This window comes from Dromiciops gliroides, chromosome X, assembly GCF_019393635.1.
Source record: "Dromiciops gliroides isolate mDroGli1 chromosome X, mDroGli1.pri, whole genome shotgun sequence".
Taxonomy (NCBI): Eukaryota; Metazoa; Chordata; class Mammalia; order Microbiotheria; family Microbiotheriidae; genus Dromiciops; species Dromiciops gliroides.
This window is the reverse complement of record NC_057867.1, coordinates 73,843,743-73,987,921: the sequence shown is the minus strand read 5'-3', so window position 1 is coordinate 73,987,921 and position 144,179 is coordinate 73,843,743. Positions and strand designations below refer to the sequence as shown.

Here is a 144,179-nt window from a genome sequence, read left to right as displayed (position 1 = left end):
TCTCACCAAGGTCACCAGCTTTTACTGTAAGTTTAGTCAAAGTAGTCTCAAAAGAATCAAACAAACAAACAAAACTTGCTATGTCATCCATGCAAAATGGCACCTCCTTGGCTGGTACAAATCATTTGAAATACAGAGTAGGATAAGCTGGTGTTCCTGGTGAGTGGCGTAAAAAGAAATGACAAGAAGAAGCGGCTTGGGCTGTGGAGAGGTGTAGTTGCTTGAAGAATTAATCCCAGGATGCTGATTCAATCCCCTTAAGAAGTAGGATTTAAAGACATATTTAGCCTCATATGTTTCTAAGTCTTATGATTCTAGTTGGTGCCAGATGAAATGCTTTTAACAAATCCACACAACACAGTTAATTACCATAATCATTAAATACCAATTATTTAGCACTCGACTGCACACAATGTGTGCAAAATGCCATACAAGTAAATTAAGTAGTTAAGGTCTTAGTTTCCCCAAAACTTGTCTTCTAAAACTAATCAGTAAGATGGAGTCTTTGGAGTATGTGAGATGTCACTTGGGGTATCCTATTAGGAGAAATTTCTCATTCTATTAAATGCATATTGGGGATAATGAATTGACTTTCAAGAACAAAAGTCACATGGTATGGGAGAGATGCTATATTGAGAATTTTTATGTAGAGAAATGACAATAGTCATTTGAACTTTTAGAATTATAGTGCTACATGTAAATGTATAATTATAGATTTTTAATTATTTCATAATATGCGTTTAATGGAATAAAAGTCAAAAGTGAATTGTAAAAGTGGAAAACAATGTGATTCATGTCTGATTTTTAGACATTAAATAAAATGACTGTGTAAAAAGTAAATATGGATTGTGTGGATTACTTCTGACTTCAGAAACTTTGTTGGGATTCTCCCCCTCCCCACCCCCAAATTCTGAGGCAGAGAGAGATTTTTCTGAATGGTAAAAAAATCATACTGCTTCCTCTAGTTATCCTTTAGAATTATGTGTTTTCTTCCATCCATACCTCTTCCCCCTAGGTCTAACCCAGTTGAACATAATTTTTGAGCCCTTGAGCTAAAACCAGTGTAAGTTCTTGATAGAAGAATGAACAAGGCTACAAACTGAAAAGGAGGAGTAGGGTAGGTTAGATTATGTGGGGGAAAGTAAGCTGTCTTCTTCATGACATTCACACTTCTCTCTGAAGCTCAGGGCCATCTTTTTTGGGGGGAGGGGGAAGCAATTGGGGTTAAGTGACTTGCCCAGGATCACACAGCTAGTAAGTGTTCAGTGTCTGAGGCCGGATTTGAACTCAGGTCCTCCTGAATCCAGGGCCGGTGCTCTATCCACTGTTCCACCTAGCTGCCCCTAGCGCCATCTTTTTTTTTTGGCAGGGCAATGAGGGTTAAGTGACTTGTCCAGGGTCACACAGCTAGTACATGTCAAGTGTCTAAGGCTGGATTTGAACTCAGGTCCTCCTGAATCCAGGGCCAATGCTTTATCCACTGCGCCACCTAGCTGCCCCCTAGCACCATCTTTTAAACCATATTCTTTTAACCGTATTCTTCAGGTTACATGTTCTTATTTGCCATCATTATCAGTAATGACTAGCACAGTTACAAATGGGAAATCAGAGATATGTATGTGCTTCAAAATTGACGGGTAAGCAATGGACAGCCCATGCATTCTTTTGGTATCCACACAACGTCACACAGGGCAGACCTTTCATGGAGGATTTATAAGAAGGCCTGGACAAGAGTTACACAAGATGACCAGGAATGGATTTCAGTCGTCATCATTGTGAGTACCTACACCAAGGAGTTCACAGATAAACATCAAAATAAGTAAATAATGGAGCCCAGTGGGGTTTCTATAAAAACCAGAATGAATTGAATGGGTAGGTCTCACTTGTCCCATGATCTGAAACTACTTCAGTGCCCGGCCATGCTCGTGCCTTTGTTCCTGACTATTCAAGGTCCTTGAACACGATTCTGTCATGACTTAAAACAGGATGTTTTTGCTTATTGCTATTTAATTATTACATTTTAATTCTCCTTCTTCTTACCTATTACCTGTCTGTCCTGTACAATATAGCATCAACACTCCTACCCTTACCTGTGAGCTCCTGGAAAGTGACATTTTAGATCCTCTGTAGGCAAGAGTCCGCGGTGGGCTAGCAAATGTTTAACAATAGGCTCTCCATAATGCTGAGTGAGATGAACAGAAAGAGGAGAACATTGTACACAGTATCAGCAACCTTGTGTGTTGATCAGCTGTGGAAGACTTGACTCTTCTCAGCAATACAGTGGTCCAAGATAGTTCCAAAGGACTCATGATGGAAAATGCTCTCCACATCCAGAAAACAGAACTGTACAATCTTGATGCTGATTGAACCATACTATTTCTACTTTTAAATTTTCTCTTTTGAGGTTCTTCCCTTTTGTTTTGATTCTTCTTTCACAAAGTGACTAATGCAGAAATATGTTTAATGTGATTGTACATATTTAACCTATATCAGATTACTTGCTGTCTTGGGGAGGGGGAGGGAGGGAGAAAATTTTGGAACTAGAAATCTTATAAAAACAAATGTCAAAAACTATCTCTACATGTAACTAGAAAATAATAAAATACTTTTATGATTTAAAAAAAACCAGGCTCTCCAGAGAGAAAAATGTACACAGCACATTTTTCAGCTTATTTATTATTAACATTTTCTCCATTACTTTCTTAAGTATGGACAATGAACAAAACAATAAATGAAGCCCTGACTTATAGTGTTGCCTGAGTTCCAAAGTTTAAATGTTCATACTGAAAATTTAACAGGCAGCTCTCATTAGTCAACATAAGCTGGATCCACAGGGTTCTGGAGCCATACCACAGGCTCAAAGTCCTCTTTAAACTATAGTTCAGGAGTCCCTACCAATGAGTTTACTTGTACTAATTAGCCAGAGGATACATTTAGTTTAAAGCAGACAATTAAATACCATCATAAAATAACAGAACATTTCCCCCGTGGGTCTGGCATTTACTCTCACACATATACACGCTCCTTTGCATTTTCACACCAAAGATGCAAATCCAATATAAATGATTCTAAATCAAACTGAATCCAAGCTTTTCCAGCTCTTTTATTATGTGGTCCATTCTATCAAATTACGTTGACATAGCTCTGTGATTTGGAACTGCTTTTGTCCAATTAGAATTCACCATATAGTAATGATATTTTAAAATTATAAAGAAATTCTTCTTTGTCCTTGACTCTCTTGACACTGCCAGTCAAAACTCTCTATCCCTGTAGGCATTTCTTATGAGCATTTCATATTCAAAATCATTTATAATGAGTAAATCAAACAATCCTCTAACATGTTAATAGCCTTAATTTCCTTCTTATCCTCAAGGTCTAAAGATTTGATTGCTGTGTTGAGAATATAAAAATGAATATTATATATCGGAAGCTGTCAGTTATGGTCAGAGGGGAAAAGGCTGACTGTGGATGGCACATTAAATGGAAGACTTTGGGACCTTGTTCATGGTAAGAATCACTTAATATTTGTATCCATGTCACGGTTAAGAGAACGAGAGGGCTACAATATAGAATATGATACATATTTTCTCTGCTACTTTGGGGAGCCATTCCATTGATGGAAACAGTTAAACTTAAATGGGCCAGTCAAAAAATGCCCATGGTAGGTAGCCAGAGGGTGGTCACAAGCAGAAAGGGATACAGCCATGAGTCATAAATAGGCTCACGTGAAGTTCTAATCAGTTGAGAATAACTTCCTGATCTTAAGAAACAGATCCTAAGTGATTTCAGGCAATTGAATATGCTGTAAGGAATAAAGTACATTTCAAGGAAAGAGAGAAGAGGGAAAAGATGAATCTATATTATCTAGGAAACAACAAAAAGTTAGTGGGGCAGCTAGGTGGTGCAGTGGATCGAGCACTGGCCCTGGATTCAGGAGGACCTGAGTTCAAATCCGGCCTCAGCCACTTAACACTTACTAGCTGTGTGACCCTGGGCAAGTCACTTAACCCCAATTGCCCTGCCAAAAAAAGTGATATTTTTATACCTTTAATCAGACCATAAACAACAAACTACCAAGTCCTTTCAGTCCAGATAATACGTATGGTAGAGATTAGTTATGGGAAAGATCCGGGGTTTTGCCAGCTTAGAGAATTCCCGGTGTGGAAACTCCTTCTAACATGGCAGATCAAAAGTCATCTCTGACTCAGAAGATAAATCCTAATGAGTTAGCTTAAGTGACTTTGGCCACACAGATAGTAAGCGTTGGAGGTTTGGAAGTGAAATTGAACTCATCTTCCTGACTCTAAGCCCAATGCTTTATTCACTGTGCAACAGTACTCTTCCTTCAACCCTTATTTCTGAATTTCATGAAAGGCAGGGGGAGAGAGAAATTAAAACAAGTCTAGTCTTATCTCTTTGTGATGATTACAGCTATAGATAACATATAGACATAGGTATAGATAGATATTCAGGTAAATACAGTTCTATTTCTTTGAAATGATTGCCGGAATGTATACCTAAAAAGAGTGTACAGTTGATGGCCTCCTTCTGGTTTTAGGAAGATGTAGCTATGCTAACCGAGTACCAGAGAAATTACAGAAATCATCTAGCGCATTTGATGATTAGAAGCAACTGATAATATTTATTCTAGGATTTTTAGGCTTGAAATACAATTTGGACAGTGGGTTTATTTGGGGTTTGTTTCATTTGCTTCGATCTATATAATCTTAGTTGACTAGGTAATTTCCATTTCCTCTCTTCCTTTTTGAGTAGAAAAATGAAATGTAGTAAGTACAAAACTATGCTGAAAGAACTCATCATAGTTTATATTTGCTAGTTTCAGAAAAGCCTTTTTCACTTTGTTTTTATTATAAACCAGTACCTAATCCTATCTTATTCACATTCACAGTGTATATTATTCTAGATAAGATAATATACAGGATAAGTTGCATTCAGATTGTTGAGAAAATAGTTCCTGGAAAAATCTTAATTTATAGGATTTTAACTTTATCTGTAATACAGCAAGATGGGGAGCTCTGTTACAGGTAAAGGAAATCCTGGATTTTGAGTCAGGAGACCTGGATTTAAATTATAGCTCTGAGACCTCCTACCCATTTGAATCCATGGGAATTGGTAAGATCAACAAAAGAGAAGGTATATAGAGAAAAGAAAAGGCCCAGGATGGAGTCTTGGGGGTATACCCTGAGTTAGGAGGCAGAGCACAAAGGATAATTCAGCAAAGAATAGACAAGTGGATGGGAACCAGGACAGATCAGTGTCCTAAAAATCTCCTTAGGAGGAGCTTGCCAGTTGTGTTACATGCAAGAGAGTCTTTTTTAAAAGGATGACAATTGAGAAAAGGCCTTCAGATTGACAAATCATTAGCAACCTTGGAGAGAGCAATTTCTTTCAGGTGGATTAAGGGGTGGGAGGAGAGTAAATAGAGGCATTGAATATAGATGACTATTTCTAGGATTTAGACTGTAAAAAGGAGGAAGGGTATAGCATGAGTGGTCAATAGGGTCAAGGGAAGGATTGTTATGATTGAGAGGACCTGGGGTTGTTTGTAGGCATCAGGGAAGGAGCCAGTAGATGGCTGTTAACAGTTAGCTTTTCTTTTGAGAACTATTTATTTGTGTCTTTTGCCCCTAGTGGGTTCTATATGGACAAATGACCTTAAAAAAAAAAAGACCACATTTTTAAAGGCAACAATAACTGAGGGAAATACAAATATATATATATATATATATATATATATATATATATATATATATATATATATAAAAGCAAAGGGAAACATTGCACCTGTTGTCGAATGGCTCTTGTTCATGCATTTGTGTCAATTCTCTCTATATTTTATATGTTCAATTTTCATCAGGTATTTGATGCAAATAATTTCCCCAATTGATAATTTCCCCTTGTATCTTAGTAGCATTGATTTTGTTTGTGCAATAGCTTTTCAATTAAATTTTATTTTATCTTTTAGGATCACCTCTATTGTTTATTCAGTTAAGAATTTTCCCCATAGCTGTAGTTGCAAGAAGTACTTCCTTCCATTTTATTAGGGTTTTTTTCTTAATGCGATCTTCTAAGTAAATACCAGAGGTGTCCTATTATCCCCAGAATCAGATATTAAGCCCTTTGTCATTTAAAGCTCTTTCTAACCTGTGCACTTTTCTAAAACCTTTCCAGTCTGGACAGTTAAGTGGCACAGCAAATAAGAGTATCAGGAAGACCTGAGTTCAAATATGACCTCACATCCTTACTAGATCTGTGACCCTGGGCAAGTCATTCAACCTCTCTCTCTGTTTCCTCATCTGTAAAATAAGGATATAATAGCACCTACCTCTTAGGGTTGTTTTGAGTGTGAGGATCAAATGACATCATAATTGTAAGGCTTTTAGCTGTGCCTAGCATATAGTAAGAGCTATATAAATGTTAGCTATTATTTATTTATTTATTTTTATTTTAAGTGAGGCAATTGGGGTTAAGTGACTTGCCCAGGGTCACACAGCTAGTAAGTGTTAAGTGTCTGAGGCTGGATTTGAACTCAGGTACTCTTGACTCCAGGGCCGGTGCTCTATCTACTGCGCCACCTAGCTGCCCCAAATGTTAGCTATTATTATTGTTATCATTACATTCTGTTCCCCTCCATGTACTCTATGATCTATTCATACTGTCCTTCTCTCACACGTGTTACTGTATCTCCTGACTCCATGCCTTTATACTAGTTGTCCCCCATATTTCGAGTGCTCTTCCAACTTCCATCTCTTAGAATTCCTTTCTTCCTTTATGACTCAGCTCAAACACTTCTGCCTCCAGGAGAGTTTATCTCCTCAATTTCCCCCAGCTGCTACTACCATTTCCTCTGAAGTTACTTTCCATCTGCTCTGTATTTGTCTTATATGTATGGATTTAAATATATATATGTGTGTGTGTGTGTGTGTGTGTGTGTGTGTGTGTGTGTGTGTGTGTGTGTATAGGTAGGTAGGTAGGTAGATAGATATTCTTTGCCCATTGGAATGGAAACTCCTTGCAAGCAAGCAATGATCCTGTTTTTAATTTGTATCCCTAGCACTTGCCATAGTGCTTGGTGCATAGTAAGCACTTAATAATGGCTTGTTTAGTGATTGATCTTTTATATTTAGGTGATGTATATATTTGGAACTCATTGAGAGAATAGCATTTATGATACTGGTCTAAACCTATTTTGAGCCAAACTGCTTTCCATATTTGCTGGTACTTCTTTTCAAACAAGAAACCCTTCTCTATGTAGTACACTTTCTTGTTTAATCACTGACCTATTGTCACTTTTTTTTTTAACTTAGTTTATTCTAGTAACGTACTTTTCTATTTTTCTAACCAGAACCAAATGGTTTTATCATCAATTACTTCATACTATAGTGTAGGGTCTGAAAACACTGTTCTGTCATTCCTAATTTTTACAGGATTTCTGTTGATATTCTCAAGCTTTTGTTTCTCCAAATGAATGTTGTAATAATTTTGCCTAGTTCTGTAACCTGTGCTGAATATGATTGGTCTTCTTATTGCCTCTTGGATCCTCATTTCCACTATGTTTGAGTCTGCTGTCAAATATATGTTCATTCTAATGCTGGCAGAAAACTCCTAGTTTAACCGTTAGTAAATGGGGAATAACAATAAGCAAATTCAACACTTGTCCTAAGTCATGTTTCTTCTTTTCTTTTTAACTGTGACCATCTCTTGTCTTACAGAAATCTTTGTAGGTCCTTGGTCATTTTTTGAGTCATTGCTAAAATTCATTTTCTTTAATTTTTCAAGTATAAGGTAATTCCAAAGATGCCCAAAGAATGAAAGAAAATCATAGACAATATTCTTATCCAAAAAAGATGATTGAGTGGATCTATATCCAATCTATATTTATACCTAAGTACCAATCTTGTGCCTTCTTTTTCATCGTTTTAAAAATCTTACTGTGAATGATTGCCATAGCTATCAAGTATATCATTGATGAAAACACAAATGGGGAAAAGCCAGGCACTTAGTAATTTTTTCAGTATATTACACATATATAATCACATAGTTAAATAAAAGGAGAAAAAAATACAAGATCCAACTGTTATTGTTGTTCACTAATTACAAAAAAGAGAAGAGGCCATTTTGTTCAAAAGAGCAAAAACAGTTTTAAAAGGTCTTCTCTAAGAAGGAGTGTCTTGTGTATACATTAAGACAATACAGGATTCAGTGGTGATGACAACTACAGAGAGAACTTTATTAAATGACTTGATTATTGACAGCAAGCAAGGCAGAAAACAAGGTTGTCATAGAGGATGTCATGTTTACGGTGCAAATAGAAGAAAGGATTCACTATAGAGGTTAAGATCTTCAAGATGTTCCTATTGGTAGATAACTTTGTACTGAGTATAACTAGCCCCAGAACATTATAGAGCCATCTCAATAAGGTCCACGAATGTTCAAACAAGAATGATTTAATAATTCATATAGTAACAAGTAGATGGATAAAAAAGTCCACTCTCAAGACCGTAATATGAAGTTGAATTGAGTTAGTGCTTTTATATGTATATCTGGTGTAACCACAATGGATAGCCACTGAATTGGGCCCAGAATTGAACAGATGCTAGAAAGTGTGTTAGATTACATGTGGGAAATCATGAGATATGGCTAACAATCTCAAGGGATGGACCAGGACAAATACCCATCTTTTTAATGTAAATGTTCTCCTAGTAATTTTGTATGGCTGGTTACACCTTGAAATACAATGATTTCCACAACAGCAAAAAGAAATACAATAATTTCCAAATGATAAAATTTGCAGATGACTCAAAAATCAATAGGAAGATGCATGTTGGATGAAAGGTGTAGCATATTTCCATTGTTGAACTTTGTACAAGAAGTGGCAGAAGGGATATGATAGAGGAAGATTCACCTCAGGAAAGAAGGTGTGTCAGTCAGTCATTTGGCAAAGTTAAGGAATTAAAGAGGTCACTGGTACTCACAAAGATGATCTCCATTGTGTGAAGCAGATTCTCTGTGGAGGATGTATGGGAGGTCATAGACATGTCCTTTAAAGGATTGGATTGTTGTTATTGTTATTGTTAGTCCTTCCTTCTCCAAGAGGACCATAACATATGGATGTTGTCATGACTTGCAGTGAATTGTATTAAGTAAGGGGAGGGCTGTGCAAGGTCACTAACCTCACTCTCGCCTCCAGAGCTATCTGGGTCCCATGGAAAGATATACATCAGGATGACTGGAAATGGCCCCGGATGTTTAAGGCAATTGGGGTTAACTGACTTGTCCAGGGTCACACAGTTAATAAGTGTTCAAGGTCTGATTTGAATTCAGGTCCTCTTGATTCCAAAGCCAGTGCTCTATCCACTGTGCCACTTAGCTGCCCCTATAGGATGTGAACAACAGCACCAATGTAAGGAATAAACATCACAAAGTTCACAAATTCATTGAATAATCAAAAAGTAGAAATTGCACTTTTAAATTTTCATTTAGATAACGAGTTCAGTCACTTGTTTTCACAGAATGATGGTTCTTAGAGAAACCTACCCTATTATTTAAGGTAATAAATGATTATCTTCTGGTTCTCCAATAAAAAAATCGCTAGTCATCATTCCCTGCTTATGACCATCTTATGTCAACATATACATATTCTTTGTACATTTCTAAACATCTTTATCATAAGGAACTAGATATTAAAAGGTAGATTTTTTTTCTTTCTGTTTTGAACCTTCTGTAGTACAAAATTCAAGTAGCTTTAGCTTAACCCAAGCTTTTCTTGTGTAAAGATATCAATAGAACGATTCGTTCTTTTTTTTTCTTTTCTTTTCTTTTGCTGGGCAATGAGGGTTAAGTGACTTGCCCAAAGTCACACAGCTAGTAAGTGTCAAGTGTCTGAGGCCGGATTTGAACTCAGGTACTCCTGAATCCAGGGCCTGTGGTTTATCCACTGTACCACTTAGCTGGCCCCTAAATGATTCATTCTTGAAGAAACTTTATTTTCCTTAGAAATATACAGAGACTAACTTACTGTATTCTTTTTTATTATTATTATTCTGTGACTCCATTACTTTTGATGGGACTGTTGACCTCCATTTCCTCACCATGGTACAGGAAAGCATATTTAATCTCATGCCATGTTGTAACTGGAAAGAATTATGACATGTGTCACCAGTATATTAAGAAACTATATCACAAATCCTCATCTTGCTGAAAACTCAGGTGACATTATGTGGAACAAGCAAGAGGATGAGACTCGATAATTCAAGGGGTTGGTAATAGGTTCAATAGCTCAAATAATTCTCAAGCCACTGCTCTCCACAAAATGGATTCTTTGGGCTCAGTCTCATTTTGAGTGCTTGGTAATATACACAACACAGTAACCACCCCTAGCAGTTACTCCAAGAGATAAAACGCAGTCACCCAACATGATGTAAAAACATTCTTTCCCTTTTAGTTTTGCACAACGTTTATTGAGGGCAGCTGGGTGGTACAGTGGAGACAGTGCCTGGCATAAAGTCAGTAAGACTCATCTTTCTGAAATTAAACCCAGCCTCAGACATTTATTAGCTGTGTACAAGTCACTTAACCTGTTTGCCTCAGTTTCCTCATCTGTAAAATGAGCTGGAGCAGGAAATCGCAAACCACTCCAGTATCTTTGCTAAGATTACTCTAAATGGAGTCACAAAGAGTAGGACATAACTGAAAAATGACTTAACAATAGAAACAATCCTTATCAGCAAATACAAGAGGGGAGTGAATCATGTGTGCATAGAAAAAAGAAACTCGGAAAGACTTTTGCACATGATTTGTTCCCATGAGACTGGGTTGCTTACTAAAGTGATAACACGTCTGTGAGCACCTTGTAGAAGAAATGTGATATAAGAAAAAAATGTTTCTAATTAATGCCAGTGGATCTGTTCACTTCAGATAGAGGCACAGTACTTGGGATATACTTTTCTCATCCTTTCCCTCCTTCCAAAGCTAGTTCATTACATTCTGTATGGTAGTTCAAAAGTAGCTTCTCAATTACCAGGATGCTTTGCTTGTTTGACACCAAACCCCCAAATATCTGCATATTTTGGAGTCAATTAAACATAGTCAAAATGTAAATAATATATACAAATTAGAACCCCATTAAAATATAGTCTCATAGGGGTTCAGAGACATCAAGAGTCAGATCAAAAACCCAAAACTTCTCCAGAAAAAGCATCTATAGAAAAAAATTATTTTGATGTAATATGCTTAGCCCTATCCTCAAAAATCTACCTAATGAAAGAGTACACTGTATTTGCTCACATACAAAATTTTTGCTGGCTCTGGCATTCTGGATCTCTTTCAATGAATACAGTTGCGATTATTTACAAGAAATGTTGAAATAACGAAACCATCTATAATCTTTTGCTTCCAAAAAACTGCTCACTCAATAGTTCCATTGTTAGGCTGAAACTGCCCTCCAATTTTTAATTATAAAACTTAACCATTAGGATAAAAGAAATCCAAATTCCTTGAGTTGCCCTTCTTTAATGACGTAAGAGAAAGGAAGTCAGGCTGGAATAGTATCATTAAGTGTCAGTTCTTTAGAGGAGAAAAGTTGGCAAGCACAAAGTCATTCCCAGAGCTGTCGGGCTTGAGAGACAGAACAGCTGAAGAGACTTTCAAATTCATTCTGTCCTTTAATAAGAAAGCTAATGGTCTTGACATGTGCAAAGCCCATATCTTGACATTTTATTCATATAGTCACATAGTCTTTGCATGAAAACATTGACCACCATCAGTAACGGTGAGGAAAATAAACCTCACATAACACGACTACAAGAAATGCCTACTGAAAGTGGTAAAGAAGCACCCATGACAGTAAATTTGTGATTTTTTCCAGAAGACTTATTGTTTAATTGCAGAAACATTTTAGAACACAGAATTTTTTTTTTTTTAGTGAGGCAATTGGGGTTAAGTGACTTGCCCAGGGTCACACAGCTAGTAAGTGTTAAGTGTCTGAGGCCAGATTTGGACTCAGGTACTCCTGACTTCAGGGCCGGTGCTTTATCTACTGTGCTACCTAGCCGCCCCAGAAAATTTTTTTAAAAGAAGACAGAAAATTACTTCATTGAAATATTTTAAACATTTTGGTTCCATAAAGATGGAAGTTGTTTCACAGGGAAACTTAAAAATTAATTATGCCTTCGTTACAATAGACATTTGTCAGTTTCGAGAGAAGTCATTTGTAATGGTAGGCTAAATGGAAAATGAGAGACTAACTCCAAAGAGTTTGGTTATGTTTTGATTTTAAATGCAATCATGGATAAGATACTGACTTTATTAAAGGCTATTTGAACCCCTGAAAAAAAGTAAAAATATATATGGTCTCTCTGGTCCTCAGTTTCTTCCTTTGTAAAATGAAGGAGTTGCCCTAGAATAGATCACATCTGGAATACCTGTCAATTCTAGTTTTCGCACTATATAGATGTTTGTTTGACAGTTGCATTGGTTAAGGCTATGTCTACATGGGGAAACAAAAATAGGGAATACATATGGGAATTTGGGGTTTGTTCCTCCCAAGAAAAAAAATTCCACTCCCCTTTTTTCAGCTTTTTTCTGGAATTTTGAAAGATGATAGTTCCTCCTCTGGCAAGTTATCCCTATCATTGCTTCATTTCTCCATTTCACTTTGCATTTAAAAACACAAGCTATTTTATTATGAAAATTGATCATGGCACAATTTTCTGTGTTTTTATAGTGAGTTCTTTAGAAATTAACTGCTTTAAGATGGAAATGAAATCATTATGGAAAACAAAAAATCTAGGAATGCATAAACTAAAAAAGGAATTATTATTATTATTCCCCCCCAATGTTTTTTCAGTGTCTTGAATAAAGGTATAAAGGGTATGCTTATCAGATTTGCACATAGCATAGCTGGAGCAGTAGCTAACATCCTAGATGGCAGACAGCATACAGAAAGAAACTGAAAAACTAAAGCTTTGGCCTAACTCTAATAAGAAATTAGTTGATAGGGATCATTAAATTTGGCTTCCAAGAAAACAACACATCATGAGTACAAAATGCCAAAGATGTGACTAGACAGCAGTTCATTTGAAAAAGACCTTGAGTTTTAGTGGGCTTTCAAGCCCAATATGTGTCAAAAATGGTACAAGAGGGGCAGCTAGGTGGCGCAATGGATAGAGCACTGGCCTTGGAGTCAGGAGTACCTGAGTTCAAATCTGGCCTCAGACACTTAACACTTACTAGCTGTGTCACCCTGGGCAAGTCGCTTAACCCCAATTGCCTCACTAAAAAAAATTAAAAAAAAAAAGTGGTCCAAGAAAGCTAATGCAATTTTAGGCTACAGTAAGGGATATTTAGCATGCAGGAATAAAGAGGTGGCAATCCTTTCGCCCTCTACCCTGATCATCTCTTTTTTCCTGTATATAATGTATATTAAACATATGGGTCCATTAAAACCCACCTTGTTCAATTATGGTGCTAGGCACCATATTGTAGGAAGACGTTGATTAGCCAGAGACACTCCAGAATGGCACAGGATGTGCAGATTGGTAAAGGAACTAGGTGTATTTAGATAAAGAAAAAAAGACTGAGGTTGGTGTAATAACTATCAGGTAGAAAAGGCATTTGTCCTACTTGTTTTCAATATAATAGGCTGTCCAAAGTTTGAATGAGCTGCCCTGTGAGTTGTGAAGTCTTCTTCACAACAGGTCTTTGCAAGATTGGTTGCAGAGATATTATAGAAAGTATCCTTATTCAGAGATGGGCTAGCATAGCTGGTCTCTGTGGTCCTTTCCCATTCTGATATTCTGCAAATCTGTTAAAGTCATAATTCGTGGACAGCATTTACCTCAAAAATAATTTGGGGATTTCTCTCTGAATAGTTCTAAAATAGGATTAAAACGTATCTGTGGCTTATAGATATTATACTGAAATAGTTTACTAAAGCAATTATTTCAACCCATTAACTTACAAATCTATTTCATTTGATTAAAGCTAGGAAACATTAGCAAATGATATTCTACTTTCATGATTCTGGGTATCTACAACAGCATTCCATATGGCTCTCTTTCTTTGGTGAAATAAAATCATTTTTTGGACGGGAGTTCATTTCCAAAGTCCTTGTATATGGACACAAGGATAATCCTATTAGGCACCAAGCAAGCTGGTTTTGTATACAACCTCTTCCAGTGAATTGTTCAAGTGAGTAAAGATTGAAGAATCAAGCCCTAAATTTAGCATTTCAATTAATAAAGGATATTTGATCATCATTTCTAATACACTAGATTCCATCTAATTGAGACTTAATTAAGAAGTCCACTTAGCTGGGACATTTCCCAAGCAACTGAATTAATACTAATTAACAACAAAGATTGTTGCTTAATTGGGACAGTAATTCTGCTTAATTGGGATGGCTGTCATTGATTAAATGGCACTGAAAAAGAAATATCCCAGCTTGGTTTGGTTGCCTGACAATACTTTGTCTACTCTCTAAAGACCTCCACCACTGCAACGAATCTGGAACCGAGAAGGACTTCATGTTCCCCTCCAAATATGATGAAATTTTCCATGAGCCCAGGAATCAAACATGACTTTTTTTTTTTTTTTTGGTGAGGCAATTGGGGTTAAGTGACTTGCCCAGGGTCATACAGCCAGTAAGTGTCAAGTGTCTGAGGCCGGATTGGAACTCAGGGCCAGTGCTCTATCCACTGCGCCACCTAGCTGCCCCTCAAACATGACTTTTAACTTGTGTGTGATCATTCTCCTCCAGGGCAGCTCCTTGTGGGCCTAACTGTAGCAAAGGAAGTGTGTGAAACATACTTTTTTCTTGGAGGGGGGCGCGTCACTTGATCTGGGAATGAGAGCCTACATGCAAATGGTAACATCAGCAAAACAAAAACAAAAACCTCTCATCTCCTACAAAATATGGCTTTCAGATCAGGCAATCTATTGGGGAGATGTGATGTACGAATAAAAAATTGATGGGCCACTACATGGCCAAATGCAATTAAATGCTAGGTTTCATCTAGTGGACTATGCATGCTACAGGGATTCACAAAATAACGTTGGGCTTCATAGCCTTCCAAGGATTTCATACTCCTCATTTTTCCCTAAGGATTTCTTGGATTTGGGTTAGCAGCAATAAGGCTGCTTAAATGAGGTAGCATGGATTTATATGTAGCAAGGTAATTTAGAACAGAATGTGTGTGTGTGTTTTCATGACATTTCTCATGTTTCCTCTCCTCCCTGTATGACCATTCCATATCATTCTCCTTACTTGATCATCATGCATATCATAGTCTTTTTTTTTTTTTTTGGCAGGGCAATGAGGGTTAAGTGACTTTCCCAGGGTCACACAGCTAGTAAGTATCAAGTGTCTGAGGCCAGATTTGAATTCAGGTCTTCCTGAATCCAGGGCTGGTGCTTTACCACTGCCATCTAGTTGCCCATATCATACTCTTTATGTGAGTGTCCCCTAAGGTTATACGTGGGGACCTTTTATATCCATATTCTGTCTCTGTATCTCCTTCCCTCCTTTCCTCTCTTTCCCTTCTTCATCTATTCTGTTTATTAATTCATATGAATAATTATCATCTCTACACAGTTGATTCCCAGAACGAAATATTTCCTGAACAAAAGTCTCACATGATTAGCTGCCAATTGGACATGCCTCCTTCTATATATCAGCCTTTTCTGATCCCCTCTGTTTTTGGTGCCCTGTCCCCCTCCCCACATTTCCTTAGATCTCTTTTCTATTTACTTAGATGGGCCCTTATTACTCCTGAGGGAATGTAAACTTCCCAAGGACAAGCTCTCTTTTGGGATCTGTCTTTATCTCTCTAATGCCTAGAACAATGCCTGATACATAGAATACACTTAACAAATAAATGTCTCTTAATTAATCTGATGAATAGTGAGATCTGACAGCCAAAAAGCCAAAGAAAAATTAGATTGTATTAAGAAAGGCAGTAATGCCCAGTAGTAAGGAGGAGATAGGATAAATGTTCTTTGACATGGTCAGAACACATTCATTCATAGTATTTTGTTCAGTTCTAGGGGCTTTGTTTGGAAGGCCATGAACATGCAGGGGAGTTGGACACCACTGAAAAGCAGCTGAACAGCAATACCTTCTGGAGGAGGGACTAGAACTTTTCTGCTTGAGTTAGGAGTGCTAAACTAGGCAAAGTGGGAGGGAAGAGGATTTGTGGGGAGGCACATTTTTTCTCCATGTATGGAAAAGTTTTCTGACAACTTGAGCTATCCAGAAGTTCATTAACAGGTCGTTGTCAACTTGGAAGGTGGTTTCTACAGTATTCCCTCAAGAATCTGTCCTTTGCCCTGTGCTACACAACATTTTTATCTGTGATTTAAATAAAGCTGCTTCTGATGCATTTATCAAGTTTGCAGATGACCCAAAGCTAAGAGGGCTAGCTAAGATGTAGAATAATATAGGTAGGTCCCAAAAGATCTTGATGGACTAGAATGTTGGGTTGAATATAATGTAATGAAATTTAATAGAGACAAATAGAAAGTTTAACACTTGGATTCAAGAAATGAACTTCCCAATTACAATAAGAGAGAAGTGTGGTTAGACAGAAGTTTGGGGAAAATCTGGGGGTCTGAGTAAACTGAAAGCTCAATATGAGTCAGCAGTCCTCTTTGGCACTTAAAGAAATCTTAGCCTGCATTACGAAAGACATAATGTCCAGGACTGAAAAGGTGAAAGTCCTTCTGAACTCTGTCCAAGTCTTCTGTTATGTTCTGGGGGGGAGGAGACCAATCAGTTGGAGAGTATCTAGAGGAGGACCACAAAGATGAAGACCCTGACATAGTAGCATCATTTGGAGGAACTGAAGAAAACTGTAGTAGTCACAGCTGTCCAAGTCTGGACTAGGATGTCTCAAGAGGCAGTGAGTTCTTCCACATTGGAGTTGTTTCTTTTCACATTGGAGATCTTAAAGCAGAGGCTAGGCAATGACTTTGGGCAATATTTTAGAAGAGAATCTCGTGCAGGTATTTATTTGACTAGATGGCTGCTGTGGTGCCTTTCAGTCTGTGGGATGTTGAGTGATGGGATAATTTGGAGTATGTAAATTGAGCCCATGAGAAAGAGTGACTTCAATTGGATAATCTAATGGGTAAGTCATATGCAGGAGGGCAACATGATGAAAGCCATGTTTTAGGAAGATTGGTCTCTGGCAGTGCCAGGAAGTGTAAGGGGCTAGAATTCTGGCTAGTCGGTCTAAAATATCTAATGAGTGGTCGCCAATAAATTATAAGATTTAGCAAGAGTTAGACTTTTAAGCATTTATTAAGGGGAATAAGAATTTGGTGAAGAGAGAGAAAAAAGCCTAGATTCATTTATCTATCAAAGGGAGAGCGCATTTTAGCTCCACTCTCCATGAGAGTCCTCATGAAAAAGCACGAACCACACCTTCCTCAATCCCACAAGCCTCCTGTGAAAACTGGAAATAGCCTGTCCCCCCCCCCACCCACAGCTCCAAGCTAATTGGCTGACAGCTTTGATCGACAGTACTCACGAGCAAATGTCACTTCCTGACTGTGTGGCTTGCCCTCAGATGCCTTCTCCTCATGGTGGAGCTTTCCTACAGTAGCTCTCCAGCAAGTGGCGTCATTCCAATCGTTACAGAAAGATGGATTGTGGAGGGCCAGTGTTGTCACTTAGAGATGATATTCTCTTCAGATTAACAGAATCTGAGAGTTGGAAAGGACCTCATTGGACCTTTAGCCAAACATTTATACTAAAGGCATCCCCACCATCATGTAACCAACAAATGGTCATTCAGCCTCTACTTGAAAACCCTCACAGAGGGTGATCTCACAACTTCTCCAGCATCCCATTCCACTTTTGGGTGGCTCTACTTGTCAGGATGTTTTTGTTGACATCAAGCCCAAGTTGGCTTTTATGCAACTTTCACCCTTTTCTGCTGGTTCTGTTCCCTGTGGCCATCTTGAAGACAGCTATCACCTCCTTGCCTTTTTTAAATGCTTTGCTAAAACACAGATAAACTTTGTCTGTAGCATTCCCCACACCTATTAATCCCTGCCCAGATCAGCTATTTTATCAGCCCTCATTCTGAGTTGGGCATTGCATCGGTGTTTCACCCCAATATTAACTCACCTCTGCAAATAAAGGAGAGAGGTGCATTTTCTCATCTCTTCTGTCAGTCCTGCCTGATCATTATTATTTCATGACCTTCAGTTCCCTTTTTTCTTGTTCTTTCCATTTACATTGTATGTTGTTTTCCTGATTCTGCTTACTTTACTTTTCATGGTCTTATATAACTACCTTCTCTGTATGACTGCATGACCTATTCTATATGACATCATGATGACTCTTTGTAATCATTATTTTTCCTTTTCTTTTTTTGTGTGTCTTTTTCCTTTTCTATATGTTCACTGGTCATATGTTTTGGTTTTGGTTTTGGTTTTTTGGAGGGGCAGTGAGTGTTAAGTGACTTGCCCAGGGTCACACAGCTAGTAACTGTGAAGTGTCTGAGGCTGGATTTGAACTCAGGTACTCCTGAGTCTAAGGCCGGTGCTTTATCCACTGCACCACCTAGCTGCCCCATGTCATATGTTTTTAATGCTCCATTCTAGAATTTTCCCAGAAATTGAAGTCAAGTTCATTGGTCTATCATCTACCAACTCTGTTCATCTTCCCCCTACCACCACCCTTTAAAAAATTTGGACAAATTTGCCTTCCTCAAGTCTTATAGTACTTTTACTATTTTATGTTATTTTTCCAACACCACTGACAGTGAATCAACATTTCTGTCAGGTTTTTTTTTATTGTCCAAAGATGTAGTTCATCTGGGCCAGGTGACTTCAATTCATCACAGAAGGGAATTACGTACTCTTTTATCATGTTCTTCCTTATCCTGGATAGCAAGCTTCTTTTCGCCATTTTGATTCCATCCTTTCCTCTCACCCTCATATCTACTTTGGTGGTTCTACTATATTATTCCATAGAAGACATGCTCCCTTCTCCAAGCATCCTGCTCCCCACCTCTAAGAATTACCTTATATTATGGGTGTTCACTTACCCTTTCCCTTCTCCCTTCATATGATATTCTTTCATTCTCCATTCCCCCAGTGATGGTCAAATTTCCCCTTTACTACTTGAGATCCTTTTCCCCCATTCCTCTTTTTTTTTTAGTCTAGTCCTCTCATATTATAAAAGAGGAAATGAGATCTCAGATTCAGAGAGGCTGAGTGTGAGTTGCCCAAGGCTTGACAGATAGCAGAACAATGATCCAATCCCTGCTTCTCAACTGGAAAATTTAATGTTCCTTCCATTACACACACTAGAGATTACAAGGTAGGAGTGAGCTGCAGTAGTCCAGGAATGAGTGAGTGTGAGAGTGAACTGGAGTACTTCTAAGCCACAGTGGTGTGGATCCAGGAGTCAGAGGGTCATTCTGGGAGTTCTTTCACTCTTCTCAGGCTACCTAGAAGCTACCAAGAGACCCCGGCCAACTTTGCCAAAGTCTGAAATCCTGAATTAGTAGAAAACCCAGTGCAGTGAAAGGAAGGCAAGATTCGGAGTCAGCTGACCTACCTGTGTGACCTCGTTCTCGATTTCTTCATCTGTAAATGAACCCTGAATTCCTAGATGTGAAAACCATTCCCTTCTACAATCTGTTCTTTACACCACCACTGTCCGACTTATCTTCCTGAAACACTGCTTTCTTCCCTTTATATTCTCTTTTTGCTTTGGGAACTTCATCTATTTTACCTCTTTCTTGGCCTATTTTAGAAAAGAAAACTAACAATCAAATATTTGCATTTGAAAAACTTACAAAAGAAAACAGGTCAGCTTCACTTTTCCTTAGAATCTTCCCTTCTACGCACCTCACACAAAGTTTGCCTCTTACTCTAGACCCAGGTTTTCAAGGGGAGCCCACAGAGACCATATTTGGAAGGCATTATGATGCCGTTATGCTGGGAAACTCGAGCAATCAAATCGCTTTAGCACAATTCTACACGGAGGCTGCTATAAGACCATCCAATTATTACTATGTCAACAGACTCTCTGAGCAAGTGCATTATGATGTCGTGATGTGAGCATATGACTTTGGGCAAAATAGTTTTCAGGGAAATCTACAGCAACCTAATTGTTCTATTACCCCTCTTCCAAAGTACCGTGTAGGGGCAAAGCAATTTTATTGGCAGTCAACGGAGGTTATGATGACAGAACCAAATGAAATACTGTCAAGACAAGTTACCCTGCCAGAAAGGAAATGAAACAGGAAAAGCCTATATTCAAACATCGTTAAGCTTCCACCATAAACCCACCAAGGCAAGGACATTCCGAGTTGCCTGGGATGACACTTTGATCAAAATCCCCTTGTGCCAGAGCAGTATTCGGGAAATAGGCCCCCTCTCTAAGAGTACACACTCACATCCAGCAATGTTATCTACCAGGGTGAAACAGTTAGTACAATGCAAGCAAAGTAGCTGTGTGAAGAGGAATGTTTTGGGGGCTTAATTTGACCTCAGTATCAAAGTGTATACTCCTGCCACATTAAGCCTCTCTTACAAGACATGTAATCCAGGAAAGAAGGCAGCTGCCCCAGACCCCAAGCATGAAAGGGAAGGTAGAGAGAAGGTTCACTTGGAATTTCAGGAATGTATAGATTCCTTTCTTAATTACTTATTAAAGTGGCTTCTTGTTCCCTCAAAAAAAGAATCTCATTTAATTATAGTGCAGGGAATTTTTTGCTATTCATGAGGAACCAAGAGAATGAGAGACTAAGGAAAGAAAAGAAAATTCTTGCAAGCTAGGACAGTCTGTAGCTAGTATATGTTTCTTTTAAATGTCTCTTCCAAGCTATGAAGATCTCACCCATTACTTATCCTAGAGTAACAGCACCTCTTTTAAATTGCCACAGGAAAATCAATGGTTTTGAGGAGCAAAGTTCTCTCTCCCCCATAAATCATGAGAATGGATTTCAGCATTCTCCATTTACTACAGAAGTAATGAAAGCAAAACAAATATCACTTTGCTAGCTTATTAATAAAAAAATCTATTAGCACCAGAGAAAACTGTGTGCTTTACACTTGATCAAAGGTCAAGCAAAACTTCCTGCAGAGGGAAAACCAATATGACATGGGATTTGAATTGTCATTTGCTCTGTAAGTTTTAAAAGAAGTTATTTTTCCTGCAAAAAGGTCACTTTCAGATGGAATATTTCATCACCATTTTTCACATTTATGGTGGACTCGAACAATAGTATTTGGAGAGGTGTGACTGGTTCTTTGCCTATATCTCTTTTCCTCAAAGTGGAATAAAATTAGTTGTCAACTTTATTCAAATCAAATACTTAGGAAAATGTTTGTGTATAGAGAATTGCAATAAAAATCCAATTTGCTGGGCCCAAAGATAAGGGCCTATGTGGTGGCCAGAGAGAGAAGGGAGTGAGTTTTTTCTTTGAGTTAATGATTTTTTTCATTCCTTTGCTACCTCATTCTAAATCACATGATCTTATATGCTTGGGGGAAGGTGGGGGGAATGGGGTGCAGGAACCTGGATTTGGCAAAAATGCAGGGTTGAGGAGAAAGATGGGAGTAAAGACTTTACTCATAATTTCTCTAGCCTTCTGATTGTGGCTAAACAGATTAAAAAAAACTTGTCTTTGAATTTGCAGTGATATGCTTTCAGATACTTAGTGTTTAAAGAGAATCTTTTGCTTTCATGTGCATGTTAAGTATTGAATTAAACAGTGTGAGATTTGGACTGGAAATGGAGGTGGATCTGTGATGAGCATGCCACTCAGAGTGCTAAATTGTTACCCATTTAATGACCTGGAAGCAGGCTCCCAACATGTTGGGTAGACCTCCTATGGAGTATTTACAGGAGGGCCTAGGACAAGAGTGGTACAATATGCAAAGGCGTGGATGGGTTGTGATTAGTAATGCTGGAAGGAGCACTCCTATGTCACCTAGGGGCCTTAGTGGACTGCAAGCTTAACATGAGTGATTTGTGGCATGGTGATTTCTGTCCATGTTACCTCCAGTAGAATGTAAGTTTCTTGAGGGCAGGAGGTATCTCAGTTTCTTATTTATTCATAAGTGCCTGTCATAGTACTTAGCACATAGCAAATGATTAATGTATAGGCAAACCAGTCACCTAGCATTTATTAAGCACTGACCTTGTGTCAGGCATTGTGCTCAGTGCTGGGCAATGTAAGGAGATGTCTGTGTTGGGTGATTTAAGGAGTACTAGGAAGCTATACCCTCCTCCCCAAACCTCCAAATTTATCTTCCATTCATCCCGAGAGTCTATCAATAGGGATTTGTTTGTTTCAGATCATTCTCATTGCCTCCCTGGGGTCCTTTACTAGAATGGCCCTGTCCCTGGGAAGAATAACATAGCCAGTCCCTATACCTGAGCATAGGTTTTTTCAGATTGCTGTCCTAAAGCACGTGGCTTGTGGCTTGGCTATTTTTCAGCATTTCTTTCCTTAAAGTTCTTTTCAATTATATCCAAGACAGATTTCTGGAGAAGAAATTTCCCAATAGGCCAAGTTCCCTTCCTTTATATGACATCAATGCCCACTTCTAGCAATTTAAGACCAACTAATGAATGTTTGGTATCCCAGTATATGGAAAGTCAGGATGTTTCTCTTTACAGAGCCCAGGATATCAATGAATCTTTTGATGGTATGAGAAGGTAGAGAAGAAGCCAGACAGCCCAAAGTTGAGGTTCCACCTAAGATTCTTTACCCATCTACAAAGTGGTGCTTTACATGTGTAAAGCCTAAAATTCTAACTGTGATGTCTAAAATCTAATAAGTGGTCGCCTTAAATTAGAAGCTTTAGCACCAGTCTTTGGGTATTAAGTATTTATTAAAATACATTGGGGTTAGCAAAGAGAGAGAGGGGAAAACCAGCCTTCATCTAGCTATCTGAGAGAGAGAGAGAGAGAGAGAGTGTCCCTGCTGCCGACAGCCAGTTCCTGAATGAAAAGACCTTGCCCCACTTCTCTGGAGCAGAAGCCCTCTGCGGGCTGCCCAGGCATGGCCCCTAAACACAGAGCCCCAAGCTAATTGGCTGATAGCATTGATAGATGAGACTTACAGGTGGTAACTTCCAGATGCCAGACAGCTTCTGGATGCTTAGTCACATGTTTTTTCCTCAGGGTGGTGCTCTGATTCTCATATATGGCCCTCCAGAGTGAAGGGAAAGGAAAGACTAAATGAGAATGATGCACATTGGGAGATGCGCTAACTTTTTTCTAGACGTTAATAATAACCATCATTTTTATAAGAAAAAGAATGGGAAGCCTGGTCGTTGTCAGGGTGAGTTGTCCATGATACCTTGTTCCTTCAGGGCAAGGTCTATTTTGCTTTTGTATTTATGTCACCCCTGCTTAGCAATATTGTATTCAGTCCTGTCTGACTTTTCATGACCCATTTGGGGTTTGGAAAAGATACCAGAGTAGTTTGCGATTTCCTTCTCTAGCTCATTTTACAGATGAAGAAAATGAGGCAAAAAAATTTAAGTGACTTGACCAGGGTTTGTAACACACAGCCAGTAAGTGTCTGAGGCCAGATTTGAACTCACAAAGATGAGTCTTCCTGAGTCCAGGCCCAGGGCTCTATCCTCTGTACACCTAGCTTCCTGGTTAGCATTTAGTAGGTGCTTAAAATTTTTTTCAATGATTGATTAATAAGCAAATCGGAGAGCTCAATATTTTAAGTTTCATTGCCATGTTGGAAATAGCCTTCCGTTTGCCCCTATTTGCCCAGTCCAAATTTTGCTCATTCTTCAAAGCCCAAAGCAAGTCCTTACTCTTCTATGAACCTACCCTACTGACTCTGGCTCCAATGATTTACCAACCCCCCCATACTGCTGCCAACACTAATCCTCTGACCTTCAGTGACACTTAGAATCAGTTTCTGTGCTCAGTTAATACAAGAAAAGCTTTTCCTTGTCCAATATTTGTTCAAGTCATCATTTATCAACATTTAGTGATTTGTAAGATGTCTCCTGGACATTACTGAGAATTAGTACAAGTCAATCATATTTGTGTAGTAATTAATTTGACTAGAGGAAAGATTCAATTACCTATGGAGTTTACTGACTTAATAATGTATTTATGTGATTGTTAGCTTCTGACCATGGCCAACTCTGGCATATTCTATATACCTTTGCTTTTATTCTGTCATTAATAAAGAATTTCTGGTTTTTTTGGTGACTAGAAATTCTATAAAAGTTAGAAGTGTTGGGGAAAATATTCATTTTGATTCTCCCTTAGTGTGGAGCTCATATGAGATATCAAAAATCAGACTTGCCCTTCATACTTCCAAAGGTCAGTAATTTCATCAGCATGGGGAACTCACTCCGCAGCTACAGGTGGCAGCCCCTCCATATATGGGCAGGCAGGTTTGCAGGAGCTACTGTGACAAGAGACCTGGTGGCCTTTCTTGGCTTTACTGCTCCTGGGCTGGCAGATCTTTTTTGTCCATCTCTGGGTACATACTCAGCACCTTTCTCACTTGTTTGGACCCGCTATAGTGTATCCACTTGATGGTCTTCAGCCAAACTCAGTCCCCCCAGCTGCCTAATTTGATTGAAAACAGTCTTGAATATCACCTATTTCTGGATAAGTTCTCAACCAATCCATCCACAAGTATTTATTAAGCATCTACTAATGCTCAAGGCACTATGCTAGGTATCAGAGAAACAACTACAAAGAATGAAACAAGCCCCACTCACCATGAGTTTACGTTCTACTAGGGGAAACATAATCTTATGATTATTAATAAGATTATCCTTATTACTAGCAGTTATAAAAGCACTTTAAGGTTTGCAAAGAAATGAACAAATATTGTCTCATTTTAGCTTCACAGCAACCTGAGAGGTTGATGCTATTATTATCCCCATTTTACAGATGAAGAAACAGAGGCAGACAGGTTAAGTGATTTACCCAGGGTCACATAGTAGGTGTCTGACATAAGATTTTAATTCAGGTCTTCTTGACTCTGATATAGTGCCCTAGCCACTGTACTACCTAGCTGCCTGTAGGTATACATATGACGTACATATATATACAAAGTTAATAAATGTGTATTGTGCATGTGTGTATGTATGTATGTATGTGTATAAACAATGTGGTTAAGTCCAAAGTAGTTAGGAAGGGAGGGTACTAGCAGTTGGGGGATTAGGCTGTATGCAAAAAGGTGATGTCTGAGCTGCTTTTTAATGAAGAGTGGACTCTGGGAGTGCATTCCAGGCATGGGCAAGGCCAATGTGAAGGCCCAGGGATGGGAGATTTGGCTGGATTGCAGAGCATGTGGGAGGGAGGGTAATTTCCTATGAGTCCGGAAAGCTAGATTAGGGCCCAGTTGTATGAGGCTTTAAAAGATAAATATAGGAGCTTATTTTTTTCTAGAAGCCATAGAATACTATTAGAGTTGGATGAGTAAGGGAGTCACTTGATCAGATTCCTCCTTGAGGGAAATTACTCTGGTACCTGTGTGGTAAATGCACTGAAGTGGGGGAGAGCCTTGAGGCAGGGAGATGAAGAGACTGTAGCAATAACATGTGAAAGGTGATAAGGGACAAAACTAAGGTGGTATGTGTCTGAGTGGAGAAAAGGGATCAGACATGAGAGACATGTAGATAAAAACGATATGATTGAGCAGTTGATTGGATATGTTTGGTGAGGGAATGCAGTGCTGAGATTACCAAGTTTGAAATGTCCAACAGGTGAATTGTGATTTTGGATTGATATTGGATATGAAGTGCCTATAGGTACACCATATAATGATGCTTCATTCTCTGGCAAGGTGATATTGTTCACTGCCATCAGTTGACCTTACCTGCCACAGAAAGATGTGAAAATAAGTTTCAGAAAATAAAGTCATGATTCTTCATCTTCACATGGTTCTTACAAGGCCACTCTACTATTCTCCATCAGGGTTTTCTCCTTCATCATTTTACCCCCTTTGGTGTTTAACTAGGTCAGTTTTGTTCACATAGCTGGTCTTAAAGCTACCACAATTTTCTGAAACCTAGCCTTTGTTTTTAAATAGATTTTTGTTGATTTCTTTTGGGGGTTTTTAAACATCACCTAGATCTTTCCCATATTCCTCCTCCCCCCACCCCAGAAAGCCATCCTTAATAAAAAAACAATTTTTAATGAGGAAGGAAAAAAGGGGGAAATTGGCAAAATTGAGCAATGCACTGAAAAAAATCCAGCATTCTATGCAATGTCCCACAACTGTCTACCTTTGTAAAGGAGTAAAGGGGGATGTTTTCTCATAGTTCTTCATTGAGTACCATCACTGAAGATGATTCAGATCCCAAACACGAGTTTTTAAACAAAATTATGGCTATTTCATAACCAAACTAACTGGATAAGTGCCAGACCAATCCATTTCTTTGTATTATGATTTTTAAGTGTTGATCTTTCTTAGTGATACCCTTTGCCTATTATAGATCTGTTTCCTAAAATCTAATATTTCCTTTGGGTTCCAACAATAATCTCATTTTTAATAAATTTTCAGTGAATTATATTGTTTGTTGCTATAAATGCTTCAAATCCAGTTTCTCCCCATCCAACCTAGGACCCTCTATTTATGTCCCATATTGTCTCTGTTTGAATTACATTTCACACTCGAGATATAAAAGGAAAAGATAATACCAAGGATTATATTAGGACCTTTGGAGGGTAAACAAAGAGAAAAGCATTCAGAAAGGACTTTGAAGTTGTAGGAAGGATTTGGGGAGGAGAACTTTTGCATATTTCCTTTGTGCTTAACTTTCACATTGCCCTCTACAATTTCCCAGATAAAACGGGGCTCTGATTATTTCCTACCTAAACTAGGACTCTGGGCATTGTTTGTTTTGTGTGTGTGTGTGTGTGTGTGTGTGTGTGTGTGTGTGTGTGTTTGGTGGGGCAATGAGGGTTAAGTGACTTGCCCAGGGTCACACAGCTAGTGTCAAGTGTCTGAGACTGGATTTGAACTCGGGCCCTCATGAATTCAGGACTGGTGCTTTATCCACTGCACCACCTAGCTGCCTGACTCTGGGCATTCTGGTGGAATTTCAGCAACCCCCTTAGCTGCTACACAGCTGCCTCCTGTTCTTGGGGAGAAGAACAAGGGCCCGAAGACATACTCACATAGGGAAAACCATCACATTTGTGTCACAGCCTGGGCAGGCAGGACCACTGAACCCTTAGCAAATCAACCAGATCTTCCTTGTAAAGAGGGCCAACCAACAGCCTTTCATTTGAGCTAGGCATTGCAGCTGATGGCTATTAGGAAGCAAAATGGAAAACACACTATTGTGACACAGACCTGAGATTCAGGGGTGTTTAAGAGGCTCTATAATTATAAGCACATTGGTTCTCAAAAATCCCTTTTCTTTCAGAAAACACACACACACACACACACACACACAAGAAGTTGTGCATGAAAATTGTGTAATTTCATGTGCATTCAGAGAGATAGACAAGTAAGTACCTATTTCTTCCTGCAATTATTATATCTGCATGTGAAATGCCTTTTTGTCCCATTATATAAGTAATGGTTATGACTCTGGAATTGAGCTGACATAATTCATTTGAATCTATTTAGCATTCTTGTGAATTTGAAGTCTTCTAAGTCTTTTTTTGACCTTGAAGTTTATAGGCTCAAATTTTTCTAGCCCCTCCAAAATAGCTAATTTCTGGTTCCATGTGTTTGTTTATTCTCATTGCTAATAAAGTATGTATAGGACTCTTTCCTTCCAAAAAAAAAAAAGATGTGGCAGAGGGGGGGAACAAGTCCCTAATAATATGACTGATTTTCTGGTCAGAGGCAATACTGGAAGAAGATAATTTTTAAGGCAGTCAGAATGAGTCTGCATAAACATGGGGCATGGGTGTAGGTCAATTATGTTGGGATGATCTCCAAAAAAAATGTAGGGGTGAGAAAGAGCAATGCACTGTGAGAAGGGCAAGGGAGGGGTAGAATGGAGGAAATTTTCTGGCATAAAGGAAGTACATAAAGGAACAGCTTTTATACTGGGAGGAGGTAGTGGGGGGGTGACAGGCAATGCTTGAACATCACTCATTCTCATGCATACATACATACATACATACACACACACTCAGTTGTGAACAGAAAACTGTCTTACTCAATAAGGAGATATAAGAGGAAGAGGATGAGATATGGGGGATGATAAGGAGACAGTAGTCAGAAGCAAGACAGACTTTTGAGGAGAGTGAGAAGGATAAAGAGAGGAAAATGAGATGGAAGAAAATGTACATTAGTGATAATAATTGGGAATGTGAATGGGATGAGCCAATCCATAGAACAGAAGTAGATAGCAGAATGGATTGGAAATCAAAATCAACAATATGCTGTGTACAAGAGACACAGTTCGGACAGAAAGCTACATGTAGACTTGACATGAAGGGCTGGAGCAGATTCTATTATGCTTCAGCTGAAGTGAAGAGGGCAGCAGTGGCGATCATGATCTCAAAGCAAAAACAGACAAATTAAAGGAAATAATCAGAGAAACTACATTTTGCTAAAAGGCACTACATTTCCAGCAAGTTTCTCTAATAAATGCCTCATTTCTCAAATATATAGAGAACTGAGTAAAATTGGATAGATAGTTGAAGGATATGAACAGGCAGTTTTCAGAAGAAATCAAAAATATCTATAGTCATATAAAAAAAAAGTCTTAAATTACTCTTAAATAGAGGGCGATAAAGACCCTTTGATCCAGCAATACCAGTACTAGGTCTGTACACCAAATCAATCAAAGAAAAACAAAAGGACCCATATGTACAGAAATTTTTGTAGCAGCTCTTTTTGTATGTGTGAACCTCAGTGATGTCCTCCTGTTTAAAATTATGGGCTTGAACTAAATGGTCACTCAAGCCTTGTGTCTTACCTAGCTTTGATTTCAATTCACTTGAGTTAGCATTGATTAAGCACTTAATGTGTGCTGTGCACTGTGATAAAACACTAGGATATAAAAGGAGGCAAAAGAGTCCCTGCCCTCAAGGAGCTTGCAGTCTAAAGGGGATGGGGCGGCGACGTCATGCAAACCAGTATATACAAAACAAGCAATATATATGGGATAAATAAGAAATAATTAAAAGAGGGAAGGCATTGGAATTAAGAGCAGTTGGGGAAGGCTTCCTATAGGATGTGGGATTTCATTTGAGACTTCAAGGAGGTCAGTAGTTGACGTGGAGGAAGGAAAACGTTCCAGGCATGAGGGCCAGCCAGAGAGAATGCTCAGAGCAGAGAGATGTATGGTCTTGTTCAGGAAACAGCCAGGAGGCCCATGTCACTTAATCAAAGAGTACATGTTGGGTGTAAGAACACTGGAAAGGTAAGAGGGGGCTAGGTTAGGAAGGGCTTTCAAGACCAAACAGAACATTTAGAATTTGCTCCTGGGGATGGATGTGACATGATCATACCTGCACTTTAGTGGCTGAACAGAGGATGGATTGGAATGGGGAGAGACTTGAGGTGAGCACAGTCATCAGCAGGCTACTGCAGTAATAGAGGCTTGAGGTGAGGAGGGCCCGCACCAGAGTCCTAGATGCCCGATTCTGGTGGAGAGACATTGGAGACAAGCCATTCTGAGGCCTGTCCCTGTGTGTAGGCATGCTTGCAGGCATTTTCGCACTTTCATCTCTCGTGATTGCCTCAGTATTCTAAGCAGAATTACCATCACCACGGAGACAAATGGAGATGTCCTAACAGAGCAATTATGTGTTGCTATACTTGATTGAGAAGGATACAGACCTTGGTCAAAAAAAAGGGGGAGCATCCGCAGCATGTGTTTGAAGACTGCATTTTGGTTGTCTTGACCATCTGCTTAACGGCCTCATTGGAATGTCTTGTGTTAATAATTTACTAGTTTCTAGAGGTACAGAATGTATAATGTGGTTTATCTCCCAACACTCACACATCTCTCTCTCTCTCTCTCTCTCTCCTCTCCTCTCTCTCTCTCTCTCTCTCTCTCTCCTCTCTCTCTCTCTCTCTCTCTCACACACACACACACACACACACACACACACACACACACACTCGAATTCCACAACATTCTTTTAGGAAGCACTTATGGCTGAATTCCTTGCATTTCTAGACCATTCCTCAGGGTGGTTGGGGGTGGGGGCCAGAATTGTTCTAGGGTTACTCTGGTCTAGATTTGGGCTTTCAGATCTAAGTTTGATTAGATTTCCTGCCCTGACAGCAGATCCACTCCTGTCTCTGGGAGATTGACTGCTTGGTGCTGGGTGTATTTTCAATCAGTGGTCTTTTCTGTCTCTTCTTAAGGTGCCCCCAATTATTTCTTGGGAACAGAAAAGAAAAAAAAGGAAATAGAGGTTCAAATCAAAGGAGATTAAGAAATAGTGAATATCAAGTAAGAGACAGAAAAGGTGATGAGTCAAGGAAAACAAAGTGTTGCTAGGTAGGTAAAGGAATCAAATTGTCTGGACATAAGTCAAAGACATGGAAGTGTTTGGAAGAATTCTCTGGATGATTTTCTATAAATTTTCTTTGCTCTTTAGAAATGTTATGAGATAATTTTAATATGCATGTTTTAAATGTACCCATCAGGAAGCCAGCTTATTCACAAAACACATTTCACCCAGCAACAGTACAATTTTGTGGCAAAGATGATTTGATTGAAACATTAAAATACCTTTCTGTCATTGAAAATACAATCTGCATTATCCAGGCACATTGTTATAATTATTGTAATTTGCATTTATAAAGTGCTTTTTAACACAAAACATAACTTTGATAGCTATTCAAGCTGTAAGAACATAAGAATCCTTGAATCTTGGGTCTATAGGAGAACAAAAGATAGTAAATCCTCTTGTCTTTGATTAAGGATATGCTTAAAGTACCTTCAGCAAAGCATTATCCTTCCCAACCGTGAAAATGAGAACTGACCTACAAGCTCCCCGTCATTGTCATCATCGTTGTTGAGTCGTTTCAGTGATATCTGACTCTTTGTGACCCCATTTGGGGTCTTCTTGGCAAAGATACTGGAATGCTTTGCCATTTTCTGCTCCAGAGCATTTTTACAAATGAAGAAACTGAGGCAGAGTAAGGTGACTTACCCAGGGTCATACAGTTAGTGTCTGAAGCCAGAAACCTGCTCTCTCCCTTCATAGTCCCGCATCTAATAAATTGAATATAATTTAGTCTTTTGGGGGTATTAGTTCCATTAATGTTGATTTTTCAAGATGATTGATAACAGCCTTTGATAATACCTTGCATGTGTTTGATGCCTTTAGCTTCTCAAATTCCTTTCCCTTCTATTAGCTAATCAGTAGTCCTTGTTACTATCCCAAGTTGATATAACTAGTTGTACTGTCTGGGGCTGTTTGTGAACAAAGACTGCAGCTAACCATTCAGCTTCTAGTTGTCCAATAACTCTCAATAAGAGTATTTTTAAATGGTGTTATATTGCAATACATTTTACATGGAAAGCACACATAATTCATTTGTGACAAATGGAGGTTTTTTAAATGGGGCAATGTATGGCAGTTTGATTAAAATGTCTAAAATCATTCTCTAATAAACCAACAGAAATATGGCAAATGGCATTTTCCCTCAGGGAGATGGAAAACAATTAGCAGAAGTATTAAGTTAAATTTACACAGTGAACTTCAGGTTTCACTGAATACAAGCATGCATAGCCCAGAAGTCAATTGCATTCTTTACTTCTGTTTGGAGGCTTAAACCTATCGCTTGGATTAACGAATAGCCCTAGAGCTTTCAAAGGAGCAGGATAATTTAGCAACTGCATCTTTACTGGTCTAGCCTTTAAGTGATGAATTAATCTTCAGACTGTAATAACATTTGGGAGAATTTAGCCCAAGATGTTTGTAATTGCACCTAACACTGGACAAACGCTATCATTGAATAATCCCCCACCTGCATTTCATTGCTCATGAGCACTTCCAAGGGGAGCTCAAATCACTACCATCTCTTCATTCCCTTCTGACTATACCAGGCAGTTATGCAAGAGGGGAGCGAGATGACCGAAATGTCACAGAACAGAAACTAGGATGTTGGGGTTTGGAATAAGAATTGCTTATATTTCTATAGCACCCCGACTGCATCCCATTACCCCTGCCCTCCTGGGTTTTTTGTTGTTGTTGTTTTTGCGGGGCAATGGGGGTTAAGTGACTTGCCCAGGGTCACACTGTCTGAGTGTCAAGTGTCTGAGGCCGGATTTGAACTCAGGTCCTCCTGAATCCAGGGCTGGCGCTTTATCCACTGCGCCACCTAGCCGCCCCCCTCCTGGTTTCTGTGAACTGTGCTTTCTAGAAGTTTCCATCAGTGAACATTTCCAGAAGAGCTTCAGTGCTTTGCTGATGAGATACCAGAGACCGAAGTGCTATGGTTTAGATCTGGAGCAGGAAGACAAGTTACAAAGAGCAATGGCACCTAAAGGTAGCCCTATGAGCCACAACCTCTGGGGCCCAGGTGGCCATTTGTCTCTTTCCCTGCTTCTCCCTCCACATATCAACCTTGGCACTTCCTACTCTCACATCTTCTCCTATGACCTGAGGGTAAAGGTATGGTACCTAAAGGGTTCAGTAATGGTATTTCTATTTTCTATCTTCTTTTACCCTATTCCTCCTTAAAAGTGTTTTACTTCTGACTGTTCCCTCCCCTGCTCTGCACTCCCTTTTTTCACCCTTCCCTCTTTATCCTCTTCCCCTCCTACTCTCCTGTAGGATTAAATAGATGACTCCTCCCAATTGGGTGTGAATGTTATTCCCTCCTCGATCCCACTCTGATGAGATTAAGGTCTCTGAGCTAATTCTGTGTTCTAAATTTTTCTTCCTCCCTCCCTCCTCAACCCTCCCTATGAAATCAAGCAATTCAATATGTCATACTTGTGCAGTAATGCAGAACATCTTCAGCTTCCTCAAAAGTGTTTTGCTTTTTACTGCCTCTCTCCCCAATCTGCCCTTCTCTCTTTCCCCTCTCCCCCCCTTATCTCCCTCCCCTCCCACTTTCCCTCAGGGCAAAAACTTCATTCAGAAAGAGCAAGTGACTTGTCCAAGGCCAAATGGCTACTCAGTATCTAAGATGGTATTTGAATGAGAATTTTTCCACTATAAAAGGCTCCTTCACATCAGCCTCATCCCCCTTTCACCAGTCTTTGGACACTCAGATTTTGTATCAATTTGTATTTCTCTTGGAATTAATTTTTTGGAGCATTCTTTCATATAGTTGTAAAGGATATGCAATTCTTCCTTTGAGAATTGTTCATTTCCTTTGACTATGTATTTTCTGGGGAATCGTCATTAGTCTTATATATTTCTGTTAATTACCTAAGCTATAAGAACCTTCCATTAGTTGCCTTGACTAAAAGACCCTTATCAGAGACTCTTAATACAAAGATATTTTTTCCCAGCCACCAACTTCCCTTCTTACCTGGCCATCCAGCATCATTTATTGGGGGAATATACAACCTTCCTCCTGATAGTTGCTTTGTTTTCTCCATAGCTCAGGAGCCAAAATCAAATATACTCCTGAGACAGGAAAGAAGCAACTATTCCATGTCCTTTCCCTCTGTCAATGAAAGGAAGGCCAAGCTAGCTATAAATATATCTTGCTCTGTCGATGAAGGTCAAAAGACTTTGGATTAAGGGGAAATAGGCTACGTCTTCTCTCTACTTTGGAAGATCTATCAGCCTCAACATTTCAGGTTCACTAGCAATAGCACTCCACTGACCTCTGTAGGTCTGAGGTGTTTACAGAAGAAACGAATTGTCTTTAGAATAGCAGTGATAGGGAGGCAGCTAGGTGGTGCAGTAGATAAGGCACCGGCCCTAGATTCAGGAGGACCTGAGTTCAAATTCGGCCTCAGACACTTGACACTTAGCAGCTGTGTGACCCTGGGCAAGTCACTTAACCCCCATTGCCCTGCAAACAAAACAAAACAAAACAAAAAAAAATCAGATCTTGAATTAAGATTCAAATTAATTCAAATGCAGCCTAAGACACTTAACACTAGCTGTGTGACCCTGGGCAAGTCACTTAACCCTCACTGCCCCACCCCACCCCCCAAAAGCTGACATGCAAGGTCATGGCATCATATGTGTCCTATAACCTTGTACTAACCTAGAGAAGAAAAGAATGTTTTTTTATTAAGCTGACTTGAATATGTAAATGTTTATCACCTAAAAGTAGCGTTTTAGAAATATTTTCCCAAACTGCTGTTCAGTCATTCAGCCATGTCTAACTCTTTGTGGTTCTTTGGACCAAACGGTCCATGGGATTTTCCTGGCAAAGGTACTGGAGTGGTTTGCCATTTCCTTCTCCAGTGGATTAAGGCAAACTGAGGTTAAGTGATTTGCTCAGGGTCACAGCTAGTAAGTTATCAGAGGTCAAATTTGAACTCAGGTTTTCCTGACTCCAGGGCCATGGCTCTGAACACTGGAGTGCTTCCTAGCTGCCTCCTTAGAAACTTTTATAAACACATTTCTGGACATGACCACGTGATCTGTATGATCAAAATACATTTACACAAAGCTTATAGAGAAGACTGGGATGCCCCCAGCACAAACCCATTGGTCCCTCAATGTGGTGTACAGATAACAAATTCATTTTTAAAAAATGATATTGTAAGTGAAGCTTTCTATCTTAATGTGAAACTAATATTTACCATCCCCAAGTTTCCTTCCTTAATTCTCTGCTTCTGTTTTGTAATCTCTTGCTAGGGCTGACTGGAATGAAATCTCACAGTGTGGAAACAGTCAGAAGACTCCAGCCTCTGCTCCATTTGCTGTAACTTGTGCATCCTTCAGAAGGGTCACTTCCCCATGCTGCTCCTCACTTCCTACATGTGTGAAATGAGAGGACCTGAGATACCTTGTAGAATCAACTCTATAATACTATGAAAGCAGGTGATATAGTTAGAGCATTCTGTCTCTTCCTTATGACCCCAAGGTATCCCTAGTACTTAACACAATGCCTAGCACCTAGGAGGCATTTAATATTTTCTTATTAACTATCTTACTGACAATATCCTCATGATCTCACTCCAATAATCTAAGTGGTTTCTCACTCCATTTTTCACATTGTTGCCAGAACAATCTTCCTCCTATACGGGACTGATTACTCAATTGCTCAAAATCTTTCAGTGGCTCCCTATTGTCTATTAAGCAAAATATAAATTTCTTAACTTGGCAGTAAAGACCTTCCCCAGTCTGCCTCCAACCTACTCCTAATCTCATAATGCTTTTTCCAGCCTCTGTGTATTTGCACACACCAACTCCCCCACCTGTAATTGACTCCTCTTTTTTGAAAGACCTGAGGTGCACTGGTTCCCTCTTCGTTGTTACCTAAGGAATGGGGGGCAGAGCTTGGTGGATACCTGTTTCTAAACTGAATCCATCTACCCAGACTCTTCACAAGCATATTAAGAAGTCACTAGTTGGGGCAGCTAGATGGTGCAGTGGATAGAGCACCGGCCCTGGAGTCAGGAGTACCTGAGTTCAAATCCGGCCTCAGACACTTAACACTTACTGGCCGTGTGACCCTGGGCAAGTCACTTAACCCCAATTGCCTCACCAAAAAAAAAAAAAAAAAAAAGAAGAAGAAGTCACTAGTCCCTAGGATTTGGAACTGAGATGGAACCGCAAGGCTCCATGCTGTGTGGCCCAAAATAAAGCTGTGACCCAATTGCAGCACTAACCAGTCACTCCACCCTGACCCCAAAGGCCCTTCACAACTGCTTTTGCCAAGCCTCAACCACTGATGTGAGAGGTGGCTTATTCCTCACTCCAGCTATTTCCAAACCCTCCTTCTGCCACCATCACTTAACAGCCTCTCTTCTTTTGAGGTCAAGTGTGTCCATCTAGAAGCTAATTGGTGAAATCTACTACTCGCTAATTTACCCTTCCACCTTTCTTAGAAAATCCAGTACCTGGATCACAGTATTACTTCCCCCACAATACCCTCTCTCTCCCAACTGAATCTACCCCCTGTTGGATTACTTGGAGACATCAGTATATATAGTGAGATCTTCTTAATCATTGTGACCTCCCAGCTCATCATCATCACCTTCTTCTTTAACTCCCGTGACCTATACTTTCACTCAAGTACAGTAGCATTTCCCAGGGATGCGTATGCCCTTGATGTCACTGTCTCCTGTAACTGTCCCACCTGTTATATCATCCAAGGAGTTCTGAAATTCTCCCTTATGGCCATAATCTCTTGTTTTTCATCTCTCCCATGTATTCTTTTTAAAAATGGTTTTCACTAACAATGTTTTAACATCACCTCCATTTCCTCATACTGATCCCTCATAAGGAAGAATTTTAAAATTTTAAAAGTGGGAGATAAAATTCAGCAAAATGAAACAGCATATTGGAAGAAGTCTTCAATTCATACCCACACTGAAATGACAGGGAGGATCTTTTCACCTCTCTTCTTTGGGGCTCATTGTTAACTTCATGCCTTTGCCTTTACATTAAATCCTACTTTGTGACAAAGAAAAATAAGCAAAGATAGCCAGTATAGTGCCTGTATCTTGCAAGACATATATTGTATAAAGAAACATGTCTAAAACAGAACTCATTTTTCCTAAAAAAAAAAAAAAACACCTCAGTTTTCCTCTGAACTTCCCTAATTTCTTTAGGGAAGAAAAAACAGCAAGAGTTTATTTTTTCATTTTTCCTTAACATTTGTCATAAATCAGACCCTATTATATGATTTGGTGCTCCTGATACAATTATTGTAAGACCATGCTCCTCTTTGGTATCCAAGCTCAGTCACCCTCATGTCCATATTGTCTCCATGTTGCTAGCATTTGTTTGTTAATGCCTTCTCTTTGTTGCCACAACGTTCTTTTTCACTCTCTTCTGCTAGCTTCCTGTTTATCTCACTATCAGTATATAGCTTATGCTTCAAATTTACTGTTCCAACTCCCACTAGCACTAGGAGGCAAGGTCATCAGAGGTGGGCTACTAAATCTCTGGGGCAGCTAGGTAGCACAGTGAATAGAGCACTGGCCCTAAAGTTGGGAGGATCTGAGGTCAAATCTGACCTCAGACATTTACTAGTTATATGACCTTGGGCAAGTCACATAACCCCAATTGCCTTAAGTATCCAGGGCCATCTCTAGCCAACCTGATCTATATCTTGCCACTGGACTCGGATGGATCCAGAGGAGAGAATGAGGCTGGTGACTTTGCATAGCCCTTCCTCACTTAAATCCAATGCATTGCAAGTCATGACATCTATCATGGTCCTCTTTGAGAACAAAGGACAAACAACAACAACTAAATCTCCACCAATGGTTTTAAGAGGACCAAGAGTTCTAAGGGCTAAGGGGGGCAGGATTCTAGTACTTGATTTAACTGACAAGCACCGAGTTGTGTGTTTCCTGCTGTGATTATCAGTTGATATCAATCCAGGCATTATTAGCCTTTAGTTAGGGGTGTTTAATAAGGTGGCATAGAATCATTGGTTACAAAACCTCCCTTCAAATGTAACTCTTTGATATATTCTTCCACAAGTACATTTAAAATTCAGGAGAAAATAAGTTCTAGCTCAGCAAACATGATGCACGGCTAACTTGGAGCTCCTGGAAGGCCCTTTGCTCAAGGCATTAAGACTTTACCCTTTGGTATCATTTTCTGCTCGACACCCTGTAGAGACTTGAGGCTAACTTTTCTCATCATACCCAGTCTGTCCTTAATGCCATATAGATACTACCATCAGATTTTCCAAGGAGTCTTTTAGAACTAGATCAGTAATGGAAACCCTAAATTCTTGTGACCCTTCTAAGTTCACGAGATCTTCTTTGGGTGAAAAGGCAGAGGATGAGACCAAGCCTGGATTGAAACTATTCTTTTCTTCTCCCTACTCCCTACACCATTCCACCATCACCCCCACCGAACACAGATGAGTGATTCCAACTCAGGTGTTTGGGTGAAACTGCCAACCTGCCCAATGTTCAAATGCTTGGGCTTCCCAAAAGCTTGCTATTTTATACAAAATCCCAAGGTACTGACTCAGTTTCCTTAACCAATCTGAATATACTTACTGTGAAATGTAACTGAAGTGATGGATAACTTTTCATACTGTAATGATTGGAGTGACGCCACCTGCTGAAGAGTTACTGTAGGAAAGCTCCACCACGAGGAGAAGGCGTCTGAGGGCAAGCCATGCAGCTTTTTTTTTGGCGTCAGAAAGTGACGTTTGCTCGTGGGTACTGTCTATCAAAGCTACCAGCCAATTAGCTTGGAGCTGTGTGTGCGTGTGGATGGGATGTTCTCAGTTTCACAGGAGGCTTGTGGGATGAAAAAGGGGTGGTTTTCTCTTTTTTTGTCAGGACTCTCATGGAGAGTGGAGCAGAAATGTGGGCTTCCTGAGATAGATAGCTGAATCTAGGCCTCTTTCACTCTCTCTCCACCAAATTCTTATTCTCCTTAAATGCTTAAAAGTCTAACTCTTGCTAAAGCTTCTGATTTATTGGCGACCACTCATTAGATATTTTAGACAGACTAGCTAGAATTTTAGCCCCTTACAATGCTTAACCTAAAACCTTGGATTGATTGATTCAATAGACATATTTAGGCCTTGCTCACCTGTAGTTCCTTGACAAACTCTTACTTGATAAAAGTTATCAGGCCTGTGGGACAGGGTGATTGATTCACTCAATCAGTCCTACAGCTTTAAGTGTATCTCTCTGTGCCTTTGAAATGTTCAGTCTACATGTGGTTTTCTGTGATCACTGTGTCTCCTATAGCACTGTATCCATAGGAAAGAATCTTAAAGATCCAGCCCTTTTTTATGTGCCTTGCCCCAAATTTGGCCATTTAAAAGCCAGGTGGCATATATGATCAACATTGTGCATGGTATGTCATTTAAAAAGAACAAGTTCCCATTTGTGGTAAAAATGTTTCCTCCCTCATCATATCATGCTCTGGGCTTCTGTGATGTCACTGATTTTGGGGTGGTCATACACATTCTTGGGTCAGTGAGTGGATCATGGCTGGGGAGAATATATAAAAAGGGCTGGCTCCTGCTGGATATCAGTCTGAACACTGAAAAGCCCAGGAGTGGAAGTTTGAAGGCCTAAACTCCTGTCTAGCAGTCAAGGCAATTGATTGGGGATATTGGTTTCATGATGTGGCCGGATCACATGGCATCAGAACACTTACAAAGCAGTTCTCCACACATCTCCTCCCTGGACCGCTTTGGATGCATTTTGGAAATGCAGAGTCAGGAGAAGTCTGTAGTACCTGGTAGGCTATTAGGTTTTGGAGGAATCCTGGCTCCATGCAGGTTCTTTGAGGTCTGCACATCTGTCCTGCTTGGCCCTGGAATCTCCAGTCGGTGTCTCCTAGGTACAGATGTGCACCCTGAACGGGATCTTCCATGACTGCGGCTTTTTATCAGTATATAAAAGCATGGGTCCAGGGGGAGGTTGCTATTGTTTTAAGGCCACATGAATGCCCCTGAAATCCAGGTTTCCCTGCCTCCCAGCACAATGGGGAAGAGGGGCATCTTACTGGCACCTCAGCCAGGCCCTGGTTCACCAAGTGAAGGAACACAGCTGCTACAACTTTTTTTCTTCATAGAGATAGAAAGTTAGAATTGGTCTTCTTTGTTTGTATCATAAAATAAAGTGGGAAATTATTCAGAGATTTCTAGTGTAGTTATTTGCCATCACCAAGAGACAGGGCTTTCTAAGGCTATTTAATGCTAGCTGGACCAAACAACTTTGATGCTAGGGTTTGTAACCATATGATAATCAGCTCACTAAGAAGGGTTTGGTTCCCTTAGGTCCCTTGTGTCTCAAGTCTGTTATTTTACAGATGAAGACAGAGGATATGTGAAAGAACAGGGAAGAACTGGAGAGAAATAATAGTGTTTTTGAAGAGATGTGATGATTGAGACAAATTAGGGATACAGAGAGAGAGCTTATACAGAGCTTGTGCTCCTGAGAGAGGCAGTTAGAGTACAGACAAAGATGCACAGAATCTCTCAGATCCTGGGGAGATGTTTTGCTACATAGATTACCTCGAAAAAGAGAAGACATGAAAGAGGCTACTGGTTCAGAGTGTTGGATACAGAGTTAAATCAAAGACAGGGAAAAGGTAGATCATATTATACATGGCAGAAAGCAAGCTAGAGATGACACATGTACCATGAGATGTGTAAATTGGGTGAAAAGGCTAGCAGTGCTACCCTAGTCTATCTCTTGCTGTACGTTATCTCATCCATCTTTCTAGATAGTTGCCACTTCTTGGCTTTTTCTGAAGAATGCCACCTTTTGCACTCTGCCCAGCCTTCTCATGTACTTTCACCACAGCTTGGGCCTGTGCCAGAAGATCACTGCTGGACTGTGGAGGCAGAGGGCATCTAGGCTTTAGCTTTGTTTTATCCTATGAAGTTATTCTTAGTCACTGATGGCTGTTATACCTCTGTTATTTAGCGAGGCTGCGTTTTTTTAAAAAGTTGTTGGATTTGTTAAAGGCTAGCGGGAAAAGCAGCAAGACAGTAGAGATGGCTTAAAATGTTCAATAATCTAACTAAAATAACAAATCAGAACAATTGGTTTAGCCATAAAGATGGTAAAACTAGATTCAAATTATTTTAATGTGTTAATTTCTTAAGAATGCTATCAGTTTATGAGTTTCTAGTATGATTTTTTTCTTTTCATGGATTAGTTTACTTCTTTTCTGTATGGAGAGTAGTTTGGGATTTTTATGCTATCTTGTCCCTAATATATAGAACCCTAGAAAGAACAAGAAATACATACACACATATGTATGTAGACAATATATGTATAATAGGCTTATCTATATGTATATAGTTTTGAATGTAAAAGGCTATGGCAGCAGAGGTTTCTACCATCCTAAGGGATGAAAATAGAAGAGAACACCGTTTTTCTACAACGAAAAGAAAAATGAATGTAAAAAACCAGGTATCCTTACAGTGTATTTAAAATTAATTCAGGGACTTCTGAGATCAATAACTTAGGCCTCAGTTTTACTGAAGAAAACAGGGAAAATAGTCCAAACCCCAATTCTCTGTGTAAACCCGAAGGGGACTGTGGGGAAGGGGCAGTTCCATGTTTTCCATTCTCTATAGTCTGTGAATTTGAAGCAGAGTCTTGGAGTCTCTTAAGATCAACTTTGAGTTCAGCACTGTTTAATGGATCTGTCCCCTGGCCCACAATAAGAACCTGCCATCTGGGGTCTGATTCTTGTTCTTGGCTTAGGAAGTCTTTCCATGAATGTTTGAATATAGGGAAATTTCAATGCAGCTTCTCAGTTGGATCAGGGGCAGCCATACTCTTGGAGAATTGCTATGGCCAAAAATCTGTCCAGCGATAAATATTTATTAAGCAACAACCATGTACCAGGCACTGCTAGGTCCTGGGAATACAAAAAAGAGGCAAAAGACAGCTCCTGCCCTCAAGGAACTCATTATTAATGAAGGAGACAACAAACAAACAAATATGTATAAAGAAGCCATATACAAGAAAATTAGGAAATAAATAATTAAAAGGAAGAAGGCACTAGAATTAAGAGGGACTGGAGGGGCAGCTAGGTGGTGCAGTGGATAAAAGCACCAGCCCTGGAGTCAGGAGGACCTGAGTTCAAATCCAGCCTCAGACACTTAATACTTACTAGCTGTGTGACCCTGGGCAAGTCACTTAACCCTCATTGCCCTGCAAAAAAAAGGAGGAGGGACTAGAAAAGGCTTCCTGTAAGTAGACCAGCAAGAGATGGATTATGTTGTTTTGGAAGGGGGGGCTGGTTATAAAGATTTTTGAAAGTTAAAGCATTTTGTATTTGATCTTGATCCTGGTGGCAACAGGAGAGCCACTAAAGTTTGAGGGGGTGGAGTTGGAAGGTGGGATGGAGAATTTGGGCAACTGAATGGAGAATAGATGAATTGGAGTGGGGAAAGACTCTCAAGGCGTGACCTAAGATCCACCACCATGCTGCTAAAGTAATAATCCAAGCATGAGTTGATGAGGCCTGCAACCAGGGTGATGGCAGTGTCAGAGGAGAGAAGGAGGCATTCAAGATGTTGCAGAGGGGAAATCTACAGACCTTTTGTCAACAGTTATGATTCCCATTCTCGTCACCAACCCTCAGCCCCAATCAATTTAGGAGCTAATATTGTTGCTTTGGCAACATTTGGTTTTGTAATATGTTACAGAGATTTTGAGGTGGAAGATGAGTCTTCAACCCCTTAAGGAACTGAGGATGAGATGTGGCCTTCAAGCTCCCCTCCCCCATCTCCCCCCAGAGTCAGTGGGGTTTTAAAATTGAATTGATTCAGCCTTTTGTTTTTGTATTACTTTCATTTTCAAAATGCCTCCTTCCACCTTTCCATACTCAGTGAAGCCCCTTCCCTTATAAGACAGGAAAGAAGACAGCAGCAAAACCCACCAGCTTTGCCTTTGACATTCTTACAGGTACTGTGTACCACCTCAGCAATGAAAGGAAGGGGGGATATAACCCTTTTCAAGTGTATTTTTATTTACATTTTTCTATATCTTCATTTTAAAATGTATCCTTTATTTCCCTCTCACTGATAGTCTCCTTAAAATAAGGAATAAAAGGGGGCTGGGGTGAGGGGAGAACATAAATGTGTTCAGCAAAACTAACCAACAATACACATCAAATTCATCAACCAAGTGTGGTTATTTTTTAAATGGGTATCTTTTATTTTTTTTTTAATTTTGTAGTTTTCCTCTTTAACATTTAAATTTATTATTTATTTACTTTTACATTATTTTCTTTTTCAATTTTGAGTTCCAGATTTCCCTCCCTTTCACCCCTCCCCCACCCATTGAGAAGGCAAGCAACACTGACATTAATTACACATGTGAAAACATCATGCAAAACACATATCCACATTACAAATACAATAAAGTGAGAACATTATACGATTTGCACTCAGTTCAATCAATTCTCTCTCTGGAGGTGGATAACATTTTTTCATCATGAGTCCTTTGGAACTGTCCATTATATTGATCAGAGTAGCCAAGTCTTTCACAGCTGATCCTCACTGCAATCTTGTTGTTACTGTGCACAGTGATCTCCCAGTTGTTCTCACTTCACTTTGCATCATTCATATAGGTTTCCCATGTTTTCCTGAAACCATCTCCCTCATCATTTCTTATAGCACAATAGTACTCCCTCACACTTATATGCCATAACTTGTTCAGCCATTCCCCAACTGATGAGAATCCCCTTGATTTCCATTCTTTGCCATCACAAAAAGAGCTGATAAATATTTTTGTGCATATCCTTTTTTTTTTGCTTTCCTCTCTTTGGGATACAGGAAGTGGTAGTTTTGCTGGGTCAAAAGGTATGCACAGTTTTATAGCCTTTTGGGCATAGTTCCAGAATGTTCTCCAGAATGGATGGACCAGTTCACTACTCCACCACATTAGTGTATCTATTGTCTCCTCATCCCCTCCAGCAGTTGTTATTTCTGATAAGGTATGAGGGTGGTACCTAAGAATTGTTTTAATTTGCATTTTCCATTTAATCCATAGTGATTTTAGAAAATTTTTTCACGTGACTATTGATAAATTTGATTTTGTTTTCTGGAAACTGTTCATATCATTTGACCATTTATCAACTGGGAAATGGCTGTTATTTTTATGAATTTGACTCGGTCCTATGCTCAGTATATATTTGAGAAATAAGGCCTTTATCAGAGAAACTTGCTGTAAAAATGTTTGATATTACTTCATTGTCTGTGGCACCTTTTAGCATAAAACAGTTTCCTTGATTATCTCTTTTTTTTATTTAGGTCTAATTTGCTTTTGCTTTGTCTAAGATTATGATGGCTACCACTGCCTTTTTACAGGTGAAGTAATTAGATTTCTATTCCAGTCTTTTATTTTAACTCTGGGTGTATGTCCTTTCAGTTTTAAGTATGTCTCTTGTAAATAACATATTATTGGATTCTTGTTTGATTATGATTAGATACACTGCTTTCTTATTCTGTTTGATGGGTGAGCTCATCCCATTCACATTCACAGTTATGATTCCTGTGTATTTCCCTCTATCCCATTTTCTTTTATTTCTTCTCTTTTTATCCTGTCCCTCCTCAAAAGTCTATTTGGCTTCTAACCAATGCCTCCCTTAATCCACCCTCCCCTTTATTCCCCCCCCCCATTCTTTTATCCCCTTCCCTTCCTAATTTTACTATTGAATGAGTAACATTTATATATACAACTGAACCTCTTTGAACCAATTCTGATGAGAGTGAGGTTCACACATTACCCACAACCCTCCCCTCCCCTCCCCTCCCCTCCCCCCACCCCCCACCCCATTTTCCCCAACACAGTAAAAGCTCTTTCTTGCCTGCCCCTTTCATGTGAGAAAATTTTCCCTCTTCCACCTCTCCCTTCCCCCTCATTCCAGTGCATCACCTCTTTCTCACCCCTTCACTTTTTGGAGATCTTTCCAACATATAATCGACTCATACCTGTACCCTCTGTCTATGCAGACTCCTTCTATTCTAACTGTCCTAATAATGATAAAGTTCTTAGGAATTACATGAATCATCTTCCATATAGGAACATAAACTCTTTAACTTTACTGAGCCCCTTACTCTCTCATGTTTACCCTTCTATGCCTCTTGGCATCTTGTTTGTGAAGGTCAAATTTCCTGTTCAGATCTGGTCTTTTCATCAGGAATGCATGAAACTCATCGATGTCATTGTACGCCCATCTTCTCCCCTGAAGGATAATGCTCAGTCTTGCTGGGTAGGTTATTCTTGGTTGTAATCCGAGCTCTTTTGCCCTCCGGAATATCATATTCCAAGCCCTCCGCTCCTTCAGTGTGGAAGGTGCCAAATCCTGTGTGATCCTGACAGTTGCTCCACGGTATTTGAATTGTTTCTTCCTGGCTGCTTGAAGTATTCTCTCTTTGATCAGGGGATTCTGGAATTTGGCTATGACATCCCTGGGAGCTTTCATCTTGGGATCTTTTTCAGGAGGAGATCGATGGATGCGTTCAATTTCTATTTTGCCATCTGGATACAGAATATTGGGGCAGTTTTCCTTGATGATTTCTTGGAAAATGATTTCCAGGCTCTTCTTTTGATCATGGCATTCAGGTAATCCAATAATTCTTAAATGATCTCTCCTCGATCTATTTTCCAGGTCATTTGTTTTTCCCATGAGAAATTTCAAATTTTCTTCTATTCTATCATTCTTTCGATTCTGTCTCACCGTTTCTTGATGTCTCATGTTGTCATTAGCTTCCACTTGCCCCATTCTCATTTTTAAGGAATTTTTTTCTTCAGTGAGACTTTGGACCTCTTTTTCCATTTGGCCAATTCTGCTTCTCAGGAAGTTCTTTTCTTCGCTGAATTTTTGCACATCCTTTTCCATCTGGCCAACTCTTGTTTTTAAGGAGTTCTTCTCTTCAGTGGATTTGCATGCCTCTTTGGCCATTTGGCCAATTTTGTTTTTTAAGGTGTTATTTTCTTCAGTATTTTTTTGGGCCTGTTTTGCCAAGGTGGTAATCTTCTTTTCATAGTTTTCTTGCATCACTCTCATTTCTCTTCCCAATTTTTCCTCTACTACTCTTATCTCTTTCTTTAACTCTTCCAGTATTTCTTGCTGGCCCTGGGACCAATTGGCATTTTTCTTTGATTTGCCTGAAGCTTCTGAGCTGTCTTGGTCATCCCTGCCATTGTAATAGCCTTTTCCTGACATATTCTTTTTTTGTTTGCTCATTTTCGCAGCCTATTTCTTGACTTTGAACTTGATGTGAAAGTTAGGCTCTACTCACCTGGGGGTGGGGAGGCACTGTCAACTTGCTTTAGGTTTTTTCTTGCTGCTGTTTTCAGGGTAATTTCTCAGAGTCAGAAAGTTTTTGGTGTTTCCAAGGTAGTATAATCCTGGGAGAAGTGTGGTCACTGCTCTCCTATTATACACTCTAGTCTACTCTAGAAGGGCCCCTAGTACTCTGCAGCCACAATTGCTAATCCTCTTCTTTGCTTTGGAATTTTGACCAGGGCCTCTGCTTCCTTGTTCTAACCACTAGCACTCCTCTCTTCCCTGGAACTGCAATCCAGAACTGCTTATGGGCTAGAGTTGTCAATCAGCACCAGCTGTACCTGTACCAGCAAAGGGTCTATAATAATCTCTTTCTGACCACTTATACAACCACCCTTACCGTTTCTGAGCTGAGAGCTCCCAAATCTGCTGCTACTGCAGCCACTGTTGGACCAGCTCTGGTCAGGCCTCTACACCCCTATGTTACAGAGTCCTCTTGCTGACCTCTTAAGTTTCCTTATGCCAGAAAAATGTCTCACCCCAACCTTTTTGTTGGTTCTGCCACTCCAAAACTTGATGTGAAGTGTTATTTTAAAGTTGTTTGGAAAGGAATGTTGGGAGAGTTCAGCTGAGTGTCTGCCCCTAATCCATCATCTTGACTCCAACCAAGGGTGTTGTTAGTTGCTCAGACCGGTTTCCTTCCACTTGCCCTGTAAAAGAGATAGGGACCAAATGGTATTGACTTCCATAGAGTAGCCAGACTGGGGGGGGGGCAGTGAGAGACAGGAGAAGAGGGTTGGGGAGAGGGGAGAGATTAAGAAGGAGGGAATCTTCCTGGATTGTGGTTGTATCTACACTTGCAAGCACTGCCCCTTTTCACTTGCAGTTTCCCAGCACTTCATTGAGCTCATGACCTTCTTTCTGTCCTTGCTTCCTGCTCACCTTCTGAGTCACCCTCCTCCAGAGTTCCCAGTGCCAACTGCCTCCCCACTTGTAAGATAACTGCCTGACACCCCTTCTTTTGGTCTAAACATTTGTCTGCTTGCCTGTCCTTGTTATTCTCCTTACCACAAGACTGCCCATGGGTCCCTACTTCCTTCTGGTACCTGTGCTGAGACTTGCCACCCCTGGCTTCAGCATTTACTAGCTGTGTAATCACTAAGTAAATCTCCTAACATCCTTGAGCTGAGATTTTCCTCCTTTGTAAGATGTTGATGATAATTTTCCATTCAGTAGATTTTTTATCAAGCACAAGCATGGTGTGCTCAGCACAAGTGATACAAAGACAAAATGAACCTTGTTTTCCCTTCCCCTCACGAAGCTTATATTCTCTGGGGGGCAGAGGGGAGACAAAAGAGTAGGGCCCATAGATGAAATCAAATAATTTTTTAGGAGACCTCACACCCGTCTAATAATAAGGCCAGCTAACAATAGAACACGGATCATCCTGTGGATATGATGGAAGAATAGGATTAGGGCAAGACTTAAATGGAATGAAGGAGCACAGAGTGTGGCCAGAGAAAGGAGCTGTCAGCTGAGCTCTGGGTCACAGGTCACAGGTATACTGATTGGCCGCTTCAGTAAATCTGCAGTGTATTCATTCCATGATTGCATAGATAGAGAAGGAAAGCTGCAAAGCGGGGTATTCCTTGGTATAGCAATAGCTGCCTTTTCCCCTTTTTTGATAAGCTATAACTCCTTTCACTACCATAGTCTCTGAAAAGACACTGTCTCAGGGTTCTCTTTAGAAGACAGTAAACCTCTCCAAATTGCATGTACATTTGTCAATATAGTTAAATTTGTATCTAAGCAAGATATATAGTTGTTGGAGTCGGCATCACCACAGGTCTTACTTAGCTGTTTTCTCCAAAGGCGGGGCAAATCATGTTAGCTCTTAAGTTCCCCATGCAGATGCACTGTAATTGTGACCCTTTATTCTTGTTGGTCAGGGGGAGGGAGCAAGGATAACCTTGGAAAAGAAGTAGTTGGCAACCCAAAGTATTGCATATTCACATTTTTCAAATTCATTTCTTGGAAAGACTAACCTATGTTCAATGATCCTTGCTCCTTGCAGTCCCAAGTGTACCATTCCCTAACACTGCTCCATCTCTCTCTTCTCCCTCCCACAGAAGAAAAAAATGGGAGGAAGTTATCAGGGAGAAAACTAGGCAAGGCATAGAAAAAAGGCACAAGCCAAAATTCTGGTGGGGAGAAAGAGGAAAGATATAATAATGAAGAAGGGAGTAAGTAAAAAAAAATTATGTCATTTTCTTATAGCACATTAAAATCTTGAAAGAATATCTACACATAAAGCTTTATGGCATGAGATTTGATTTAGTAGAGGAATGGGAAGGGAGAAGGGCAAGATTATGTAAAAAATGCTTACTGAACTACTGGTGGAGGCAGCTGGTGGTACACTAGGTCATGAGTTAGGAACAATTGAGTTCAAGTTTGGTCTCTGACACTAGCTTTGGGATCCTAGGCAAATCACTTAACCTCTGTTTGACTCACTTTCCTATAAAATGGGAAATAAAAATAGCACCTACCTCATGGAGTTGTTGTGAGGGTCAAATAAGATAATGTTTTTAAATTGCTTAGCACACTGCCTGGCTATTCCCTTCCTTTCCCAGGTATGAACTGATCTAACCATTATGGGGAAAAACTTGGATGTGACTCACTAGATATTTACTAAGTGCTTACTATGTACTGGCTACTGTGCTTAGTGATGGAGATATAAAGAAAGGCATAAGCTGAGTCCCTATGTGGAGGATCTCACAGTCTAATGGAAGAGACAACATAAAGGATATATAGAGGGAACGAACTAGAATTAAAAGGGATTGCGAAAGGCTTCTTGTAAGAGGTGGGACTTTAAGCTAGGTCTGGAAAGAAGCCAGGCAAGTCAGGAGGTACAGATGAGGAGAGAAAGCATTGCAGGCAAGGACAGCCCAGTGATGCTTAGAACAATAGTTTATATCATATTCCAAAATTAGGAAACTGATGGATGACCAAAGATGGAAATAATCAATGCAAAATGGATCATAGAAATACAGGTGTGCTAATGCATTGTGGGTGAAGCTGTGGACTATATGAACCATTCTGAAAAGCAAGTTGGAATTATGCCAGTAAGGTGACTAAAATGACCACACACTGACCCAAAGATTCCAAGGCTAGCCATATACCATAAGGAGATCATTGATCAAAAGAAAGGCTCCATAAAGACCAAAATATTTAAAGAAACACTTTTCTTGTAGCAAATAATTGGAAAGGAAGTAAAAAAGACTGAGGACTGGCTAAAAATTGTGGTACATGGATGTAATGGAATATTACTGTGTTATAAGAAACTAGGACCACACTGAATACAGAGAAGCACAGGGAGATTTAAAGAAGTTTTGCAAAGTGATAAAAACAAAGCCAGGAAAAACACACTCAAAGATCCCACAACAGGAATAAAAAGGGCAACAAGAAAACTGAAACTGATTTCGATAAATTTGACCCCAAAGAAGACATATGAGAAAGCACCTCCTAGAGTATTTTGGAAGCATTGAAGGCTTCACAGTTGTGGAACATTAAAATAGAATGTTAGGGTTTCTTTGATGTGTTGATCAATTTGGGATATTTTTTCTTCCTATTTTTAGTTTTTTTTATACAAAAGATGACTGTCTGGGAGGGGTCCAGAGCATGGATACAGAGGAAATAAAGATGATGGGAAAACATATAAATAATAACCTAGAATTTAAAAAGAAAGAAAGAAAAGGTAAGGAATAAACCTGTCCTTTTAAGGTAAAGTACCTTTAATTCCCCTCCCTCCAATAGAGTTGGGTCATTCTTTTTTTTTCTTAACTGCAGAGGTCTCTGATGGTAACTTCTTGTCTCTTTTCCTCTTAGATTGTGAGAATGTTGTTAGGTCATTAGAAAACCTTCCAGGAGGATTGGGCTTGGACTGCTTAGCTTATTTCCACCCCATTTTTTGAGCTTGCAGGTGATACTGATTTACCCTTAGCTTTACTTACCAAAGCTACTTTTTGACACTGTGCCCTAAATTCAAAAATGCTGCCCTCTGTCCCTCTTCATACAGATTGTCCAGACTGATTTTCCATTTTTCTTTACCTTGTCTTTGGGAGATTTGCAGAAAATCTATATCCCCATGGCAATTAACAATACATCTGGTTTGTAGGTGCCTGTCATCATGCCTGGATCTTATAGGAGAAACAGAGTGTTTGAAAGCTTAGAATTGAAGCCAAACTGGCCAGTGAAGCCAGTTGGGTTCATTTATGAACTCTCCTGACACATTTGCATCTTTACTCCATAGCATCACATTGGGCCCACCAGGTTTGCTGTGCAGCTTCCTTCTAACACCTGTTATCATCTAAAAGTGAGGTCATCTAACATCTGGTTTTTGTATACTGGCTCATACCACAATGGATCTGTTCAGCACTGTCCCACATTAAAAAAATCGAAAATATGTATGTATGTATGTATACACACACGCAGAGATATATGTCTATACTTATAAATATATGCCACATCTGTGTGTGTATATATATATGTATACATGTGTGTGTGTGTGTATTATAATATATCCAGGATAACTAGATGCACTCTACATTTCCATGCCTTATACTTTTATATAAGCTGTCTCCTAAGGCTGGAACGTACTCCTTCCTAACTCCTGCCTCTGAGAAAGCCAAACTTCCTTCAAAGTCCAATTCAAGGGTTACTTGCTACACAAGACCTCTCCTACGTGCTCCACTCCAGGTGCTAGTACCCTGTGAAATTACTTTATAAAAATATTTTATATAATATTCTTTAAATAATTACATATGCATAATGTTCCCCTCAATAAAACATAAGGTCCTTGTGGGAAAGGGATGATTGTGACTTTCCTTGGTATCAGTTGTTGAATTTTTTTGAAAAGTTGAAATGAAACTGACATTTCATGCAGGTCAAAAATAGAAAAAAGTTGGTTATTAGAATAACAAATTAGGCCCACATGATCCAGAAACAACTGAATATCATAACCTAATGTTCAGTAAATTCAAGGAAACAACCTACTGGGGTTAAGACTTGGGGGCAGCTAGATGGCGCAGTGGATAGAACACTGGCCCTGGATTCAGGAGGACCTGAGTTCAAATCTACCCTCAGACACTTGCCACTTACTAGCTGTGTGACCCTGGGCAAGTCACTTAACCCTCATTGCCCTGCAAAAAAAAAGGGGGGGGGGGACTGGAAAAGGCTTCCTGTAAGTAAACCAGCAAGAGATGGATTATGTTGTTTTGGAAGGGGGGGCTGGTTATAAAGATTTTTGAAAGTTAAAGCATTTTGTATTTGATCTTGATCCTGGTGGCAACAGGAGAGCCACTAAAGTTTGAGGGGGTGGAGTTGGAAGGTGGGATGGAGAATTTGGGCAACTGAATGGAGAATAGATGAATTGGAGTGGGGAAAGACTCTCAAGGCGTGACCTAAGATCCACCACCATGCTGCTAAAGTAATAATCCAAGCATGAGTTGATGAGGCCTGCAACCAGGGTGATGGCAGTGTCAGAGGAGAGAAGGAGGCATTCAAGATGTTGCAGAGGGGAAATCTACAGACCTTTTGTCAACAGTTATGATTCCCATTCTCGTCACCAACCCTCAGCCCCAATCAATTTAGGAGCTAATATTGTTGCTTTGGCAACATTTGGTTTTGTAATATGTTACAGAGATTTTGAGGTGGAAGATGAGTCTTCAACCCCTTAAGGAACTGAGGATGAGATGTGGCCTTCAAGCTCCCCTCCTCCATCTCCCCCCAGAGTCAGTGGGGTTTTAAAATTGAATTGATTCAGCCTTTTGTTTTTGTATTACTTTCATTTTCAAAATGCCTCCTTCCACCTTTCCATACTCAGTGAAGCCCCTTCCCTTATAAGACAGGAAAGAAGACTCAGTCCATGACAAAAACTTCTAGGAAAGAAGCCTGGGAGATGTTATAAATATGCCTAGTCAGAAAAAAATTCTACATTGGCCACATCCAAAAATTAACATCTCAGCCTGCCTTTTATGTCCATCATCCTGCTACCAGGAGGAGTGGAGTGTTTCATCTTTACTCCTCTGGATTTGTCAGTTGACATGGCATTGAGCAGAGTTCCAAAGGCTTTTGAAATTATCTTTCTCTGTAATGTTGTTATTCACTTGTTCTTAGTTCTGCTCCCTTCACTCTGCAATCAGTTCACAACTGACAATGTTTGTTTTGTTATCTCTTATTCTGTTACATTAATATATCAAAATTTGTTTAGCTATTCTCTAGTGTTGTTCACCTCTTTATTCTCTACTTCTATGGCTCTTATAAAAAGAGCCGCAATAAATGTTTTGGTACATAAGATCCTTTCCCTATTTTTTTAACTTACTCAAGAAATAGGATTAGTGGTATAAGTTCTTTGTGGACAAGAACTGTCCTGCCTCTTTTTGTAAGCTTAGCACAGTGCCTGGCACATAGTAGGTAATTAATAAATACTGAATGATTGGTGTACTTAGTGTAGTGACTTTGGGAGCATAGTCCAATATTGCTTTCCAGAATGGCCAAAACAATCCACAGCTCCACCAATAATGTGTTAGTGGACCTGTTTTCGCGGCTCTAATTAAATTACATTTGTTGGGAGTTCTATTTCTGAAAACTGTCTGTATCCTTTTGCCATTTATCTATTGGGGAATGACTGTTATTAATCTTACAAATTTGATTCGGTTCATTTTACATGTTAGACATGAGACCTTTATGAAAGAAGTTTGTTCCAAAGACTTCCCCCTTTGGTATCCCTTATTGATATAACTGCATTAGTATTGTTTGTGCAAAAACTTTTAAATTTTATACAATCAAAATTAGGGTGCTCTCTATTCCTTGTTTGGTCACAACCCCTTCTTCTATCCCCAGATCTTGCCTACAATCCCTTCCTTGCTCCTGTAATTGACTTATGTTCTCTTTAATTAGAAAGCCAGGTATCCCTTTAGATTTTATCATTGGATATGATGTGAGTTATTACCCAATATATAATTTCTGCCTAACTGCTTTGCAGGTTTTCCTTTTTAATTTTTGTCAAATAATGCTTACCCCAGTAATTGAAGATTTTGAGTTTATCAAACTTTAGCCACTCTGTTCAATCTGTTCAGTTAACTTCCATATATTATGTAGATCTGACCTCTATTTTTTTTTTGAACCAGTGCCAAATTGTGATCTGGTACTAGTAGCCTCTATTCATTTCCCGCTTTTTTTTCGTTACTATCCTTAAGAATTTTGACCTTTTGTTCTTTCATATGATTTTTGCTATTTTTTTCTAGCCCTATAAGATAATTCTTTGGTAGTCTGGTATTACACTGAATAAGTATGTGAATTCAGGTATTATTATTGTGTTTATTAGTGCGACCTACCCTTGAGCAATGGATATTTTTCAAATTATATAGGTCTGTCTTTATTTCCACAAAGTGTTTTGTAGTTTGTCATATAGTTCCCTGGTATGTCACGATGAGGCCAAAATAGTTTACACTTTCTGTAATTATTTTGAATAAAATTTCTCTTTCTGACTCTTCTTCTTCTTCTTCTTTTTTTTGGTGAGGCAATTGGGGTTAAGTGACTTGCCTAGGGTCACACAGCTAGTAAGTAAGTGTTAAATGTCTGAGGCCGGATCTGAACTCAGGTCCTCCTGACTTCAGGGCCGGTGCTCTATCCACTGCACCATCTAGCTGCCCCTCTTCTGCTAATCTTCTAAGGTGTTGTTTTACCCTATTAGCTAATTCAATATTAGCAAATAGTTTACTAATTGGTGTTTACGAGGTATATTGGTCTAGTTTTCTTTCTCTGCGTTGTCTTTCCCTCATTAAGGTATCAAGAAAATGTTTGGATAGAAAGAGATCTTTCTAGAGAGGCATAGAAAGAAGGGTCGGTCTATTACTTTCTGCTTACTGGAAACAGTTTCTGTGATATTTGAATTAATTGTACTTTGAATATTTAATATAATTCACTTGTAAATCCACATAGTCCTTGTTTGTTTTTTTGCCTTTTGAAAGCTCACATGTGGTTTATTCAATTTCATTTTCAGTTACTGGAATGTTTAAACAGTCAATTTCTTTTTTTTCAGGTAATTTATATTTTTGTATGCATCTATTTTCTCTATATTATCAGTTTTGTTAGCATCTAATTGGGCAGAAGAGTTTCTGATAATTCCCTTTATTTAGTTGTGAATTATCTTGTCTCATTTTTATGTGAATTACTTAGTTTTCCTCTCTTTTTAATCAAATTGACTATTTACTAATTTTTCAAACTCCTAATTTTGTTGATCAATTCCATTGGATTTTTGCTTTTAAGTTTATTGAGCTCTTATATTTCCATAATTTTAACTTTTTTTAATTGGGTTTTTGACTTGTTCTTCTATTTGTATTAGTTGTGTTCTCCACTCGTTAATTTTCTTTCTCTCTTTTGTTGATGAAAGTAAATACAGATATAAATGTTCCCCAAAGGAACTTCTTTAGCTGTGTCCCATATACATGTTTCAGCATGTCATCTCATTACCATCATTTTATTTGATGAAATGTTCTGCTGTTTCTATAATTTGGTCTTGGACTCACTACTCAGTGGGGGTTAGGAGAACAGGGTGAAGCTGTGTGAGTTTTAGTCCTCTCTTGACCCCTTGACTACAGGAGGATTGTTGGAACATTGTAGATTTCTCATGCTTCATCCTAGTAGCATCCCTGGAACTGCTGACAAAAGTGTATTAGATTAAGAAACCTGGTGCTATTTTTCTTAGTTCTCATCTGTAAGTATGGGCTTTCTCACACATTTTGGCTTTAATTAAGTGATTTGTGTATCTTGTCAATTTCCCATTCATCTTTTAGGATGGCTTTTCTTTGAAATTACTTTGAATTCATTTCATTTGCTTTGTCTACTCTTGTGTGCTTAGGAAAAATAGTTTTTGGGAGAAATAATTGATGAGAAAATGGATGATACATTTCTGGTAAAGGAATCTTTGATGTCCAATATGTTCAGTCAGATTCTATGAGTAAAACTTGAAGCTTGTACCACTTACCAGGGGACTGATTGGTTGAAAAATCCAATTTGTTTGATTTTTAGATGGAACAAAAGGTTTGGTTTTTGGTTTATCAGGAGATTTAACTGAACTTTGGTTTTTTTCTTTAGTTTCTTATTAGAAAGAACCTCTATGTGCCTTAATACTCCATTGTCCACCCAGTAAGTGTGGCATGCTTCATAAACGTTGTCCAAATGTGATTATAAGGACATCAGGTACCACTCTGCCACTCCTTTCCCCAAATTAATTTCTTTCTGTTTTTTTGGTTTGTTTTATTCAGTTAATATGGTGGTCTTCTTGAGACCTGTGAAAACATCAGCACTCTGTAAGACCTGATAGAGGTTGGAGTCCAAACAGCCAATTCCTTTCCTATGCCTTCTCTCAGTACTGAGGAGAATACACCAATTACATTTAATTTTCTTAAAGAAGAAGAAAATATACTTTGGTATGTGATTTTATAGACTGGTGATCTCATTCATATGGGAATTCCATCTAAAGCATGTTAGGTGGTACAGTGGATAGACTGGAGGATCTAAGTTAAAATTGGGCCTTAGGCACTTAGTAGCTGTGTGACCCTGGGCAAGTCACTGAACCTCTCATCCTCACCTGCCTCCCAGGATTATTCTGAGGATAAAATGAGATAATATTCATAGTATTTTGTAAATTTTAAAGCACTATATAAATTCTAGCTATTATTATTCTCATCATCATTATCATTTTTGTTATTATTTCCATGCCACTGGAAGGATATTGATATTAAAAAAAAATCTTGGTCTTAGCTTGCTCTCTTCTTCCTACTGAGTTTTAGGGCCATCTCACTGTTCATTTTTAGTGAATGCCAAAGATAGCAATATTGATATACCACCCTTTTCTCCAGCCAAATTGGGTGACTTGATTCCTCAACTCAGCAGTCCACTTTCTTCCTTACCCCAGGGTATTTAGAATCCTTAGCTTCCTTCAAAGCTCCTCTAATGTAACCCTGCCCCACTATGGGAAGTATTCCCTGTCTCATTATTTGTGATCCCTCAACTCAAATTAATTGCACTTGCTTAAATTCTGTATTATTCCAATAGAATTTAAGTTCTTTGCTGGCAGGGACTTTTTCTGGTTTTTTTTCCTTTTCATCACTAGCACCTAGGACAGTGTCTTTTATTTATAGCAGTTTCTCATTTGCACTGAATTAAATTTTTCTTTCTCCCTATATAAAGAGGGCAAAGTTTTGAGTGATTATGTGTCTCATTTTGGAGGGTCTTTAATGTTCTTGCCTCCAAGGTGTTAACTCCAAGCACGAACATGATCTTTAACCTTCAGCCTCCAGTCTGATCTATTTTAAAGTGCATACCATACCTTCTTCATTTAATGATTTCTTCCAGTTGGGCTTTAATTTATTTTGTGGGGCAATGGGGGTTAAGTGACTTGCCCAGGGTCACACAGCTCGTAAGTGTCTGAGGCTGGATTTGAACTCAGGTCCCCCTGATTCCAGGGCTGGTGCTTTATCCACTGCACCACCTAGCAGCCCCTGGGCTTTCATTTTAATCTTCCCTTTAACCACTTGAATACATGACTACATGTAAATAGCTAATCTGGAAAGGACTCCACAATTATAACTGGCTATTTTCTGTCTATTAGGCATAGTTAGGGTCATTCTATTATAGTGTCATACAATGCTTATGCTTCCTATATCTAGGGACTTCCATCTCACTTATGGAGGAAAATATTCATGCTATAAAGTTACATGGCTTGTGTACAACTGACAAGACTTTTTCTTCCTTTGTTTGTAACTTGTCATGAAGAGATACAGAAGCAATTATGAAGAAAATTCAAATATTCTATTAAAATGGGCAAAAACCAAGATTTTGTGGTAATGAGAAGTCATGACAGGAGAGTAAAGCAGAAGAAACTATCCTTGGGGTATAAATGTGATGATTAGAAATAGCATTAGAACTATAGCATCTGTTCAAATCTTTTGCCTAGCACCCACTTCACACTCATGAATGCATAAATGAGGCCTTGGTTTACTAATGCTGCAGTTTGAAGATTAAACAGTGTGAACTGCATTTAATGATCATCGAAATGAAAGATGAGGGGACAGTACAAGGGAAGATCTAGCAGGAACAATCCTTAGTGTGGGCAGCAAGGGGCTCACATGTAAACAGGGAGCTGTCCCCAGGGAGCCAAAGTGTATTATGGAAAGTTGCTCATTAAGTGTCTGTTATACTGCTAAGGTGAAAGTTAACATCATCTGTCTTGAATTTGCTTCTAAGAAAGAAAATTAATGAGCAAAAATAACTGAGTCGTGACATGTGAGCCATTTTTGGCGATATACTTTGATAAAGTTTTAAAATATATTTATTTATTTATTTATAATGGAGCCGTATGTCTTTCAGCTTTTAATTCTTGGGATATTGAGATTTCAGCATAAGGGAATATAAGTCATTTTGGCCTTATCGATGACTGATCTCAGTGGCTACACAGACAATACACAGTAGCACATTTGGGTTAGATAGCCAAGCCACAGAAAAGCCAAAATGGTCTAGACTGCTATGCAGTAGGAGTGTGAGTTGCTTGCCCCCATGGAGGCATAAGGCATCTCTGCCATGCTAAATGAAGCAGATAATTAAGGTAATGATTAATAAAGTTCACACACTCCCCAAACAAAACTGTTCTTCCATTATCTGTATGGTTCTTTTCTGAGATAATTTTGTCTAGCTTTTGTTTTACTCTCACATAGATCTTTCCTCCTTTGGTATCCCTTATAACAACAAAGTAAATAAGTTCAACATAACCAAGACAACAGGAAGTCTCATACTGAAAAAATATGAAGAGTTCTACACTCATGATTACTCACTTCTCATATGTCTTATTTTAGACCAAGCTTGGGCATTATAATTTTTCAGAATTCATTTTCCATTTTGGAGAGTAGTTCTTTACATTCACATTTATGGAATTGTATATATGACTTTCCTTTCCTTTTCATTGTCTTCCCATACTTTTTAAAATTCATCATAGTCACTGTTTCTTGGAGAACAGCAGCATTAATATGACACAAGTTGTTGAGCAAATTCCCCAATCCGTGGTGATTCACTTTGTTTCTAGTTCTTTGCTACTACAAAATGTGCTGCTATAATTATTTTGATGCATTTGAGCTTCTCTTTTTGTCACTGACCATCTTGGAATATATGCCTAGCAGTAAGATATCTGCATCAAAGGGGCAGCATTATCTTAGTCATGAAATAGAAAACTGAGAAAGCCAAAATAAGCGTCCACTTATGCTAAAATAAAAAGTCCTAAAGAGCATAGACATGGAAGGTTCCTTTTGAAAAATATGATTAAAAGTATCTAAAACCACAATTTGGCATTATATTGAATGGAAAAGCACATTTATCTAGTTGTGAAAGTAAGGATTGGTTCTGAACTATACTGACTACTTTAGTTTTCACTTTATTTTGACCCCTGTGCATTTATCTAGTTAAATGAACATGGAAGGGGAAGCTAGGTGGCGCAGTGGATAAAGCACCAGCCTTGGATTCAGGAGTACCTGAATTCAAATCCAGCCTCAGACACTTGACACTTACTAGCTGTGTGACCCTGGGCAAGTCACTTAACCCTCATTGCCCCCCCCCCCCAATGAGCATGGAAGCTGAATAGTTTTAAAAAAGGCTACACATTTAACAAGCAAGTTTATGGAATCTTCCATATATTACAATGTTGGGAGTAATAGGAGTCAGGTTGCTATGTCTACATAGGGTAAATTTAAAGGATTATCTGGTTAACAAAAAATTTCTCTTAGTGGGCTGTCTGGTCATCTCAACAGGCTGTCAGACTGTTAAAGTTTTCCCATGTCCTTGAGGAAGATCGTTTTCTTACTGGGTGAGGAACAATTTGGTTCAGCAGTCATATTTCAGATATTATTAGGTGTGTAATGCTGGGATGTTTGTCCACAAAAGTTAGTATAATTTGAGGTCAAAAGGGTTTGCTTTTGGAAAAACTATAAAATGTTGAATGAAATGGGGCAAGATGTAGCCTTCTGCTGAGGCTACTGAAAACCATAAAAAAATTTTCAGAAGAAAATCTGTACCACATGTTTATTTTTATTTTCAAAATAAAATGTCTTTCATCAGTTATAAATTTAAATCCAACAAGAAAGGTCATGTGGTGCATTGGACTGAGGGTCAAAAGATCTATCCTATTATAGTCTGGCCTTTTGTCCTAACAGCATTTGCTTGTCTTAGAGGTTCTTGGGGATGGTAAAGTAGGCTTTCTCCCTTGACCTCATACAATGGCTTACTGCTATACCATTTGGGGAGGAAGCAGAGACCCTAAAATAGTATTTGGGGCATAGAGGCTCACCATGAGTTTCAATAGGGGGTTAAAATATGAGTGAATGGTTTTAATACCTACTTCCCACCCCCCAACCCAAATAACATAATCACAGAAGGCCTCTAGACACCTTAGGGTTGCTTTGCTTTGTGTTTCTCCTATTAGTGATCTGGAGTATTCTTTCATTTAGTTATATATTTTGACCATTTACTATTGGGGAATGGTTTCAAGGTTGTGTGTGTGCACGCACGCGCGCGCACATGCGACTAGTATCTAAGACACAAGAACAAAAGATTTCATATTTCTATCTATTCTATCTCTCTATATCTACTATCTCTCAGTATCTCTCCCTATCTTTATATCTCTATGTGTGTCTATCTATCTATCTATATCTTTAATGTTGGAGGTAAAGGAGACATATGATTGCTACAAAAAGATTTTAAAGTGTACTATTTTATTTTTTAAAAACTTGAAACCTATCCCTGAGTGTCCTAGGGGTTTTCTGGGAGCTAGCAGGATGTCAATCTTCTCTATTTCAGGTAGACGGCCAGGGCTACATGATGAGCCTGTCTTGTTCAATATCTCACAGATTCCTATCCTTGATGGAGCCTGCTCATGCCCACCAAAGGCCCTCTCAGTCATTTTCTTTCTTCAGATTTTTGTTTTTCACGACCAACAGGTATATGCCACCACTTGTAGAATACAGGTATTATGAACCATTGTGGCAGTGAGAAATTTAGAAATGTCTCTAATTTCCTATGGGCATTCCCTCCTGTTGACTGCACTTAATCTCCACCATTTACAATGCCTGTCCCAGGTGTATTCATTATTAAATGAGCCCCAGAGGGCATCCATATGACTATAATCAATGGTCTGGTCATTAGGCATTCTTCCCTCACTTAGTTTTTCCTCTGAGGTTGGTTAGAGATCCCATCTGGGTTCAACACTTGCTTGACGTTGTTTACAAAGGAGGATCTTCTATTGGGACAGCATGCTCTACGAGGAATCTGGGGAATGCCTCTGTGGAGCACACCTTCAATTCTGCAGTGCCTCACCTGATACTGACATTCACAGAATCATAAATCAAAGGAATCTGTTAAATCTTTGAATGAATCATTTTGGTATCTGCACGGGAAATGCCCTGTTGTAAGAGAGCCTTTACAGCAACATTTTGCTGGACTAAATCGAAAGTTCTTTATTTAAAAATAATTAACAAACACTAAACATAGCAGAGATGTGGTGAAAATGGGTACTATAGACAAGTAGCGCTTGTGAATCTCCATCTCGTGTCACTGACGTTGCCCTTAGTGCCTGTATATATTCTTTTCAGTTAAGTTCTCGGTCTCCTAAAACCCTCAAGCTACACTAAGAATTTAGGGACACCCTAAATAGATGGGAAATGAGGCATCTCGGTTGGTAGTTGCTCAGGTTCTTTCAGTAGCCTTTTGTGTGGCTTTTAGTAAGGTCTGACATTATCTCCTGACACCTTCCTTGTTGCTCACGTGATTGTGTCTCCCCCTCCCCCCCTCCCCCCAGGGATCTCCTCTATGTAAAACCTGCTCTAAGTCACTTCTCTACAGTGCAGTTTCTCACTCTTCTTTAAGCATATGTGGGGTCAGGATTTTAGAGTCCAAGTGTCAGGCTCCACTTCCTTTGATGGTGCTAGATACCGATTTTCCATCTCTTTTGTGTTTGACTGACTTCCTGAAATTCCCTCAGTTTGACTTTTCTTCGTTGTGTCTCTTTCCAACCTACCCTGCTGCTGGTTTTACCTTCTTCTGCTTCTCTCTGTTTTGAGATGATATAATTCATAATCTTTTGCCATATTTCTCCATGAAGATTTTATAAAGAAGTTTGTATTCTTGGCCAGTATTGTTCTGTGCTTCTTGGCCAGGAAGTCAATTCCTGGCTGACTAATGTGCCAGTTGATAATGCTTGCTTTGCCAGTAAGGGTACTAGGCAGGAAAAGGCAGCTTTCCCCAAGTACTGTGCCACAGTGGACTGCATTTCTGCTGTAACAAAAGGACTAAAACCTACAGAGATTACAAGAAACCACTGTGCTTACTTTCTATAGCTTGGGGAGGAAAAAGCATTTGATGGAGTTGAGCAAGGTACCACCCTAAAGGCCTCTCCACAAGCTCTGTTGCCCTTCCTACTCATCAAACTCGGTCAAGATTCCTTAAGTCATGACAAAAGAAACTGTTCTTTAAATCATTTATAAAGTTATCTGGACCTAGTTGGGTGGCCTTTGGTAGTGGAAAGGAGAAAGTAATTGAAAACCATTGGATTTTTCTTTCCGAAATTATGTAAAGTTCTCTATTTTATGGTTTCCTAATTTGGGTAAGTATCCTTTGCTCTCCTTTCCCATTCTCAGTTAAATTGGTTTTCAATAAGTATCTTTACTTCTTATTTTAGTCATTTGTCTTTAATTTTTATCAAATCAGCTAATGGATTATCAGTTTTGTTATTTTCAAAATGCTGTCTTCTGTGGTAATTTTGAGGTTAAGCGTAGTGTGGATTCTGTTTTTTTCCTGAGCATATAGGGAGGCAGCATGTCACCAAGGCATTGTTTAGCCAACTGTGAGCGAGATCTAAATCACTCACTAGGTTACTACCTGAGCTACTAGCTCAGGCCTCTTGGGTCATCTACTGGTTCATGTACTAAGGCTACAATGTTGCCCCCCCCTCCCCCCTGGAGTTTTAAAGCTTGCAATTTAATTTGTAAACTTCTCTTTCCCTATTCTCCACCCCTACCCCCACCCCCACCTGGGGTGATCCTAACAGCCATTTCAGTGCTTCTTAACTCAAAAGCAATTTTTAATCCCTGCATGACCAGCCTCCAATTCAGTGTAGAATATGAAGTGAGATGTAGCAGAAGTCATCAAGTATCACATTTACTATGTGATGAGAGCTCCTTTCCTGTCTTCCTAAAGAGAGATTAGTAGCTTGGACTCACATAGTGTATCTTCTATAGAAGGAAGCAAAGAGGACCTAGGCCATACAGTCCTTCTACTCATCCTCCTGACTCCCTCCCAGGCCTGGACTGAGAGGGGAGCAACCTGCTGGAGAAGGTCAAATGGAACTGGATTACTTGTGCAAGTGGGAGGGTTGGCCTTGGGAAAGAAAAGGAATGAAGGAGAAGTGAGGATTGTGGGAATGATTCAAAGCTGAAGCTTAACCATAGGATCAGGCAGAAAAGAAGCCCAAGAGCAAAGTAGAACTTAAAGATTCAGAAAGGGACTGGAGGCCATACTGTGGGTGAAGACCGGGGGAGAGGGGGACTGAAAATAGACTGTGGTCAAGTAATGAAACTTCAGAGCTCAGAAAAATCAAGACCATGGGCATCTTTGTGGGTGGGAGGCGGGTGTCCTGGGCAATGAGAAAGTTGAGGAACCAGGAGTTAAGAATGGTCAAGGGATCATCTCTCTGTTTGTTGAGGTTCCCTAGCATGAAGACAGGAGATGAAGACTACGAGCCAGTCACCGAACTCACCAAAGCAAGAAGGGAGGTGTCCTGGAGGGGAGGAGACAACAGCTGCCAAAATGGTGATTGGGTGGAAGCTATGGCCTGATTGAGCCTTCTGGGAGGAGGAGGAAGTGGCAGAGGGAACAAGGGACCACCAGAGTCAAGTGGGTGCTGGGATCAGAACAGAGGCAGAAATAGAAAAAGGAGGGTGAAAGCAAGCTTGTTGCCGTTGCCTGTGGAGCAGAGTACAGTCTAAGAGGTAGGTAGCAAGGGGAAGTCAAAAAGTTTGTTCATCATTGAGGGAAGAGTCCTTCAGGTGACTGGTAGTTCAGGCAGGGAGTAGAAAAATGTGAACTCTCCTTCCTCCTAGGCAGGAGATTGGTGCCCTCAGTCCCTGAGAAAGGCCAAAGACAAGGCTGCAGACACCCTCATCATGGAGATGCTGGCTGTCTTTAACTACAAGGCTTGGGTCCCTGGGTGGAGAAGCCTTCAGTACATCTAGATACTAATGCCTGGGGACCATGTATGTAGTGTGTAAGATATCTAAGATTGTAAGGTGGGGTCTTGGAAGGTCCACCATTGGCCAGGTATAAGAGGATGTTTAGATTCGATCCTACAGGTGCTAAGAAGTGACATGATCATTTTGACACCTTAGAGGACAGGCTGTCCTGCAGAAGAACAGTCCATCCATGGGGTGCCAGGGGGTACTGGAAGCACAGAGGAGGTAGATCCAAGGGGCCTTATGAAGGAAGAAGTGATGAGACTTGGCAAACTGAGTTTTGATGGGAAGGGGAGAGTGAGTGAGTGTGATGGTGGTGGTACACTCCACAGTGATAGGAGAGTTGGGGGGGGGGTTTGGAGAGAAGATAAGCTTAGCTTTGGACAACGTGAGTTTAAGTTGGTGGAATGTAGGTGAAAAATCATAAGCATGGAGATAATGAAATCCACAGGAACTGAGGACTTTAGCAAGTAAAATGGTATAGGAGTGTTCAGACAGCGCCATCTGCTGTTTGAAGATGGGATGGAGTCAAGAGCAAGGAAGGAGGTGGAAAAGGATTTCTGTCCTGCAGAGGGAGGGCCCAGGTTTGGGGTTTTTCCCCCAGTAGAAGTGAAGGCAGTCAAGAGGAAGGGTAAGAAAATGCTGAGGTGTGGCCAGGACACGGGACTGCTGAGGAGAGGAAATCGAGGAGTGCCTCAATTTCAGTCTACTTGGAAGTCCTAAGAAAAGTCATACATCGAGCAACTTGCAGACTAAGATTGTAAGTTTCTGTCTCTGACTCAAGCTTGACACTCTTAGGGCTGTTAGTAGAATTCTCACCAGCCTAGGGAGGTAAATGCAGAGCTTTGGGGCAATTAAACAGAGGCTTACATTTCTACTACCAGAGGCAGAAAGCCTTCCAGATCTAGTCTTCAGGCCAGTCTGTAAAGACTGATTAAGCATGTACTAGGTCCTGGGTATACCAAAGAAGGTAAACAAAGTCCCAGCCCTCGAAGAGATCCCAGTCAAAGAGGAGACAATGTGCCAACAACTAACCATCCATCTACTTTCAAAATCAACTGAAGGAGGGCACTGGGGCCAATAACCAGTAAAATGGGCCTACAGATGGGAGGTAGAGAGTCTCGTTGGAGAAATTACAAGTAGGCCAATGTTGCATTGCAGGGTTTTGTATTTAATCCTGGAGGTGAGATATAGGGAGTCACTGGGTAGAGATTTGTGACAGGTAGACCAACCTGCAGCAGTCCAGGTGAGAGAGCATCTGTGAGGAGTGTTGCAAAGGTAGAATCAGTATAGGACTTGATGGGTGAGAGGGAGGGTGACACCTAGCATGTGAGCACCCTCCACGGTAATAGAGATAACTGAACCCACAGAAGCCAAGGAGATTATAAGGTGAAAATAGCTTAGAGGGAGAAGCTATAAAAGGACCCAGGAGGGAGACTGAGAGTGAGAGGAGAGGGAAGAGACAGTACTGAGTGTGGGACACAAATCAAGTGAGACATTTTGAGGCTAGGGGAAACAGGCATGTCTGTGTGTGCTGTAAGGGAAGTCTCAAGAAGACACCTGGGAGGGTGGACAACAAGGGAGCTCTCAGCAAATGACCTTAATTTTTTAAAGTGCAATTCAACGCAGCATTCTCTGCTAAGAGGAGGTAGAAAAAGGTTTGCAAGAGCTGCTGTGAAGAGTGAGATGGTAAATTGTAGAAGGCACTGAGCAGTAGTGAGAACCCAGTGGAATTTGTGTAACCAATTCGTTGGTGAGAGATTTCACTTACTGGTGGGAGGAACTTTTACAATGGGGACGGGCAAGTGGCCTCCAAGTCTTTGGGTCCACAAATCTCAGGGGCATTTAGGTGTCCTAGTGCATAATCCTAAGCAGGTCCTAGGTACCTAGGAGCTATTAATGAAGAATAGAGATCTAGGTTTTTAGGAGAATACTCCCCTTCCTCCAGAGGTCTGTAGCTCACAGTCTAGGAGACTTCAACAAACAATAGATACTCCCTCCTCAAACGCCCTAATTATTGCCTCCTACAGCCTCAATTTTCTCATTTCCCCATACCCACCTCAGCTTTTAATCACCTGCTGATGAAAGGTGGAGAGAAATTACCAAGCTATGCTCACCAGGCACAGCCAGCCAGCCCTAGATACCTGAGATGATAAAAATAAATCTTGGTTTAAAAGTACCTAGGTCTTAATTCAATCCAAAGCTAGAGAGTTCAAAACTATGGTTAAAGGTGACCTAAAATCCCAAAGTGTAGATTATTCTTAATTGTCTTAGAGTTGTAAAGGTGAGGCTCATGTGCCCAAATCTGAAGGCTAAGATCAAGGGAGGGGGTTAGTGTGTTGTGCTACTCCATAGTGCTTTGGGAGCTGTCACCACCCTAAAAAGTGAATTTGTTGTGTGACTTACCTGCCACAGTTCTGTTTGTCGAATTATATAGGCTAGCTGCTGGAAAAGGACACCCTCAGTCGGCACCTATGGGCGTTCTTCAGCAGGAGGGGGAGAGAAGGAGATTGAAAAACTGGTCAAGAGCCACACCCAGTAGTAACAAAGAGCAAGATCAGTAGTTTGTAAAGCATGTTATATGCATTACCTCACAATAAAGTGAATGTCTTATTAACCCCCTCCCCCCCACACTTTTAGATAAAGAAACTGAGGCTCAGGGTGTTTATATGCTTAGTCCAGAGTCAGCCAGCATTTCTGTAAAGTACAAAACCAGCTCCCAGTACTACTGAGATTGACTATTTTACAAAAACAAAAGAAGCATCCTCCATAATGAGAAAATGCAAGGATATCTTTGTTGCCACTATGATTTGATGTATTTCTAGAAACGCTAGCTCTAGCAATAAGACAAAGAAGAAAATTCCATTCAACCTAACTGGAAGACAAAGCAAATGTCATCACAAAAGATTTGGCAACTAGTTCTACTACTCTGGCCAGCCAGCCTTATGTACCTTTTTAGCTATGTAGTCAAACTAGTAGAATTTCTCAAAGGTGGGGAGCCCAGGCCCCAGATATACCCAAAGAGCTGTTCTCAAACTAAGCAGCTCCTCTTCATTAAAAATCTCAGGTTCCTGATTGGTCACTAAGATTGTGATGGGATAGGAGGGTCCTGGAAAATACAAATTACTTAGGAAAGAATTCCTTATGTTATCAAAAAGAAATGTTGTGAAAACTAGGAAGCAATCAGGAAGAAAGTAGGCTTAGACATATAGTTATATAGATATCTATATATATCTCTCTCTATCGATCTCTCTATAGCTCTATCTTTATCTTTCTCTCTCTCTATATATAGTCTCTCTCTCTCTAGTAGTATATATATATATATACACACACACACACACACACTCTCTGTTTCTCTCTCTCTCTCCCTCCCCTCTCTCTATCTATAGGTAGAGAGAGGGGAGGGAGAGATATATCTCTAACTCTATCTAGAGATAGAGATAGGGGGGGAGGGGAGGGAGGGGAGAGGAGGGAGGGGAGGGGAGAGGAAGGAGGGGGGGAGGGGAGGGGAGAGAGGAAGGAGGGGGGGGGAGGGGAGGGGAGAGAGGGAGGGGAGGGAGGGAGGGGAGAGGAGGGAGGGAGGGGAGGGGAGAGGAGGGAGGGGAGAGGAGGGAGGGAGAGGAGGGAGGGGAGGGAGGGAGGGAGGGAGGGGAGAGGGGAGAGGAGGGAGGGGAGGGGGGGGGAGGGAGGGGGGAGGGGAGAGGGAGGGAAGGAGGGGGGAAGACAGATAAAGCTAGCTCTCCTCTCCTACCCCTCCTTTTTCCATCTTTATATCTCTCTATCCCTCTATCCCTTCACTTCCTTCCCTCCCCCCCCCTCCCTCCCCTCCCCCTCCCCTCCCCCTCCCCTCCTCCCCTCCCCCTCCCCCTCCTCCTCCCCTCCTCCCCTCCCCCCTCCCCTCCTCCCCTCCCCCTCCCCTCCTCCCTTCCCCCCTCCCCTCCCTCCCCCTCCCCTTCCCCCTTCCCTCCTCCCCTCCCCCTCCCCTCCTCCCTAACTCTATCTCTAGAGATAGAGTTAGAGATATATCTCCCTCCCCTCTCTCTACCTATAGATAGAGAGAGGGGAGGGAGAGATCTCTCTCTAACTCTCTCTCTCTCTCTCTCTCTCTCTCTATATATATATATATATATATAGAGAGAGAGAGAGAGAGAGAGAGTTAGAGAGAGATCTCTCCCTCCCCTCTCTCTACTTATAGAGAGAGAGAGAAAGATATATATATCTATAGATATATATAGAAAGAGAGAGATAAAGATAGAGCTATAGAGAGATCGAGATAGATAAATATAGATATAGATATCTATATTACTATATGTCTAAGCCTACTTTCTTCCTGATTGTTTCCTAGTTTTCACAACATTTCTTTTTGATAACATAAGGAATTCTTTCCTAAGTAATTTGTATTTTCCAAGACCCTCCTATCCCACCACAATCTTAGTGACCAATCAGGAACCTGAGATTTTTAATAAAGAGGAGCTGCTAAGTTTGAGAACAGAATTTAGGGATACCCTAAATAGATACAGAGAGACAGTGAGAGAGAGAGATATCTCTCTATCTATATGTAGTGTGTGTGTATATATGTATACCATGTATACACACACAATAATATGTGACCAAGAGCCATTCCCCAATAGGTAAGTGATCAAAATGTAGGTACAAACAGTTCTCAAAAGAAGGATTTCCAAATTTTAAGAGCTACATGAAAGAACATACCAAATCACTAATAATAAGAGAAATACAAATCACTTTAAACCCTGCAAATTGACAGAGATAACAAAAATGTAAAATAGTTAATGCTGGACAGGCTATGATATTGATACATTGCTGGGGATGCTGTGAATTGGTACAACCACTTTGGAAAACAATTTAAAATTACACAAAGTAACTAAAATGTCCATACTGTTACTAGGCTTCTATCTCCAAGGAAACCACTACTAAGAAGAAAGTCCCCAAACATGCTAAAATATTTATAGCAGCATGTTTAGCAATAGTAAATAAGTGGAAACAAAGTAGATGCCCATCAACTTTACTGTGACGTAAGAAATAAAGAATGTGATTAAATACAGAAAAGCATGAAAAGACCTATGTGAACTGGTGCAGAGTGCAGTAACACACAGAATGACTACAACAGCGAAAATGGAAAGAACTATACACCAAAAGTGAATATGGGAAAAAAAAAAACAAAAAACAAAACCCAGTATGGATCCAAAGAGTAAAAATGAGAGGATACCCTCAACCCCACCTCTTTACAGGCATCACACATTTTTTAGATGTATTTCATCAATTGTGCTGATTTTTCCTTTTCTCTTTAAAAATAAATATTTGTTACATAGAGTGGGGGAGACACTGGGGGAAACTATGATGATATAAAAAACAACACCTAAAGGGGAATGATGAAGTTTATTGAATGGTAGAAGACACAGTCTTTAGTGTTCATTCTGATTTCTATGTTGTCTCCCCAATTAGAATGCAAAGCACTTGAGGCCAGGGACCATTTTTTGCTATTTCTTTGTATCCCTAGTGCTTTGTGCAGTGCTGCCCACATAGTGCTTAATAAATGCTTTCTGATTATTTCCTTATAGTTTTGTGTTTTGTTTTTGAATTTTAGAAAACATTGGACAGCTCCACAAAGTGTGAGCCAGTATAGCAAAGTAGATGTTATATGAGCTCACTTTTGGACAATAAGAGGTGTGTAAAGGAAGGAGCATAGCAAACCTGATTGACCGATTGGGATAATGTTCATAAATGAACTCTCCTGGTGTTTGCATCTTCTCTCCACATTATCCCAATCGGTCAATCAGGTTTGCTATGCTCCTTCCTTTACATTGTCCAGTCTGGATTCAATACTAACATCCTCCTCCAAGAGCCGGGCATGACGACAAATCAGATGTGCTGTTCTTTGTCTGGGGGAATGTAGGTTTTGCACAAATCCCCAAAGACAAGATAAGGAAAAATGGAAAATCAATCTAGACAATCTGTATGATGAAGACACAGCAGCATTTATGCATTTAGGGAACAGTGACAGAAAGTAACTTTGGTAAATAAAGCAAATGGGGTCAATCAGTGTCATCTACAAACTCAACAAAATGGGGTGAAAATAAGCTAAGCACTCCAAGCCTAACCCTCCTGGGAGGCTTTCTAAAGGTCTTTAAGCTATGAATACAGAAAAGAGTGCAAAGGGGCTTAGGAGATCCAAAGCAGTATCAAAAGAGGAAGCCAAAAGAACAGCACTGACCCCCACAAACATACAGGAACATAACCATAAGGAATCCTTTGCCACTAACAAGAGGAATAGATAGCGATGGCAACTGACCAATGGGCGACATGATTGATGCAATGATAACATTCACACATTCTTAAGCAAAACAGACAAGATGCTACCACCACAATCATCTACAGCTAAAAAAAAGGGGGGGGGGAGAAGAACGTGACCCAGAACTATTAAGGGGAGGAAAGAGGTATCATCCTAAAAGGACACTGTCCTACAACTCATAAATTCATTTCTACCACTTGTAACATTGCCCATTGCTGATATTCCCTCCTCTCTTGTGCACCCTGATAATACACTTAACTCAGCTAATCACTTCCATCACACTTCCCAATCTCATCATTTAAAAGGCTGAAAACCAAATATGGGGAGCTGCTAATCTCACCCAGAATTTCACCCCAAAAGGAAGAACTTTGGGTGGGGGGGTAAAACTATTTCATCTTAACTGGGGATACAAAAGTAGATGGCCAAACAATGCAGACATACCCCCTAGATTTAGAGAGAGCACATCTTAAAGCAACTAGAAAAATAACAGGTTGTACCTCATGGACTAGCATTGTATATGTCAGCCCAGAACAAATGAAAAATCCTCAAAATATAAACTCTGAAGACAGAGAAAGAACTATAAGTAGGAAAAAGAAGAATTCTATCAAGAAACCAACAGGAATCCACGTAGAACTTACTGACCAACTTAGAGTAAAAAAAAAAAAAGTCATGGATGATGAATGGAGGAAGGATGAATCAAGTAGCATGTCATGATCCTCTGAGAAGAGTTTCAGGAGTGTTAAGGCTCAGCATGTGCCAAGGCTATATACTGAAAAATAATGGTCTTTTGGGAGCATCTAGGTGGCTCAGTGGATAAAGCACCTGCCCTGGATTCAGAAGGGCCAGAGTTCAAATCCAGGCTCAGACACTTGACACTTACTAGTTGTGTGACACTGGGCAAGTCTCTTGACCCTCATTGCCCTGCAAAAAAACCAAAAAACAAAAAAACACAAAAAGGTAATGGTCTTTGGAATAAAGAAAAAATTACTAATAAGGATTGAAATCCAACTTCATTATGGAACTAGCAAAAGGACATCTAGCTGCTTTTGATGAGTTCAAGTCACTAGGAAAAGATGAACTACACCCAACCTGGAGTCCTCAAACGTTTTGTTTGGTGAGCCATTCTCAATGATCATTGCAAAACACTGGAAAAGGACAAATAGGGTACAGTTTTTGGTTTTTTTTTTTTCAGAGGAAGAAAATAAGGTCTACAAACTGAAGGCCAGTGAGCTCGGTTCCAATTTCTGGCATGGTTAGAGTTATAGTACCTACTGTAAAAGGACTTTTTTTGGGGGGGCCTTTCTTTGTAAAGAACTTAGCACTATGCCTGCTACAAAGTGCTAAGGATACAAAAATCTCATTTAATCCTCACAATGACCCTGAGAGGTAGGTGCTGTTATCTCCCTTTTACAGATGAAGAAACCAAGGCAGAGGTTAAGTGACTTGCCCAGGTAAGTGTCTGAGTTAGAACTTGGGGCTTCATTACTACAAGTCCAACCCAATCCACTGCATCACCTACCTGGTACAAAATGTTAGGCTAAGCTTAATTTCTGCCAGGCTGCTTTCCAGTTTCCTCATAACTTTTCATCAAATAGGGAATTCTTTGCTAAGCAATTTATGTTTTCAGTAATAGCAAACACCAAGTTAAGTTCAATTATTTCTAATTTCCCTTGTCTAGACGATTCCATTGATCAACTTTTCTATTTTTTAAACCAGCACAAAATGTTTTTCATGATTACCAATTTATATAAATTTATACAAATTCATAGAAATAAATGTAGCTTTCCCTAAAATGAGGAGTAGTAGCTATCATTAAGTATAATAGGAACAAGCTAGAATCCTTTTCAATAACATCTGGAGTGAAGCAAGATGTCTATGATCATCATCATTACTATTGGATATTATGCTAGAAGTGCTGCCTATAGCAATAAGACAAGAAAAAGATTGAAGTAATAAGCATAGGCAAAGAGGAAACATGATTATATCACTTTGTGCGTGTAAAAAGATAGTTAACTTAGAGAACCCTAGAGAGTTAACTATCAAACAATTCACAACTTCAACAAAGTTTCAGGATATAGAATGAACCCACACAAATCATCAGCTTTTCTATATATTACCAGTAAATGCAGCAGAAAGAGATAGAAAAATAAATTCCATTTAAAATAACTACTGACAATATAAAATACTTGGGAATCTACCTGCCAAGACACACAGGAACTATATGAACACAATTACAAAATGTGACACATATAAAGGCATAGCTAAATAACTGGAGAAACTTTAATCGTTTGCAAGTAGGCTCAAAGCCATATAAATGACAATACTACATAGATTCATTCCCTCAATCAGTACCATACCAACTACCAAAGGATTACTTTAGACATTAATCAGAAGGAACAAAAAGTCAATAATCATAAGGGAATCAATGAAACAAAATGGGAAGACAGAGAACCGAGCAGTACCAGATCTGAAACTATACTACAAAGCTATATTCATCAGAATAATCTAGTACTGAACAAGAAATTGAGAGGCTAATCAGTAGAACAGGCTTAGCCACACAATATACAGAAGCAAACAAGCAAAGTAACCTAGTGGCTAATAAACCTAATGATCCAAGCTATTTGGACATGAACTAACTATTCGATAAAAATTAATGGGAAAAAAGGAAAATAATCTGTCAGAAACTACATATAGACCAACAGTCATACCATATACCATGAAATGCTCAAAATACTTACAAGAGTTAGAGAAATCATAAGCAAATTCAAGGAATATGGAAATAATTACCATTCAAATATATGGATAGGGGTTCATGACCAAACAAGACGTAGAAGGGCTCAAAGGTGATAAAATGGATATTTTAATTGCAAAAAAATTTTTAAAAAACCAATTCCATTAAGATTAGTAGAGAATTGGGAAACTAGAAAAAAATCTGGAACAAATTTCTGAGATATATAAGTAACCAACTCAAATTTCTAAGAATAAGACCCATTTCCAAACTGATAAATGGTCAAAGGATATGAATAGGTAGTTGTCAGAGAAAGAAATCCAAGCTATCAATAGTCATATGGAAAAGTGCTCCTATTACTTAAATTAAAATAGTTCTGCAGTGCCATCTTACCCCCATCAAATTGGCAAAGTTGAGGAAAAAAGGAAATGACAAGTGTTAAAAGAGGCTGTGGGGAAATTTGAATGAACTCTTGGTACTCTTAATGAACTGTAAGTAGAGCTCACACTGTGAGGCCAGTTCACACTTGTCCAACCATTCTGGATAGTGAATTGTAAGAATGCCCAAAAAACTATTAAACTGTGTATACCCTTTGACCCATCAATTTTGCTACTAGGTCTGAACCTGAAAGAGATAAAAAAAAGTTTGTTTGTTTTTTTTTAAGAAGAGGAAAAGGACCCATATTTAAATATATTTATAGAACTTTTTTTCAGTAGCAAAAAATTGGAAACTGAGGGCATACCCATCAGTTTGGGAATAGCTGAACAATGTATGGTATATGAATGCAATGGAATACTATTGCATTCCAAAAAACCTAAGAAATAATGAAGGGGATGGTTTCAGAAAAATCTGGGAAAACTTCTATGAACTGATGCAAAGTACAGTGAGCAGAACCAGGATACCAAGTTATGCAATTTCATATATATGTACATATAATATACATTTTACACAACTATAAGGACTCATGATCAAACATGGTATCCACCTCCAGACAAAGAGTTGATAGACTAAAGAGTTTTGGTCCTTCTGATGAGCCTGTGAGGTCATTATTTGCATTCTACAGAAACAAGAACAGGAATAAACTAAGGCTTGGGGAGAAAAATGGACTTGCCTGCTGCCTCTGATGTGGGATGTGAACCTAAATCAAACTCAATATCCAGGAAGAAAGTTCCATGCCCTTACCTTCTCCTGCATTAACTATCCCCTACAATTTAATGGTGACATTCTACTGACAGGTTCAAACTGTCACTCAGAGAGTTACAAGGAAGGGAGACCAATCGGCAGGGGCTTACCAAGGCAGGAAGAGTCTTGAGGTGAGCCCAACTTGGCCTGCATCATACTTACTAAATAAATTCTTGTTGCTGATACAAAGGTGATAGTAATATCCCAAAGGGCCATGGACTGACAGTTATCTGTTGTACAGACAAGAGGGTCTGGAGCCACGTCAACCTAACTATTGGTGACTCCAACAACTACAGCTGACTTGTAGCAAGCCTGGCAAAGACAGAGCTAGGTAAACACCTCCACACCTGCTGTTGTTTTCCAAAGACCCCATTTGTTCAAAATGAGTACATGATTTAGACATAAAAGATGGTATCATAGAAAAATTAGTGGAGCATGGGAAAAAATTACCAGTTTAGGGGCAGCTAGGTGGTGCAGTGGATAGAGCACCGGCCCTGGAGTCAGGAGGACCTGAGTTCAAATCCGGCCTCAGACACTTAAGACTCACTAGCTGTGTGACCCTGGGCAAGTCACTTAACCCCAATTGCCTCCCTAAAAAAAAAATTACCAGTTTACAGATAATGGGAATTTATAACCAAACAAGGGATAAAGAGGATCAAGGGAGATAAAATAGGTAGTTTGATTACATGAAATTAGAAGGGCTATAGACAAATAAAATCACTGTACCAAAATTAAAACGGGGCAGCTAGGTGGCGCATTGGATAGAGCACTGGCCCTGGATTCAGGAGGACCTGAGTTCAAATCCAGCCTCAAACCCTTGACACTTACTAGCTGTGTGACCCTGGGCAAGTCACTTAACCCCAATTGCCTCACCAAAGAAAAAAATTAAAGGAAAGCAGGAAATGGAGGAGGGATTTACAATAAGTTTCTTTCGACAAAAGCTTCACTGCTCAAATATATAGGGAACTAAGCTAAATTTATCAAAATAAGCCATTCTCCAATTGATAAATGGATATGAATGGACAGCTTTCAGAAAAATAAATAGAAGCTATCAAAAGTCATAGAGAAGTACCCTAAATAACTAATAATTAGAGAAATATAAATTAAAACAACTCTGAGGTACCGCTTCACACTTATCAGACTGGTTAACATAACAGAAAAGGTAAATGACAAATGCTAGAGGGAATATGGAAATATAGGTACACTAATGCATTGTTGGAGTTGTGAACTGGTCCAATTGTTTCTGGAAAACAATTTGAAGCTATGCCCAAAGGGTTATAAAACTGCATATTGGGGCAACTAGGTGGTGCAGTGGATAAAGCACCGGCCCTGGATTCAGGAGTACCTTGAGTTCAAATCCAGCCTCAGACACTTGACACTTACTAGCTGTGTGACCCTGGGCAAGTCACTTAACCCTCATTGCCCTATCAAAAAAAAACCCCAAACCAAAAAAACCCCTGCATATCCTTTGATCCAGCAACACTATTACTAGGTCTGTACCCAAAAGAGATCTAAGAAAAAGGAAACAGACCTATGTTTACAAAAATATTTATCACAGCTCTTTCTGTGGTGGCAAAGAACTGAAAACTGAGGGGATGTCCATCATTTGGGAAATGCATGAACAAGTTTTAGTATATGATTGTGATGGAATATTATTGCGCTATAATAAATAATGACGGTGTGTTCAAAACAACCTTGGAAGACTTACATGAACTGATACAAAGTGAAGTGAGCAGAACCAGGAGAATATGGTGGACAATAAAAGCAACACTGTAATCAACTCTGAAAGACTTAGCTCCTCTATCAGTACAGTGATCCACAATTCCAAAGGACTCATGATGAAAATGCTATCCACCTCCAGAGAGAACTGATGGGCTGTGAGTGCAAATAAAAGCACTGTTTTGCCTTCCTTTATTCTTCTTTCTTTTTTTAACATGGCTAAAGTGCCTTGCATGACTTCCCAGGGTAGTGGAAGGGAGACAAGTTGGAAATGAAATTTTAAATTAACAAAATAAAATAAACAAAAAAACCCAAAGGTCTTACTCATGATCCTACAATTTAAGTCTATACCCCATGAAGCAATTCAAAAATACAATAAAACCAGGGGGAAATTCCCTTAAAACTTGTTCCAGTTGTTGCAGATTTTATTTGCGGTTGTTTTCTGGAGTTCTTTTTGGGAGCAATATCCCACAAAAACAAACAGCAAGGAGAGAATTCTGTTCAACACCAGGTAATACCTGTTTTCTTCCTCTGTCCTAATTTACTCTTTAAAAAGCAAAAAGAACTTGTTCTAGTCATGTTCCTAACTGCCCACACTAGAACACCGTGGACTGCCTGAGAGGGAAGCACCCTCACTGGCCATATTGAACTCAATGAAATATCAGCTGGAAAACGGCCAGTACTTTCTGGTCCACTGTATCACAATTGCACAACCTCAGCTATAGGGTTTTTTCACTTTGTCTCTTGCCCCACCCCCAATAACAGTTAAAAATGAAAACTGTCCCATTTGTGGTCAGTAATACTGGAAGCTGCCATCAATCTATAGGTTTTTCCCCAATTTTATTAAGCCAACAATTTTAAAGGTTTTTTGTTTGTTTTATAACATAAATCTGATAATCAATAAACAAATATTTCAAGATACAAATAATAGGAAGAGCACTGTAAAAGACACTGGATTTCTGTTACATAGTTTTCTTTAAAAAGAAAAAAATGTATACGTTTAGGCTGACCAGGTAGTAACAAAATTCCTCTATATTTGTATCCTCTTCTGCACTTTTTTCTTTGCATTTTGAAAACAGATCTATTAGTGTTTTTTTCTTTTAATAATAACAACAATGATGATAGCATTTATAAAATGCTTTAAGGTTTGCAAAGCACTTTATACTTTATCTCATTTGATCTTCCCCACAACCCTATTAGGTAAGTGCTATGATCAGTCTCCTTCCCCACCATGTGCTCCTGTTCTCCATCGCCTTGGCCCATCATGGACTAACACAAGGTAGAACCTCAGAATTTGGGGGCAGCATTTACTCAAATGGTCATCTTGCATTTTTTTATTTGAGAACAGCCAGGGGATACCCTTTGGCCATTCACTGCTGGGGATGCAAACCTATAACACTTTTGATGGTATGTGTTACAGCTGCCTTTTACTTTTAACATATAAAACAAAGAAATCAGAAGAACAAGCTAGAAAAGCAGTACAGCCAGGAAAGAGATACTGACAAATAGCTAGCTTCCCTTTGTCATCCTATTAGGTAAATAAGCTTACAAAATGGTGAGGCCAATAAAACATTTTTGGGGGTAAATTGGGCATCATGACAACATACAGTTTTCATAGGCAAAGGCTGTTGGGTAGCAATCTGGTAGCATGGGGAGAGGTCTGTTATAGCCTTTTTGGTGAGGCAATGGGGGTTAAGTGACTTGCCCAGGGTCACATAGCTACTAAGCGTCAAGTGTCTGAGGCCAGATTTGAACTCAGGTCCTCTTGAATCCAGGGATGGTGCTCTATCCACTGCGCCACCTAGCTAAACCCCTGTTATAGCCTTTTAAAAGTAAACTGGAGGGCAGAGACAGTCATTTTTGATTCCCATTTGCCAGGATAAAGAAGAAGGGTGACCATGGTCCCAATTAGCAGTTCATGATCCAAGCAGCCCCCACTTTCACCAATAGAATGTACTGAAGACAACATAAATGCATCACTTGGAGTCAGTATTCCCCTTGATTCTTTTTGCAAGAACAGGGCTCAGGCAGCAGCATGAAGAACCAGTCTAGGGAAGGGCCCAACAAGGCAGACCCCATAGGAACACTGCATGCTCTAATTATTGGCAGCAAAACTCAGGTTTCTATGGTTACAAAATGCTCTCCTCCCAATAGTCCTGTGAGGTAGCTAGTGCAAGTTGTGATGTTTACTCACCCTGACCCTTGATTACACCCTTCCCCATCAGCTCCTAGTCCATCCAGATCCTAGGCTGTGCCCTCCTGGTACCCCCTACCAGGGAGGAATCTCCCTCACCTTGAGTAGAACTCACCTTACTGGTGAATGGATGTGTTGAAAGAGAGACAGAGACAGAGAGCAGAGACATGCAGAGACGTGGCGGGAGGGGGGGGGGAGGAATGGGAGAAGCAAAGGCCAGATGGGGAGAGAGGAAGAGAGACACAGAGAGAGAGGGAGAAAGAGCGCGATAGAAAAGAGGGGAGGAGGAGGGAGAGAGACAGAGAGGGGAAAGGGGGCAGAGAAAGAGAGGAGGAGGGGGAGAGAGATGGAGGGGAGAGGAAGAGACAAATATAGAATGGAGATGGAAGAAGACAGAGGAGAGGGAAAAGAGGAGGGGAGAGGGAGGAAGAGAGGGAAGGAGAAAGGGAGGGACAAAGAAGGGGAGAGAGAGGAAGAGGCAGGGAGACAAAAACAGAGAAGTTCTCTGGGGCACACCAAGGAACCTTCTCCTTGAGAAACTAAACTAGGGGACAGATAATGCCTAGAGAGATAAGCTGAACCAAATCGGACTGAGCTGGCTTCAGATTCCTACCCTTCATTCTGGTCTCCCTTACCCTGGGGAGATAAGTTTGGGTGTGGCTGCAGCCTTTGTGTTCTGAAGAGGGATCCCCGTAGCCACCCCTCACCCAATTCCTCTAGTCACTACCAGCGGGGGATGGTCCTCCCTCACTAAAGGAACTTTCCACAGTCAAATGGTGACCCCTCTCCCCATCAGTCTTCTATAAAAGTACCTTCCAGTCTCCTGTTCCAGGAGATTTCGTACCTCTGAGCCATGTGCTTTGTGCCTATCTTCCCATGAGAAGTCTAAGGATTTCTTTCATGGTTTCCCTCCCCCCACCCTTCCCTTCCCTTGCTCCTAAATAAACTACCACCTTATTCTAACTACTTTTTATGTGCAAGAGGGTGTAATTCTTTAAAGAGGAATTCCTAAGAACCCCAACCCCTACCCTAACCCGTACCCCATTTCCCCCCATTACAAGGAGAAAAGAGGGGGAGAGTGAGGAAGAGGAGAAAGAGAGAGGAAGGAGGGGAGGGGAGATAAAAAGACAGAAAATGGGGAAAGAGGAAGAGAGACAGAAAGAACGAAGAGGGGGAAGAGGGAGAGAGAGAGGAAGAAAAGGGGAATAGAGGAAGAGAGACACAGAGAGAAAGAAGAGAGGAAGGAGGAGGGAGAGACAGACAGCAGGTTAAAGGGGGTAGAGAAAGTTCAGCAGCAAGAGATAGAAAGAGAAATTCCATTTAAAGCAACTGTAGACAATATAAAATACTTGGGAGTCTACCTGCCAAGACAAACCCAGGAACTCTATAAACACAATTACAAAACATTATTCACACAAAGAAAACCAGATCTAAATAATTGGAAAAATATCAATTGTTCATGGATAGGCCAAGCTAAATAAAAATGACAATTCTACTTACATTAATTTACTTATTCAGTGCCATACCAATCAGACTACCTAAAAATTATTTTATAGAGGTAGAAAAAATAGTAACAAAATTCATCTGGAAGAACAAAAGGTCAAGAATATCAAGGGAACTAATTAAAAAAATGCAAAGTGATGGAGGAGGCTAAAAGGGTTAATAAATAATCTATCAACTGTAGATAAAAGGGGTTAACAGATAACCTAAAACTTGAGTTATCAACAGTACTTAAAAAGGTACTAAAAAGATAAACTGAGGCTTGAGTCCTTATCAATAGTACCTAAAAGGGTTAACAGAGAGACTAAGGTTTGTGTTCTTATCAACAGTATAGTAACCTAGAGGGTTGGAGTCCCTATCAACCCTTACTATTCAACAGAGACAGTAACCAGGGACCACTGACCATTAATAGTCATTAATATTCCTAGATGACAGGATACTTAGAAACCAGATCTTAAGTAAATGCAGAGACCCTCTGGGTCTGCCAAGTTTAAGCATGTCTTTAGGAACACAGAAAAGGCCAAATGTGTCCTGAGGTTCACCTTATGATATGTAAAGCCCAAAAAGACATCTCCAAGGAAAAAGGTGCCTGCCTCAGGGGTTGTCTTAGGACCCCAGGAAGTTTAAATTAGCATAAGACCTCCCATGCATCTCCTTAAGGAGGAGACTAAGATAATGAGGAGATAACCTACTTTTTCCTCACTATAAATATTACCATTTCCATCTCCCAAATTGAGACACTTTTCTCCTTGGTGTCTCCCTGTGGTCAGCACAGTATTTTAATAAAACTTGGGAAACTGAGTCACTGAGTCTTGTAATTCTTTGGGATGCCTCATGATCAATTTGATTAATCAAATCCATCCCCACATCAAAAGTAGTCCAAGTTACTCAGCCTCCTTAGACCACAGCTCCTTTTGTAACTGGAGAGTTTTGGTCCCATCTACTCTGCAGCTGAGAAGATAGATGGTGACCCTTAGCCATAAATCTTTATCTTGCTTAACATACAGACTTGTCTATGCAAAGGCCAATCCCATTTTGCAAGGTTTACAATCTCTAAAGACAAATAACCGAATGGACCTACCCTGAATGAAAGCCTTCTCTTTAGAGATAATGGTGACAAAGTCATCTCTTACCAAAAACCCAGAAACAAGACCAAAGAGTGGTCATCAGCCCAGTTACCCCCTCTACCCAACTCGCCCTCTCACTGCTGCCTCACTGAAGGGAAGGTAAAGCGGGACACTAGACCCCTGATTCCACGCCCCAGGGACACTGAGTCTGAGACTGCCCAGGGCAAAGTTGCCTTCCCTGGTCACCCTCCCTGCTCCTTATCTCATCCTACACCAGAGCCCCAAATCTTCCATTATGTCCCCAGGACCCCTGACTATTGTTAACAAACTGCCCTTTTTATCAGACATTCGTTGCACGCCCCCCTTTCCATTTCCTTTCCACCCCCATGTTTTCTGCCCCACCCCTCAGGATAGAAGCTATTTGAGAGGAGGGAAAACAGGTTCAGTTTTGGCTTTGTACCCTTTGTATCCAGCAGCCCTAGTGCTTAATAAATGCTCGCTGACTGATGACATACAAAGGAGAAAACCTCAGCCCAAGGAGGTCAGGTGACTTACCTGTGAGCACACAACTAAGCTCTGAAGCTGGGATGCAGACAGACCACCTAGGCACCTCAAATGCAGAAGGGCAGCGTCAGGTGAGGTGATGACAGGAAAAGGCAGCAGGCAAATATCTAGGCCAAAAGAAAGCCAAGCATGAGGGATAGGCAAGAAGAAGTTGTCCCAGACAGTGATCTAAGGGGAGAGGCAGTCGGCACTGGGGACTCTGCCTTAGAGGTGGGGGTGACCGAGTAGGTGAGCACAGAGCATGGACAGGAAGCAACAGCTTGAGCTTCTGGGAGCTGATAAGGGAAAGGGGTACATGCAGGTGTGTCCCATCCTGGAAAGTCCTCTCCCCTCCCTTCTCCTTGCCACCTGAAGGCCCTGTAACAGGGCTGCGAGGACCAGAGAAGTGTCAGTGCCTACCTACAGTGACTAGTTGGGAACAGCTCTGGGAGATCTCAGCCACCCCACATTTCTTCCTGTACTGGAGAAGCCACTATAACTTGGTCCCTCCCTATCTTACTGGGTAAATGAAAGGAGACTTGGGTTTTCTTTTCCTTGGGCTGGGGAACGCAGCTTTGCCCATGTGCACTGGAGAGGCCCAGAAGGCCTTCCTCATTACCAGGTATTGTCCAAGTCTGAGGAGTACAAAGACAAACATGCTCCCAGGCAGTTCTTGCCCTCCAGGAGAAGAGGAAGCAAGGATTTTGGACAGTGAGAGGCCAGAGCAGCTGGGGAATCACACAGGATGTGACCTTTGAGTTAAACAGCCACCAAAGGGGAGTTGGAGACCTCAGTTCCCCAGGGAGCTGCCATATGTTAGGACTGAACCCAGGCAAGGCTTAACAATTAAAGCTAGGTAAAGTGACTTGCTCAGGGGAGGGGAGGGAGTGGCCTTTACCTCACTTCAGGTATGCACACAAAAGCTAGATGAGCATATGTTGTGGAGGGGATTCTTGCTCAGGTACAGGCTGGCTTGGTTCAAATCCCAACCCTATTTCTTACTCAATCTAAGCGCCAGATGCATGAGGCCCAGTATAGTGGGAAAGAGCTCAAGGCCCTGGCTTGGAATCTATCATCAGCTACCACCTGAGCGTCGTCAGGTTAAGTCTCCTAACTTCTCTGGGTTTGGTTTCCTCACTCATAAAATATGTGGGTTGGACTTTTAAGTCAGGAGGTCTGAACCTTCTTTATGCCCTCTGCAATCTGGCGAAGCCTGTGGACCCTTTCTTTGGATTATATTTTAAAATGCATAAAATCAAAAAGCAAAGATTAATGAAAATGAAGCCATCGCTTTCCCCTATTCACATCCACGGACTCCTTGTAACATAGTCAGAGACCCCTTGGTACTCCTCGGACCCATGGTTCAGGATCCTTTCTCAAAGTTCCCACCTAGCTCCAACCCTATCTTCTCTCAGGCCTCTAAAAGGTGGGGACTGATCTATCATGTCTCTAAGGCCCCTTCCAGATCAGACTCTCATAACCCCAGAATCCTTTCAAGGAATCAATCTCATGGGGCTATTTCAGACATTAGCTAGGAGCTGAAAATCTGCTTGCAAGCAATTTTCCAGGTCACCCCTGAAGTTTTCCGTATTGATGTGTTTCTCCTGTGAATCCTTCTTTGCTAGATGGCAGACACTGTGATGGGCACTGGGGAAAACGGGATGCCGAAAGCATCTTCAAGATGTCCTAAGAGCAGAGCAACAATCCCCATGTGTGACTGCTTTGACTTTACTAACTTCAGTTACATTTGCTGTGGACACATGTCTCCTTGCTACACAGACATTTGCCATTTTCTCAAAGAGAATGATAGATGTAGCCTAGCCAAGCTAGCTATTGCCTCTCAAGGTTCTAGAAGAGTTGCAGTGTTTCTTCTCTACTGCTATCAGCTTGAGACTCCAGGAGCAGTATTGGCTCCTCCCACCATTAGGGACCTGTGACCTAGCACTTCAGCTCCATTCAACAACTTAATATCAACTGGCTTTTACAAAGGGCTATCTACTTCAAAGACAGAGCAAGAACATTCATACAAGCATTCTCCCCTCAACCATGTCAGAGACATATTCTTCCCTACCCTACTGAGGTCTCTGAGGCAGTAAGCTCAAAACTTAGCTCAATTCTTTATGTAGCATTGGTAACACCAAGTTCTTGTCTACATGTGGCATGACTGCCTGGGCTGGGGTTCTAAAGGTCACTCCTAAAGATTGTTCCTTGCTCCTTTGGGCCTTAATGTTGGGCTGGCTGCAAAACCTAACCTAGATTCCAACTCATGGATCCCTCACCCTCTTGACCTTCGAAAGTCACAAGGTCAAAGACTCCACTCCCTTCTCCTAGAATAGAAAATGGACACAAAGGTCAAGGATTGAGGCTTCTTTTAGGAGTTATGTGGCTTTAAAGGAGAGGGTGTCCAAAGAGCTTTCTCTTTACTGCATAGTCTCTACCCAAATGATGGAAAGAAAAAAAGTCTCTGAGATCCCCCAAGAGCAACTAAAGCAAAAGGGGCAGTGGCTAATGCTGAATACCTCGAAAATCCTACAGAAAGCCTCCCCTTCAACACAGTTAGCCAAATGGAACCACTTATGGAATATTTATACATGCCCCATGGGGTCCCCAAGGCATTTCCCTTGCACATGGTCCCAATTCTCCCAAAAGCAGGCTCCCTAGCATCCTCCAGATGGAAAGTTCGCATGGAACGTGAGCATGCATGCATGAGACCTCCATCCCTTCTGGAATATAAAGAAAGGCTGGTGTTTCACAGTCCATGTCTATGATCTGTTTGGGGAGCACATAATTACTCCATGCGGCCCATCAGAAAGAAACAGCAAAGAAGGTTCTCCCTCTTAGCATTTGACAAAGAAATAAATGACTTTCCAGTATGAGTCCTGACTATATCATTAATTGTTATAACATTCCAATTTTAACATGCCATCATGAGTAAACCTGAATATATCACGTTCAGTGTTTGAATGCCTCCCATCGCTGTAATCTTGAATGAAGCAAGGCAATGTGGGAAATGGTCAGTAAGTAGATTGGCTTCGGGAAGCTTTGGAGGGAGAGGGGGATGGAAGAATTACATCAATGAAAAGAAAATGATAAAGAAATATTAAGACAACCAAGAATGAGAGATTTAACATGCTTCAGACGCTGACTTGACTCTTCTTTTCAAGTGAACACAACATTGAAAAGCAATACAGCATAATTAATGTTAGAGTCCCCTATCAAGGGCTGTTAGATTATAGTTTATTATGTCATAATAAGGCCACAATTTTTTATAAGGCTATAGCTTAGGAATGCCAGAGTCATAAAAAGTTTATAGAAATTACAGCTCTTTTATGTTGCTAATTCGGCCACTGGTGCTTAATTTTATGCAAATGCTTATTTTGCCATTATGCATTACAAATATGGCCACTGTGACTAAAGCACAAGCCAAAGCAAGGAGTGATCTCTCTGGATCCAATATGTAGGTAAGGAAATCTTTGACAAGGAGAACTGTCTGGCTCAGCAATCCTTCCAAAACAATCATTTGAAGCACATTAGGAATATGATCTGTTTGAGAATCTCATCCATCTAAGAACAATCATGAGAAGCCTAATCTCCTAATTAAAAAAATGAAGGGGCTATGAGCCTTTGAGAAGTAAAGCGTTTATGAAAATACTCAGAGGTCCACAGTTGGGGTTAAATAAATTTTCTGTGTATTCATCACGAAATAAAACGCATTTCTGTAGTATGGAAGCCAGGGAGGAATTCCATGGGAAAAAATCTAAGGAGCTTAACAAGAAGCCTTTCAAAGGTTTGATCCCATTTGCCTCCCATACCTGATTCTAAGGATCCTTCAAGGATTTTGAATTTGGGAACCTCCTGTGTTAGGAATCTAAAGCCTTTCATAACCACCTTATTATTATACATTCCTTTCCTTCCTCATACACTATTTGTTGTTGAGTTGTTTCAGTCATGTCTGACTCTCCATGACCCCATATGGGGTTTTCTTGGCAGAGATACTAGGGTGGTTGGCCATTTCCTTCTTGAGCTCATTTTACAGATAAGGAAACTGAGGCAAATAAGATTAAGTTATTTGCCCAGGGTTACACAGCTATTAAGTGTCTGAGCCTGGTTTTGAACTCAGGTCCTCCTACCTCTAAGGCTGGCATGCTATCCACTATGCTATCCTATAGTATAGTCGAGCCCATTCCCATTCTTAACTTCTCTGCTACATTTGACACTGTTTATCCCCTCCTTCTGGAAATCTCTGTGCTTTCAAGACAATGATCTCTCCTGGGCCTCAATCACTAGATGACCATGGTGGTGGCAGTGGTGATGATAATAACAACCTACATTTATATTGACTTTTAGGGTTTGCTTTACACACATTACTTCATTTGGTCCTTAAAAGAATCCTCTGAGGTAAATGCTAGAACTAATATTAACCTCATTTTAGAGATGAGGAAACTGAGTCTCTGAGCAGTAAAGTAACTTACCAACCATCACATAGCTAGTGTATGAGTTGGGAAATGAGCCCACGTCTTTGTGACTGCCCCTCCAGCTCTTTATCCACTACTGCAGATCCTGCCATGCAATCACGGGACCGAAAGCTCTAACCAGGTTCTCATCTCTCCTTTCTCTAGAATTCTCTCAAGAATCTACAGTGCCTCCCTATTGCGTCTACAATAAAATAAAGCTCCTCTGCCTCAAATTTAATGCTTTTTTCCCCATTTGTTGACTGCAAAGGGTCAAAGTCCAGGGACATTCGGCCCAGGGATACTGATATGCCCAAGACTCTTGCACCAATGAAACCATCTCTAAGTATGAATGCAATTATTCCTAGATTGAAATAAATGATTTTGTCAAATTTCACAGAATCACAAACCCTCCCAGTTGGCAGGGACTTCAGTGGCCATCTGGTCCAGCCTGAAATCAGAATCTTCTTTATAACATATGTCCCAAACCATTATCTAAATACCTAAAGTGAGGGAGGACCTACCACTTCCTAGGGCACTTTATAATTGCTATAACTGTGGGGAGGTTTTTTCCCCCTTACCTAATTCCTATAGTTGCCCCTTTGTAACTTATATCCATGGCTCTAAGTTCTTCTCAGCATAAGTCTAATCCTTCATGTGACAGTCCTTCAAATACTTGAATACAGGCATCATACCTGCTCACCCCACCCGACCTGCACCATAGCTTCAATTTTTCAGTTCCTTTAGCTAATCCTCGTGTCTGTGGCTTTGTCTCCTTCTGGTTGTCCTTTTCTTGATTGGCAAGGACCTTCCTAATAACACCAGAATTGAACACAATAGTCCAAATACAGTACAAGCCAATGATAAGAAATCCCACTTCTCCAGCACTTTAGGCTTTATGAAGCATTTTCTTTCCATTAACCCTCTTGGCTGGTAGTGCGAATGTTAACTCCATGTCACATATATGAACCTGAGGCTCAGAGATGTTGCACAGCTATCAAGTGGCAGAGAAAAGGTTTGAACCCATGCCCTTAGGACTCCAAACTCTAAAGACACACTATACCACCCTATTTAAATGCATTTGTTTTAGGATTTAATTTTTATTCACATCCTTGTATCACCCATAGTGGCCAACTCTGAAATAGACTTCTTAAAGTAAATGCCATATTATGAAAGTCACTGTGCCACATATGACATAGTGAACTTTGGCATGGAGGTTCCAATGGATTCCTGAAGGCCTTGCCTTTGGGTACAACCTCAAGTCAGACACCGCTGACCAAGCTGGAGAGGCTTCCTGAATGGCACCAGGAGAAGAATAAACACCCCTTCTCTGACAACCAACCTTGCTAACTCTGGAGATGCCCATCACCAGATGGGCTGTAGAGGGAGGTTCGTTTTGGCCACAGCAACTTTCAAAGGCCATCCATTAAGTGATCAAGGAGCCATGATCTGCAGCACTGAAGGGAATACTCCATCACCACTTTATGGCCACCTGATTTACTGAAGCATAATGAAAATAACATGTTGTCTATTTTGGTTCATGAGATCCAAAGTCCATTTGCTTGAGTTTGCACTACTCTGACTCTCAAAGTAACTTGCACTCATTTGTTCATTTGCATTACAAATGGTAAAATCCCTTTAAAACAATCAATTTTTAAATGAATTCTTAAAGATGTCAAATCTTTCATTTCTTGATGCTGAAGTATGACAGGTAATAAAGATTTCACTATAAACCCTTTTACTAGTAGCCATAAAGTCAAATTTCTGCTTTTGAGATTAACTAAAAAACAAATCATTAAACTGCTTTAGTGTGTTAAAAATTCCATCCTTTTGGGACCACTGATTACAGCTCTGTGCTATGATTTGCTTCCTTTTCGTGTGTTCCATTGTGCTAAATGCCAATGTAGTTTTCTCCTTTATGATCTACTAATTGTTCTAAGTTGAACTGTGGATTTTATTTAAATGAAAATTAATAATTATAAATGATAATTATGACTAAAGTTTCTTATTCCCCTTAACTCTATCTAATGTGACAGTTATACTGTCAGTTTCTATTATCTATGACTATATATGTCATTTACATACACACCTGTCACTTTCTACCAAAGACACATTCTGATGTGAAGTTCTATTAATATGGTTATATCATAATCATAGGTTGTAACCATCTCTTAGTACTTAGTTTAAAAAAATACTAATCTCTCAAAAACACTCCTCTAGAAAAATAGTTCATGAATTTGCACTAAGATACTGGGAAAAAATTGGATTACCTGTGTGCGTGCTGCAAATATTCATGTGCAGAAGGTGGTTGATAACTTACTGTCATCAATGGATCTGTGATCTCACCGGAATGAGCACTCCCTTCACAAGTATAGATGGAACCCCATCCATACCTTCTCATACTGTCTCAATTCTGGTTCATATCCTTCCTCCTCAGAGAATCAACTGACTCACACCCACCATACATCTTCCCATTGCCCTTTGTGTCACCATCCATTTTTATCATGCTAAGACTGTGGTGTCCTGTGATTCCCCGCTCCCAATGTATCTAGGAGACTCTTCATGGTAAAAGGATGGCGTCTGCATCAGGCCATTGGGATTATTCAAAGTGATGCATAATTTCCCCAATCAACATACATTCTACTTGGTGGTGGGAGGTGGTGGTTGTTTTTTCTTGTGGAGAATGGTAAGCCATTCCCTCTTCAATCTCACTGAGAACTGATGTCATTAGCATAGTGTCCTAGTAACCAAGAGCATTTGAATTACTGCACAAGTATGGGGAAATAGCTCTTCAGTTTAGATTTCTAACATTATTTCCAACAAGAACAAATGCCTTTGACAAGCTTTCATCTCCCCATTAATGCCTTGATAGACATTGATAATCCCAAGATAATGGAACAAAAGTGTTTCTATAATCACATCTATCAAAGAATCTTTTAGGATATTAACATATACATGAGACGTACCTTCTTGGAGTCTTTAAGGCTGTATTTCATTCTATCAAGTCAAACACTCTGTTGCAATCAATAAACAAAAAATACCATGTGGGCTCTTGTCATTTTTAAGCAAAATCAATTATGTTACTATATAGATGCAGTTTGCTACCTCTCTGCTTCTTAGATTTTCAAGGATACTTTCTATATGTGCAAAGTCTTTTCTCATAAAAATTTGGTGACACATGCTCTGAAGCAACTATCCCAACTCTCACTTGCTCTGATGAGTTGGGTTACAGGAGAACAGGATCTTCTCAGAGTAGACACAAGGGTAGCCCTCAGGGGACTGGGGGAGAGTGGGCCTTTCTAATTCCGTATAGTTCTTTTCTTATTTTATTGTTTTTTGGGGGTTTTTTTGCAGGCAATGGGGGTTAAGTGACTTGCCCAGGGTCACACATCTAGTAAGTGTCAAGTGTCTGAGGCCGGATTTGAACTCAGGTACTCCTGAATCCAGGGCCGGTGCTTTAACCACTATGCCATCTAGCTGCCCCTCATATAGTTCTTTTCTTATCTAAACCCTTATCTGTGTCCTTCCCATCATGATTACTGACTAAAAAACATTTAGTGAGTCTGACTTTTACAAAGGGATCTACTGAAGTAGCATAACTAACACAAAACATCCCCCCAAAAGTTTGTGAAATGCTCTCCCTGAATACATATAGTACTATATGTACTTATAGAGTCCAGGGGAAAGTGGGATCAATCTTAGAGAACACACGTGACAGAAGCATAACTTACAGCTCTTAGTTGCCGGAAGTCCCTTTCTCCCCTTTACAAGGTGCTCAAGAAGTTCCTGTTGAGCACCAACATCCAACCTTTCCTGGGCTCCCAAAGCAGAGGATGATGCTAGGATGCTGTTGGGAAAGCGAGAAGCCCCAAATCTTATGGACCCTTTGAAACTTGTAAAGTCATCCTCCAGCTAAGAGGGGATTGGGTGGGGGAGGAGACCAAGGCTAAAGCCAAAGTGGTCTCTTAATTTGCCCCACCTGGCCCCAGGCAACTTGTTCCAGGGAATTTAAATGCTTTCTTCTCACTTTCCTCTTAGTGGAGATTTACTAGTGTATTGGTATACAATTGGACAGGGGGGCTTGATTTAAGTAAATCCATCAGATTACCCCACCAAAACTGCTATGCTCTGGTACTTGAGGTAAGAATGTGTCTGGATTGAATTTTATTTTATAGAAGACCCACAGTGCATGACCAAGTCTCCTCAGCCAATCCAAACATTCCTCCCATGCACTATCGATCTAGTTATGCCAATGCCTCACCATGTATTTGGAAGTAATCTACACAGAAGTGATCATTGAAACCACCAGAGCTTAAAAATCACCATGGGAGAGAAGCAGGGAAGAGGGCATACAACAGAGCCCCGGGGGCATGTACCCTTAGGGCTTAAAAGAATATCAAAAGTAAAAGAGGGTCCAGTGGTATGGAGATTGAGGGGGAAAATGTCTCATCACTATGTTCTTGATCTTTAACTATCAAGTCCACAATAGCCAACTCTAACATACACACAAAGTGAAGAAAGACAGAAAGAAAAGTCTTTCCAACGTGCCTAATACTGGCCATTCCATTCTTCCATCCAATCCAAATTTCTGACACTTTTTTTTTTGGTGAGGCAACTGGGGTTAAGTGACTTGCCCAGGGTCACACAGCTAGTAAGTGTCAAGTGTCTGAGGCCGGATTTGAACTCAGGTCCTCCTGAATCCACGGCCGGTGCTTTATCCACTGCACCACCTAGCTGCCCCTCTGATACTTTTTTTAAAACAACAAACCTACTTCAAACTGCACCTCTTCTCGCAACGCCTCCCTCCTCCTCTTCTAGGAGCTCTAATCTTGAACCAACAGTGGTGGAAAAATCTAAAAAACAAACAGAGGCAAATAAGCAAATTTCGTGCTTTTTAGAGATGCTGTGGTAGTCATAGAGAAGTGTTTACGTGAACCCTTCAAATCCTACCAGTAATAATATTTTCTTTTCATTTTCCTTTCTGGGTCTAAAACTCTAAAAAGTTTCAAAAGGATTTCTGTTTTTTTAATTCCTTTATTAACAAGCTTCTGTTCAGTGAAATAAGTCCTTCATACTGTTCTCTCAAGTTCCCCTAGCCACAGTTTCCATTGTTTTCTTTTTAAATAAGATTTATTGATGCTTTGTGGGCCATTCTTTTTTTAAATTATGAAAGTATTTTACTATTTTCCAGTTACATGTAGAGATAGTTTTCACCATTTGGGGTTTTCTATTATGTTTTTAACAGTTTTTATAAGATTTCTAGTTTCAAATTCCCCCCCCCCTCAAGACAGCAAGTAATTTGACAAAGGTTACATATGTACAATAACATTAAGCATATTTCTGCATTAGTCAAGTTATAAGAGAAGAATCAGAGCAAAAAGGGAAAAGCTCAAAAAAGAAAAACAACAGCACCAAAAAGAAAAGAAATAGTTTGGTTCAATATGCATCCATATTCCACAGTTCTTTTTTTTTCTGGATTTGGAGAGCCTTTTCCATCATGAGTCCTTTGGAACCATCTTGTACCATTGCATTACTGAGAAGAATCAAATCTATCACAATTGATCAACACAATGTTGATGATACTGTGTACAATGTTCTCCTGGTTCTGCTTATCTCACTCAGCATCAGTTCATATGGTCTTCGTGACCGTATTTGGGGGTTTTCTTCGCAAAGATATTGGAATGGTTTTCCATTTCTTTCTACAATTCATTTTATAGATGAGGAACTGAGGCAAACAGGACTTGCCTAGGATCCCACACCTAATAAGTGTCTGAGGCCAGATTTGAACTCTGATCTTCCTGACTCCAGGCCCTGTGTTTTATCCACTGCAGCACCACCTAGCTGCCCTTATTAAACACTCATGTACCAGGGACCGTGCTGTGTTGGTAAATACAAAGATAATAGGGAAAGAATCCCTAGCCTTCAAGGACCTTACTTTCTAATAAGGGAGATGTACACTTATAAGCACATGCAGAAGCTATATAAAATGGCCTCTACACAGTCCTTCTCTAATTTGAGGGTTAGGTTTCATCACTGGGGTGTAGGTTTAGGGTCAAATGCTGTTAGCAGAGCACAAGAACTGGAGAGTTTTTGCCAAGTTGGAAAGGCTTCTAGCAAGGCACCTGTAACAGAGCCGCTATTAGCTACTCCCAAGAGGCTGGCCATGCTGGTGATCATTCTTTTTCTGGTCATGACAATCTCTGAAACAAAGAAATACTTAAAAGGTCCTCAGTCCTGTGCAGTGCCCTTCTGCTTCTCCACTGCTGGTGAAAGAATGGCAGAAAACAGGACAGACGGTGTGAAGAATCACAGTTTTAGACCGTTCTCTAAATGTGAGATACTGGTCCAATGACTAAAGAATGGGCATATGCCTGGAAGAAATAAATCATATCAATCTTGGCATTCCTGATATAAATAAAAACAGAAGAAATTTGCAGCTAAATGGAAGGACAGCTCACTGGTACTCTAAAAATGAAAAAAATGAAAAAAACCCGACAGGAGTTTGTAGAGTGAGTTGTATTGCAAACTGAAGTTATTGTTGAGGCAGATGTCATGTCTGAGTCTGCTGCCTGAGGATAAGCAGACCACTGATTTGTCAAAGCCAAAAGCAGAATTAGTTCAAAACAGGAATAAAAACTAACGATAAGAAAAATATATGGTATGCCAGTAAAACTCTAACCTGTATTACTTAAGTGATTGAAAAATAAAAACAAAAATGACATACACTGACTAAAATCATTTCATAAGTTTAACCAGTGTAGATTAATTGCAAAAATAAGCACCTTAGTCAGCAAACATCTTACTTCCTTTCCAGAGAGATGGCTACCAATGATTACCCAGAGCAACACTTGGTTAAAACAAAAGGTTGAAAATGAAGGACTACAAACAGAAGAAAAATGTAAAAGAGTGGCAGATGACATTTCAACAAGCTGTTTTCTCAATCGAGAAGAGTGGAACCACCGTGCTTTGACCATCACAATCCCTGAGGTGCATATGGAGGAAACAGAAAGAGGACAAAAGCAAAGAAGGCAGGTAAAGAATAGGATTGGAGCAGGTAGAGATAGAGGAACGAACACAATCGAGTGGGTATTGAGGGATTGATAGACATGCTCTCTAGCGGGGAGGGGGAAGATACAAAAGATATGGGAAATATCTGCAGAAATGTCTGCTGAGGGAATATCAATGAATATCGATCTAGGGGCCTAGTCTCCTAGTCATTTTATTCAGAGTGAGGACCTCCTAGAGGATGGTCTTAGAAGAGAACAAGCAAGCTTTCATAAGCGTGAGAAAACTGAGGGGATTAGAATACCAAGTGGTTAAGTGTGGGAATTGAATGAACTACACTGACTCCATCTTGTGACTCACTTCTGGACCTAGCTCAGTTCTCTTTCTATTCAATTATGGGTCTAGTCCAAATTCTGTCTTGTGAGAAAAGTTTATTCAATTCTGGGAATTGGGAGAAAACCTTGATGCATTCTTTGAACCTAGCCCCGAGTGGCTAGGAAACTGGACCACCTCTCCTGCTGCTTGGAGACCCTTAACCAAGGACCTTGGTTATGCTGAGCAGAAACCTAATGAGACCCAAAGACTGATGCAACCCATACGTCTTATTGGAAAACTGATCAATTAACGATTGTTTCCATCTTCCTTTGAGTATTTACAGGCACTTGGGGGTAGTAGGAAAGTTCTTTTTCTGAATTCAGAGAATTGTACCTGTTTGTTCTCCCCCTCCCAACTGGGAAAGTCCCTAATCTTTCCTACAATTAAAAATCAGATTACTGTTTCTTTTTAATTAATTGGTCTTGATTGTTTTTAATGTATAAAAGTCCATCTCTCCTGCATCCAAGGTCCAGCCCCTAAGCTGAGGAAATTCGGTTTCACTTTGTTAGGCAATTGGCATGCATTGCTTAATAAATCGATATGCTCAGGGGGCAGCTAGGTGGCGCAGTGGATAAAGCACTGGCCCGGGGTTCAGGAGGACCTGAGTTCAAATTCTACCTCAGACACTTGACACTTACCAGCTGTGTGACCCTGGGCAAGTCACTCAACCCTCATTGTCTCATAAAAATAAAATAAATCGATATGCTCAGAAGACCAAACTTTTGTTTCCTCGGTTATTTCATCCTTCACCCACCACAAAAGATATTCAAAAATGAACCAAACCTTTACCAGTTCACAGTTAACTGAAATAAGTTGAGAATATACAACCCCATTGTGCTAATTATTTTTAATCACAAAAATGCATTTGATTTTGTACCAGGGTGGTTCCCATACATACATACATCAAGATGATTCATTCAATATTCCTTGGAAGATGTGACAATACAAACTGTATCAAGGAACTGAAGGCCAAGTTTTCTGCAAGCAGAAAAATGTCTCCAGCATATGGCTGCATGAGTTTCTGGGAGACAGAGTTTTGGATAGACAGTGCTGTTTCCTCTTGACAGAGAAGAAGCTATTTTTGTTTTGTTTTGTTTTGTTTGCAGGGCAATGGGGGTTAAGTGACTTGCCCAGGGTCACACAGCTAGTAAGTGTCAAGTGTCTGAGGCTGGATTTGAACCCAGATACTCCTGAATCCAGGGCCGGTGCTTTATCCACTGCACCACCTAGCCGCCCCCGAAGAAGCTATTTTTTATTTTTCTATGTACTATATTTATTATTCAATGATATTTGCTTTTTTCCCCAGTTTTTTAAAACATTTTTATTTAAAGTTTTAAGTTCCAAATTCTATCCTTCCCTCCCTCCTCTCTCCCCTCCCTGAGACAGTAAGCAATCAGACATAGGTTATACATATGCAATTATGTAAAACATTTCCATATTGGTCATTTTGTACAAGGAGAGGCTATTTGAAAGAAGTATGTGTGCACTAGGATAGCTGGCTGGAAAAAGACTCAGAGTACATAACTCATTTGGGACTTACATGAGTCAAAGAGAGGGGATGGCATGAAGTGGGGTGGGTAGAGGGGAGGCAAAGTGGCTACCACAACCAGTATTGCCAGTATATAGGATGTTGTGGGAAGATGATGCCATGTTAGGACTGAGAAGGTCTCAAATCCTTCAAAACAACGGAGTACTACTCAAAAAATATACTATGGGGCAGCTAGGTGGCACAGCAGATAGAGCACCGGCCCTGGAGTCAGGAGTACCTGAGTTCAAATCCGGCCTCAGACACTTAACACTTACTAGCTGTGTGATCCTGGGTAAGTCACTTAACCCCAATTGCCTCACTAAAAAAACAAAAACAAAAAATATACTAGAAGGAACAATGATAAAGAAAATCAGCTATAAATTTCTTCATCCAGATTAGAACTACTAAAAACATACTTAGAATCCTGCAGAATCACAGAACAGGGTAATCACAAGCTCCATTAGGTAGAAAGGGTAGAGAAATAGAGGGGTCTAGAGCAGTGTGTCCAGCAGGGGCAATACAAGGAGCCCACTCACATCTGTAGCAATAGACAAGGCTTAACCAGCACCTTGATCAGGGAAAAAAAGAGGCCTAATTCAGGACAGGGCAGACTACCACCGAAACCCATTAGTAAGTGACCTAAAGGCCCAATACACACTGGACAAGCACCCAGTGTAAGACAATGCATGGACTTTTATCCCCCTCTATCCTCATCAAACATTCAAAAAAGAATTCATTTCAACATTATAGAAGCTATTTGTAAAAATAGAGAAAAAGGAGACCCTTCTAAACTTTCTATGATACAAAAATGATCTTGATGCTTAAACCAAGGAGAGACAAAGTGCTGAAAGAAAATTGAACATTGATGTAAAAATATTAAACAAAATATTAAAAAAATAGGCTGACTACATGAACACATTAAAAAGACACTATGACCAGGTTAGACATTATGACCAGGAGTGAAGGGTTATAGTTCAATATAAGAAAAACCATAAAAATAATAAGAGTATATTTTTTAAAAAAAAGAAGAATGATGATTATATCAATAGATGCTGAAAAGGCTTTTGAAAGAAATACAACATAAGGACAGCTACGTGGCCGGGTGGACAGAGCACCAGCCCTGGAGTCAGAAGGACCTGAATTCAAATCTGATCTCAGCCACTTACTAGGTGTATGACCCTGGGCAAGTCACAACTCTGAATGCTTCCAAAAAGAAAAAAGAAAAGAAAAAATCCAGCACAAATTCATATTGACATCAAAGTAAAGTATATAAATAAATATTTTAACAGTCTACCAAAATTGGAGAATTTTGGATTCAATGTAGAAAGGTTGGAGTACTTTCCAAAAATATCAAGGATACCCATTATCACCACTAGAAATGCTAGCTAAAGCTATAAGGCAAGGAAAAATTGCTAAGTGGAAAAGAAACAATTGATTTTTGAATATCAAACAATGGTCAATCCTGAGCAGAGGTGTCAAACATACAAGCTGACTACAACACTCCCGGGTGCCACCTGAACCAAATTAAGATATAATTAATATGTTTAACAAAATAAATATACAGTAGACCATGTATAACATTAATATGTGGTTTTCTAAGTCAATATGTGGCCCATAGGGAGCCATTTGTATATTTTAGTGGCCCCATTTTAATTTCAGTTGAACACCACTAAGCTAGAGAACCATAAAAAGTCAACTACGATTCATTTGAACAATTATTTTAGCAAAGTTGCAGAATGTAAATAAATCTACATAAGTCCTCAGCATTTCTATGTATTAACAAAACCCAGTAAAAATAAAGAGTATTATTTAGAATAACTACAGAATATGTAAAAGACTTGAGTGTCTATCTACCAAGACCAATATGAGAACTATATGAATGCAACTACAAAACATTCTTTGCTGAAATACAGACCTAAATAATTGGACAAATATTCATTGGTGATGGTTAAGTCATAAAAATGATAATCCTATCTAAATAAATTTCCTTATTTGGTGACAGAACCATCAAACTACCCAAGGATTACTAAAAAGATTATACCTAGAAAACATAATGATGAATAATAAAATATAATAATGAAATTCATCTGGAGAAATAAAAGGTAAAAAATCTCAAGGGAAATAACGGGGGAAGGGATGAAAAAGCACTTACTAGATCTAAAAATATACTACAAAGCAGTAATTATCAAAAAAGTCTGGTGCTGGTTAAAGATACAGAGGTTGATCAATGGAAAATAATACATATATGACATACAGAACCAAATGAACACAGTTCAGAACAGTTTTCAATGTACCCCATATATCCCTAGCTACCATAATCAAGATACAAAAAATTGGACAAAAACTTCTGAGAAAACTAGAAAGCATTCTGGAAGAAATTAGGTGTAGACCAACATCTCAAAACATACACCAAGACAATCTTCAAATTGAAATATGACTTAGACATAAAGGGCGGTATCATAAGTAAATTAGAGAAGGGAAGAAATGAATTTACAAATGCATGGATAGCGGAAGAGTTCATGACCAAACAAGGGATAGATAGGATCACAGAAGATAAAAAGGACAATTCATTTGAACAAAACCAATGCAGTTCCAATTAGAAGAAAAATACATTCAAATTTATAGTTAAATGGTCAAAGGAGATGAACGGGCAGATTTCAAAGGAAGAAATGCAAGCTAACAACAAATGTGAAAAAAAATGCTTCTAATCGCTAGAAATTAGAGAAATGCAAATCAAAACATTTCTGAGATTCTACCTCACACTCATCAGATTGACAAAGATGACCAAAAAAGGAGGGGGAGGGGCAAGGATAATGACAACTGTTGGAGAGGCTATGGGAAAACAGGAACACCAATATAAAGTTAGTAGAGCTGTGAAATGGTCCAGTCATTCTAGAAATCCATTTGGAACTATGCCTAAAATGGCACTTAACCATGCATGCCCTTTGACCCACTGATACCTACCTGGCCTATTCTCCAAGGAAACCAAATAGAGAACAGGACTGTCCAGGTGGATATTCCTCCTATGGTGCAATGCAACTGACAGTCTGAGGATTTAAACAAACAAGAGTCCTATTACTAAAAATACATTTCAATAACCCCAGGTAGAAGCAGTTCTCAAGGCAAATAAAGAGCAGTCCAGACAATAAAAACAAATAAAAGTCACAGGTAAGAAGGCTAAAAAGCAGTCAGTAGTGATGTTGCAGGCAGGCTCAGGAGTTTTTTGCCAAAATTCTAAAACCTGCTTTTTTCATTTTTGCCCTAGCAGCTGGGTCATGTAACTGCCCCAGATCTGCACTATAAACTTCCTTGCTTACAATAGTCCCAGCCAATGCTGAGAGGAAAGAGGGTTCAACTCATGCCTTCCAAGTTCCACCAGCTTCCTGGCCCATAACAGTCACTAAATTGTGTATATAGTCTTTGATGCAGCAATACTACTACCTGACCCCAAGGAGATTAAAAGAGGAAAGGATACTCTATGGTCAAAAATATTTACAGCAGTTCTTTTTGCAGTAGTCAACTACTGGAAACTGTTTGGGGGATCTATCAATTGGAGAAATGCTGAAGAAATTATGGTAATTGAATGAAATCTGATATTATTGTGCCATTAAAAATGATTGTTTCAGAGAAACCTGTGAAGATTTGTATGAGCTGATATCAAGTGAAGTGAGAACCAGGAGAACAATGTATGTAATACAACAGAATATATACACTGGAAAGGCAAACAAGTTTGAAAGAACAAAAATATAAGATTAAGGAAAAAATAGGTATAAAGTTATGCAGAGGGAGAAAGAAAAGGTCATTTGGAGGCTTATTGGGAAATATCTATTGAGAGAAAACTTAACACATTTTTGAAAAGTCACAGTAGTCTTTCCTACTGTAACGATTGGAATAACGCCACCTGCTGGATACTTACTGTAGAGGAGTTCTGCCCATGAAGGGAAGGTCTTTGAGGGCAAGACCAGGAGTCAGGAAGTGACGCGGGCTAGTGGGAGGAGGAAGGAAGAGACTGGCGCTCAGTCTCGCGCTCTTTCCTTTGGACTCTGGTGGAGAGCGGAGCTAGAAATGTGCTCTCCCTTTAATAGATAGGAATCTAGGCCTTTTTCTCTCTCTTTACCAAATTCTTATTTTCCTTAATAAATGCTTAAAAGTCTAACTCTTGCTAAAGCTTATAATTTATTGGCGACCACTCATTAGATATTTTAGACAGACTAGCTAGAATTTTAACCCTTAACAGATGGCGACCACTCATTAGATATTTTAGACAGACTAGCTAGAATTTTAACCCTTAACACTACCTTTGTCAGCTTCCTCATGTATAACATGGGGATAATGATACTTCTACATTACAGGGTTGAGAGGAATGTACTCTAGAAACTCTAAAATGCTATATAATAAGTGTGAGCCATTTTCGTAATGATTATTCCTCTTAGTTCTAGTTTTCATTATTTAAGGCCAGAGATAACAATCAGTGAGCTACTTTTCAAACAATGAATTTGTAGGTGGACATTCTTCCATTTTAAAGAAGTAGATTCTAGGTGAGTCTCTGTATATGGACCATTTATTGAATAATAACTTAATAGCCCTGTCAAAATCTGAAATGTGTAAGACATACTTTAATGAAGTAATTTTGAAGTGATTTTAGTACAATTCTAGAACAATGAATTAATTAACTAATTAACTTTTAATTACAGTTACATTAGATGGAATTGGCTTTGCTGCTCCTACCACAGTCTAATAAGCTCCTTGGAAAAGAATCACAGCCAATAATTTTACAATCTTATTTTATTATTAAAGTAAATCATTTGTGTGCATTTGTGTATGCATCTGAAGAATTAGGTAATGCAGTTACATGAATTAAAATAATTTCCACTCTGAAAATACAGAACATTTTTCATTTACACCTCCACCATTTTCTGTTCTGGGAGATAAAGGCCTTGGATGAAAACAATCTATTTCAACACTGGACATCAGACATTTAGAAAAAAACACATCCATTTTTGAACTATGCCTCAAAAGTTATGAAACTGCACATATCCTATGACCCAGCTATACTGCTAGTAGGTCTATACCCCTAAAGAATTCAAAGAAAGAGGAAGTGACCTGAGGCAAATCACTTAACCCTGTTTTCCTCAGTTTCGTCATCTGTAAAATGAACTGGAGAAGGAAATAGCAAACCATTCCAGCATTTTTGCCAAGAACACCCTAAAGGAGGTCACAAAGAGTGAGACGTGACCCAAAAACAACCGAACAATTACAACAATAAATGATGAAATGGACAGTTTCAGAGTAAATTGGAAAGCAAATGAACAAGCATTTATGAAGCAACCAATCTGTGCCAGGTGCTATGCTATGCACTTTACAAATATCTCAACAGATCCTCACAATAACCCTGGGAAGTAGATGCTATTTAATTAGCAGGAAACAGACAATGAAGAAAGTTAACTGATTTGCCTAGGGTCACAAAGCTAGGAAATGACTGAGGCTAGATGTGAACTCAGGTCTTCCTGACTCCAGATCAAACACTCTATTCACTGAACCACCTAGCTGCCCTGTGCTTGACCATGCATACTTGGTACATACCTCTATGAACCAATGCAGAGCAAATAAGTAGAACTAGAAATTTATATAAACACACACACACACACACACACACACACACACACATATATATGTATGTGTGTGTACGTATACACACATATGACATTATAGAGAAAAATAGTTTTTAAAGACTTTAGAACTTTGATCACTGCAATGAAAAACCATTGGTTCAAAAAAGACAGAAAAATGAGTTGAGTGGTAACTCAACTCATTAGCACACAGATGAAAAACTTAAAATGAAGAGATTTTCAAACAGGGACAATGTGGGAATTTGTTCTAATAGTCATAAATTAAGCAGCTATTTGTTTATTTGCAAGAATTTGTTTTTTGCATAGTTATAAACTAAGCAGTTGTGATCAAAGGAGATAGTATCAAAAAATTAAAAAAAAAACAAAAACAATTTTAAAAATTAAAAAAAAATTTAAAAAATTTTTAAAAAGGAGATAGTATCTGTTGAAAGCATTTAACACAGTGCCTGGCACCTAGTAGGCTCTCTAGAAGTGCTCATCTCCTTCCTTTATTTTGTAGCCCTAGTACCTGGCCCAGTGCCTGGTCCATATGAGGCTCTATAGAAATGCTTATTCCCTTCACTTATTTTTGAATCTTTGTGCTTGGCACAGTGCCTTTCACACAGTAGGCTCTATATAAATGCTCATCTTCTTCCCTTATTTTTTTATTTCCAGGACTCATGACAGTGCCTAGGATATTTTACTCTCTATATGCTTATCCCCTTGCTTTTTTTATCCTCCAGAGCTTAGCACAGAGCCTTTCATATAGTAGGCTCTATAGAAATGCTTGTCTCCTTCCCTTACTTTTGTACCCCAGTGCTTGGCACAGTGCCTTCACATAGTAGGTTCTGTAGAAATGCTTATTCCCTTCCTTTTTTTTTTTTTGTTTTTTTGTTTTTTGCGGGGCAGTGGGGGTTAAGTGACTTGCCCACGGTCACACAGCTAGTAAGTGTCAAGTGTCTCAGGCCGGATTTGAACTCAGGAACTCCTGAATCCAGGGCTGGTGCTTTATCCACTGCGCCACCTAGCCGCCCCCTTTATTCCCTTCCCTTTTTAGAAAAAAAAAATAATCTTAATAGTATTTTATTTTTTCCCCAGTTACATATAAAGATACTTTCAACATTCATTTTTTTTTTTTAGTAAGGCAATTGGGGTTAAGTGACTTGCCCAGGGTCACACAGCTAGTAAGTGTTAAGTGTCTGAGGCTGGATTTGAACTCAGGTACTCCTGAATCCAGGGCCGGTGCTCTATCCACTGCACCATCTAGCTGCCCCTAACATTCATTTTTTAAAATGTGAGGTAATGAGGGTTAAGTGACTTGCCCAGGGTCATATAGTTAGTAAGTGTCAAGTGTCTGAGGACAGATTTGAACTCAGGTCTTCCTTAATCCAGGGCCGGTGTATTATTTACTGCGCCACCTAGCTGCCCCCTCAACATTTATAAGACTTTTAGTTCCAAATTTTTCTCCTTCACTCCCTTCCCGTCTCCCTCCCCAATTTTTGTACCACAGTGCTTGGCACAGTACCTTTTGCTTTCACATAGTAGGCTCTGTAGAAATACTTATTCCCTCCCCTTATTTTTTAAAAAATTCAATCTTAATAGTATTTTATTTTTTCCAAGTTACATGTAAATATATTTTCCACATTCAATTTTTTTTTTGGCAGGGCAATGAGGGTTAAGTGATTTGCCCAGGGTCACAGAGCTAGTATCAAGTGTCTGAGGCCAAATTTGAACTCAGGTCCTCTTGAATCCAGGGCCAGTGCTTTATCCACTGTGCCATCTAGCTGCCCCTCCACATTCGTTTTTGTAAGACTTTAAGTTCCAAAATTTCTCCTTCACTTCCTTCCCTTCCCCCTCCCTAAACCCCTCCCTTATTTTTGTACGCCAGTACTTGGCACAGTGCCTTTCACATAGTAGGTGCTATAGAAATGCTTATCCCCCACCCAAAAAATCATTTTTTTTTAAAAGAAATGCTTATCCCCTTCCTTTCTTTTTTTAATCTCCAGAGTTTAGCACAGAGCCTTTCACATAGTAGGCTCTATAAAAATTTTTGTCTCCTTCACAGTGCCTTTCACATGCCTTTCACATGGTAGGCTCTGTAGAAATGCTTATTCCCTTCCCTTATTTTTAAATTTATTATTATTATTATTTTTTTTTTTGCGGGGCAATGAGGGCTAAGTGATTTGCCCAGGGTCACACAGTTAGTAAGTGTCAAGTGTCTGAGGCTGGATTTGAACTCAGATCCTCCTGAATCCAAGGCCGGTGCTTTATCCACTGCACCACCTAGCTTCCCCATCCTTATTTTTTTAAAAAAGTCAATCTTAATAGCATTTTATTTTTCCAGTTACATGTAAAGATATTTTCCACATTCATTTTTATATGACTTTTGAGTTCCAAATTTTCTCTTTCACTTCCTTCCCTCCCCCCTCCTCAAACCCCTCCTTTATTTCTGTACCCCAGTACTTGGCACAGTGCCTTTCACATAGTAGGTGCTATAGAAATGCTTAACCCCTTCCTTTCTTTTTTTAATCTCCAGAGTTTAGCAGAGCCTTTCACATAGCAGGCTCTATAAAAAGGCTTGTCTCCTTCCCCTATTTTTGTATCCCAGTGCTTACCACAGTGCCTTTCTTATACTTCTATAGAAATGCTTATTCCCTTCCCTTATTTTTTAAAAAATTCAATCTTAATAGTATTTTCTTTTTTTTCCAGTTACATGAAAAGATATTTTCCACATTCATTTTTATAAAACTTTGAGTTCCAAATTTTCTCCCTCACTTCTTTCCCCCCTCCCCAAACCCCTCCCTTATTTTTGTATCCTAGTGCCTGGCACAGTGCCTTTCACATAGTAGGCTCTGTAGAAATACTTATTCCCTTCCCTTATTTTTTCAAATTTCAATCTTAGTAGTATTTTATTTTTTCCAGTTACATGTAAAGATATTTTCCACATTCATTTTTATATGACTGAGTTCCAAATTTTCTCCCTCACCTCCTTCCCTCCCCCCTCCCCAAACCCCTCCCTTATTTTTGTACCCCAGTGCCTGGCACAGTGCCTTTCACATAGTAGGCTCTATAAAAAGGCTTGTCTCCTTCCCTTATTTTGTACCCCAGTGCTTAGCACGGTGCCTTTCATATAATAGACTCTATAGAAATGCTTATTCCCTTCCCTTATTCTTTTAAAATTCAATCTTAATAGTATTTTATTTTTTTCCAGTTACATGAAAAGATATTTTCCACATTCATTTTTATAAGACTTTGAGTTCCAAATTTTCTCCCTCACTTCCTTCCCTCCCCCCTCCCCAAACCCCTCCATCATTTTTGTACCCCAGTGCTTGGCACAGTGCCTTTCACATAGTAGGCTTTGTAGAAATGCTTATTCCCTTCCCTTATTTTTTAAAATTTCAATCTTATTAGTATTTTGTTTTTTCCCAGTTACATGTAAAGATATTTTCTACATTCATTTTTATAAGACTTTGAGAACCAAATTTTCTCCCTCACTTCCTTCCCCCCTCCCCAAACCCCTCCCTTATTTTTGTATCCTAGTGCCTGGCACAGTGCCTTTCACATAGTAGGCTTTGTAGAAATGCTTATTCCCTTCCCTTATTTTTTAAAATTTCAATCTTATTAGTATTTTGTTTTTTCCCAGTTACATGTAAAGATATTTTCTACATTCATTTTTATAAGACTTTGAGATCCAAATTTTTCTCCCTCCCTTATTTCTCTACCCCAGTGCTTGGCACAGTGCCTCGCACATATGAGGTTCTACAGAAAGGCTTATCTCTTTCTCTTAATATTTTAGCCCTAGCACTTAGGACAGTGCTTGGCACATATTAGGCTTTATGGAAATGCTTATTCCCTTAACTTATTTTTGTATCCCCAGAGCTTAGCACAGTGCCTGGCACATAGTAGTCATTTAAATAACCTTGACTGATTGATTATTCCCCAACTATTGTGCGGATTTGTTTTTTTTTTTTTGTTGTTGTTGTTGTTGTTTTTTTAATTCGCTCAATGGCTGGCGATAGGGATTCATTTCTACAAAGAGACAAAAAAACCCACCGAATATATTTATGCTGCGACATGCCACATTACCACAATGTAATCTGGTGTGAGTCTAAGAGGTGGATTTTTGCAATCTGCTCGAAGGCAATGGCTCAAGCTTCTCCCTCCCGATAAAGAAAAACCTCTAACCACAGGCTTGGGCCCTCCCTCTTTCTTGGGCGGCTCCCATTGTGCCCTCAGGCCGCCATCCAAGGGACATCTAGCAAGGCCTGGGCAGGGTGGACCCCAGGGGTGCACATCAAATATTGCAAATATATCCTTAAAGGGAACAGAATTAAGAAAAAGACAAAGGAAAATAAAGCCAGGGTGGGGCCGCCCCCCCCGCCCCCGCATCCCTCCAGCTCCCCCTTGTTCTAGCTCCCGAGGCGAGCACCTTACCCCCCCCCACACACACACACCAGCCCCCCCACCCCCACCCCCTGCCAGCGCATCCATAGAGGATGAGCATCTTTAAGGTCTTACAATGTGGCCAGCCCGCATCAACTGCTGTCTCAGTCTCCTGTTGCTGCCACACCCGCCCAAGCACGTCTCTCTTCCTTTTCTTCCTTGGTGGTACCCCGAAACTACTGCCGCAGCACCCCGCAACAGTACAAGAAGAATCTCCGCCCCCAGCTCATAGGCTGATCTCACAGGAAAACCTCCGCCCCCGTCTGAGGGCTGATCTCGCGTTAGTTTCCTACAATTTCAATATAATTTATTCCTGTGCAATGGCGTGATTCTGAATTAAATCCCTGGCAGTGAATCTACTGCAAAGGGGGAATGGTTAAAAACAAAAGGCATCATCTTTCATTCCTTCTTTTTTTTTTCCTTTAAAAAAGGGGGGGGGAGGGGGTATTTCAATGCCTTACCTTGATTGCGAAGTCCCTTAGATTGTAGAAATTAAGAGATTATTAGTAATTTCGGAGAAGACTATTTCAGTTGAATGATGATTTCAGAAGCCATATTACAAAGGGTGGAAAATAGAGGAAGATGGGAGGAAGTGGAATGACCAGTTACAGGCAGTTTTCTCAAGGGGGTTAGCTGGTTACAGGAAAATTCTATCAAATGTTTAAGGAAAAATTAATGTGTATACTAGACAAGATATTTTCCAAGAAAAGGAAGGCATTCTACCAAATCCTTTCTAGGAGATCGATATAGTCTTAATACCTAATCCATGAAAGGATAAAGCAAAGAAAGAGAATAAAAAAACAGTGCCATTATTGAATACTGGTTCAAAATGTTAAAATTCTAGCAAAAAAGATCATAAAAATCATGCCCCCAGTCAATCATTATGATCAATTTAGATTTTTCCCCCAGGAAAGCAAGCAAGATTCAACATTTGGAAAACAATGAACATAATTATATAAAACAAAATTTTTAAAAAACCCAAAACTACCTCATTATAATAAAAGATCAAGAAAATACCATTGACAAAGTATAACACTCATTAATGGCTCCCCAAATAACAAACCTCCATAAAGTATAGAAATAAAGGGATCTTTTCTTAATATGACAAAGTATCAATCAAAAATCAAAACAGAACATATATCACAAAGATATACTAGAATCTTTCCCAGTAAATATAGGAATGAAGATGCCTTCTTTCTCTGCTATTACTTCACTCGGTTACAAAAATATTAGCAATAGCATTCAGAAATTATGTATTTTTAAAAAATAAAACCAAGAAAATAGCAGAAGAGGAGACCAAATTACTCCTATATGCTAACTACATGACATTATATTTGAACAATTCTAGGGAATCAAATAAGCTGAGATAATTAAAATCTTCAGTAAAGACACAGGCTACAAAGTAAACCCACAAAAACTAACAGCATTTCTATAAAGTGGTAACAAAAATCCTTGAAGCAGTAATTAAAAGGCAAGTCCCATTCAAAATAACATAATGACTATATACATGTATGTATGTGTGTATAAGTACATATATATTTATGAATGTATTTTTATTCATATATATATGTTTTATTTTTAAATAAACATTTCTATTTAAAGTTTTGAGTTCCAAATTATATCATTCCCTCCCTCCTTTCCTGCCTCTCTCCCTGAGGTGGTAAGCAATCAGATATAGGTTATACATGTACAATTATTTAAAACATTTTCATATTAGTCATTTTGTATAAGGAGACTCAAATAAAAGGGGAGAAATGAAAGAAAGTGAAAAATAGCATGCTTCAGTGTATATTCAATCAATATCAGTTCTTTCTCTGGAGGCAGATAGTATGCTTCATCTTTAGTCCTTTGGAATTGTCTTGGACAATCATGTACATATTTTCACATACTCCCTTAATGGAATAATAAAAATAATATTGAATTGCTGGAGAAACATTTAGTGGTCATGGCTGGTCCATGCCAATGTAATAAAAATGGCAATCCTACCTAAGTTAATTTACATATTTAGTGTTATACAAAAGTATCAAAGGCATACTTGATAGAACTAGAACTCAAACGATAATATAAAGCAGAAATTCTCAAAAATTATTTGATCTTGGATAAAAAATAGAAGTGTAGAGAGGCAAGGAAGAATCACAAATGAGAGAATTCAATAACTCAATGTTCAACAAACCAGAAAACATAACTTACCTAAGAAAGAACACCCTATCAGATTGGAAGTATTGAAGAAACTAGAAAGTATTCTGGCAGAAATTATACCATATTACACAATAAATTTCAAAATGGATATACAGCCAAGAGTATGAAATATACCATAAAAATTAGAAGAGAAACAGATCATATACTTTTCACAGCTATGGGTAGGCAATTTTTTTTTAATTATAAAAGTATTTTATTATTCTCCAGTTACATGTAGAAATAGTTTTCAACATTTGTTTTTATAAGATTTCTAGTTTCAAATTTTTTTCCCTCCTTCTCCTCCCTCCACCCCTCCCCAAGACAGCAAGTAATCTGATATAGGTTATATATGTACAATCACATTAAACATATTTCTGCATTAGTCACGTTATAAGAGAAGAATCAGAACAAAAACAACAGCACCAAAAACAAAAGAAATAGTAGGGTTCAATCTGCATCCATATTCCTCAGTTCTTTTTTTTCTGGATTTGGAGAGTCTTTTCCATCATGAGTCCTTTGGAACTATCTTGGACCATTGTATTGCTGAGAAGAGTCAAGTCCATCACAGTTGATCAACACACAATGTTGATGATATTGTGTACAATGTTCTCCTGGTTCCACTCATCTCACTCAGCATCAGTTCATGCAAATCTTTCCAGGTTTCTCTGAAATCTGCCTGCTCATCGTTTCTTACAGCACTATAGAATTCCATTACATTCATATACCACAACTTGTTCAGCCATTCCCCAATTGATGGGCATCCCCTCAATTTCCAATTCCTTGCCACCACAAAAAGAGCAGCTAGAAATATTTTTGTGCATGATGTGGGTCCTTTTCCCTTTTTTATGATCTCCCTGGGAAAAGGACCCAATAGTGGTATTGCTGGGTCAAAGGGTATGCACAGCTTTATAGCCCTTTGGGTATAGTTCCAAACTGCTCTACAGAATGGTTGAATCAGTTCACAGCTCCACCAACAATGCATTAGTGTTCCAGTTTTTCCACAGCTTCTCCAACATTTATTATTTTCCTTTTTTGTCATATTAGCCAATCTGATAGGTGTCAGGTGGTACCTCAGAGTTGTTTTAATTTGCATCTCTCTAATCAATAGTGATTTAGAGCATTTTTTCATATGGGAATAGATAGCTTTGGTTTCTTCATCAGAAAACTGCCTGTTCATATCCTTTGACCATTTCTCAATTGGGGAATGAGTTGGGCTCTTATAAATTTGATTTAGTTCTCTATATATTTTAGGGATGAGGCCTTTATCAGAAGTACTGGCCATAAAAATTGTTTCCCAGCTTTCTGCCTCCCTTCTGATTTTGGATGCATTGCTTCTGTGTGTACAAAACCTTTTTAATTTAATGTAATCAAAATCATCCATTTAGCATTTCATAATATTTTTTCTCTCTTGTTTGGTCATAAACTGTTCTCTTTTCCAAAGATCTGAGAAGTAAACTATTCCTTTCTCTCCTAATTTACCTATGGCATCACCTTTTATGTTTAAACCACATACCCATTTTGACCTTATTTTAGTATAAGGTGTAAGATATTGGTATGCAATTCATTCTTTTTTAAAAATTATAATAACATTTATATTGTGCTTTAAGATTTGGAGATTTACAACAATACAATGATCCAAGATAACTCTAAAGGACTTATGATGAAAAATGTTATCCATCCCCAGAGAAAGAATTGCTGGCATCTGAATACAGATTGAAGCATAATTTTTTTGTTTCTTTTTTTTTTGTCTGTTTTCTTTCACAACCTGACCAACATGGAAATGTTTTGCATGACCACACATGCATAACTTTTATTGAATTGCTTTCCTTCTTTTTTTTGTCTTTTTTATTGAATAGAATTTTATTTTCCAAAATATATGTAAAAACAAATTTTAACATCAATTAAAAAAAAATGTGTTCCAACTTCTCTTCCTCCTCCATTCCCACCCCCCACCCACTGGAACTCAAGCATTTCAAAATAAGTTACACATGAGTAGTCATAGAAAACATTCCCACATTAGCCAGGTTGTGAGAGAAAACAGTCAAAGAAAACCTCCCCAAACTTCAGACTGAGGAATTGTCAAAGAGAAAAAAAAAAATTTTTTTAAATGTGTTTCCAGGGGCATCTAGGTGGCGCAGTGGACAGAGCACTGGCCCTGGAACCAGGAGAACCCGAGCCCAAATCCGGCCTCAGACACCCAACACCCACCAGCCACCCAACCCCAGGCGAGCCACCCAACCCCAGGTGAGCCACCCAACCCCAATTGTCTCACCAAAAAAAAAAAAAAAAAAGAAAGAAAAAAAATGTGTTTCCAAACAAGGGATAGAAAAGATTATAAGGGATAAAATAGATCATTTTGATTACATTAAATTGAAAAGCTTTTGAAGAAATAAATTTAATTCAGCTAGGATAAGAAGGGAAATGGGCAACTAGAGGAAAAATCTTTGTCAAATATTTCTGTTTATGTTCCAATATCCAAAATATATGGAAAACTAACAGAAATATACAAGAATAAAAGTCATTGTCCAAGAGGTTGTCAAGGGATATGAACAGTTCTCAAAAGAAAAATTCCAAATTATTAACAATCAAATAAAAGATCAATTCAAATAATGTTGTTTGTGGTTCAGTTGTTTTCAATCATATCCCACTCTTTGTGGCCCCATTTGGGGTTTTCTTGGCATAGATCCTAGAGTAGTTTGCCATTTCTTTCTCTAGCTCATTTTACAGATGAGGAAACTGATGCAAACAGAGTTAAGTGACACAGCTGGTAAGTGTCTGAGATTTCATTTCATGGGCAACAAATTGTCAGACAACAAAAGATAGGAACAGTCCATGTTGGAGGCACATGAAGGCACTATTAGTGAAGCTAGGGAGTCCTTCATCTAATCTGGAAAGCAAAAAGAATATGCAAATAAAGGGACCAAAATGTCCATCCCCTTTGCTCATACCCCCTTGGTAAGCTTGCACCTTGAGGAGGTCAATAACAAAGAAAAAGGCTCCATACATAATAAAATAGTTATAGCAGCACTGTTGGTAGTAGCAAAGAATTGGAAACAAAGTGTGTGCCTGTCGATTGAGGAATGGTTAAAGAAGTTATGATACATAAATATGAAGGAAGATTACTATGCTGTTAGAAATAATGAATAGGATGAATTCTGAGAATCATGCAAAGAATTCTGTCAATTGATACAATGCAAAATAAACAGCACTGAGGAAAAAAATCCACAAATGCCTACAACATTATAAATGGAAAGAAATAACAACAAAACAACTGAAACTGAATTCTGCCAACTTGTACTGTGTAAGCTTGGCCTTGAGAAAGAGATATGAGAAGGCAACTAGCTCCTTGTGCTTCTTTGCATAAGTAGTAGGGAAGGTGAACTTATTTCCTTCCTTATTATAAGGGACATTTTAATCAATTTATTTACATAATTCTAAATCACAGCCTCTTCTGGAAGGAAGGGGGGTTACACAATGAGAAATGGAGGTAATATAAAAACAACAAAAAAATCAAAATACTTTTTAAAAAATAAAAGTTTTTTGACTTTTTTATTCAAAATGACTAATATGGTAATGTTTCACATAATTGCATGTGTATAATCTATATCTTATGGCTTACCACCTCAGGGAGGGGAGATGTGAGGAAGGGAAGGAAGAATAAAATTTGGAACTCAAAACTTTAAATAAAAATATTTATTATTTTAAAAAATAAATGGTTAATGATTAACTTCCTATAAGAGATAATATACATACAGAAATATAATACATACATTTCCATAGTGTTTTCACATTTGGAAAATCTTTTATGTCCAGTATCTCAATTGATCCCCACAACTCTCCTGTGAGGTAGGTGCTATTATCCCCTCTTTACACATGAGGAAATTCGGAGAGGCAGAGAGATTAAGTGACTAGCCCAGGGCTTACACAGCTGGGAAGCATTTGAGGTAAGATTTGAACCTATTTTTTCCTGATGCTACAACCACTATTCAAAGCTGCTTCATGATATATAGATATCTACATATAACCCATCCATAGCCCCAAATTCCTGAACTCTGACTTTTAACAATCTGGGCTCAGTCTTAAAAATGGCACTTAAAAAAAATCACTCTTTGGCTAACATTATTCCCATCTAGAGTTTACTCTGAGAATATCTCATGTCTAATTCTTCTCAGATATAGAGGTCCCTTAGATTCCACAGAAGAACTTTATGTTATCCCACAAAAATTGTAAAAAAAAATATAGGCTCCTATGAGTCTATAACAAAATCAGGAAAATATATAAAGGAATTCTATTAGCCCATATACCCTCTCTGGTAAGGTCTTTTTTCCCTAGGATCATAAGGTTCTCCAGAATCAGTGACACCATGAGGGTAGAATTTCTCTCAGAGGAGTAATATATATATATATATTACCCCATAGATACTAGTATGTATACTTGTATTGTATACTGGTAAACTAGTGATCCTTACTAGAACACTTGTAAAAAAGAATGCACAGATACTGGTACATCACTGGGGAAGGATGTATATTAGGATATGTGTATGTATTCTTTATGTGTGTGGGTACACATATGTATTTACATTGAGTTTTCACAAGGATTAAGTTTGTAAGCCACATCTGATTTATAGTTCAGATACACTTATATCATGAGTTTGAATTGGGACTGAGCCCAATACTGGCCAGATTTGCTCGGGGTCAAATCTTATCTGCAGGTAGGACTCTACTTTTCCCTCATACCCTACACTTTTATGTTAAGCAAGGAGTATTACTAAATTTGGAGTAAATAAAAATTTATCCTTTCTTGTATGCAACTCAATAACTATCTATGGAAGTATCAAGGGATAGTGGACAAAGGACTGGACTTTGGAGTCTATGAGACCCAAATTCCAATCCCACCTTGAATAATATGGCAGATAACATACATGCTAGGTCACTTTACTTCTTAGTTCAGTGTGGCTGGGGGCCTGACCATGGCTTAGGAGTAAAGAGCTTCACATTCAGAGACAGATAAGAAAACTAAAAAAACCTACTCCTTTTTCAATGAGAAATGTCAAATGGTCCCAAACACAAAAAGAGTTTTTGGAAGAATTTTAAAAGTACTTTTAAAACCAAATAAGAGAGATTGAAGAAAAATGAGAAAAAAGATAAGGGCAATCCAATAAAATTATGAAAAGAAAGTCCACCAACTTGAAATAGAGAACCAAAAATTAAGAAAATACTTCCTTGAAAACTAGAATTGGGCAGGGGAAGATAATGACATTCTAAGACAACAAGAAATCATAAAACAAAACCAAAAGAATAAAAAAATAGAAGAGAAAGCAAAATATCTCATAAGAAAAACAAGTGATCTGGAGAAAAGATCAAGGAGAAAGAATGAGAATAACTGGACTGTCTGAAAATTACGATAAAAATAATCTTGATACAATATTACGAAAAAAATATCAAGGAAAACTGCCCTCAAGTTCTAGAACAAGAAGGCAAAGCAGAAATAGAAAAAAACCCACCAATCACCACCTGAAAGAGATCCCAAGAGAAAACCCTACAGGAATAACATAGCTACGTTTCAAAGCTCCCAGGTTAAAGAGAAAATATTGGAAGCAACAAGAAAAAAACCATTTTAATATCATGGAGCTACAATAAGGATTATAGAAGACCTAGAAGCTACTATGTTGAATAACTGTAAATCTTGGGATACTATATTCCATTCAGCAAAAGATCTGGGGTTACAACCAAGGGTAACTTACCCAGAAAAGTTCAGTATAATCTAGAATGGAAAAAATGGAATTCAACTAATTGAAAGACTTTCAGATTTTTGTGACAAAAACCTCAGAACTTAAGGGAAAATTCAACATATATAACATCCAGGTGAAATATCAAAGACCAAATAAAAGGGATTCAATAAGGACAAAGTGTTTACTTGACAGTGAAAATATTATCAGTACTTTTATGACTTATTATTTGACTGACTTGAGTATGATGGGGTGATTCTAAAAAAATAAAATTCTGTAGGTAGAAAGGAAAATGAGTAATTACTTAATAGAAATGAGGCACAAAAGGAAAAATTAATAGAGAAGAAGATAGTAGAGGGGAAGGTAGGTAGTGATAGAACCTACTCTCATCATGAATGGGTCAAAAGGGGATAGTGAGGCTGGAGAGAATAAGGTAGGGACTCATAATGGCAGATGGGGTCAGGAATAGGAGGACAAGGTAGCTAGAAGTAAAGAAGAGGACAGAGGAGGGATAGGGTACACAGGGTGATAAGGACAGTGAGAAAAAATGGGAAGGAGGAAAATACACAACAAGAAACTGTAGTTTAAAATGTTAATGGCTCATGGATAGGCTGAGCTAATATAATAAAAATGACAATTCTACCTAAATTAATTTACTTATTCAGTGCCATACCAATTAGACTACCTAAAATTATTTTATAGAGCTAGAAAAAATAATAACAAAATTCATCTGGAAAAACAAAAGGTCAAGAATATCAAGGGAACTAATGAAAAAATGCACAGGAAGGTGGGCTAGCTGTACCAAATCTGAAGCTTTACTATAAAGCGGCAGTCATCAAAACTAGTTGGTACTGGCTAAGAAATAGAGTGGAGGATCAATGGAATAGGGTAGGCACAGGAGACACAGTAGTAAATTACTTTAGTAATGTACTGTTTGATAAACCCAAAGACTCCAGCTTCTGGGATAGGAACTCAGTATTTGACAAAAACTGCTGGGAAAACTGGAAGAGAGCATGGCGGAAATTAAGCATAGACCAACATCTTACACCTTATACTAAAATAAGGTCAAAATGGGTATGTGGTTTAAACATAAAAGGTGATGCCATAGGTAAATTAGGAGAGAAAGGAATAGTTTACTTCTCAGATCTTTGGAAAAGAGAACAGTTTATGACCAAACAAGAGAGAAAAAATATTATGAAATGCTAAATGGATGATTTTGATTACATTAAATTAAAAAGGTTTTGTACACACAGAAGCAATGCATCCAAAATCAGAAGGGAGGCAGAAAGCTGGGAAACAATTTTTATGGCCAGTACTTCTGATAAAGGCCTCATCTCTAAAATATATTGGGAACTAAATCAAATTTATAAGAACCCAACTCATTCCCCAATTGAGAAATGGTCAAAGGATATGAACAGGCAGTTTTCTGATGAAGAAACCAAAGCTATCTATTCCCATATGAAAAAATGCTCTAAATCACTATTGATTAGAGAGATGCAAATTAAAACAACTCTGAGGTACCACCTGACACCTATCAGATTGGCTAATATGACAAAAAAAGGAAAATAATAAGTGTTGGAGAAGCTGTGGAAAAACTGGAACACTAATGCATTGTTGGTGGAGCTGTGAATTGATTCAACCATTCTGTAGAGCAGTTTGGAACTATACCCAAAGGGCTATAAAGCTGTGCATACCCTTTGACCCAGCAATACCACTATTGGGTCTTTTTCCCAGGGAGATCATAAAAAAGGGAAAAGGACCCACATCATGCACAAAGATATTTCTAGCTGCTCTTTTTGTGGTGGCAAGGAATTGGAAATTGAGGGGATGCCCATCAATTGGGGAATGGCTGAACAAGTTGTGGTATATGAATGTAATGGAATTCTATAGTGCTGTAAGAAACGATGAGCAGGCAGATTTCAGAGAAACCTGGAAAGATTTGCATGAACTGATGCTGAGTGAGATGAGTGGAACCAGGAGAACATTGTACACAGTATCATCAACATTGTGTGTTGATCAACTGTGATGGACTTGACTCTTCTCAGCAATACAATGGTCCAAGATAGTTCCAAAGGACTCATGAAAGAAAATGCTCTCCAAATCCAGAAAAAAAGAACTATGGAATCTAGATGCAGATTGAACCATACCATTTCTGGGTTTTTTTGTTTTTCCTTTTTGATCTGATTCTTCTTTCACAGCTTAACTAATGCAGAAATATGTTTAATGTGATTGTACATGAATAACCTTTATCAGATTGCTTGCTGTCTTGGGGAGGGGGAAGGGAGGGGAGACAGGAAGAAAAATTTGAAACTAGAAATCTTATGAAAACAAATGTTGAAAACTCTCTACATGTAACTGGAAGATAATAAAATACTTTTATGAAAAAGAGAATAAAGGGCAACTTGAATAACTGAAGGGAAAAAAAGATAAAAAATAAAGTGTTAATGGGTTGAATTTGCCCATAAAAGGGAAACAGACAGCTGAGTAGAAATTTGAATTCAACAATATGTTACTTTCAGTAAACATTATAAAAATGGGAGATACAAAGGGAAAATAAATGGCAGGAGTAGAATTTATTATTTAAAAAATCAGGGGTAGTAATCATGATCTCAGACAAAGTTAAAGTCATAATAGATTTTTTTGGGGGGCAGTGAGGGTTAAGTGACTTGCCCAGGGTCACACAGCTAATAAGTGTCAAATGTCTGAGACCGGATTTGAACTCAGGTCCTCCTGAATCCAGGGCCAGTGCTTTATCCACTGTACCACTTAGCTGCCCCTAAAGTCATAATAGATTTAATCAAAAGAAAAAAATAGAAAACCTGTATTATGTCAGCAATAGTATTCAATATTGCTTTAGATCATTTAAAATAACTAGACAGGAGTGAAGTGCACAGAACCAGGAGAACATCGTACACAGTAACAGAAACATTGTGCGATGATCAACTCTGATAGACTTGGCTCTTTTCAAGCAGTGCAATGATCCAAGACAATTCCAAAGAACTCATGATAGAAAGTGTTCTCCACATCCAGAAAAACAAAACAAAACTGTAGATTCTGAATGCAGATTGACCATACTGTTTCTACCTTTTGGATGGTTTTCTTTTTTGAGGTTTTTCCCTTGTGTTCTGATTCTTCTTTCGCAACGTGACTAAAGCAGAAATATGTTTAATGTGACTGTACATATATAACCTACATCAGATTGCTTTCTCTCTTGGGGAGGGACAGGGAAGGGAGAGAGGAAGAAAAATTTGGAACTAAAATTCTTATGAAAACCAATGTTGAAAACTATCTTTATGTGTAACTAGAAAATAATAAAATACTTTTATGATTAAAAAAGAATACACACAGACACAAAAACAAAACCCAAATAAACACACAAAAAATAAAATAACCAGACAGTATAAACTACCTGAGTGCATACCTGCAAAACAGACACGGGAATTATCTGAAAATAAACATAAAATACTTTTTAAACAAATAAACTCAGATCCAAATAATTGAAGTAATAATTATTGTTCTTGGGTAGGTAAAGTCAAAATAATTTTTAAAATGACAATTTTACCTAAATTACCTACATACTCAATGTCATCCTAATTTAATTACTTTAAAATTATTTTAGAGTTAGGAAAAAATAATAAAGTTCATTTTGGGGGGCAGCTAGTTGGTGCAGTGGATAAAGCCCCAGCCCTGGATTCAGGAGTACCTGAGTTCAAATCCGGCCTCAGACACTTGACACTTACTAGCTGTGTGACCTTGGGCAAGTCACTTAACCACCATTGCCGCCCCCCCCCCAAAAAAAAACCCGCAAAGGTTCATGAAACCAGGAAAAAAAGATGTAAAGGAAATCATTTCTACAGTATCTGACCTTAAATGTTATTATAATGTAAGAGCACTGTTGAAGTATAAAATGGATAATTTTGATTATTTTAAAGTTTTCTTGTATAAATGAAACCTATGTAGCCAAGAATAGAAGGAATGCAGAAAATTGGGGGAAAACTTTCATGAACAATCTCTCAGACAGGATGTTTTATTGTTTGGAATATTGTTGTGTATAGGGGATCATGAGAGCTCCTTGACTTGGAAAGGCATGAAAAAACTTGGAGTTGTTTAGGAAAATGCTATCTATCTTCAGTGAGACATTTGATGAGCAGAAATAAACATAATATAGTCTTACATATATGTGTATATATGTATAGATATATGTGTCTGTCTACACATAATTGAAGCATTCTTTAGAGTGGGTGGAGAGGGAGGGGAAAATAATAAAGTAAAAAGTACACAGCAAAGAACAAAAGAAAACCAACAAGGAAGCAAAGAAAAGCTGGGCAGATTTGAAAACAATGTGTAATGTGTATTATAAAGATTTTCTTGAAATGGACATTTGTTGTTTTATATTGAATCTTCTATGTTATGCTGTGTACATGGCAACTTTTTTTTCTTTTCCCATTTTGTATTTAAGTTCAAAACTGAAAAAAATTTGAAAAGGAAACTGCAGAAAAGCATGTAAAGAGCTACATAAACTGACACAGAGTGAAGTAAGCAGAGCCAGAAAAACTGTATGTAGTAGTAGGCCTCCACCATTCTCGGACGACCATGGATCAGCGCCTTAAAGAGCCACAGGCTCTAGGAGCAGCTAGGTGGCACAGTGGATAGAGCACTGGCCCTGGATTCAGGAGGACCTGAGTTCAAATCCGGCCTCAGACTCTTGACACTTTCTAGCTGTGTGACCCTGGGCAAGTCACTTAAACCCAATTGCCTTACCAAAAAATAATGGAAATTGTCCCTAAGAAAACAAAGTAAATTAGAAAACTGTATCTGTGTATACATCCATCCATACATATATATATATATATATATATATATAGAGAGAGAGAGAGAGAGAGAGAGAAACACACACTATATACTATATACACAATGACTAAAACAATGTAAATGGAAAAGAACAACTACAAAATAAGCAAAAGTGAATGTTGCAGAATTATAAAGAACAAACATAATCCTAAGGAAAAGATGTGAGAAGACAACTCCCCCTACCTCTTTTCAGAAAAGGGAGAGTCACAGACATGGAACATTGCATTTGTTTTCAGGTTTTTCAGTGTTTTCATTATTTTGCTGATTTTTTCCTCTTCTTCCTTTTTAATAAATATTCTTTGTTATATGAGATTGTTCTCTGAGAATGGGGAAGGAGAGGAGTGCTAGGAGAAATTTAAGGGATGTAAAATTATGTCATAATTTTTTAAAGATGAAGTCAGAATCATATATTAAAAGTCAAGATTTATGATAGATATGACTGTGAAAATTAGAGACTTAGAGCTGGCTTTAGAAATAAGAAAATTTCTAGTCCCAGTCACTCATTTGCAACAGTTCTTTAAGTAGTGATATGAATTCAGTGAGGCATAAAAATGGAAGTTTGCCATTTTTTTTGAAGATCTCCCATGCAGATTTCTAACAAAGGAATATTTACTATGGACCAGAAGCTTCTCTAAGATACCCCAATTTGCAGATAACACTGTACTCATAGTTTCCAGTTCTTAAATAGTACATGGCAACCTGATGTCTACATTAATGCATAAAAGGTTAGTCTAATTTATCCATGCTAAAAAACAAAGTGCATAGAAATATACACATTGTCGAGACAATGACATGCTACTGGATGGGTAGTCCATTAAGTTAACCCATCAGAACACTTAGTCTGGACAAGTGGACAATTATCACATTATGGGATATTGGCTGAATTGCAGGTGGAAAAATGAATTCAACTATTCCAAACTGCTCACTGTCATAAAAGGTTTTTTCTTTACCACGACAGGCCCCTTAGAGCTGCTATGTTGCTACTCATGATGGAAAACCAAAACCTCAAAGAATTAAGATTATGAGTATTTTAAAGATCCAACAAATGCTACACTGTAGAGGGATAAGTAGATTGCAACCTATTAACAATGATAAGCAGAATAAAAAGCTTAAAGTTGGCATGGTTAAGTGTATGGAGCCCTGAGTTTGGAGCCAAAGGACCAGGATTCAAAGGCTGACTGACACTTACTACCTGTGGAGCCTCTCTGGCCCATCAGTTTTCTCATCTGCAAAATGAGAGGGTTCTATTTGTTGACCTCATACATACATATGACTGGAAAAGGAATTGGGCCAGTCCTGTAGTGAAAATCAGAGAAAACAAATGAAAAGGTGGAAGGTGGCCTTTTAATATAGAAAATTATTTATACTATAGAATATTAAATAAATAATGCATTTAATGTATTAAAATGACCAGAAGAGCTCCAGGATATAGAGTGGACCATTTGGGGAGAAATTAGGCAAAGACATGGACAAGAAGTGCTTAGATAGATACAACAAGGAGGGCTTGAGGTTAGCAATAAACCAGCATCACAGATCCATCAAGGGAATGTAATCCATGTGTAACTCTGGGCATTTAAAATGTGGTTAAAGTACATCTTTAAATTATTTTTTTAAATACTTAATACAATGCAATTACATTATCCCACTGGATTTTATAAAGGAAGTGATATATAATTACATTGTACATCACTGGTATTCACTAACTAATTAGCGCTTGTAAATAATACCCATTCTCCCCCTTAATTGCTTAGATAGAATTCAGAATATAAATCTCCCCACATAAGTCATGCTATTCAACCTAGAATATCTACTTTTCATCCTACCCCTTGGTTGGCTTTGAACCTAGGTCCCTGCAATAAGCACTGTGAATCTTCCACTGCCATCTAACTTTTCCTACAATTTTCTGTCATTGACACAGACCACTTCTTACTCATTGATTTACATTCTGGTTTCATCCTAATGACCCTAAATCTTAAATTGGTCAATTAAATGAGACTTCTGGGTTTCTTTGAAAAATCACATCATAAAGCATTTAAGTCATTCTCTGCTTCCTTCTTGCCACATCACTCCTGTCTACCCTCTCCCCCACCAATCAAATTCTGTTAACATATTATACAGTGTGTGGAATTACAAGCTACAAATCAAACATCTAAAGTCACTCAAATTTAGTGAGGTTCTAGTTAGCTACTGCAAAGAAAAGGGAACTTATCTTCAAATAATCTCCAAATATATAATAAAATATCTAGGCTGGGGGAAATTAAGTTGCCTTATAACGCCTTTTCAGAGAATAGGAAGAAAACAGAATCACCATAGAAAAATGTATTAAATGTTGCAGAATGAAAGGTTGCATGCAGGCTCAGTGGACAAACACAGTCACCATAAATAAGCCTGAGATTGAAATATTTTGTGCCACTCTTCCCCCCCTCTGCACATCCCATACAATGTGCCAATGTTTGCTCTTGATAAATTTCCCTGCCCTGCTGCTTACAAAAAACACTCAACTTGCACAAAACCGAGCTCCATATAGACTTGACTTGACAGTGCCTCCAGATGGCCTGAAATTAATAAAGAATTTCAGGATAAACTTGGGAAGAATCTTCAATTCCAAGATGACTGTTTGGAAAGATGGAATAACTGAACTTCAAACTGTTCTTGAAACTGTCATCAAAGGCATCTGGCCAAAGTCACTGTGCATTATGAATTTTTCCAAACATTTGAGGCAATGTTGCTTTTATGGCCTTTTACACAGAAAGGAGATGGAAAACTATGCTAAATTACAGGAGAGAATTCTTCCTGTATTGTTTCCTGTCAAACCTTTTTTTTGTGGGGCAATGAGGGTTAAGTGACCTGCCCAGGGTCACACAGCTAGAGTAAGTGTCAAGTGTCTGAAGTCAGATTTGAACTCAGGTCCTCCTGAATCCAGGGCTGGTGCTTTATCCACTATGCCACCTAGCTGCCCCCCAAAACTTATTTTAAAGTAGGACCACCAGGTTAGGGGTATAGAATAACAAAATCTACACACAGACCCTTCTTTCTGGGTGAATTTTGCATTCACCTTCACTCCAATGGAAAATATTTCAAAGGCTTAGCATTGGATTTGGTTGGTTGATTGTTGTCCTTTGTTCTCAAAGAGGACAAAAATAGCATCACTACGTTGGGGTCAAGGTACAATGCGTCCAACTACAGCTGATAAGGCCATATGAGCTCAGAATGTTCTACCACAGGTCAGGCACAAATAACCCATGTGATCATTTGGAGTGGAGATATCTCTAAATTTGCACATCTGAAGTTTATTTTGAGCTCTTGCAATTCTGATTTGCTCATACAGCATAGCACCTTCTTTGATGGGGGTATGCCATGCTAGGAAGTCTTTGCCAGTGTCTCCCACATTTCACAATCCATTCCAAAGTTCTTCAGAGAGACCCTGAAAGTATTCTTGTATCACTTCTTCTGACCCCCATATTAGCACTTGCCTCATATGAGTTCTTTGTAAAATAGTCTTTCAGGCAAACATACTTTAGTCATTCAAACAACATAGCACATTGGAATTGGGCTTTGTGTAGCAGAGTTTGAATGCTTGGCAGTTCAGCTTGTGAAAAGAGCTCAGTGTCTGGTACCTTATCTTGCCAGGTGATCTTCAGAGTCTTCCTAAGACAATTCAAATGGAATCGATTCCGTTTCCTGTCATGGCAGTAGTAGCCTGTCCTGGTTTCCCAGGCATGCAACAATGAGGTCAGCACAACAGCTCTGTAGACCTTCAGTTTGGTAGGCAGCCTAATACCTCCTCTCTTCCATACTTTCCTTCAGAGCCTCCCAAACACTGAACTAGACTCTGGCTATGTATTAACCTCATCTTCTATGTGTACATCCCTGGAAAGTACACTGCCAAAATAAGTGAACTTATCCACAACATTCAAAATTTTGCCATTTGTTGCAACTGATGACTCCAGGTATGGATGGTGTGGTGCCAGCTAGTTGAGTGCCTGTGTTTTATCAGAGTTAATTGTTGGGCCAAAACTACCACAAGTAGCGGAGAATCAATCCTCATACTTTGTTGCATCTCAGCCTCAGAGTCTTTACAGAGTGCACAATAATCTGCAAACAAAAAGTCACTATACTGGAACAAATATACTGAAAAACAATTGGAAATTGATCAGGAAGCCTCTGGGAAAACATATACTTCCCCTGAAGGTGGAGGTTAAAGGCCGGGGTAGAACTCTTAAATTGTCTTTGATTTCATCCCACCTCCCCTAGGGTTCCTCTTACCCCTGCTCCAGGCACTCAATGACCTTCTGTTGCCTTATGGATGCTCAGTTATGCTCACTGTGAAGATGGCTGCCCTCTTTGAGCAATGCCCACACTATGGCCCTGTGGCTAGAATATTGGACTTAGAGTAAGGAAGCCTCAAATTCAAATATGGCCCCCTGCTTCCTAGCTTTGTGACCCTGAGGAAATCACTTAAATTCCCTGTACCTCAGTTTCCTCATTTACAAAATGAAGATGATAAATAGTACCTTTCTCCCAAGATTGTTCTGAGGATAAAATGAGATGGTATTTGTAAAGTGCTTTGCAAAACTTCGAGTGCTATGTAAGTGCTAGCTATTATGGCAAGTGCAGACCCACATTCTCTCTTGGCCTTATCAGATGATATAGCAAATCCAATAAACAAATTCATGCCCATGTGTCAGTGGGCATCAATGAGTTAAGGAGTTAACTCTCCCAAATAATATACTTTGCTTTTCATTTTATTTTATTGACAGGGACTTTTTACATCACATGAACTTTCCAACATACCCTCATCACCCTGTTAGGGTGCAATCCCTTATAACAGGTGTTCTTAACCCAGAGTCCATTTTGTGGATAGATTTCAAAGGGTATATGAACTGAGATGGAAAAAAGTGACATCTTTATTTTCACTGGCCTCTAATTAAAATCCAGCATTTCCATCAACTACGAATTAAAACAAAAACAAAAAATAACATTATTTGGAAAGAGGGTCTAGAGACTTCATCAGGTTGCCATAGGGGCCCATGACACAATAAAAGGTTAAGACCCCCTACCTTACAATAAAGAATGCCAAACAAACAACAATGCCTCCATTTCTGAAATCAGCAGAGACAATCCAGGCACAGAAGCTGACTAGATTCAAGATACAAGTCTTCTATGAGGTCACTTCCTCTCATTCTTCTTGTCTTAGGGTAGAGGGGGGGGAGGAGGAGAGGCCTTTTCACTCTGCTTCACAACATTCTCTGAAACGTTCTCCCTCTTCATCCCCAACTCTTATTTTCCTTCAAGACTGAGCTCAAATTGTACCTTTTGAAAAGGCCTCCCTTAAGGCTTATTGTTGTCCTGTTCAGGAGTTTTTCAGTCTTATACAACTCTACATGACCCAGCTCATTTAACAGATAAGGAAACTGAGGCAAGCAAGGTGAAATGACTTGCCCAGGGTCACACAGCTCTTAAGTGTCTGAGGCTGGATTTGATCTCAGGAAGATGTGTGTGTGTGTGTGTGTGTGTGTGTGTGTGTGTGTGTGCGCGCGCACGCACCTATTTCTATACATGTAATCTCATGTTAGAATGTAAACTCCTTAGGACAGAAACTATTTGTCCTTTTGTCTTCTTATCCTTAGCACTTAGCATGTGTGTATATGTATGTAGTATAAACATATGTATTGATGTGTGTATATATGTAGCACATAGAAAGTCATTTATAAATGCTTTTAGTTGGTGGAGTAGAAAAACAAACTGGACAGTATTACAAAATTCATTAGACAGCCTCTGAGTTTCCTTCCAGCTCAAGACCTCTAAATTCATGAATACGTGTCACCTCCCTGTGGACAACACAGCAGAGAGGTCTTCTCTCTCCTCTCTCTACTGGACAATAGGACAAAAGCCACTCTTACTCTCCGTACCCTCTTTCCCTCTCAAATGTTTGTCTGGACCTGGCATTAAGTGAGTATCAGAGGCTTGGAGGACTATAGATTTAGATATGGATGGAACCCTATTAGCCAAACTCAACCCTTTCATTTTTGGCAGATGAGAAAACTGATTCAGAGAAGTTAAGTAACTTGCCTAAGGTCTCACACAACAAGGAAACATCTAAGAGTAAGGACTAAACTCAAGTCTTCTGGACTCCACATCTAGTGCCTATCCATCACAAAATACTGCCTCTCAGGCATGTAGACGCATATATCTCACACACACACACACACACACACACACACACACACACACACACACACACACACAAAATTGATTTTTCTCTCTCTGCCGAGAGTTGGGTATTCTCCCTAGCCCAATTCCTTGGGCCCAGGAGAAGTATACATTACCATCCTTCTTCCAGAAATGTTTGTGTAGAATCTTTAGTGTTATGTGTAAGAATTTTCTTTTCATTGTACAGGAGTCATTTTTGATAGATATGTATGTTTGTACTGCTTTATGAGTTTTCCTTGTAAACCATATGCTTGTTATATTTTGGTGAAGGCCCCCAACCTGGTAATAAGCAATGTTTAATAAGGAAACTCCCTCTACCAAAGAGGGTCAGCACCTGATCTGTAACTTATAGGCTTCAAAATTCCCTGAAGAATGGAGAGGTTTGCTCTGGATCACACAGCCAGCATGCCAGGTGGAACCTGAACCCAGGTCTTCCTGATTCCAAGACTAGCTCACCATCTATAATGGCACACTTTTGGGTTTTGGTGGGTTTTTGGTTTTGTTTATAATGGCATACTTTTTATGTGCTTCATTGTGCCCATTAAATATCTGCCTCCTTCGAGCAAAATTATGGGCTTCTTTACTGGGATTCTGGCCAGTAGGAATCCTATTGGTCATTGCTGAAGAAGACCAGGCATATAATGGCCCTGGACCCGGGCTACTGACATCAGCACAAACCAGCTGGATGGAAAGCTCCCATCTTCCCCCCCCCACTCCACCTATGCAGTAAGTGTATACATACACACACACATTTTAATTTTATACAAACTGTTTTGCATAACGGTCCACAGTTTACCACCAATTTTTAGAGATCACTGGAAACAAAGTTAGAAGATGGGTTACTCCTCACAGATCAGTGGAGATGGAGAGCAAGTGAAGCAGGAAAAAAAAGCCATATCTATGTTGTGATGCTACCCACTTACAGTCACACTAGACCTAGCCACAACACCAAATGAAAGTGCCCTCAGCAGCAGAGAGTCTCTGGACTCTCCGCAGTGTGGGTACCTTAGTGGATATGTCACAATGACAGCACAACTTAGCCTGAATGGATTAGGAACAATCTCTACAAAGCTCAGGCACCTCCTCCATGAAACCTTTCTGAATTCCTCCCTATTGTTAGCAGCCTGTCTTTCTTCATATTACCTTACATTTACTTGTCTCTCCTGTATAATATAAATTCTTCAAGAGTAGAGATTGGCTGTTGTCTTTGTATGCCCAACACCTAGCACACTGTCTCACACCTACTAGGTGCTTAATAAATACTTGTGTGAGATCTTTGAGCCCTTCCTAGCTACTGTGTTCCTTGCTGCCTACAAATACTCAAGTCTCCCCGTCTTCAAAGATCTGTTACTTATTCTGTCACCCTATAGCTCTCTGCCCTTTCTCAGACAAGTTCCTTGAAAAATCCATCTGCACTTGGTGCTTCTATTTTTTTCTTTTCTTCAAAACCCTCTGAAATCTGGTTTCCAACCTCATCACTCATCTCTAACTGCTTCCTCCAAAGTCACCAATGATATCTTAAGAGTCAGATATAGGGGGCGGCTAGGTGGCACAGTGGATAAAGTACCGGCCCTGGATTCAGAAGGACCTGAGTTCAAATCCAGCCTCAGACACTTGACACTTAATAGCTGGGTGACCCTGGGCAAGTCACTTAACCCCCATTGCCCTGCAAAAAAAAAAAAAGAGTCATATATAATGGCTTCTTCTCAATCCTCATCTTTCTTGCCCTCTCTGCAGTCTTTGACACTACTCAACACTGTCTTCTCTTGGACACTCTCCTCACCATACATTTGTAGGATACTGCCTTTTTTGCTTCTCTTCTTCCCTAATTGTTCCTTCTCAGCACTCATTCATCATATCTACTGGGTATATTGCAAAAGGTCATCCTAGGCCTTCTCTTTTATCTCCATACTATTTAATTTAGTGACTTCATCCGTTCCCAGGAGTTCAATGACCATCTCTACGAAGATGACTCTCAAATCTCTATATTATTCCTAGTACCATGTTGTGAGCTGCTAGAAATTTCTACCAGGATGTCCCGTGGGCAACTCAAATTTAGCATTTCTAAAAAGGAACTACTTGTTTCTTCTTCTAAATTCATCCCTCTTTCAAAATTTCTTCTTGCTATCTAGGAACTCAGCATCCTCCCAGTCACCCAGTTCTTCAGTACTTCATAAATGAGTTTTTATTCACTCATTTATTCATTCTCTCACATATACAATGAGTTGTCAAGTCTTAGTTTCTATCTCCACAACTTCTCTTGTATATTTCCCCTCCTGCCACTCACATAGCTAGAACCCTAGTGGAGGGCCTTCTCACCTCTCACCTACACAACTGCCTCCTCTGCTGTCCATACAACTACTAAAGGGGTTTCACTACAACTGAAGCTTGACCATGTTACCCTCCCCATTCCCACTCTAATAAATAAAAGTGATTGGTACTACCTGTAGGATCAAATATAAATAAATCCATGCCTTTCACATTTAAAACTTTACAAATGGACCCTTTCCTACTTCTCTAGTCTTTTTACACATCATTCCCCTCCACAGTGACCTACCTGCTATTCCTGACACCTAACACTCCATCCCCCATTGCTAAGCCTTTGCAATGTCTGTTCCTTATTCCTGGAATGCTCTCCCTCCCATCCTACAAATCTTAGAATTCTTGGCTTCTTTTAAGACTCAACAAATCTTCAATGAGACTTTTCCTGGTAACTCCTATGCTTCTAGCTCCTAGTGCCCTCTCTCCTCATACTATCATGCATTAATTTTGCCCATCTAATTATATATGTATATAAGTTGCTTTCTCCATTAAATTGTTGGCTGCCCCCACCCTTCTCTTTTCACTTTTTGTTTTCCCCTATTAAGTTGTAAGCTCCCTGAGGGTAGACACTGTCTCTTTTTTCTTATTTGTATCCCCAGCACTTAGCACACTGCCTGGCACATAGGTGCTTAATAAGTGTTTAGTGATTGTTAACTAATAGTTTGCTTATTAATTGGAACACCCAGAAGGTATTATGGTAAGTACAGAAATAAGAAAGACAAGTGGGAGGCCATGAGGCAACATTTTGACAACCCAGAACTAGTCAAGCTTCAATACATACACACGCGCACGCGCACGCGCACGCGCGCACACGCACATTCACGGGCTTTAGTATGACATATCCAAGCCTCTTCACCATTACTCCATGACTAAACCCATTAAAGTACGAACTAAGATTACCACCACCTGGAAAATTTACCTCATTTATCCTATGTCATATATCAAGCCACTGTGTTCCCTTGAGTTCTCATGGTACCTGGGAAGTAAGATGCTCATTCTTGGGTGGGTTCAAGAGTCAACTATGAAGTAGAAAAGACTTTTGGTAGTCCACAACACTGAGGGCAATGATATAATTTGATTACCTCAGAAAGGTTATAACCTGGTAGACTATACATGAGACTTGGCAGATGACATCCATTCCCTTTCCCTAGTTAGGAAGCTTCATTAGCAACACAGAAGCCCTCCTACAGGGAGATTTAGGAGGCACTACTGCCTTCCCCAGGTCAGTGGTGGTTGGCTCAGAGAGACTGAATTCGCTGACTCAAATCAGCACTTGGCCAAGGACAGAGCCAGGCCACAGGACTATGTTGCGCTATGCTATGCTTTGCTATGTTGTGTGGAAATTATGGGAATGTGGCTAACCACATGAAGTGGGAAATTTAAGGAAGAGAAAGAGGAGTTCAGACTGACTACAGTTAAGCCAGCTAGTATTATAGAGTTTTAGAACAGCTTTGATTGGCTTCAGAAGCTGACTCAGAATGCAGTAAGCTTCCAAGTGTAAGGAAAGGCATAGGAACATTGTTGAGAGAGGCCACACTAACTTCTGTCATATGGGCCTATCACTGCATGCTTCTACTAGGATACTGGCCCTTGGCCAAGGGGGCAAAAAAAGCTATGTGTTTATTTGGCCTTAGAAGTTCTAGGTACTGAAACTACTCTTGGTAGCTCCCTATGGGTTTCAGAAGAATCTTCTGGTATTGGACTCAGAGGCATGTCATTGGATTTCTCATCTCTTCTTCATATTTCCTGTGTTAATTAGGGCATGTCATTTGTCTTCCAAGGGCCTCAGTTTTCGTAACTGTAAAATGATCTCTACTCCCTTTCACTCCTAAATTTATGATCCCATGGTCATAGTCCATAATGATGAGAACTTCCTGAGAGAGTAAAGCTGTGTCTATGATATGGCATATGGCTAAAGCTCCTTCCTATCAACCTTAGTAGGAATATTACAGTGGTGACATCACATACCACCTTACACTGTGAATGTTTGAGTATCTGTATCACCTTCTCTACCTATATTCAAAGTTCCCTGAGGCTAAGGATTATTTCTTAAATGTAGAGATTTACAGAGCTTTAGACTTGTAATCAGAAAGACTTGGGTTCAAATTTGATATTGAAAAAATCACTTAACCAAAACTCCAAGTCCCAAATTCCTCATCTATAAAATGGAAATAAGAGCACTTAGTTCAGAGAGGACCAAATATCGTAATGTATAGAAAGTGTTTTTCAAACTCAATCTATCTATATAAAAATATTATACACACACACATATACTCTGTTCAGGCGTTTTTCACTTGTGTCCAACTCTTCATGAGCCCATTTGTGGTTTTCTTGGCAAAGATCCTAGAGTGTTTTCCATTTCCTTCTCCAACTTATTTTACATATGAGGAAACTAAGGCAGACAGGGTGAAGTGACTTGCCCAGGGTCACACAGCTAGTAAGTTTCTGAAGTTAGATTTGAACTCAGGAAGAGGAGTCTTCTTAACTCCAGGTTTGGCATTCTATCCACTGCAGCACCACCTAGCTGCAATCTGTCTCTATCTGTCTGTCTGTCTCTCTTTCTCTGTATACACATACATATATAAATATGCTTTATATTCCACATAGTACCTTCCACATGGTTGACATTATGTTGGGAATAAATGGATGCAACAGAGACATTTAAAAGTATAATGCTATTCAAGCATATTTTTTAAAACTCAAAGTAAATTCATAAAACTTGTGAGTAAAGTTCTTTGTCATGTTAGTATTGACTAAATTTGTTATTTGATAAAAACTACCCCAAACTGGGACATATCCAGCATCATTCCCTTTAGCTTTATCCTCTCGAGGTCATACAAGTGAGACAGACAATGAAGGCAAGGAAGTAGCAAAGACAAGGGCTCTCTAACATGAAGGACCTCATGAAGATAGATGTGAATGGCGTACCATCCTGCCCAATGCATTTCCACTTTGGGAATCATTACTCAGAAGTACTTGCCACGCATTTCCTGTAGTGAAATGCCTTTTGGGAGAAATAATCAATAACACCATCCTGGCCTCAATCCTCTAGGGCTTTAAAGATTACATTCAATACCTTGAATTGCAGTCAGAAGCAAATAGGGGACAATTTCCCTTACATTCTTAAGTAAATACATGTCTTTATCCTGAACTTGGCACAAATGTCATTTTTAGCTCCAAGGAGAGGACATTGACATGTTTTATTCTGGATATAAAAAGGGGGTTATTAGTCATACAAACTGAGAGGAAGGCTTTCTGCATTTCTACTGTACAGATTTAAGGATTGGGCCATTACTATTTCAAACATAAATTTTGTTTCTTAAAGGGTCTGTTCATTATGTGTTAACAGCACTCCTTAATGGTCATCATGGGGTGAACAAAATTATCTCCCTAATTCCATCGAGTTAATCACCCATTCATTGTCAAATGTTCCTATTTTAGGTATAGTATTTGGCTCATGTTTTGGAGGGAGGAAATGGTTTGCTCTTAAAATGAATGAAAATATACTGTTTAACACAGAAAAAAATAACTACAAAGAAAAAAAACCCACCTCTCTTTTACCCCCAAAGACACAGTGAATGCCCCCAAATAACCTTACCACGTTGGCAAGAGAAAAAGAAAATAGTCTGATCGTGATAAAGATGAAGGACAAGGGGTGGAGAAATATAAATCACCCCACATTATTAGGGTTTGGTTATGTCGTTCGGGATTTGGCATTACATTGGTATATAAAATTGTGTTTTAATCTGCAGCAGCATTCTCTATGAAAGTTTGATGTTGTACATAGAATTTAAGCATATGGAAAGTAAAGATAGTAATATAGATCCTCATAATACTCTGAGATTAATATGAACAATCCACTGCTTGTTTCACTCATAAACATTTTGTAGCCCATCTAGGATTTCATCTGTGCTTCCAGTAATCAGCAGATAAGACATCACAAATATCAAGAAATGAAAACAGAAGCATTGGAATATTGTTTATCTGGTATTTAGATAATGAAGAAGGGTGGGGCCATTGTGAAATGTTATCTTAAACCCCAAAGAATCAATGACTAATCTCCAGTGTACCCTTGTATATTTGAGAAAAGTCAGCCTTGACTACAAGACAATTAATACACACATCCAATGCATCCAAAATTGGAAGGGAGGCAGAAAGCTGGGAAACAATTTTTGAGGCCAGTGCTTCTGATAAAGGCCTCATCTCTAAAATATATAGGGAATTAAGGGCGATAAAGCTGTGCATACCCTTTGACCCAGCAATTCCACTTTTTTCCTCCCCCTTTCCAATCCTGGATTTATTTGATGACACCCTTTAAAATTGCCCATCCTACACAATTCTATGTTTGGTTTGCATTGCTCTCGATTGCTCTTTGGGTAGGATCCACAACTTTAATTTACCAGCATGAGTAGAGTTCTATGATTCATGCACGGCCATCCAACATCACATGAAGTATATTAAGTCAGGTTGCTAACTATTTATTAGCCACTTACTGTGTGCCAGGCAGTGTGCTATGGACATATAAGATACAAAGAAAGGCAATACAAAGGAGGAGATAAAGAATTACAATTACATTATGGGGGGCATTCAAAGTACTATGAACAAACAAGATATATATGGGACAAACTGGAGAGGGTCTCAGATGGAAGGACCAGAAAAGGCTCCTTTCAGAAGGTAGGATTTTAGCTGAGACTTGAAGGAAGCCAAGGGATGGAGAAGAGGATGTAAAACATTGCGGACATGAGAAAGAATCAGTGAAAAGGCAGAGTTGGGAAATGGAAAGTATTGTGATAGGAACAGCAAGGAGTCTGGCATCATTGGACAATAGAGTAGGGTAGAAAGACACAAGAAGACTGTAAGGTAGGAAGGGGCCATATTAAGAAGGACTTGAAAATCCCAAACAAATACTTTATATTTAATCCTGTAGATAATGTGGAGCCAAAGGAAGTTTTCAAAAAGGGGAATGACAGGATCAAATCTGTGTTTTAGGAAGATAACTGGTAGCTGAGAGGAGGATAGATTCATATGGAAATATACTTAAGGGAAGAAAATCAATTCAGCATATCAAGGGAACTAATAAAAAATGCACATGAAGGTGGGCTAGCTGTACCAAATCTGAAGCTATACTATAAAGCGGCAGTCATCAAAACTAGTGGGTACTGGCTAATAAATAGAGTGGTAGATCAATGGAATAGGCTAGGCACAGGAGACACAGTAATAAATGACTATAATAATCTACTGTTTGATAAACCCAAAGACTACAGCTTCTGGGATAGGAACTCAATATTTGACAAAAACTGCTGGGAAAACTGGAAAACAGTATAGCAGAAACTAGGCATAGACCAACATCTTACACCGTGTACTAAAATAAGATCAAAATGGGTACATGATTTAGACATAATGGGTGATACCATAGGTAAACTAGGAGAGGAAGGAATAGTTTACTTCTCAGATCTATGGAGAGGAGAAGAATTTATGACCAAACAAGAGATAGAGAATATTATGAAATGCAAAGTGGATGATTTTGATTATATTAAATTAAAAAGGTTTTGTACAAACAAATGTGATGCAGCCAAAATCAGAACGAAAGCAGAGAGCTGGGAAACAATTTTTTCAGCCAGTGTTTCTGATAAAGGCCTCATTTCTAAAATATATAGGGAACTAAATCAAATTTATAAGAATCCAAGTCATTCCCCAATTGAGAAATGGTCAAAGGATACGAACAGGCAGTTTTCTGATGAAGAAATCAAAGCTATCTATTGCCATATGAAAAAATGCTCTAAATTACTATTGATTAGAGAAATGCAAATTAAAACAATTCTGAGGTACTATCTCACACCTATCAGATTGGCTAATAAGAAAAAAGGAAAATAACAAATATTGGAGAAGCTGTGGAAAAATTGGAACACTAATGCATTGTTGGTGGAGTTGTGAACTGATCTTCAACCATTCTGGAGAGCAATCTGGAACTATGCCCAAAGGGCTATGGGACTGTGCATACCCTTCGACCCAGTAATCCCACTACTAGGTCTGTATCCCAAAGAGATCATAAAAAGGGGAAAAGACCCACATATACAACAATATTTATAGCAACTCTCTTTGTGGTGGCAGAGAACTGGGAATTAAGGGGATACCTGTCAACTGGGGAAGGTATATGAATATAATGGAAGACTATTGTATGATAAGAAATGACGAGCAGGCAGATTTCAGATAAACCTGGAAAGACTTACAGGAACTGATGCTGAGTGAAGTGAACATAACCAGGAGAACAATGTACACAGTAACAGCAACATTGTGCAATGATCAACTGTGACAGACTTGGCTCTTCTCAGTAGTGCAATGGTCCAAAACAATCCCAAAGAACTCAGGATGGCAAACGTTCTCTACATCCAGAAAAAAGAACTGTGCATTCTGAATGCAGATTGAGCCATACTGTTTCTTTCTCTTTTTTTGAACCATACTGTTTCTACTTTTGCTTTTGTTTTTTCTTTTTTAAGGTTTTTCCCTTTTGTTCTGATTCTTCTTTCACAGCATGACTAATACAGAAATATGTTTACTGTGATTGTACATATATAACCTATATCAGATTGCTTTCTGTCTTGGGGAGGGAGGGAGAAAAATTTGCAACTAAAAATCTCATGAAAACAAATGTTGAAAACTACCTTTACATGTAACTGGAAAATAATAAAATACTTTTATGATTAAATCAGCAGACTAATGCTATATTCCAGAAAAGAGGTGCTAAAAGTCAACACCAGGATGACAGCAATATCTGTGAAGAGAAGGCAACACATAAAAGAGATGTTGTGAAGGTAGAATCACAGAACTTGGCAACAGACTGAATATAAGAGGTGAGAGAGAGAGAGGAGTAAAGGATCACATCTAGCATGTGAGCCAAGATAACTGGGAAGATGGTGGTACCACCTCAAATGGAATAGAGAGGTTAGGAAAAGGAGAGGATTTAGAGGGAAAAATAATTCAGTTTTTGATATAGTGACTTTAAGATGCCTAGGGCATTCAGCATGAGATGTTTAATAGGCAGTTGGAGAGGTGAGACTTTTTTCAGACATGGCCAATAACGAAATTGGTTTTCTTTGAATATACATGTTTGGAACAGGGTTTTTATTTTTTTCTTTTATTTCTCAGGTGGAGACAATTTGTTCCTATTTAAGGCATAGTATTTGGCTCATGTTTTGGAAGGATGAAATGGTTTGATTTTAAAATGGATGAAAATATAGTATTTTACACACAAAAAATAACTACCAAGAAAAAGTAACCTCTATTTTACCCCCAAAGACAGGGAATACCCCCGAACAACCTTATTTTGTTGACAAGAGCAAAAGAAAATAGTCTAATCATGATAAAGGTAAAGGACAAGGAGTGGAGAAATAGAAATCATCCCATATGATTAAGATTTGATTATGGCATTCAGGATTTGATATTACACTGTATTAAGTATTATCAAAACCTGTATTTTAATTTGCCACAGCAAATTAAAAGGGAAGGCAGATTTTTGCTCATTGAAAAAAGTTTAAAAAGTAAACTACCAAAAAAAAAGATCCAGCAAAGGAAACTGAGAAAGAGCAGTCAGACAGCTGGGAGGAGAGCCAGTAGGGAGAAACATCCTGAAAACCTAGAAAGGAGAGAGCATCAAGGAGAAGAGGGCAATCAACAAAGTCAAAGAACAAAGAGAGGGCAAGAAGAATGAAGACTCTGAAGAAGGCATTAGATTTGGCAGTTAATAGATACTGGTAGCTTTGGAAAGAGCAATTTCCGGTTAATATTTATGTCAGAAGCCGCACTGCAGAGAATTAATGAGAGAATGAGAGGAAAAGAAGTGGAGGCACCAATTGTACATGACCACCTCAAGTTTAACTATGAAAGAGAGGAGAAATATAGGGTGATTGCTACTGAAGATGGACAGATCAGGTAATGGGTTTTTTTGAGGCTAAGGAGCCTTGGGTATGACTGTTAGCAGCAAGGAAGCATCCACACAGTTGACAGAGAGAGACTGAACATTAATGACAGAGAGAACAATTTTCTGGAGGATACAGGATGAAATTTGAATTAAAGTATAAAAAAGATGGACCACTGTGTCATTAAAAGCAACTAGACTATTTACAAAATCAATTTAGGCCACTCTTCTCTTGTTAAAATTCTGGTGTAATCTCATTGTCCTTTTGCATGTGACCAAGATCTACAAATACATGCACACATGTGCATGCACACACATGCATACACATGCGCACATACACACACACACACAAAATGGATAGCTTGATAGCTTATTCATCCAACTGCATATCATAGTCTTAAGAGCTATTCATCTAGAAAATGTGTTCTTGGAAAAGATACTTCTTCATGAACAAGTTAATTGAACAGAAAGTAGATAGAGTTATTTATTTGTATTTTCCTCACCGATTTATACTTCCATGAGCAAAGCACTGTAGCAGTTAGGGAGACAGTCCTCAATGTCATACTCCATAAAGCAAGTAAATCCCATTGATTTTCCCACTTCAGTCAAGAGAAGACATTTGTGATCAGCTGGCAGGAGGGGCAACATAGGACTAGATTGGCCTTGACATTTTATCCCAATAACCTGGAAGTAAAAGATGTTAGAGAATACAAAGGAAATTCACCATTCAACTAAGTGTTAGATCGCCATTATTCGCCCCATATCCAAATGCCACTGGAGAGGCACTAGCAAACACAGTCAGTGGGTGCTTTGGGATCAAGCCTCTGGTATTTATCTAATACTTTGCCATTTTGCTTTAGGAGTAGCCTGACATTCTTGCTTAAAATAAGACACTGCATTTGCCTTCACTGCTCCCTGGCACAGTCTGGCCCTAGTTTATGGCATAATTAAGACTAAAACCTAGGTCTGATACCTAGTCGTTGTGCTCCAGTTATTTTTCTCAATGAACCAGGTCTAGTCTGCAATGACTACCTCTCCCCCAAGATTCTGCTCTTTTCAAAGTGTGAAGGAAAAGCCTGTTCTTTCTTGCCTTTTGTTCCCTTATATCATCACATCATTCCTTCAAGTTATGACAGTTTCATTTTGATTTGCTGTTGTTTTAGATCAGTTTTCCCCCCTTGCTCCAGTGCTTACTGCATCTCCAAGGTCAGAGTCTCCAGTAATAGCCCTGAGGCCATTTATTTAAGGGCCACACAGCTATCTAATGGTCTTTTAATACCTTACCAAAAAGAGATGGGGTGTGACTGGAGCAAAAGCCTAAGGATTTACCCCATGCAGGTTAGACTAAATTTTCCTTTACAAAGGATTGAAATCATCCCAGGAATTTAACTGGTTTCAGGGATTAAGGCATGGGTTGTAGAAGTAGCATGTTTATTACCCAAGGACAAAATGCAAAGGATGACCAACATTGGGAAGCTAAAAGTGTAATTGATATGGTAATCTCCCGGAATATCCTTGCAATATTCTTCCTCTTCCACAGCTAAGTAAACTTCCTTTTGTTAACTGGCAGATGGCCAGACTGGATGAATACAAAGCAAAAATTAGGGTTGCTGGGATAAATATCAACAACCTCAATTATGTACGATACCACTCTGGAGGCAGAAAGTGAAGAATTAAGAAACCTCTTAGTGAAGGTGAAAGAGGAGCGTGTAAAAACATAAAAATACTAAGATCTTAGAAACTAATCCCATCACTTTGAGGCAAATGGATGGAGCAAAAATGGAAGAAGTATCAGATTTTTTATTCTTGGGCTCAAAGACCATTGCAGATGGTGACTGCAGTTATGAAATTAAAAGATACTTGCTCCTCGGAAGGAAAGCTATGGCAAATCCGGACAGCATACAAAAAAGCAGAGACATCACCTTGCCAAAAAGTTCCATATAGTCAATGCTATGGTTTTGTCTTTTTTTTTTCCTTTGTGAGGCAACTGGGGTTAAGTGACTTGCCCAGGGTCACACAGCTAGTAAGTGTTAAGTGTCTGAGGCCATATTTGAACTCAGGTACTCCTGACTCCAGGGCCGGTGCTCTATCCACTGCGCCACCTAGCTGCCCCAATGCTATGGTTTTTCCAGCAGCAATATATGACTGGGAGAGTCAGAATGTAAGGAAAACGGAGTGCCAAAGAATCAGTGCTTTCAAATTGTGGTGCCAGAGAAGACTTCTGAAAGTTCCTTGGACAGCAAAGCGTTCAAATCAGTCAATACTTAAATAAATTCAGGCTGCTCACTGGAAGGTCAAGCTGAAGCTTAAACACTCTGGGACATAAGAGACAGGATTCGATGAAAAAGACCCTGATGTTGGGAAAGATTCAAGGCAAAAGGAAAAGGGGACACCAGAGGATGAGATGGATAGACAGTTTCATGGAAACAATGAATAGGAGCTTAGACAGACTTTGAGAAATAGTGGAGAATAAAAGAGTCTGGCATGCTGTGGTCCATGGGGTTATGAAGAGCTGGACATGACTGAAGAACAACAAAAGATGAACTATGCCTATCTCATATTGTTACAATATTGAAATTAAACTATCAGGAAATTGTTCCAAGTCGGTCTTTCCTACAACATATTAACAGTATCTTGTCAAAAACAAAAGCTAATATTACCAGTAATGGAGACATACTAGAGGTCTTCCCAATAAGCTCAGTGGTAAAACAAGGATGTTAGTTCAAGAAATACTGCTATAGCAGTGATACTACAAAAGGAAACTGAAGGAATAAGCATAGGCAAAGGAGAAATAAAATATCACTCTTTGCAAATGATATGATTCTTTACCTAGAGAAACATACAGGTTCAACTAAAATGAATTGAAACAATAACTTCAAGAAAGTAGCAAGGTATGAAACAAGCCCACAAAATCAATAGTCTTTCTGCACAGTATATTACCAATAAAACCCCAGCAGAAAGAGAGAAAAATAAATTTCATTCAAAATAACTATAGAATGCATAAAATACCTGGGAAGCTACTTAGCAAGACTCATATAAAAAGTATTTGAAATGCATTGTTGGTGGAGCTGTGAACTGATCCAACCATTCTGGAGAGCAATTTGGAATTATGCCCAAAGGGCTATAAAGCCCAGCAATACCGCTATTAGGTCTTTTCCCCAAAGACATCATAAAAAAGGGAAAAGGACCCACATGTACAAAAATATTTATAGCTGCTCTTTTTGTGGTGGCAAATAATTGGAAATTGAGGGGCTGCCCATCAACTGGGGAATGGATGAACAAGTTGTGGTATATGAATGTAACGGAATTCTATTGTGCTGTAAGAAAAGATGAGCAGGAGGAATTCAGAGAAACCTGGAAGGACTTGCATAAACTGATGCTGAGTGAGATGAGCAGAACCAGGAGAACCTTGTACACAGTATCATCAACATTGTGTGTTGATCAACTGTGATAGACTTGATTCTTCTCAGCAATGCAATGGTACAAGATAGTTCCAAAGGACTCATGATGGAAAAGACTCTCCAAATCCAGAAAAAAAAAGAACTGTGGAATATGTATGCAGATTGAACCATACTATTTCTTTTGTTTTTGGTGCTGTTGGGTTTTTTTTTTGAGGTTTTTCCTTTTTGCTCTGATTCTTCTCTGCTAATATGACTAATGAAGAAATATGTTTGATGTTATTGTACATATGTAGCCTATAGCAGATTACTTGCTGTCTTACAGAGGAAGGGAGAAAAATCTGAAACTAGAAATCTTATAAAAACAAATGTTGAAAACTATCTTTACATGTAGAGATTTAATTTAATTATAAAATACTTATATAATTAAAAAAAGAAAAGAAAAGTATTTGAGTACAAGTATAAAATATTCATTATAGACTTAAATAATTGGAGTGAAACTAATTCCTCATGGTGGGGGCCATGCTGATGTAATTGAATGACAATACTACGGAAATTTAGTGCCATGCCTACCAAAATGCCCAAGTTTGACTGAACACACACACATATATACTTTGTCAAGATTTCATACATATATATAATTATGTATATATATTTATATATAAAACTTGATAAAGTAGTAAGAAAATTCATCTTAAAGAAAACTAGATCAAGAATCTCAAGAGAAATAATGAGGAGAAAAGTGAGAAGGGAACCTAGCATATTACAAAGCTACCATGATCCCAGCTGATCAAGCTCTCCTGTAGCATGGACCCAGGAGTCCTAGACCATACTGGCTTCCCTTTTCCTGCTGTGGAATGAAAAATATTGTGCCCAAGGCTCTGGGAGGACATCTTTGTCTCTATCCCTTCCCACGTTCTACTTTGGAGGTGTTAGTTCTAGCCCAACTATGATGAGCCCTTTGGAACACCCTAGGCCCCTTTGCTTACTGTTCCTGCCTCCTCCTCTTCCCTTCCGTGTCTCCAGTTAAGCCATGAACCTTTCCCTTTAGACCTTACTTTAAACAAACCAAATTAAAGAGCCAGTAGCTTATTAACTAGATCATTTAATTCTTCAGTGAAGCTCATTTAGTTCCATCAAAGGACCCAGATAATGCCACAAGCATCAAAGAAAAACAAATGGAATTCTATACTAAAAGCCAACAAGACTATTGTTCTCACCATTTTGATATGTGACATTGTGCTTAAGTTCTCTGTTTTCAAGAAAACTGACATGACTCTGGATATCACTGCATGGGGTTGCCAACAAAGATGGAAAAGTCTAGGAGACATTTCTTACAAAAGGAGAATCATTGACTCTATTTCCATGTAGCTCCCCCCCCCCCTTTCCTGGAAATTTCTAACACAAGTAGGGCAAGACAATGAAAGGTGAAGCTGCCCAGGGATGTAGACACAAAAGCTTTGCAAATTTGTAATTCAATGAAACAGGTAATAGAGATTAGGAAACATCTGTTTTTTAGTATTTGACTTCGGAATGATTATGTAGCAAGAACTGGGGATTATTACTCTGGCTTCCAATTTCTATGTTAACAAATGTATGCATTACATCACTTTTACTCTTGTTGATTCTCTTTTAAATTTCTAGTTGAAAAGCAAATTGCTTGTGTTTCTTAAGTAGCTCAGAATCCAATTTCCCTTTTTAATATGCAGTTCCACAGATCATGCTCTCACAAAACATACTCAAGCCATAAATAAACAAAACATATGACAATTTTTCCTGATGGGGAACCATGAAATCATAATTTAAGTACTTTAAAAAAATTTACAGCTGTCAGAAGTTTGCATAAAACAGTCTGTATGAAAGAGCAGCTGTTCCATGATTTGAAATAAGCCAATTTATCTGAACATTTACAGCAGAGAAGATAACTGTATCTTTCATTTCCTTGTGTATTGATTGAATCCAAGGAATTATGGTTTATGCATCATTACAATATCACAATGCACATTTTTCCTTCTATCCTAATGTATTGTAATATTACATCTATATGTTAATTAGAACCTACATACTAAAGGAAGTCTGCTTGCAGCAGAAGTCTGATAGCACTTAGCTCTAGTTCTGAGGGTCATAGAATCTTCAATTTACAAGTGAAAGAGACATCAGAGGTCATCTCACATCCAGCTACCTCACTTTACAGAGGAGGAAACTGAGACACACAGAGAGGGATTGGTTTGCCCACTAACACATAGGCAGCAAGTGGAAGAACTATGATATGAACTCAGAGCTCTGGCTCTACCTCTAGCATGCTTGATATGCTGCCCCTTCCTGGGCTGCTGTGCAGTTTGGTTTTTTGTTTGTTTGTTTGTTTGTTTTTTTTAGTGAGGCAATTGGGGTTAAGTGACTTGCCCAGGGTCACACAGCTAGTGAGTGTTAAGTGTCTGAGGCCACATTTGAACTCAGTTACTCCTGACTCCAGGGCCGGTGCTCTATCCACTGCGCCACCTAGCTGCCCCTGCTGTGCAGTTTTGATGGCTTGCCCATCTCCTTTTGGCTTCTACTTGGAGAGCATCACCTTATGACAAGATGCTTTCTGGTTTTTTGAAAGTATATTGTCTTTTCCAACTTCTTATATAGAGTCTTTTAAGCCCAAGCAGTACAAAGGAAGATTTTTTTGTACCCAAATAATCTTTAAACAACTGACAATCAATTACCTGGGTCCTCATGGGCTAATCTTATGCCCAAAGTTCCAGGCCAGGTGATGAGCATTTTCAAGCAAATTGTTAGGGGACCTCCTAGTAACCCTTGACCTCTGAGGCCTGGCCAGAATTCTTTAGTCATAAATCATCAACCCAAAGTCTCATTTTCATCCCTTGTTTGCCTTTCAAAAAGTGTCCCAGTGCCACTTCTTGATCAGCCCTGCCCTGTTCTCAGTTGTTAGCTCTTTCTACCTTTTAAATTCCCTTTGTGTTAGTGACTAAAATGTCCATACCCTCTGACCCAAAGATGCTACCACTAGAAAGATACCCCAGGGCAAACAAGGACAAAATAAGAATGACTAAATCAACTATGTTGGACAGCTAGGTAGCATAGTGGATAGTGTCAAGCCTGAAGTCAGAAAGAGTCATCTTCCAGAGTTCAAATCTGGCCTTATATTCTCTAGGTTAGAGGTAGCTAGCTAGATGGCACAACAGATAGAATACTGGACCTGGAAGCAGGAAAACCTGAGTTCAAATCCAGCCTCAGACACTAGCTGTGTAAATCCTGGACAAGTCACTTAACTGCCACCTGCCTCAGTTTACTCATCTGTAAAATGGGGATAGTAACAGTACCTACATCTCAGGGTGATTATGAGAAAAAAATAAGATACTATTTGTAAAGTATTCTGCATACCCTAAAGGGCTATATAATTGCTAGCTCTTATTCTTGGTTCTCCTTATTTAAATTTCACAGGAACCCTTAAAAGTGAACACATTCTCATTAAGCTCTTGCTAATGTTCTTTGGTTCATTAATATTTCTTGAAATCCAGTAAGGAGGTTTTAAACTAGTGAGCCTTTTTATTTATAAACCATTGGGTTTATAAAGTTGGAGATAAAAGAACACAATGCAATATACATACACATGTGTATGTGTATACATATGTGTACATACACATGTGTATGTGTATACACATATGTATTTATATATCTATGCACTTCTCTGTGTATATACATATATAGTATGTGTGTGCATACTTAATGTACATGTGTGCATATATGTATGTGTGATTTAATGGCATAAGAGACACACCGACCACTTCCTAATTTGATGAAACAACCTTTCTTAAGGAGTTTTGCTTCAATGAGGAATAAAGGCAGCATATATGAGAAAACTAAGATAAACTAATTACTCTTTCTTCATGATTTTCCTCCCAATAGTCTGGATTATAGTTTGATTTTACTTTAATGTAAATATACAGATTGGTTATTTCAGAGAATTTAATGAATTCTAGTGAAGTGTTCCCGTGATAGTTGGGAACTTAGGCCATTAACTGTCATTGACTGTGTTTATTTTCTTTTAATTTTTAATTTTTTTTGGCAGGGCAATGAAGGTTAAGTGACTTGCCCAGGGTCACACAGCTAGTAAGTGTCAAGTATCTGAGGCCAGATTTGAACTCAGGTCCTCCTGAATCCAGGGCTGGTACTTTATCCACTGTGTTACCTAGCTGCCCCCCATCATTAACTTTAAAAGGAATCAGGCCCACAAAAGAGAGACATATCCTGAACTATTGTAAATTCCATCCCTTACCCTGATCCATCATATTCTGCTGTAGCATATAGGATCACATAAGTTTTTTTCATGTCCTGCAATCCCCTTTGTTTGTGCTGCCTTTAATTTTAATTTATTTTTTTAGTGAGGCAATTGGGGTTAAGTGACTTGCCCAGGGTCACACAGCTAGTAAGTGTCAAGTGTCTGAGGCCAGATTTGAACTCAGGTCCTCCTGAATCCAGGGCCAGTGCTTTATTCACTGTGCCAAGTAGGTGCCCCCTCAAGCTCTCTTTCTTGCCATACATAGCCTTCTATTCACACTAGAGAAGATCAATAGTACCTCAAGTATCTATGTAAATTGCCACACAGCTGTAAATACTAACATTTTTGGCAGAAGCAATTGCCACCTCCTGGGGATATTTGACATGTTGCATATAGCCCAAAGGTTGCATCTACAGATGACTTGGTATTTGAATCCCAGAATGCCTGGCAGCTAGGTGGTCATCCAGCCTTTGTCAGAAGTCCACCAGTGACTCAGAACTTGTCTCCCTGACTCCCAGTCCACAGCTGTATCTGCCCTGTCAATTTACCATTCTTATACTAGTTGCATTTGAAGAAAGTTGCTTAACCTATCTGAGCCTGTTTCTCTATCTGTGAAGTAGAAATGATACTTTACCCATCTAATAGTGTTGCTGTAAGGAAAGTGCTTGTAATGCTTATAGTGCTATAGAAATGAATTAGAATTATTGTTATTAATATTATTTTGTGACTATTTCTGAAATAGGTTGGACAGGCAATATGACATAGAGAATAGAAAACTGTACCTAGGGTAAGGAAGACCTGGGTTCAAGTCTTGCCTCTGACATGTAAAGTACAAATGACTGTGGGTCAGTCCTACAGCTTCTAAATGCTCTAGGCAACTTTCTAAGACTAAATCCCAGATAATGTGCCAATCTGATTGGTAAAAGGAGTTTCCTCATCTGGGAGTTCCTTATATCAAAGAAATCACAGGTTCTATATCTCTATATCATTGTAGGGACTTATTGCCTCAATTTCAGCATAATCTTCACATTCAAGGCAATGTGGCCTCAGTATTGCCTTTTTGATTCAACTAGTAACTCTCTATGGTTTGAGATATTAGTCCTCCTATTCCTCCTCCCCCTACCACCACCACCACCACTACTATCATTACTACTAGCTAGCTAGCATTTACATATAGAACTTTTACGATTTACAAAGCGATTTTACAAATATCTCATTTTATCCTTATCAACAGACAGGTTAAGTGACTTGCCCAGGGTCATACAGTAAGGCTCTCAGGTAGGATGTGACCTCTGGACTTCCTTATTCTAGGCCCCAGCATTCTATTGCAGACCACAGACTTAGATCTAGAAGGAGCCTGAGGTCATTTAGTTCAGTCCTTTCATTTTACACCCAGAGTGCTTAAGCAGCTTTCTAAATATGTTTTCCTTGGCAATTTCTCTACTGGTGACCTGTATGCCCAGCTTTATAGCCCTTTGGGCTACAATTCATACCTGAAGCTCTGTCTATTTATTCTTTCCTTTTCTCTTCCACTTCCCTTCTTCCAATTATCAGCTCGGATTTGCTAATTCTTCCCCCTGCCTACCATCCGGTGCAATAAATATAGATGGCAGCCAAGATTCAGGAATCAATCACTCCATTTCTGTTTAGACACACTTAGAAGTTCAAGGAGTTTTTCCTTGTCACCTGCATACTGATGAGGCAAATTGAAATCTCTTGCCAGCTCTACATTTCTTGTTCTTTTCAGAACAGCCCTACTTATAGGCTCTGCTGACACTTCAGATTACGCATGCCTAAGGCAGATATCATTATCTTCCCCGCCACATCTTCTGCAAGTCAACCTGATTCCATTGCACAGGTCAAATGTATTCTGCGCCCATGGCCAACAACACACTAGCTTGTGTGTGGAAGAAGTGACATAAAATAAGGAAGAGCTGCGGGTCATTTCTAGCTCACAAAGTCAATGGAATCCATACTGGTTAAGTCTGGTGTTCTTCAGGTTCCTTTCTAACCCCGCCCCCACTCCCCACCCAGATCATGACCAAGTTGGGCCATTTTTGACTTTGTAACACTTCTTGGGTCTATCATCTTCCTCTTTCCAAATGCACAGACCTGATCCCAGGATCTAAACCTCTGTTTAAGAAGAACAACAATAACACATTAAAAGTGTTTTATGTACCTTGAAAAACACCTAAGAGATCGTGCAGTCCAAGCATTTCATTTTACAGAGGGGGAAACTGAGGTTCCAAGAGGCTGAATAACTTCCTCAAACCAGCACCACGAGTTAACACTAACTCCTGGGTTATCATAGGAGGTCAGCGTTTGTTTGAGTCTGTCCACAGGACCAAGAGCAGTCTTCTTTGAACAATATTTTCGACATGTCACTTGCCTTGGAATCCAAGACTAAGCCTTTTGCAATGCTATGCTGGAGAAAGATGTGAAAAAGGAGTAGGCTATTGTCTTGACTCTCAGTGGGCTTAGGTTAGGAGGTCTTTGTTTTCCCATTTCTAGATTTTAATGCTCTTGTTAACGAGTGCTTTGTGGAGAGTTTAGGACCCTTTCAGAGGTGAGTAAAGCAAATTAAAGCTTCCATGTTTTCCCTGGGGGAGGTCATAACTGCAGAGATTTTGTGAAAGGCATTCCCCAAATTTTACCCAGGTCCTTTGTGGCAGGAGGCCTGCTCAGATAGCAGGGTTAAAGAGCTATCATGTCCCCTTAAGCCTTCTCTTCCCCAGGTTAAAAATCCTCAATCCCTCCAACTAATCCATGTATGGCCCTCTCTATAGAGCCTGCATCATCTGATTCAAACTGCTCTGAAATCTCTTAAGTTTGTCAAATGCACCATCATCCTTTGGAATTCACCATGGAGCCTTGTGACAAAGACAGCTAGAAGGCCCATAGGTAGAGTGCTGGCTTTGAAGTCTAGAGTACCTGAGCTCAACTCCTGTCTTGGGTGTTACTTACCACCTGGGTGACCCTGGGCCTCATTAAGCCTCAGTTTCCCCTTCTATAAAATGGGAATAATAATAGCACCTACCTCACAGGGTTGTCTTAAGAATGAAATTAAATAACATGTAAAACACCTTGCAAACCATAAAGTACAATATAAATTCTATTATTATTATTTTCTACAGAACAATGACTCAAGAGCTGTTAATTAAGCTCAGAAACAAATTAGGAAAAAAACAAATTAGAATAACTGCAGAAAATATGTATATAGATATAGATATAAATATGAAAAAGGGAAATGGTTGGAAGAATATCAAGGACCTTATATTAATACTTGCTTCTTTAAAAATATTAGATGAAGTTAAACTGATTTGTGGGGGAATTAACAGAAAACAGAATGATTCCTGTTGATTACATCTGTTGATTGCATCAAGGTTCCAGTTAATTAAGGATAATTGTAGAGCTGACAAGTGCAACATGGCTGATAATTAGCCGGCTGACCTTAGTGGGCTTGCTTAATGGAAAGTGCTAAGCTAATAAAATGTGTAAAATGC

General features: G+C 39.2%; 1 protein-coding gene across 15 annotated transcripts; it reads right to left on the bottom strand.

Moving 5' to 3' along the window:
* Window positions 1-44,343: 44,343 nt before the first annotated feature.
* Window positions 44,344-104,352, bottom strand: L1TD1 (LINE1 type transposase domain containing 1). Of its 15 annotated transcripts, XM_043974383.1 has the most exons (10): window positions 103,862-104,044; window positions 96,699-96,781; window positions 89,599-89,679; window positions 88,558-88,673; window positions 87,793-87,840; window positions 83,313-83,415; window positions 80,388-80,503; window positions 70,323-70,363; window positions 65,539-65,615; window positions 44,344-46,512 (listed from the first exon to the last, which is right to left on the bottom strand). In XM_043974383.1, exon 10 carries the CDS (start codon window positions 45,758-45,760, stop codon window positions 44,624-44,626), a length of 1,137 nt encoding a protein of 378 aa, XP_043830318.1. In that variant the 5' UTR covers window positions 45,761-46,512; window positions 65,539-65,615; window positions 70,323-70,363; window positions 80,388-80,503; window positions 83,313-83,415; window positions 87,793-87,840; window positions 88,558-88,673; window positions 89,599-89,679; window positions 96,699-96,781; window positions 103,862-104,044; the 3' UTR covers window positions 44,344-44,623. The 15 variants fall into 15 exon arrangements, with proteins under 15 accessions (XP_043830318.1, XP_043830319.1, XP_043830315.1 ...); XM_043974384.1 differs by lacking the exons at window positions 70,323-70,363; window positions 103,862-104,044 and adding an exon at window positions 104,248-104,352; XM_043974380.1 differs by lacking the exon at window positions 70,323-70,363 and having other exon boundaries at window positions 89,595-89,679.
* Between the last annotated feature and the right edge of the window lie 39,827 nt (window positions 104,353-144,179).

Bases quoted from the DNA above. Each gene is read 5' to 3' on its own strand.
- L1TD1 (XM_043974384.1), bottom strand. From the start codon at position 45,760: ATGAGCAAACAAAAAAAGAATATGTCAGGAAAAGGCTATTACAATGGC.